The 144,179-nt window shown below is 43.9% G+C and overlaps 3 protein-coding genes and 2 long non-coding RNA genes across 9 annotated transcripts; 3 read left to right on the top strand and 2 right to left on the bottom strand.

The window, feature by feature from the left end:
• Positions 1-37,852: 37,852 nt before the first annotated feature.
• Positions 37,853-71,295, top strand: LOC145536695 (glycine receptor subunit alpha-4). The gene is made up of 14 exons (XM_081566366.1): positions 37,853-38,620; positions 40,378-41,064; positions 41,332-41,492; positions 44,092-46,151; positions 47,305-47,433; positions 50,512-50,642; positions 50,918-50,985; positions 51,634-51,857; positions 51,981-52,063; positions 54,132-54,272; positions 57,193-57,407; positions 62,972-63,121; positions 69,144-69,672; positions 70,913-71,295. The coding sequence occupies exons 4-13, from the start codon at positions 46,081-46,083 to the stop codon at positions 69,432-69,434; spliced, it is 1,503 nt and encodes a 500-aa protein (XP_081422492.1). The 5' UTR covers positions 37,853-38,620; positions 40,378-41,064; positions 41,332-41,492; positions 44,092-46,080; the 3' UTR covers positions 69,435-69,672; positions 70,913-71,295.
• LOC145536697 (uncharacterized) lies at positions 62,609-88,099 on the bottom strand. Its single transcript, XR_014075966.1, has 4 exons — positions 87,879-88,099; positions 64,582-66,851; positions 63,617-63,722; positions 62,609-63,037 (listed from the first exon to the last, which is right to left on the bottom strand). It is a non-coding gene; the product is annotated as an uncharacterized LOC145536697 (long non-coding RNA).
• MORF4L2 (mortality factor 4 like 2) lies at positions 87,044-98,868 on the top strand. Of its 4 annotated transcripts, none has more exons than XM_081566371.1 (5): positions 87,044-87,122; positions 89,861-89,947; positions 90,601-90,669; positions 95,867-95,964; positions 97,326-98,868. In XM_081566371.1, exon 5 carries the CDS (start codon positions 97,350-97,352, stop codon positions 98,211-98,213), a length of 864 nt encoding a protein of 287 aa, XP_081422497.1. In that variant the 5' UTR covers positions 87,044-87,122; positions 89,861-89,947; positions 90,601-90,669; positions 95,867-95,964; positions 97,326-97,349; the 3' UTR covers positions 98,214-98,868. The 4 variants fall into 4 exon arrangements, with proteins under 4 accessions (XP_081422497.1, XP_081422495.1, XP_081422496.1 ...); XM_081566370.1 differs by lacking the exon at positions 87,044-87,122 and adding an exon at positions 88,366-88,450; XM_081566369.1 differs by lacking the exon at positions 90,601-90,669.
• A 6,654-nt stretch (positions 98,869-105,522) lies between these two features.
• On the top strand, positions 105,523-123,138 carry LOC145536694 (uncharacterized). Of its 2 annotated transcripts, none has more exons than XR_014075965.1 (3): positions 105,523-105,971; positions 107,872-107,979; positions 120,857-123,138. It is a non-coding gene; the product is annotated as an uncharacterized LOC145536694 (long non-coding RNA). The 2 variants fall into 2 exon arrangements; XR_014075964.1 differs by lacking the exon at positions 120,857-123,138 and adding an exon at positions 111,915-115,620 and having other exon boundaries at positions 105,545-105,971.
• A 4,889-nt stretch (positions 123,139-128,027) lies between these two features.
• On the bottom strand, positions 128,028-130,012 carry TCEAL1 (transcription elongation factor A like 1). The gene is made up of 3 exons (XM_081566365.1): positions 129,941-130,012; positions 129,448-129,515; positions 128,028-129,072 (listed from the first exon to the last, which is right to left on the bottom strand). Exon 3 carries the CDS (start codon positions 129,058-129,060, stop codon positions 128,581-128,583), a length of 480 nt encoding a protein of 159 aa, XP_081422491.1. The 5' UTR covers positions 129,061-129,072; positions 129,448-129,515; positions 129,941-130,012; the 3' UTR covers positions 128,028-128,580.
• Between the last annotated feature and the right edge of the window lie 14,167 nt (positions 130,013-144,179).

Below are 144,179 nucleotides of genomic sequence, written 5' to 3'. Positions count from 1 at the left end.
CTTGGCTATAAGGGAGGCACTAAGGAAAAAACAAGCAGCCCCTGACAGCTAGGACTCAGCCTGGTACTATCAGCTAAGCCTTGCTGTTCTTCTGGGAAACAATCTCACAGAACATCAAAACTAGACAAGGCCACCCTGTGACCATGATGGATCAAAGCCAAGAAAGACCACTGTGGGGGCCAAAATAGCTCATTAGGAGAGCATTAGACTGAAAAGGCCACTGTGTAATCCGATCTGAGCAAAGACAAGATATGAACATTATCTAAACTGCAGAAATGACCAACACCCCCCCCCATTCTGGCTAATATGAGTGACTGCTGCTTCTTTAGCCACATCTTTAATCTTCCCTCATTTTAGATGGTTTATTGAGATACCCAGTTATAGAATTACTCCTGCTTCCTGACAGCCTCCAATCCATGCAAAGCCCCACTTCCTTAGCGTAGGGGCTTCTCTGGTGGCTCAGATAGTAAAGAATCTGCCTGCAATGCAGGAGACCTGGATTTCATCTCTGGGTCAGGAAGATCCCCTGGTGGAGGGCATAGCAACCCACTCCAGTATTCTTGCCTCGAGAATCCCATGGACGGAGAAGTCACACTTCCTTAAACCTTCTCCAAAATCACGTAAGTCCAAATCCTGAAGCACCCCATGAGTCCTCATGTTGTGCATTCTCATTTTCCTGCAATGACACATACATTATCTCACTTTTATCCCACAGGAAGAAATGATTACCATCACCATTTTGCAGATAATGAAACTAACTCTGACAATTTAACTTTCCCAAGATTATCCAGCTAATAAGCAGGGAAACCCACACAAGAACCCAGGACTTGTTCTTTGCAATATGTCATACTGCTTTTAGGGGCTTTCCAGGTGGTGCTAGTGGTAAAGAACCTGCCTGCCAATTCAGGAGACTTAAGAGACACAGGTTCGATCCTTGGGTCAGGAATATCTCCTGGAGAAGGGCACAGCAACCCACTACAGTATGCTTGCCTGGAGAATCCCCATGGACAGAGGAGCCTGGCAGGCTACAGTCCATGGGGTTGCAAAGAGCCGGACATGACTGAGTGACTAAGCAGAGCATACAAAGGGGCATTCTATTAGGTTCCTGGCAATTCCTCTAAAGAAAATTCCATTTTTCAATAGGCTACCTCTTATTCTTAGTTGATATAGTGGTAAATCAACCCCTTCATGATCATTCTCAGGTACTTTGAATGTTCTCATTAACTTGCACACAGTAGCTGCTCACTAAATCGTGTGTGTGCATATGCATGTGTGTGTGGTTGGATGGGTTGTGATGTATTTTAATGTGTTTTGTGATTTATCCTGGGGGCCTGCATCTGGGTAACTTGGATAACCCATCCATTTCTGTACAGAGCAAAACCAGAAAAAAACCTCTTTCTTCAGGCCTCTTTCAGGCTCAGGCACTGAGGAGCTCACAGGCTGAACCAGCTAGCCTGGTGAGGCGGCTAACTCAGCGCAATGTGCGAAAGGAAGAGCCAGAGCGGCCACTGCAGGGCTTCTGACTGTTTAGTGCTGACAATGGAAATGGCAGGAGTGTCAGTTGCTCAGCAAGGATGAAATGAATTCTTCCTACTGTCAGCTTCCTGCCCACCTCATGCCTGGTGCAGGGGGTAAAAGAAGGGTTTCAGAAGGGCTGTGAGATATGGCTTCTGCCCTGGGGAGATTATCTTAGCCTCCTCCAGCAAGAATGCCTCCTGCCTCCTTTTCTCTCCCTCCCATCTGGTGCTATGTATTGAGAAGCTAAAGGAAGCACTCTCATAAGGGAGGGGCAGATGCGCAGGCTGATGTGGGCATGAGGCACAGCCATGAGAGCCATCAGATAGAGAAGTGTGCACATTCATTGACCTAGGCATGTCTTCTGTCAGATAATTACCAGTCAAGAAAATCCCAAGGGGTATTGAGGAGGGAAGAGGGCAAGGAACAAAGTTTTAACCACTTTTATGCAGTAGGGGTTTAGGGGTAGTGATCTGAAATGTGTGTTACGGGAGTAAGGGAGTTTGCCTGGAGGCTGCATCTGCTTAAAGGTGCTTTATTTGGATTATACTTTCATCGGGGGTGGCATGGTGAGCAGATGGCAGCTTACAGCAGTATCAGTGAACTTAAGATGCTCTAAGCCATCCCTGCTCTCAGGTTTGATGACAAGAGCTCCTACCCTGGGCCAGCAAGCAAGAGAGGAAGCCAGAGAGATGGGATCAAGGATGAGGGTCTGGAGTCTTGAGAAAAGGTGTGTGTGTTCTGTGTGTTAGTTGCTCAGTCATGTCCAACTCTTTGAGATCCCATGGACTGGAGCTCTCCAGGCTCCTCTGTCCATGGGATTTCCCAGGCAAGAATACTGGAGTGGGTTGCCATGCCCTCCTCCAGGGGATCTTCCTGACCCAGGGATTGAACCCAGTTATCCTGCATTGGCAAGTGGATTCTTTACTGTCTGAGCCACCTGGGAAGCCTGGGGAGCAGGGAACAAACTGTTTAAGATACGGTGGTTCCCTCCTGAGAATTGGTTAGGAGAGGTGCTATTTATGAACTTCACAAGACTATATTCAGGGCCTTCCCACGAGAGCACTGTGGCTGGCAAGGGTAGATGGTGTGCTTCATACAGCCCACGTGTAAGGGTTATAAGCACCAGGTATCCTCTCCCCACAAAGTCCTAGTTTAATATGATGCCTTGTTCATGGCTGGCCTTTACTGGATGATCAGAGTACATTTTCTCATCTTCACTCATAGATTTAAGGGGGGAATAGAACCACTGAAGTGATCCATGGCTTTCTTGAGATTGGATCCTCCAGCTTCAAACCTGGAAGGTTAGCGTGGGGGGCTGACCTGGTCCATCTGGACATCAGTCATCTTCTTTGTCCCACAGTCACTAGTCACTAGCCCAGTTTTTGCTCCTCTTCTTAGAAAGCCCCAGCCCCCACAAGACACAATGCTTCTTCTGCTGTCCCCAGCAGCCCAACTGACAGCAGGCTGGCATTAAAAGAAAAAAAGAACCTCCCTTCAACCTCTCTCCAAATAGGAGATAATGAATAGGAAAGAAAGCATCAATAACATGATATGGAAACATTCTGAAAGCACTGACACAGTTCATTGGAGTCACTCCCTAGAAAGAGAATGGAGCTTCCCAAAGTACTTCTTTTATAATGTCAGTTCCACCTGAACTGAAAGGTGGCTGTGAGGAGAAATCTGCCTGTGAAAGGCTGAGTTAATCAAACTTAAAAATAAAAAAATGTTTCTACTTTGAGACTTCTTAGCACCTCTAATATGTTAATGTGTATTTATGGTCTCTAAAAGATGGAAAGAATAGAGTTTGCAACTAGATGCCATTTATCAAGCCCTTACTGTGTGCTAGGGTCTGAGCTAAGTGCTTCACGTGTAGTTTTTAAAGCTTGTTACTTTTTTATATTTATTATTTATTTATTTGGCTGCACTGGATCTTAGCTGAAACATGCAGGATCTAGTTCCTGGACCAGGGACCAAACCCAGCCCCCCTGCATTGGGAGCACAGAGTCTTAACTGCTATACCACCAGGGAAGTCCTTGCTTCACATATATTAATCCTCATGTAACCCTTATCATGTAAGATAGATGCTACTGTTCTCTTCATTCTAGAGGTAAGGCAATTGAGGAACAGAGAGGTTAAGTAACTTCATCCAAGGTCACAAGCAAAGCTGATACTTTGGGAGATTGCACTGTAGTGTATCAGATCCCTGTGGTAGAGACTGTTTAGGTGCTCACCAAACACATTTTCTCTTCTTAAGAGCCCATTGCCAAATTAGATCCCCCAGGCTCCCTTGTAATAAGGTGGTTAGTTCTTATGTTTAGAATGTAAGTAGAAGCGATGTGTGTCCTCACCAGGCCGAAGCAATAAAGAATGGGTGTGTCCCCAGACATATAGTAATCAAAATGATGAAAATTAAAGACGAAGATAAAATATTAAAAGCAACAAGGGAAAAACAACAAATAACATAAAAGGGAACTCCCACTAGGTTATCAGCCGATTTCTCAAGAGAAACTCTACAAACCAAAAGGGAATGGCATGATATATTTAAAGTGATGAAAGGAAAGAACCTATAACCAAGAATACTCCACCCAGCAAGACTCTCATTCAAAGTTGATGGAAAAATCAAAAGCTTTCCAGGCAAGCAAAAGTTAAGAGAATTCAGCACCATGAAACCAGCTTTACAGCAAATACTAAAGGAACTTCTCTAGGCTGGAAGCATAAGAAAAGGAAAAGACCTACAGAAAATAAATGCAAAACAATTAAGAAAATGGTAATAGGATCATGTGTGTATGTGCTTAGTTGCTCAGTCATGTCTGACTCTTTGTGACCCCATGGACTGCAGCCTGCCAGACTCCTCTGTCCATGGATTTCCCAGGCAAAAATACTGGAGTGAGTAGCCAGCCATTCCCTTCTCCAGGGGATATTACTGAGCCATGGATCAAACCCCAGTCTCTTGCATTGCAGGCAGATTCTTTACCTTCTGAGCCACCAGGGAAGCCCAATAGAATCATACATATCAATAACTACCTTAACTGTAAATGGATTAAATGCACCAACCAAAAGACATAGACTTGCTGGGCGGATGAGAACACGTGCATGTATGCACTTCCACTTACCACATCTACTTAACCCCCCAAACTGTATGTAATTATTTTATATTATTAAGTTTCTATTATGGCTTGCAATTGTAATTATATTTTATTTGTTGTCTGGCTATTGATTGTGAAAACTGATAAACATCTTTTACTATTTTGATTATGTAACTAAAAAAATAAGAATGGTTGTGCCTCCTCCACCTTCTCGATTTTCCCTCACCTGTTGGCAGAATGCAGAGGATTCAGTAAAATACTCCAGGGACATAAAAGTGGCCAAGTCACACTATGAGATGAGTCTCAGTCTTGAAAGTCTGTGTAGATCAGAAACCCCCAGCACAGCCCCAACCTAGTCCTTCCAAGCAGCATTGGACTGTGACAGGGATACAAAATAATCATTGACTGCACTAAACCACTGAGATTTGGGAGGTGTTTGTTTGTCACAGCAGTTTTTCTATCCTACCCGGATTAATACAATCAAGAAATTCTTTTTTTCCCTGGAGCATTTCCTGGAGCAAAGATTCTAAGGAGTTGACATTGAGGAACACTTGTGTAATATAATGAGTATCAGCTTCAAAATCAGTCAGAACCAGATTCAAATCTCAGTTCTGCACCAGCTGTGCCACTGTGGGCAAGTCACTTAACTCTTCTGAGCTGCTCTTGCCTCATTAAAGTAGACATAATAATGCCAAACTCATGCAGATTAAGTGAGATCATGTACAGAAAAGTGTCTGACATGTAGTAGGTGCTTGTTAAAATGTGTGTGTGCGTGCTCAGCCGCTCAGTCTTCTCCAACTCTTTGTGATGCCAAGGCCTGAAGTTCATCAGATTCCTCTGTCCGTGGGATTTCCCAGACAAGAATATTGGAGTCTCTTATGATCCTTTGTATTTCTGTGTTGTCTGTTGTGATTTCTCCATTTTCATTTCTAGTTTTGCTGATTTGATTCTTCTCCTTATTTTTCTTGATGAGTCTGGCTAATGGTTTGTCTATTTTATTTATCTTCTCAAAGGACCAGCTTTTAGTTCTGTTGATTTTTGCTATAGTCTCCTTTGTTTCTTTTTCATTTATTTCTGCCCTAATTTTTATGATTTCTTTCCTTCTACTAACCCTGGGGTTCTTAATTTCTTCTTTTTCTAGTTGCTTTAGGTGTAAAGTTAGGTTATTTATTTGATTTTTCTCTTGTTTCTTGAGGTAAGCCTGTATTGCTATGAACCTTCCCTCTTAGCACTGCTTTTACTGAATCCCATAGGTTTTGGGTTGTCATGTTTTCATTTTCATTCGTTTCTGTGCATATTTTGATTTCTTCTGTGATTTGTTGGTTATTCAGAAGTGTGTTGTTTAGCCTCCATATGTTTGTATTTTTAATAGTTTTTTTTCCTGTAGTTGACATCTAATCTCACTGCATACAAGAGATTTCTTGGTTATTCAGAAGCATGTTGTTAAGCCTCCATATGTTTGTATTTTTAATAGTTTTTTTTCCTGTAGTTCACATCTAATCTTACTTCATACAAAGGATCATAAGAGACTACTATCATCAACTATATGCCAATAAAATGGACAACTTGGAAGAAATGGACAAATTCTTAGAAAAGTATAACCTTCCAAACCTGAACCAGGAAGAAATGGAAAATCAAAACAAACACATCACAAGCACAGAAATTAAAACTGTAATCAGAAATCTTCCAACAAACAAAAGCCCAGGGCCAGATGGCTTCACAGGTGAATTCTACCAAAAATTTAGAGAAGAGCTAACACCTATCCTACTCAAACTCTTCCAGAAAATTGCAGAGGAAGGTAAACTTCCAAACTCATTCTTTGAGGCCACCATCACCCTAACACCAAAACCAGACAAAGATGCCACACAAAAAAAGAAAACTACAGGCCAACATCACTGATGAACATAGATGCAAAAATCCTCAACAAAATTCTAGCAAACTGAATCCAGCAACATATTAAAAAGATTATACATCATGACCAACTGGGCTTTATCCCAGGGATGCAAGGATTCTTCAATATTCACATATCAATGTGACACACCACATTAACAAATTGAAAGATAAAAAGCATATGATTATCTCAATAGATGCAGAGAAAGCCTTTGACAAAATTCAACACTCATTTATGATAAAAACTCTATAGAAAGCAGGCACAGAAGGAACATACCTCAACATAACAAAAGCCATACATGATGAACCCACAGCAAACATTACCCTCAATGGCAAAAAACTGAAAGCATTTCCCCTAAAGTCAGGAACAAGACAAAGGTGCCCAGTCTCACCACTACTATTCAACATAGTTTTGGAAGTTTTAGCCACAGCAATCAGAGAAGAAAAAGAAATAAAAGGAATCCAGATTGGAAAAGAAGTAAAACTCTCACTGTTTGCAGATGACATGATCCTCTACATAGAAAACCCTAAAGACACCACCAGAAAATTACTAGAGCTAATCAATAGAGTAAAGTTGCAGGATATAAAATTAATACACAGCAATCCCTTGCATTCTTATACACTAACAATGAGAAAATAGAAAGAGAAATTAAGGAAGCAATCCCATTCACCATTGCAAAGAAAAGAACATAATACTTAGGAATAAATCTACCTAAAGAAAAAAAGACCTATATAGAGAAAACTATAAAACACTGATGAAAGAAATCAAAAATGACACAATTAGATGGAGAAATATACCATGTTCATGGATCAGAAGAATCAATATAGTGAAAATGAGTATACTACCCAAAGCAATCTACAGATTCAATACAATCCCTATCAAGCTACCAACGGTATTTTTCACAGAACTAGAACAAATAATTTCACAATTTGTATGGAAATACAAAAAACTCAAATAGCTAAAGCAATCTTCAGAAAGAAGAACGGACCTGGAGGAATCAATCTGCCTGACTTCAGACTATACTACAAAGCTACAGTCATCAAGACAGTATCATACTGGCACGAAGACAGAAATAAAGATCAATGGAACAAGATAGAAAGCCCAAGATAAATCCACACACCTATGGACACCTTATCTTTGACAAAGGAGGCAAAAATATACAGTGGAGAAAAGACAATCTCTTTAACAAGTGGTGCTGGGAAAACTGATCAACCACCTGTAAAAGAATGAAACTAGAACACTTCCTAACACCATACACAAAAATAAACTGAAAATGGATTAAAGATCTAAATGTAAGACCAGAAACTATAAGACTCCTAGAGGAAAACATAGGCAAAACACTTTCTGACATAAATCACAGCAAGATCCTCTATGACCCACCTCCCAGAGTAATGGGAGCAAAAATAAACAAATGTGACCTAATTAAAATTAAAAGCTGTTGCACAACGAAGGAAACTATAAGCAAGGTGAAAAGACAGCCTTCAGAATGGGAGAAAATAATCACAAATGAAGCAACTGACAAAGAATTAATCTCAAAAATATACAAGCAACTCCTGCAGCTCAATACCAGAAAAATAAACAACCCAATCAAAAGATGGGCCAAAGAACTAAACAAACATTTCTCCAAAGAAGACATACAGATGGCTAACAAACACATGAAAAGATGCTCAACATCACTCATTATCAGAGAAATGCAAATCAAAACCACAATGAGGTACCATCTCACACCAGTCAGAATGGCTGCTATCAAAGTGTCTACAAGCAATAAATGCTGGAGAGGGTGTGGAGAAAAGGGAACCCTCTTACACTGTTGGTGGGAATGCAAACTAGTACAGCAACTATGGAGAACAGTGTGGAGATTCCTTTAAAAACTGGAAATAGAACTCCCATATGACCCAGCAATCCCACTGCTGGGCATACACACCAAGGAAACCAGAATTGAAATAGTCACGTGTACCCCAGTGTTCATCGCAGCACTGTTTACAATAGCTAGGACATGGAAGCAACATAGATGTCCACTGGCAGACAAATGGATAAGAAAGTTGTGGTACATATGCACAATGGAATATTACTCAGCTATTAAAAAGAACACGTTTGAATCAGTTCTAATGAGGTGGATGAAACTGGAGCCTATTATACAGAGTGAAGTAAGTCAGAAAGAAAAACACCAATACAGTATATTAACACATATATATGGAATTTAGAAAGATGGTCACAATGACCCTATATGTGAGACAGAAAAGGAGACACAGATATAAAGAACAGACTTTTGGACTCTGTGGGAGAAGGCGAGGGTGGGATGATTTGAGACAATAGCATTGAAACATGTATATTACCATATGTGAAATAGAGGACCAGTCCAAGTTCAGTGCATGAAACAGGGCACCCAAAGCGGGTGCACTGGGACGACCCTGAGGGATGGGATGGGGAGGGAGGTGGGAGGGGAGTTTGGGATGGGGGACACATGTACACCCGTGGCTGATTCATGTCAGTGTATGGCAAAAACCACCACTATTTTGTAAAGTAATTAGCCTCCAATTAAGATAAATGATTTTTTTTAAAAAAAGAATACTGGAGTGTGTTGCCAGTTCCTTTTCCAGGGGATCTTCCCAACCCAGGGATTAAACCACTGTCTCCTGTGTTTCCTACATTGCAGGCAGATTCTTTACCACTGAGCCATCTGGGAAGCCCAAGAATACTGGAGTGCATTGCCATTTCCTTCTCAAGGGGATCTTCCCCACTCAGGGATCGAATCCAAGTTTCCTGCTTGACAGGCGGATTCTTTACTACTGACCTGCCAGGGAAGACTGCCTGTTAAAAAGTAGCCATTTTTATTACAGAAAAGCCCTGACACTCTGTCTGACACATAATAAGGACCTAACAGAGAGTAGCTCTTGTTGTTGTTCAGTCACTCAATCGTGTCCAACTCTTTGCGACCCCATGGACGCCAGGCTTCCCTGTCCTTCACAATCTCCTGGAGCTTGCTTAAACTCATGTCCATTGAGTCAGTGATGCCATCCAACCATCTCATCCTCTGCTGCCCCCTTCTCCTCCTGCCCTCAATCTTTTCCAGCATCAGGGCCTTTTCTGATGAGTCATCTCTTTGCATCAAGTGGCCAAAGAATTGGAGCTTCAGCTTCAGCATCAATTCTTCCAATGAATGAATATTCAGGGTTGATTTCCTTTAGGATTGACTGTTTTGATGTCCTGGCAGTCCAAGGGACTCTCAAGAGTCTTCTTGAACACCACTCTTTAATTCCTTCCCTCATCCCCATAGCCTAAGGGCTGGCTTTGACTTGGCTAGCACCTTTTTGAGATTACCACCCTCCCAGTTCCCTCCTAACCAGTGTCTTCTTGGCAGCACCATCCTTTACCACACCTTCCAGAGCTGGTCCATGCCCCATCTTCATCCTATCCCACACAAACCACCTAACCCCAAGTGAAATGACTCTCTACTGAAAACCTGCCTTTTTTAAAAGGGTTTTGTGGGGGTGAATAATGTCCCTCTTCCTAAAGCAAGCCCTCAGCTCCAAGATCCTCTGGTGTCCTCTGAGTTGACTGATGACTGGGATGTGCCAGGGATATGCTGCCACTCTCCACACCCAACATCCAGTTTAATGCTTCCTTCAGCATGCAGGGACCAAATGTGAATTCTTCCAGTGCCAGCCAATGTGGTGCCACTGAATCCTACAAAGGGGCACACCTAGGGAAGACCTGACATTGCAAGAGCTGCAGACAGAGGGCTAGGGGGTAGTGAAAAGGAGTGCCCACTGCACAAAGAATTCCAGGGGCAAGGGGATCCTTGATCTGTGGAGATCTGTGGCTACTCTAGGCAGTGATCCAGAAAACTGAATTCACATCGACTCACCTCTTCTTGGAGCGGGCAAGAACAAATGGTCCTTGCTTCCTGTCCAGTTCTAGCACCCTCCTAATTCCCCCACCACCACTAAAAGAAGAAAAAAAAGTTCAGCTATTTTTAGTTCTCTGCTTTTTCAGAGTTGGCCTGGATCTCTCAACAGTTTTTCCTCTCCACTCTGTGCTGGGTTTTTTATTGATTTGAAACTTTCTTATTCCCTTAGGCTGATCAAGTTCCTGAGGTAATCTCTTTGGAGGGTAGGACAGGTGGATGTCCATGTTCTTTCTGGGGACAAGGAAGGCCTTCCTCGGCCCCTGTGGGTCATGACCTTCTCCTGTTCTCCCTCTGGCTTTTCCTGTTGTTCTTGACTATGAGCCACAGGGGCACCCATGCCCACCCTCAATCTAGACCATCTGTCTCTTCTGCATGAAGCAGATGGCTGGACCTTAAGTCTGAAAGGAATGACAGTATTGGAACTAATACAGGCAGCACCTGCAGAAGTCTTCAAGGTTTCAGGGCTGATTACACTGGACTGAGGCTGAGCCAGGGATCACTGGAGAGAAGCCTTTAGAAGATTCCATGGGCCCCATGAATAGTATGAAACGGCAAAAAGATAGGAAACTGAAAGATGAACCCCTCAGGTCGGTAGGTGCTCAATATGCTACTAAAGTTCAGCCGAGAAGTAACTCCAGAAAGAATGAAGAGATGGAGCCAAAGCAAAAACAACACCCAGTTGTGGATGTGCCTGGTGATATAAGCGAAGTCCGATGCTGTAAACAGGAATATTGCATAGGAACCTGGAATGTTAGGTCCATGAATCAAGGCAAACTGGAGGTGGTCAAACAGGAGATGACAAGAGTGAACATTGACATTTTAGGAATCAGCAAACTCAAATGGACTGGAATGGGTGAATTTAACTCAGATGACCATTATATCTACTACCGTGGGCAAGAATCCCTTAGAAGAAATAGAGTAGCCATCAGAGGCAACAAACGAGTCGGAAATGCAGTACTTGGACGCAATCTCAAAAACGACAGAATGATCTCTGTTCGTTTCCAAGGCAAACCATTCAATATCATGGTAATCCAAGTCTATGCCCTGAGCAATAATGCTGAAGAAGCTGAAGTTGAACGGTTCTATGAAGACCTACAAGACATTCTAGAGCTAAAACCCAAAAAAAGATGTCCTTTTCATTATAGGGGACTAGAATGCAAAAATAGGAAGTCAAAAAACACCTGGAGTAACAGGCAAATTTAGCCTTGGAGTACAGAATGAAGCAGGGCAAAGGCTAATAGAGTTTTGCCAAAAGAACACACTGGTCATAGCAAACACTTTCTTCCAACAACAAAAGAGAAGACTCTACATGTGGACATCACCCGATGGTCAATACCGAAATCAGATTGATTATATTGTTTGCAGCCAAAGATGGAGAAGTTCTATACAGTCAGCAAAAACAAGAATGGGAGCTGACTGTGGCTCAGATCATGAACTCCTTATTGCCAAATTCAGACTTAAATTGAAGAAAGTGGAGAAAACCACTAGACCATTCAGGTATGACCTAAATCAAATCCCTTATGATTATACATTGGAAGTGAGAAATAGATTCAAGGGATTAGATCTGATAGACAGAGTGCCTGAAGAACTATGGATGGAGGTTCATGACATTGTATAGGAGACAGGGATCAAGATCATGCTCAAGAAAAAAAAATGCAAAAATGCAAAATGGCTGCCTGAGGAGGCCTTAACAAATCGCTGTGAAAAGAAGAGAAGCAAAAGGCAAAGGAGAAAAGGAAAGATTTCACATTTGAATGCAAAGTTCCAAACAATAGCAAGGAGAGATAGAAAGCCTTCCTCAGTGATCAGTGCAGAGAAAGAGAGGAAAACAATAGAATGGGAAAGACTAGAGATCTCTTCAAGAAAATTAGAGATACCAAAGGAGCATTTTATGCAAAGATGGGTTCAATAAGGGACAGAAATGGTAGGGACCTAACAGAAGCAGAAGATATTAAGAAAAGGTGGCAACAATACACAGAAGCACTACACAAAAAAGATCTTCATGACCCAGATAATCACGATGGTGTGATCACTCACCTAGAGCCAGACATCCTGGAATGTGAAGTCAAGTGGGCCTTAGGAAGCATCACTACAAACAAAGCTAGTAGAGGTGATGGAATTCCAGTTGAGCTATTTCAAATCCTAAAAGATGATGCTGTGAAAGTGAGGCACTCAATATGTCACCAAATATGGAAAACTCAGCAGTGGCCACAGGAAAAGGTCAGTTTTCATTGCAATCCCAAAGAAAGGCAGTGCCAAAGAATGCTCAAACTACTGCACAATTGCACTCATCTCACACACTAGTAAAGTAATGCTCAAAATTCTCCAAGCCAGGCTTCAGCATACGTGAACCGTGAACTTCCAGATGTTCAAGCTGGATTTAGGAAAGGCAGAGGAACCAGAGATCTGTTCCGATTGCCAACATCTGTTGGATCATCGAAAAAGCAAGAGAGTTCCAGAAAAAACATCTATTTCCGCTTTATTGACTATGCCAAAGACTTCGACTGTGTGGATCACCACAAACTGTGGAAAATTCTTAAAGAGATGAGAATACCAGACCACCTGACCTGCCTCTTGAGAAACCTGTATGCAGGTCAGGAAGCAACAGTTAGAACTGGACATGGAACAACAGACTGGTTCCAAATAGGGAAAGGAGTATGTCAAGCCTATATATTGTCACCCTGCTTATTTAACTTAAATGCAGAGTACATAATGAGAAACGCTGGGCTGGTTGAAGTACAAGCTGGAATCAAGATTGCCAGGAGAAATATCAATAACCTCAGATATGCAGATGACACCACCCTTATGGCAGAAAGCAAAGAACTAAAGAGCCTCTTGATGAAAGTGAAAGAAGAGAGTGAAAAAGTTGGCTTAAAGCTCAACATTCAGAAAACTAAGATCATGGCATCTGGTCCCATCACTTCATGGGAAAACAGTGGAAACAGTGGCTGACTTTATTCTTCTGGGCTCCAAAATCACTGCTGATGGTGACTGCAGCCATGAAATTAAAAGATGCTTACTCCTTGGAAGAAAGGTTATGGCCAACCTAGATAGCATATTTAAAAGCAGAGACATTACTTTGCCAACAAAGGTCCATCTAGTCAAGGCTATGGTTTTTTCAGTAGTCATGTATGGATGTGAGAGTTGGACTATAAAGAAAGTTGAGTGCCGAAGAATTGATGCTTTTGAACTGTGGTGTTGGAGAAGACTATTGAGAGTCCCTTGGACAGCAAGGATATCCAACCAGTCCATCCTAAAGGAAATCAGTCCTGAATATTCATTGGAAGGATCCTGCTGAAGCTGAAACTCCAGTACTTTGTCCACGTGATGCGAAGAACTGACGTATTTGAAAAGACCCTGCTGCTGAGAAAGATTGAACTTGGGAGGAGAAGGGGATGATAGAGGATCAGATGGTTGGATGGCATCACGGACTCAATGGATGAGTTTGAGTAAACTCTGGGAGTTGGTGAGGGACAGGGAGGCCTGTCATGCTGCAGTCCATGGGGTCACAAATAGTCAGACACAACTGAGCGACTGAACTGAACTGATTAGGCCAGGTATCTAATAGGAATCGTTGTGAGCTTGGGAGTTGGGATCAAATCCTCCAGCCAGTTCCCTAGAAGGCAGACTAAAACAACATCAGTAGATATTGGATGTATGGAGGGTTAGGGGAGTTGACAACACATTCCAAAATGGCAGACAAGCTCCAGCCTTAGAAAGGCATGACTGGCCGAAGGATGGTCCATGATCCACTTCATCCTGACTTGACTATAAGTCGAGAATGGGAAAAGGAAAAGAATAATTACAGCTAATAGAGTGAATGAAGCCAGTTGTAAAATACCCCATTTGTATGATTCCATTTATATGATATGTCAAGAATAAGCAAATCGACAGAGACAAAAAGTAGTTTAGTGGTTGCCAGGGGCTGGAGGGAGAGGAATGGAGAGTTACTGCTAATGCATACAGGATTTCTTTGGGAACAATGAAAATGTTCTGGAGTTAGATGGTTTCACAATTTGGTGAATATACTAAAAACCACTGAACTGTACACTTTAAACGAGTGAATATTCATATGATATATGAATTATATCTCAGTAAAGCTGTGAAATGAAAACAATTACTAATAGTTATTGAGTGTTTTAGTATTAATATATGTGGCTTCCCAGGTAGCTCAGTGGTAAAGAATCCACCTGCCAAACTGCAGGAGATGGAAGTTTGATCCCTGGGTTGAAAAGATACCCTGGAGGAGGAAATGGCAACACGCTCCGGTATTCTTGCCTGGGAAATCCCATGGTCAGAGGAGCCTGGCAGGCTACAGTCCATGGGGTCGCAAAAGAGTCAGATACAACTTGGTGACAGATCATGTGCGCACACTTTAATATATGTCCAACCGTGTTCTAACCACTTTGTAGATAATAATAATATGTTGAATCTGTAAGAAAAAAAATCCTCTAAGGAAGGTATTATTATTGTCCCCATTTTAGAGGCAAGGCAACTGAGGCACAGAGAGGTCATACAGCCAGTAGTGTAAGAACCAAGGTTTGAACCTAGACAATCTGCCTTCCAACCCCATGCTCCTAAACAGTATGCATACTGCCTGGCCAGTGTGCTTCTGTGTGGATGAGTCCCTACCCTGCCCTCCGTCTCCTGAGTGAGTCCTTCTGCTTTCGGGACCTGGGGGCTTCATCTACCTCAGAGAAAATCCTAGTGTTTTGCCCTATAAGGCCCTGGGCCAGTGTGGCCTTCGGGCACAGAGCAGGGAGCCTCATAAGAATCTGAACAGGACCAGGAAAGAAAAGGAGGGAGAGTAACTAAATTCCATGTCTGGAGAAGGAGGCAGCTAGTGAAGTAACTGAAGAGGGAGAGAGAATCTTCCCCCTCCCCCTTCAATACAACTGCTTCCCCAGCACCTCCCTACACACACACACACACACACACACACACACACACACTCACATGCACATCCTTCTGTGCTCAATTATTCCAGCAGAAGGGCAGAGCAGGGCTGCCAGAGAAGAGATTGCTTGTTAGTGAGGGAGCTTGGTGAACATGCCCTCCAGCTCTGCTTTTGAAAGCAGCTAGAGCATTGGGGGTTGGGTGACCTGCAGAACTCCTGGGGCTCAGAGAGCACCCCTAGCGAGAGCACTGACTGTTGTTCAGGACTGGCCTATTCAGGACTGTGGCTAGCCTCCAGGACTCCAAATCAAGTTCTAAGGCTTCATTCTGGAACTTTTCTAAAGCAGACACAATAAGAGATATACAGAGGAAGCCTCGTTCCCTGTTGACTCTGCTTATCCTGCAGGACCCCTCCAACTTCCAACCCATGGGCTAGCTGAGGACATACACAGTTCGTGAGACTTTGACTCCTCTGCATAAAAGTACAGTCGTGGTGCCTGGCCCCTCGTTCCCTGAGAAAAACCTTGCTAGACATAAAGCAAAGCTGCCCACGACGCTTCTCTCTCAATGGCTTTCCACCCTGTGTCATTAGAAGCCTTCCACTTCACGTCATCACACATCTCTGCAGTCACCAACTACTCTTCTTACTTTTCTACCTTCACAGGCACACGGTCTCAGAGGTACTTACTTGACTCACTTTATTCATCTGTCAAGTGAAGATAATACTGCCCTGCATTCTCCTAGAAGTTTTAGGAGATACAGTTCCGAATACTCTAGCAAAGTACACAAAGGGCTGCAAGTGCTAGGAGATACATTCATCTCCCCCACCAGCCTGTGAGCTTCTCATCTACCTGGTTATTCCCTCCCTAGCACCCAGCAGAATATTTTGCACATAGTAAGTTACCCAATAAAATGGTGCTTCATGAATTCAAGCTATGGATGGGAGTGTAGCATTTCAGGGCTGCAAATGACAGTCAAGCCTCTGTTACCATGAGCTGCTTCCCAACCTGAACCTGGGACCAGGCCTTTCCCATATCCCCCATAGCAGGATCAGGTGACACCAGGTGAAGCCAATGTCGTTCACTTTTCTTCAGAAGAGTCCAGTGGGAGTAAGATTGTGCTAGGCTGTAGGAGATTGGGTCACAGTCTTTCACAGCAAGGAGCAGAGGAAAGGCAATACCTGGGACTGGCACTGTGATGGCAGAGGGTGAAAGGGGGACAGCAGGAAACATGGAGACTGGGCTCTGACTCTGCTCATTTCAAAGTATTTCTGATCCAGTCAATGTGAGCACAGTGAAGGAAGAAGGCTACCTAGGACCATTTCACACCAGCAGCAGTCAGACGGGTGAAGACTTGAGAAAGGAGAAATAATCACAGACCCACAGACTTGGATGGATGGGACTTTCAAGATGACCTCCTTCATTTTATACTTGAGGCCTGGGATTCTGAAGTAATTCACCCAAGGTCAGAGAACCAGAGAAGTTCATAGCCATGTCTGGAATTAGGTAGCTCAACTCAGCCCAGTGTTCATTCTAAGCCCTATCTTCCCATGAGGTGGAATAACTCTTTATTCTTTAATATCCCTTAACCCACTTGATAGTCATGGCAATCCCAGGGGTCAGGCAGGACATGGACTGTCATTCCCATTTTGTACCAGAAGAAACTAAGGCTCAGGAAGGCTTTTGCATTAATAGCCAGAAATATTGGTGACGTGGCCAGGTTGTTATTGTTTAGTGGCTAAGTTGTTTCCAGCTGTCTTTTGACCCCCATGGACTATAGCTCACCAAGCTCTTCTGTCCATGGAACTCTCCAGGCCAGAACACTGGAGTGGGGAGCCATGCTCTTCTCCAGAGGATCTTTCCAACTCAGGGATCGAACCTGCATCTCTGGCCTTGCAGGCAGATTATCGCTGAGCCACCAGGAAAGCCCTCAACATGGCCATAACCTAGTACTCCCGACAAAGGCAGCTGAGTGATTAAGGACACCGCAGTAGGAGTCAGACAAACCCAGCTTTGAATCTTAGCTCCCCAGATTACCATCCCTGAAACTTTGGGGTTAGTCATCTATCCTTCTGGGAACTCAGTTTTCTCAACTATAAACTGGGGAATGATAATAGTACTAATCTCAGAAGCACGTAATAATGCTCTGAGTAGTTCTTTTCTCTCTGTACCTTCCCCCAGCCTCAGTGCCTCTCTCTTCAGGAGTCCACTGGGAGGAAGAGGTGGGGCAGTTGATAACAAAAGCTGAGAAAATGAGCTTTGGAACACATAATGGCAGTGCTTCCCTATCACCTGGCCCCAGCCCCTCCTCCTTCCCTCCTCCCACCAAGGATGCTGGACAAAAGAGTACTCTGAGCGGACTGGCACTCCCCATGCCATTTGTGTTCCTGGGCAGGCAGCCGGCAAAATCTTTAAATGCAAATTAAAAAAAAATAAATCAGCAAATCCCAATTGCCTGACCTTGGAAGCAAAGAGACAGACGACAGATGTAAAGGAATGAGCCAGAAGGACTATGGGCCCCACAGCTTGGGGGTGGGGGAGGAGGTGGAAGTGAAGATAAGGTGAAGAGAAAAGTGGGCATAAGTACGGATGCTCACTACATGGCTGAGCCCCTTTTCCCCCAGACAGACAGCCAAGCAGCTCTGTGGCCTGGTAGGACCAGGCCTCCATCTCTCTTAGCACTACCAAAACCAAGATCGATGCCAAGTCCTGACACAGGCCCAGTGAAAATCTCAGCAGGCAGGAGCCTGGTTCAGAAGAGAAAAGTAAATGATAAACAATTGCTGGTTTCCAGAAGCCCTTCTCCTTTATGCCCTCATATGTACTTGCCTGTTCCTTTCCCATCTGTAACATTTGCCTGGTTCTTAGAACACTAGCCTAGTTCTGTCCTGGGACCTCTGTGAAGAAATGTCCTCCCTCAGCTACAAAATGAGTCAGAGCCAGATGGAAGACTTGAGGCTTTCCTGCCTCCACTGTCATGACTCAAATCTCACAGATTGCCCTTCCCAAACCATGCCCTGGGGAGTGAGGCATTTCCCACTGCTTCTCTTACTTCTCTTCTTTGGCAGCAGGTCCCTGAAGGCTTCCCAGGTGGTGCTAGTGGTAAAGAACCTCCCTGTCAATGCAGGAGACATAAGAGACATGGGTACCATCCCTGGGTTGTGAAGATCCCTGGAGGAGGGCATGGCAACACACTCCAGTGTTCTTGCCTGGAGAATCCCATGGACAGAGGAGCCTGGCAGGCTACAGTCCATGGGGTCGCAAACAGTTGAATACAACTGAAGTGACTTAGCACACACGCATGCACACCCTGAAGGCTACTATCTGTTCAGGCTGATCCATGCTGGGCTAAACTGATAGGCCCTCCAGTGGAAATCCAGCCTGAAGCAAGTGAAAAAGCACACTTTCCCATGAATCGCAGCACACCAGGCCTCCGTGTCCTCCTGCTGGGGACCCTTCAGCTCAGCCTGTGGGCTTAATCTCTTTAGTGGTATCACTGCCTTTGGTCCTGTTTCCTGTGTCTTTACACAGGGATTGCAGTATACTCAAACCGCTTGTCAGGTGTCTTGGCCTTGGGGTTTCTGAGAATGAAACCCACTTCTCAGAGCAGCCAGGGGGTCTCTGGGGAGGCACAGTGTTGGAGCAGTCAGAAGAAGATCTAAACCTTCTCTCCACCCTTGACGCTAGTCTCACTGGATCCAGGACTGCTAGACTGGCAATGCAATTGATTGGACTCTTTGAGTCAAGTTCCCATTATAAAGATGGTAGGATTGTGGACATGAAGAGCAAAAGGAGCTCACATTTCAACATTTGGGATATGGAGGTTTCTTGCTGGTTTCTAAAACCATGTGACCTCACTTCACTTTTAGTGTCCTCCAGCAGGGGCACCTCCACCAGGAGGTTCAACTGGCATCCATGGGCAGATCTAAATGCCCAGGTGTTGGGCTTCTGGGTACCTAGTACTCCCTACTCACTGCTGCTTCTCTCTCAAAGCAGAAAAAGGAAGAATCAGGAGAAAGGAAACTCACATTTGCTGAAGAAGTATTGGTTGCCAGACACTATCTTAGATACTTTCTTATACCTTCTCTAGTTTCTTTCTTCCTATTTTCTATTTTTTATTTTTGGTGGGGAAAGGGAGTTGTGCCTTAGATGCAAAAAATAACATTGCTTGGAATTCTGTTACAGTTACACTATCAGCTCATGTGTGGCCCACTTTGTTTTATTTTATTTCTATTTTTGCTCATCTTTTTATCAAAGTATAGTTGATTTACAATGTTGTGTTAGTTTCAGGTGTACTAACACAAATGTTGTGTTATATATATATATACACATATATAAATGAATATATATATATAGGTGAAAATATAATCAGCTTTATATATATATATATATTCTTATTTAAATGAGAAAGTAGGGGAATCACTAGGTCATTCAGGTGTGACCTAAATCAAATCCCTTATAATTATACAGTGGAAGTGACAAATAGATTCAAGGGATTAGATCTGATAGAGTGTCTGAAGAACTATGGATTGAGGTTTGTGACATTGTACAGGAGGCAGTGATCAAGACCATCTCCAAGAAAAAGAAATGCAAAAAGGCAAAATGGTTGTCTGAGGAGGCCTTACAAATAGCTGAGAAAAGAAGAGAAGCTAAAGGCAAAGGAGAAAAGGAAAGAATGCAGAGTTCTAAAACATAGCAAAGAGAGATAAGAAAGCCTTCCTCAGTGATCAATGAAAAGAAATAGAGGAAAACAATAGAATAGGAAAGACTAGAGATCTCTTCAAGAAAATTAGAGATACTAAGGGAATATTTCATACAAAGATGGGCTCAATAAAGGACAGAAACTGTATGGACCTAACAGAAGCAGAAGATATTAAGAAAAGGTGGCAAGAATACACAGAAGAACTATACAAAAGAGATCTTCACGACCCAGATAATCACGATGGTGTGATCACTCATCTAGAGCCAGACATCCTGGAAAGCAAAGTCAAGTGGGCCTTAGGAAGCATCACTACGAACAAAGCTAGTGGAGGTGATGGAATTCCAGTTGAGCTATTTGAAATCCTCAAAGATGATGCTGTGAAAGTGCTGCACTCAATATGCCAGCAAATTTGGAAAACTCAGCAGTGGCCACAGGACTGGAAAAGGTCAGTTTTCATTCCAATCCCAAAGAAGGGCAATACCAAAGAATGTTCAAACTACCACACAGGTGCACTCATCTCACATGCTAGCAAAGTAATGCTCAAAATTCTCCAAGCCAGGCTTCAACATTATGTGAACTGTGAACTTCCAGATGTTCAAGTTGGATTTAGAAAGGGCAGAGAAACCAGAAATCAAATTGCCAATATCTGTTGGATCATAGAAAAAGTAAGAGAATTCCAGGAAAACATATACTTCTGCTTTATTGATTATGCCAAAGCTTTTGACTGTGTAGATCACCACAAACTGTGGAAAATTCTTCAAGAGATGGGAATACCAGAACACCTGACCTATCTCCTGAGAAATCTGTATGCAGGTCAGGAAGCAACAGTGAGAACTGGATGTGGAACAACTGACATGTTCCAAACTGGGAAAGAAGTATGTCAAGGCTGTATCTTGTCACCCTGCTTATTTAACTTATATGCAGAGTACATCATGCAAAATGCAGGGCTGGATGAAACACAAGCTGGAATCAAGGTTGCTGGGAGGAATATCAATAACTTCAGATACTCAGACGATACCACCATTATGGCAGAAAGTAAAGAGGAACTAAAGAACCTCTCAATAAAAGGGAAAGAGAAGAGTGAAAAGGCTGACTTAAAACTCAACTTTCAAAATATTAAGATCATGGCATCTGGTCCCATCACTTCATGGCAAATAGATGGGGAAACAATGAAAACAGTGAGAGACTTTATTTTCTTGGGCTCCAAAATCACTGCAGATGGTTACTGCAGCCATGAAATTAAAAGACACATTCCCCTTGGAAGAAAAGTTATGACCAACATAGACAGCATATTAAAAAGCAGAGACACTACTTTGCCAACAAAGGTCCGTCTAGTCACAGCTATGGTTTTTCCAGTAGTCATGTATAGATGTGAGAGCTGGACTATAAAGAAAGCTGAGCGCCGAAGAATTGATGCTTTTGTGTTGTTTTTTTTTAATTTATATTTTTTAATTTGTTTCGCCATACATTGACATGAATCCACCATGGGTGTACATGTTTTCCCCTTCCAAAACCCCTCTTCCACCTCCCTCCCCATCCCATCCCTCCGGGTCATCCCGGTGCACCAGCCCCGAGCAAAGTCCCTTGGACTGCAAGGAGATCCAACCAGTCCATCCTAAAGGAAATCAGTCCTGAATATTCACTGGAAGGACTGTTGCTAAAGCTGAAACTACAATACTTTAGTTGCCTGATGCGAAGAACTGACTCATTAGAAAAGACCTTGATGCTGGAAAAGATTGAAGGCAAGAGGAGAAGGGGACGACAGAGGATGAGATGGTTGGATGGCATCACCAACTCAATGGACATGAGTTTGAGTAAGCTCTGGGAGTTGGTGATGGACAAGAAAGCCTGGCATGCTGCAGTCCATGGGGTGGCAAAAAGTTGGACACAACTGAGTGACTAAACTAACTGACTGATATATATATATTTTTTTTTTTCTTTTTCAGATTCTTTTTCATTATAACTTATTACAAGATATTGAATATAATTCCCTGTGCTATACAGTAGGTCCTCGTTTATTTATTCATCTAACTTTATTTCTTTCCCTCTTTATCACCTTTCCCAGTGCTATTTCTTTTCCTGATGTACATCCAGTCTTTGTTTTCTTATGTGTTTGATTTACATAAGTAATATTATTCTGTTCATCTTTTTCTGCTTCTTTGTTTCACATAGTATCACAATTATAGAGCTAATTACATTGATATCTATGCATCTAGTGTGTTCATTTTGACCACTGCATAGTATTCCATGATTTGCATATCCTGCCTTTTACTTATTTGTTCCCCTGTTGATGAACATTTAGGTTATTTCTAATTCCTTTCTATTGCAATATTGCAGTGGACATTTTCATACAAGCCATTTTCTGTACCTGTGAGAGCAGTTCTTGTGGGATATATATCCAGAAGTAGAACTGCTCTATCACAGGGTATGTACAAATTAAAATTTTCTAAATATTGCAAATTCCTCTCCAAGCTGGGTATATCCATTCACATAATTCCCTATTTCCCTACACCGTTATTAACACTTGTTATTACCTTACTGTTTTCAAATGTTTTGCCAGTCTGATGGGTATAAAAGAGTATCTTGTTACTGTTTTAATTTGCCTTTTCCTAATGATAATGAGGTTGAACATTTCTTTAGATGATTATGATTATGATCCTCTTATTGAAGCTTCCCCTTTTGTAAGTTGCCTATTTGCACATTTGTTGTCTTCTCTGTCAGATTTTGTGTATCTTTCTTGTCGTACATATTCTGGATATTAATCTGTTTTGTTCATATATATTACAAGTATTTTCTCCAAGCCTGTCACCTCTCTGTTCAATTTGCTCATTGTGTCCTCTGTAGAAAAGAAACTTAACTCTTAATGGACTTTAATCAAATTCATCCACTTTTGCCTTTATGGTTTGTGCTCTCCACACCTTAAGAAAACATTCTTACCCCCATGCCACAAAGACATTCTCTATATATTCTACCAAGAATTGTACAGCTTTGCCTTTTATGTTTAAGTCTTCACTATCTCTAGAATTTATTTTGTATATGGCATGAGAAAAGCATTTATTTTTATTTTTTTCTATGTAATAAGCTTATTTTTCCACTATTGCTACATTATGCCAGTTTTACATAGAATGGACCTTTTCTGTGGTCTTCAGTTTTGATCAGTAAGTCAGGATTTATTTATCAGGCTTCTATTGTGTTCCAAAGCCTTGAAGAAGAAATCTAGTGGAGCTTATGACACAAAACCTGCCTTCAGGAAACACGCCATCTAGCTAGAAGAATAAAACGTAGACGTAAGGACCTGAGAATATGCACAAAGCAACACCTAGGTAAGGATAAATAAAGACCTTGGAAGCTGAGAACACAAGTTTAGAGGATTAAAAAAGGAGCTGGGTCCCTATTGCCAGGATAGGATGGATAAAAGGTTTGGACTAGGGGTACAAGGACAGCTTCCCAAGTGGCACTAGTTTTAAAGAACCTGCCTGCAAATGCGGGAGACATAAGAGACGTGAGTTGGGAAGTTCCCCTGGAGAAGGAAATGACAACCCATTCTACTCTTCCTGCCTGGAGAATGCCATGGACAGAGGAACCTGGCGGGCCACAGTCCATGGGGTAGCAAAGAGTTGGCCACGACTGAAGCAACTGAGCACACATGCAGTTACAGGGACAGGATTTGATGTCATCACTCTGAGATGCTCATCCAATCAACCTAGCTTTATGCAGTTGCCACAGAATGAAAGAGATAGGAGCCACTAAGGCTTCATCATTTGCCATGATCTAGCCTTGCTGGTATGCTCAGTATTTTCCTTCCCATGAACATGTCCTTTTGTACAGCTCCCCAGCCCTAGGGTACCAGTTAAGAAGGAAGCAAAGTCATTTTTGACTGGAGTCCAGGTACCCAGTCCACAAAATCTCCCTGAATCAGCCGTCTCCCTTTTCAGAGAAAGACTGAATTGAAGGGAAACTATTTATAAAAAATAATAATAATACCCTCACGGCCCTTTTGAAGCCCACATTTTCTCCTTGGTCACCACTGGAAAGGGAGGCAGCTGACAGAGGGAAGTTTTTGTAGAGTACATGGATTCTGGTCAAAGGACCTCAGGGTGAGGGGGATGCCAGAAAGGAGTTCCCAGACAGACAGGACCAAGCTGTCTCCCTTTTTCCAGAGGCCTCCCTCTGCCCAAATTCCTGGTATCTAGTTTGCCTGTGCCTTTCCTATTCTATGGCCAGAAAACTACGGAGGCTTCAGAGAGCGTCAGGAACCCTCCTCCCCCGCCCCCACCACTAGTCCCCCTCTGCCTCAGGAGGCCTCACCATGGCACAGAAGTGTAACATCTCGCCTTCCAAACATGGCTCTCCTAGGCGTCTGCACTGCAAAGCACACACCAATTATCCTCAGCAGGGCAGCCTGTATTCAGTGTAGCCAGCATCTGGGGCTGATTTTGTTCCTAGTAATCTCCTTCTGCTTTAGTGCTTTGAGACTTTGGAGGGGTGGGCAGGAAAGGAATGGAGGGGAAGAGGGATAGGGGCAGAGAAGCAAACAGAGCTCATCAAAACCAACAAACAATAAAGCCCAAGCTCCTAGCTCCTTAATCCTCTCAGGGCCTAGTCCTCACCATGGCAACCAGTAAGCCTCTAGGCCTCCCGAGTCCTCAATCCAGTTGTTAGTGAAAAGCGGACGCTGGCTGCTTTGACTGGGATGGTTTCAATATTGGGCAAATTAAACTGGTCCTGAGGAGATGTGGAAGTTGAAGGAGCAGGCAGAGAGAGGAGAAGGAACACTGAGATGAGGAATGGCAGGTTTCTGTCAGGCAGCATCTCTCAGGAACTCTCTTGGGGAGATGGAGGGGATCTCCGCTACCACCTTGGATTAACTCTCAAAGGTCCCAGGTGGAGGCTGGCCCTCCCCACTCCCTTCCCCATTCCCCTTAGGCAACCCTCTGCAGCGTCAGTTATCCTTCATTGTGGGTGGGTGCCAGTCAGCTCTCTGCAGCCTAAAGTGAGAAGCTCCTTCTTTAACCAAAAGCAGAAAGAGGAGCTAGAAAGTAAAACTTGGCAGGGTTCCCACTTTCACCTCACCTAGGAGATAGCTGGTCACTGGTGAGAGTCTCTCTCCCCAGAGAAACAGGAGGGACACTCCTCAGGAAAGATTCTTGGCAACTCAGTCCCTCTGACCCAGTACCTCTGCCTCACCAGGCCTCCCAAAGGCACCACTGCCATAGCCCTTGTTGGGTTCAACCTGTCCACTAAAGGGCCCTGACCTCCATGGATAGACAGCCATCTGCCAGAGTGGGCAGTCCTTGAAGTCATATCAGAAGCTCTATAACTCCCACAGGTGACTCGTTTGGCCAACTACCTTTCCTGAGAAACAGGCTGGAGCTGGGTATGGGGCTGGAACAGAGTCACTGATACACACAACGAGCTGAGCCTGGACTCAGAAATCAGACCCCAGTCTAGTCCCCAGGCAGCTCACACTGGCCCTATCCCCCATCAAGGTGGATGAATTCTTAGATCTTATCCTAAATGCATGCTTTGACAAGGAAAGGGGAGGCAGTAAGCTGGGGAGGAAGGACTCAGGGGAGGCCCTTGGGTGTTTTGCTCATGTACACAACTAGTGAGGGGTTGCTTCCTCAATTTGTTCCTAGTTGGTTTGATTTCTCCTATTGCAAATGAAACTGGGTACTCTTTCCTCCTTAAAAATACTACTTTCCTTCCTCTGTATGTGCTCCTGGGTCTGATACCACCTGCACACTCTTTCCATTCCCTTAGTGAGGCGCTGAGTTCCAGAATCTGGAAAAAATGATCATCTTCGCTTTAACCTCAGCCTCCAAGACCTTAATACCTTAGACTTATTAATTTCTGAGTCAGGGAGGAGTCTTGCTTTCACTCATTCACTCATCACCTGCCAGTTTTTGAAAGTCACTAGACTAATGTCCTTGAAGGCAGGGGCTATGTGTGATTTTGCTCACCAGCCTGCTCCAGTGCCTGCTTGGTATGCAGTCAGTATTCAGTGAAGATTTTTTTGACTTGAAGCCTCTTATGTGCATAACCTCAGAGTCTGTTGATCACTTAAAACAACAGTAATGCCTAAAGCTTCCATTTATTGAACACCTACTATGTGCCAGGGCCTGTGCTAAGTACTTCAGATACACATTCTAATTTAATGTTTGTGACAACACTGAGGGATAGAAACTGTTATTCAATTCCATTCCACAGAAGAGAATAATGAGACTCAAGGACATTAATTTTTTCCAACTCACATGGTTAATAAATAAGTGGCAAACCCAGGTCCTTTGGACTCCAAAGCCTGCCTCCCTATATTGGTGTTAAGGAAGTGCCTCTGAGATTAAAGTTACTATCTGGTCCCCAAAATGTCAGTTAACTTCTCACAGAGAGTTCCTTGGCCACATACTTTATTCCCAACACTGGCAAATCAGTTTGTCTGAAGGAGCCCAAGAGAGACAGTGTGTGGTGTGCTACATATGCCTTTCTACTTGCCAATATCCCTTACTCAGGTACAAAAAGTTTTGTACAAAAGTTTGTACAAAAGTTTTACTGAACACTTTTTCCCCTCCCTCCAATCAGAAGAGGGAGTTCAATTACTGTCCCTTCATTTACAGATAAGGACCCTGAGGCTCAAAGGAAGTGATACAAATTGCCTAAGTTCACAGAGCCAAGAAGTAGTAGAGCTGCAGCTAAAATTCACTCTTTACTGACTCTAAAAATTCCCCAAGCATATGTATGGCTGAGTCCCTTTGCCATCCACCTGAGACTATCACAACATTGTTAATCGGCTACATGCTTAATGTGCTAGTCGCTCAGTCATGTCAGACTCTGCGATCCCATGGACTGTATTCCGCCAGGCTCCTCTGTCCATGGGATTTCCCAGGCAAGAATACTGGAGTGGGTTGCCATGCTCTCCTCCAGGAGATCTTCCCAACCCTGGGATGGAACCCACACCTCCTGTAGTTTCCTGCACTGCAGGCAGATTCTTTATTTGCTGAGCATCAGGGAAGCCCATACTCCAATACAAAATTAAAAGTTTAAAAAATAAAAATTAAAAAAAATAATCCAGGAGCATAAGCCACTGGGTCTCCTTCACGTGCAAAACATTGGAAATCTTGCTTAGTGGCATCTGCCAATTCCCACTAAAAGACTGCTGCCTTCTATTAAGACAAAGACGGTTTAGGGGGTCAGTGCTGCCTCCTAAATTGCCAACTGGGGAGAAACTTGGCATCTCTCATGCACCGTCAAAAGTAGAAACCCATTACCCTGCAGGAAAATCTTTTGATGTCTTCTCCTCAAAGGTGCTGTCTAAGAATTAGCCTCCTTCCCCGCCCCTCCATCCCCCAAACAAGGCAGGGATATGTGCTCAGATGTAGTGCAAGCTGGCAAGGGCTTCTGCAAGGTGTTTGTTTGTTTGTTTTCCCCTGACACCTAAATGAGGACCAGGAATGCATGTCACTTCTTCCCTCCATCTGTCCTCTTTCCCCTCTGAGAACTCTTAATCATTTTTAAAGTCCAGTGAATAAAGAAAACAGGCCACACACACACACACACCCCAGAGATTACAGCACTGCTCTCTAAAAGTAGGCCTTGGTCATAAAGAGAACACTGCTGGATGGGGCAAAAGCCAACAGATTAGTGAGGATTTGCACCAGCCTAAGTAGGCTTAACTCCTAAGTGGCAAAATGGCTTGTACAAAGATCCGTCCAAATTCTGTTAGTGACTCCCATACAGGATTCTTTCTCCTCCTCCTCCTCCTCCTCTCCTGTATGCTGTCACCCCACCCCCACCCCTCCCATAATAAGATGCTGTCCTTCTCTGCCTCTCCCACTGTCAAGTGACTGAAAGAATAACATTTCCTGAGCTTCCTTCGCTGAATTATTCATCTTTGCTCCCTGAGCATGACAAAATTTCTCATTAAAAACCCTGGGTGGGGGTGAACCCCTCCCCCTGTCCCAGCCTGCACAGCTAACAGGAGAGAGAGCCAAGGGGAGGAAGAGACATGGCGGCTGGGGTGGGAGTTCCCCCCCAAAGGGCCTGTAGACAGAGCCCATGAGACCCGGGGACTCAGGAGGGTGATGGACACAGGCAGGCTCCTGACTCCAGGGTGACCAGCGTGCTGGTCTGGGCCATTATCCTTCTTGAAAGCTTTGGACAAACACAGAAGGCCTGAGCCCACCATGCCTCTCAGCCTAAGAATGTCCAAGTGCTGAGCAGTCAAAGAAATAGTCATGACCCTGAGGAGAACTCACCTCTGTCTCTGCCGTCAGGACTCAGTAAAGTAGGACAAGTTATCCATCCCGACTGTACCTAGAGGGACAGAGCCATGCGGGAAGAGAGTGGAGAGGGGACTGGAGACCTAATTTCTGGTTCCAGCTCTGCCATTAACCATCTGTGTGACCCTGGGCACACCGCTTGGCTTCTCTGAGTTTTCACTTGTACAAGGGAGGCAGCACACACAGTGCGGCGATTCAGGGCATGGGCTCTGGAGCCAGGGTGCCCGGGTTCACATCTCAGCTCTGTGTATGGGACAGTGACAAGCCCATTTAGCCTGACAAAGCCTCAGGCTTCTTATCTGTAAAATGGGGACAACAAAGTGCCCACCTCAAAAGATTGCTGCAAACTGTACAGCAGTCAGCACACAGCCTTGAGAGACACTCAGAGATGGTTGCTATGTGCATCTCATCAGAGATCCTCGTTCTCCAGAGTCTGATCTGTTCAAATCACTGGGACCTGGCTCTTCATTCCAGAGGGAACATACCATTCTGGTGGTGAGGAGACGTGGTTTGCAGGAGGCCTGGGCCAGCCCTTCAGAATAAGATGAAGGCACATCACATGCGATGTTCTGCAAACCTTCGTGTGGCCCTCCTCATATTGAGGCATCCTGGGGAACCCTGAGGTGGAGACCAGTGCTCCCAGGCTTCCAGGACATTTGCCCATGACTCTGAATAGGATAGAGTAAGGGCTGTGAAGGAGGAAAAATAATTTCCTCTCTATCCTTCTAGGTTCTTGACTGAAGCCCCCAGCCCTGTAATAAAAGGCAAGATTAACAGGAGAAAAACAAGCAGACTCTTAGTAACCTATGTACCTCCTGCATTCACGGGAGAGACCCAGGAAAATTTAGTGAATCTCCAAAATGGTCCAAGCCTCCAAATAATACACCATCACCAGCTAAAAACAAAAGAAGTTGATGAGGAAGTGGGGGAGAGCTAGTGATGGGAGGTTTTCGGGGTGGGGGAAGGGGAAAGCTCAGGGAACAAGGATAAGATTGTCATGCATATTTAACAATTGCCCTCTTCTCCACTGAAAAGAGTTTCTTGAGATTAAGTAATCCTTCTCTTCCTGGTCCAGGAAGGGAGACTTCCTTACAAATGGAAATTTCCCTTGTAAATGTAAATGTTTCTTACAACATAGTAACTTTTGCTAGGTTTCCAGAGCTTTCCTAGCTCTCCTGTTCCTTAAAAATAACCAGCCTAAAATAATCCTTATGCCAAAGAGATATATTTTGAGGTGGTGAATTCTGCCCCCTCTCTGTGCCCACCCCCGGGGAGCCACAGCCTGGGAGGCCAGGTCCAGGGCAAGAGGTCAGCAAGTCCAGGTCTCTCCTCCCCTGGCCTCTGGGTTCTCAGCCAACCAACCAGAAATGTGCTGTTTCCCTTGGCCTCTTACCCCAGACCTGGCTGCCTTGGCTTCAGTTTGCTTTCCATCTGGGGAGTCACCTATGATTCTGCCAAGATTTGGGAACCTATGGAGAAAGGGCCTGTGCTTCAAGCCATTAATGGTGTCATGAGCAACCTGGCCAATAGAGCAGCAAGGACTGGCCCCACAGAGGTTTGCCACTCAGCACTGTTGTCCAAGCTGGAGCTGCCACCAGTGCCTCCCCATTCATCCACCTACCCATCCATCCTTCCTTCCATCTCTCCACCCATGTATCCATATACCAATTCATCCTTCCATCCTTCCATCTCTCCACTCATCCATCCATCCACCCATCTATCCATCCATCCCTCCATCCACCAACTCATCCTTCCATCCACCCACCTATCTACCCATCCACCCACCCGTCTATCCATCTACCCATCTATCCATACATCCATCCACCCATCCATCTATTCATCCTCCCATCCACCCATCCATCCACCTATCTACCCATCCACCCACTCATCTATCCATTTACCCATCTATTCATCCATGCATCCACCTATCCATCCATGTACCCATCCATCCTTCAATTCACCACTCACCCACCCACCCATCCATTCACCTATCTATCTACCCGTCCACTTATCTATCCATCTACCCATGTATCCATCCATCCATGCATCCATCTCCAAATATTTAGCTGCCACTTATCCTGTGCTTGGCCCTGTACCAGGTGCTGTGGGAACTCAGCAAGGAGAACAACACAGGCCTGGACCTCAGGGAACTTACAATCTATTCAGGGGAAGGGAGGGACTTTATGAGGAGCTGCACACGTGGATGTGAGATTACAAATTGTGAGAAAAAGAAAGACATAGAGAGGTGTTCTGAATGCCTGTAAGAGTAGGAAGCCAGGAAAGAAGTCCAAAGAGGTGATGCTTGGGCCTGACCCCAAGGGAGAGAAGGCACCAGGCTGAGGGCAGAGGATGCACGAGGGCCGAGTTGTGTCCCTGCCCTGGGCCAGGGTCTTTCCAAGCCCTTTGCCTTGGTGGGTCAGGCTCTGGGTTCTGGATGCCTATTGACTTTCACTTGACAAACTCTCTGACTGCCACCACCGAGGCTTTTCAACATTGAGCCCTCAGACCGTGGGCCTCAGAGTCCGAGAGAAAACTTGATATAGGTACGTGCCTGGGCTGCACAGCCCACAGAGACCTGAATTTATCAGGTCATGGTGGCCTCAAGTATTTGCATTTTTAATAAGGTCTCCAGGTGGTTCTAAGTATATTGGACTTGGAGAATCTCTTTACATTCTAGAGCATGGGGGAGATGATTTGGTGGCAAAAACAAAATTGTTGAATTATTGTCCATATTTATGAGCCTGGGTTAAAAGTGACTCTCTCAAGAGCCTTCTACGGTCCCTGCCAGGCTCTAAAGACTGCCTTTATCTTGGACTTTCTGAATGGGCTTTTCCTTAGGGCTCCCACATGTCCCAGTTTACTGGAACTCTCCTTGTTATATAATTGAAAGTTCCATGTCCCAGGAAACCCTTCAGTGTCAGCAAACCAGGGTGGTTGGTCACCTTATTTTCTTAGAGAAAAGCCCTCCTAGATTTACCTTGGAAAAGAAGGAGTCACTAGAATAAGAGATCCCCCCATATCTGGCCAAAGTGCTCCCTAACCTGCTAAACCTGCCTTCTTATCTCTCTGCAAAGAGCCACGCAGCATACTTCTCCCTCCATTCCCCAGCGTACCCTCTCACTCCTTTTTCTTCCGGACAAGTATCATTTCCAAAAGGGATGACAAGCCAGCAGGTCCCACAGCATATCCAAAGTTTTGGAGATGGAAATACCAAAGCTGCACCGAAGACTAAGCCCTGGACTTAGAATCTAGAGCAGAAAGAAGTTATCAGCTTCCAGATTCACAGAGTAATAGAAAAGAAGACATATAGCATCACCATGGCAACTAGCCTCCAAAAGCCCCCAGCACCTGCTCCTTTCCATACAAGATTTCCCCAAGCAGGAATATTTCTTACTTCCTTGTTTTTCTTTTCAATAAAGATGTTAATTTTATTTCCCCTCATTTGTGCTTAATATTCCAGTAGCAAATTAGCTTCTCCCTGGCTCTCCAGCCCCTCCCTGGCTCTCCCATCCTTTTCTTCTCCTCTCTCACCAGCTTCCCTTCCCATCCTGTCATCTTCTCTGATTTATTCTGTCTGTCCTCACAACTTCCTGTCCCCCCACCTCCAAGGAATATTTCTAACCTAAGCCCTCATCCAGAATATTTTATCACCTGCAGTTCTAACTCCCTAGCAAGCACTAGTATTTGCTCTGGGTGAAGGCTAGATGGTACTCCCTCCAAAGCCCACCTGCTCTTTTCTGGTGCCCCCAGCTGAAGGGGCACAGTGCAGCAAAACCACTTCAGCCCACAGAACAAATGAAGGAACAAAAAGGCTCCAGGGCTGAGAATAATAATAGCTTACCTAGTGCTGCCTATGTGTCTGGTTCTTCAGTTCAGTTCAGTTCAGTCGCTCACTCGTGTCCGACTTTTTGCGACCCCATGAACCGCAGCAGGCCAGGCCTCCCTGTCCATCACCAACTGCCAGAGTCCATCCAAACCCATGTCCATTGAGTCGGTGATGCCATCCAACCATCTCATCCTTTGTTGCCCCCTTCTCCTCCTGCCCTCAATCTTTCCCAGCATCAGGGTCTTTTCAAATGAGTCAGTTCTTCGCATCAGGTGGACAAAGTACTGGAGTTTTAGCTTCAACATCAGTCCTTCCAATGAACACCCAGGACTGATCTCCTTTAGGATGGACTGGTTGGGTCTTCTTGCAGTCCAAGGGACTCTCAAGAGTCTTCTCCAACACCACAGTTCAAAAGCATCAATTCTTCGGCACTCAGCTTTCTTTATAGTCCAACTCTCACATACATACATGACTACTGGAAAAACCATAGCCTTGACTAGACGGACCTTTGTTGGCAAAGTAATGTCTCTGCTTTTTAATATGCTGTCTAGGTTGGTCATAACTTTGCTTCCAAGGAGTAAGCCTCTTTTAATTTCATGGCTGCAATCACCATCTGCAGTGGTTTTGGAGCCCAGAAAAATAAAGTCTGACACTGTTTCCCCATCTATTTGCCATGAAGTGATGGGACCAGATGCCATGATCTTCGTTTTCTGAATGTTGAGCTTTAAGCCAACTTTTTCACTCTCCTCTTTCACTTTCATCAAGAAGCTCTTTAGTTCTTCTTCCCTTTCTGCCATAAGGGTGGTGTCATCTGCATATCTTAAGTTATTGATATTTCTCCCAGCAATCTTGATTCCAGCTTGTGCTTCATCCAGCCCAGCATTTCTCATGACATACTCTGCATATAAGTTAAATAAGCAGGGTGACAATACACAGCCTTGACGTACTCTTTTTCCTATTTGGAACCAGTCTGTTGTTCCATGTCCAGTTCTAACTGTTGCTTCCTGACCTGCATACAGGTTTCTCAAGAGGCAGGTCAGGTGGTCTGGTATTCCCATGTCTTTCAGAATTTTCCACAGTTTATAGTGATCCACACAGTCAAAGGCTTTAGCATAGTCAATAAAGCAGAAATAGATGTTTTTCTGGAACTCTCTTGCTTTTTTGATGATCCAGCAGATGTTGGCAATTTAATCTCTGGTTCCTCTGCCTTTTCTAAAACCAGCTTGAACATCTGGAAGTTCATAGTTCACATATTGCTGAAGCCTGGCTTGGAGAATTTTGAGCATTACTTTACTAGCATATGAGATGAGTGCAATTGTGCAGTAGTTTGAGCATTCTTTAGCACTGCCTTTCTTTGGGATTGGAATGAAAACTGACTTTTTCCAGTCCTGTGGCCACTGCTGAGTTTTCCAAATTTGCTGGCATATTGAGTGCAGCTCTTTCACAGCATCATCTTTCAGGATTTGAAATAGCTCAACTGGAATTCCATCACCTCCACTAGCTTTGTTCATAGTGATGCTTCCTAAGGCCCACTTGACTTCACATTCCAGGATGTCTGGCTCTAGATGAGTGATCACACCATGGTGATTATCTGGGTCGTGAAGATCTTTTCTTGTACAATTTTTCTGTGTATTCTTGCCACCTCTTCTTAATATCTTCTGCTTCTGTTAGGTCCCTACCATTTCTGTCCTTTATTGAGCCCATCTTTGCATGAAATGTTCCCTTGGTATCTCTAATTTTCTTGAAGAGATCTCTAGTCTTTCCCATTCTATTGTTTTCCTCTATTTCTTTGCACTGATCGCTGAGGAAGGCTCTTGGCTAGAGTCTATTATCACATTTAATCTTCATGACAACCCTGTTGGCACAGATTTTGTTTATTATCTCACTTAGCAGATGAGGAAACAGAGGCTTAGACTGGTTAAGTCACTTGTAGAGGGTCACACAACTAGTAAGTGATAGAGCTAGGATTTAAACCTAGTCAGTCAGGTGGCGCTACTGGTAAAGAACCCGACTGCCAATGCAGGAGACATAAGAGACACGGGTTCAATCTCTGGGTCAGGAAGATCCCTAGAGGAGGGCATGGCAACCCACTCCAGTATTCTTGCCTGGAGAATCCCCGTGGACAGAGGGTTCTGGCAGGCTACAGTCCATAGAGTCGCACAGAGTCGAACACAACTGAAGAGGCATGCAGTCTAACGCCAAAAAGCTGCTCTTTTCACAATAACCTTCAGAAACTGTTTGGGGAGGAAGATTCTGTCCTGATTCTCTGAATGGGAATGGGAATCCAGATATGCCCTCTAATCAGCATTATTTGGATGGAGTGGTCAGTAAACAGTACCTGCTCCCTTGAATCTGCTTAGATTCAAGGGAGCAGTGCTGCAGAAAGTGAAATGGAGCAGGACCCTATGGTCCTTGACACCCATACCCCCACTATGACCTCTGCCTGCCTTTTGTCTGTGGAAAACTTCAGTCAAAGAATAAGTTTAAACAGAGATGTGAGAACTGTGGAAACAAGGAAAACAGTCAAAAGAGACTAAATAATAATAAAGTAGCCATTAAGCATAGTCAAGGATATAGTTCTTTCTCAAGGGCTATAGATAATATTCTGAGCCACATCCTGTGAGCTCTCTTACAGATACTGAAACCCCAGGTAGAGAAGTTAAAGACATGATGACCAGACTGTACCCAGGACATGAGCTTCCACAATTCTGAGAACAGGTCTCAAAGAAATGGGAACAAATGGACCCAGGAACTGAAGATGAACTGTACCTAAGACAGTCAAGATGATGCTGGTCAGACTACTGATGACCAATTTGAAGATGACTGTCAGAGCTGTGCTGTTTCCACATGCAGCACCCAGGGGAGGGGGGGGTGGTCGGCCTTTGGACAAATGTCCAGCACCCTCCCCCCACCCAGTTGCAGAGTTGCCAGCATCTGAAATAAAGTGAACTTCCCTTTCCACCAGCCTGTCCTGTTTATTGGCTTTTGAGCAGCGAGCAGCCAGATCCCACACACTCTTTTGGTAACAAAAGGACAACAAGGGAGTTGAATAACACTTTTTTCATTCATCCAACACATTTAGCTAATATTTCCCATGAACCAGGCTCTACTCAGCCTATCCATAGGCCTCTGTATTGTTGTAGAAAGATTGTCTGGTGCTAGGAGCTCTGCGGATGAGACCTGGCTCTCCACTTGTCATCTCTAAGCCTGCTTCTGGGAATAATAATACTTGAGAGTTAACAAAAATCATGGCTCTGGAAGTGCCTGACATGAGAGCGGTCAACCTTGTAGAGGCAAAATCACTTCTACATGGGAAAGTTCCACTGAAACAAAGGGGGATGGTACTGAATTCTACCATGGATGGGATGGGTCCAGGGATGCTGGATGTGTGCTAAGTCACTTCAGTAGCATTCAACTCTGTGTGACCCCATGGACTCTAACCCTCCAGGCTCCTCTGTCCATGGGATTCTCTAGGCAGGAATACTGGAGTGGGTTGCCATGCCCTCCTCCAGGGGATCTTCCAACCCAGGGATCGAACCCACATCTCTTACATCTCCTGCATTGGCAGATGGGTTCTTTACCACCAGCACCACCTGGGAAGCCCAAAAGAAGATTCTTGGACCCCTACCAACTCTCTTAGGAGTGGGCACTCTCAAAGCAAGGATCCCCAAGGCTGCCCATGGTATCACCTATTTGCATCTTGGAGTGCACAGCTTCCCCTTTCCAGATCCTGTGGTCGAAGAAGAGACCCAAGCCTTTGTAGAACACAGTGTTTCGATCTGACACCAATCTTCTACAGTGATGAGGTCTCTGTATAAAGGTGCTGCTGAGGCAACATTATTTTTATCATTATCATTATTAGAGTGGGACCTTGTGTGCCCAGGCTTGCAAGGGAAGTTGACCCTACAGAACAGGGATTAAAGAAATGCTTTGGGTAAGGGCGGAGCAGGATGCCAAGAAATTCTAAGGAAATCCAATCATTGTGTTTCACTCTCTTTCTCTCTCCTCTTTTCTTCTCTCATTTCTCACTTCATTTCTGTATTTTTTTTTTTTTTTGGTTTTGTTTTTTGGAAGAGAATGAGTTACTGAATAAACAGTGGAAGAAGAAGCTCGGGTGTGCATAATTTAGCTGACTTGTGGCTTAATTAAAGGGCCTCCCTTGGCCCTGCTGCTGAGCCTTCACAGCAGAGTAGCAACTCAGGAAGACATCTTGCCTTGGCCTGTGCTTGGTCAGGATGACTTGTGGCTACGAGGTACAGGGAAGGGGGCAGGTGTACACATGTGTGCTTTGTGGAGAGGGCCAGGGGAAAACATCAGAAAGCACAGAGCGCAAAGCAGACAAATGGTCTGGGCTTCCAGTAGAAGGCAAGAATGTGATGGGGAGCAACTCTCGGGAGCCAGAGTTTCTGAGATCGACTCCAAGCTCTAAACCAAATAGCTGGCTGGACCAAACTTCCGCACAAAGATGATAGAGGCAACTTTAGAGTCAACTAGGGGCTTCCCAGATGGCGCTAGTGGTAAAGAACCTGCCTACCAATGCAGGAGACAAAACAGGCATGAATTTAATCCCTGGGTCAGGAAGATCCCCTGGAGGAGGGGCATGGCAACCCATTCCAGTATTCTTGCCTGGAGAATGCCAAGGACAGAGGAGCCTGGCGGGCTACAGTCCATGGGGTCACAAAGAGTCTGACATGACTGAGCAACTGAATACACACACACACATACACATGTTAATTGCAGCCATGATTCATCTGGTTGATAAAAATCTCCCCTTACTAGGGTGGAGGCAACTTTACCACTAACCACAGAAAAGTTTGATTTGGACAGAAGTATTGATTGTGGACTGTACCTTAATATTCTAAGGATCTAGTTTGTTTTCACTTGACTAGAGCAGCCAGTTGGGGAAAAGCATACCTGACTTTGACTCTTGGCTTCGTGGCCAACTTGTTTGACCTTTGGGGGTAAAGAAGGGCCTATTCCACAGCCAAGCTCACTGGAATTTAGGCTGGAGAAAGTGCAATTTCTTCCTTAAAAAGCCTCCAGAGTGGTCTTTGATTCATAGGAAGGCAGGATGCTGTCCTTTTTCCACTCTGCACTCACCCCCTGAAAACAGGGGGATCTGCATGGCAGAACCAAGAACCATGATGAATCAATGATTCTTTACTTCTTATTCCCCGTTTCTTAAAATGAAGGGGCCTACCCTAATCCTCACTTGGGATCAGTGGACTTCAGTTGATCTCTGCAAGACACTCTGAACTCACAGATAAGTAAAGATCTGAGTAGGTACAGAGCTGTGGATAGGCCAGAGTCTGAATATAGAATTGGACATGAGACAGACGTCTAAACATTTCCTGGATGCTAACTGCAAAAAGAAGCCTAGTTTCATCTCTGCTTTAGTCTATCTTTTTGGTTGGCTTGAGTTTCACCAACTTGTAAACCTAATATCTTTATGTTTGAAAACTGGAAGTGGAATGAGAGTAGAGGTACAGTGAAGACATGAACTGTGTTGTGGGTCTTTATTTTCCCATCTGTAGCATGGATCTAGGAAGAAGCAATCACAGCATATCAAATTGAAACAAAGAGTTAAAGACAGTGAACTGTCTCTAATAATAGTTATGAATCTCACCAACTTGGAACAAAAAATCTTCTCTGCCTCTGACAAGTTGGAAGCACTTTGAATGCCAGAAATTTCTCTACAGAGTAACTAGAATCCCTTTACAGTCTCCATGGAGATGAGAGAATCCTCTCAGAGTAAAGGGATGAGGAGGGCCCTTTGGCATCATTAGAGTCTATGGTTGACTCAGTTTCGCCACAGGCACTGGCCTTCTTAGCACTGATTAACAGCTTCTCCAGGATTTGTTCTATGATGTGAGGAGTATCTTGTTAGTTTCACTTTATCTGGTAATATTCTGACTGCTTGCTTGAGCTTGGATGGAATCTAAGCCATCAAAAGAGAGCCACTTCAAATTCTCTCCCTCTGGCAGCTCAGAATGAGCTGAGCTCCCCTGCCCGTGCTTCCAGTTTCCTCCTAGATGCTTCTCTGAAGAGTGAAAATATTTGTCCTTACTCAGTGGGCCTTCTAAACAGCCCTCGTGTACTCTATTCTACCATTTCATAGACCTGGTTCTGTACATGGAAAATAAGTTGGTCTCCCAAATGTTTTTGCTTAAGGTGATGCAACTGAGCAGACTTCCCTGGCTCCGTGCCACTGCTTGCCTGAAAATGTCAAGACCTCAGCATCCTATTTGTCTCTCCTGAAACCAGACCATAATTGAGGCTGGTTGTACTGGGTTTGCAGTTATGAAACAGCTTCTGCCTTTGACTCAGCAGTGGGCACACCACTGTGGAAAGTGAGGGGATTATAGAACACGTGGGATGGTAGAAAGGCAATGTGAAGGTTGCAGAAAGAAACTGACAATGGGCAGGAAGGAGAAGTCAGAGTTTTCAAAGCCGCGCTCTGTCGGTGTTGGAAGGTGATGTTGCTGACCGTGCAGGAGAAGGTGACAGCAAAAGCTGGTATGTATGACCTGCTGAGGTTTGTTGTGTGATTAGAAGCTCGGGTGACTCTTTGCAAGCGCCTGTCATTGATTAGGATCTGTCGCTTTGGGCCATATACTGCATAACTTTCACAAAAATGAATTAACCCACTCCATAAACAGAACATTGGTTCAATTTGGCACCTTACCAAGGGATTCCAGTTCTTCTGTGTAAGTGACTGTGGTGAAAAGGGCTTCATTAGTGCAGTATATGAAGAAACCACAGTCACAAATCAAAGAACAAGATCCACTTGCACTCAGGAAGAAAAGGACTACTCACCACACCCCAACTTCATCACACTCCACGGCCACACTTTCGGATGATAATTGCTGGCAGCAAGGCATCATCTTCAGACTATCAGGAAGTGCTGTGTGTGTGCATACATAGACATGTGTATATTCAGATGATGAAGACTACAAGAGTGTGCAATTAAACTAGTGTATCTTTTCTAATGTAAAATTCTAGTTTTTGTCATATAAAATTGGCTAATCTAACTATAACTATGTGCTTAGTATCATTAATGCAAATTCTGCATATTTCTATGTACAGTCAGCAGCCAAATTCTTCCTTACTCCAGTGTCCAGTATCCTATTGCAGCAGACATTGAATTTATTCATGGGAAAATCAAAAAACAAAAAGACTGGAGGACAGACAGAAAGACAAACTGAAAGAAAGACAGAAAGAAAAAACAAAGACAGAAGAGAGAGAGAGAGGAAGAAAGCAGAGAGAGAGAGACAGAGAATGAAGTCTGAGTAATTGGAGACAACTTAGAGAAGCACAACAGCAACAGTGCTAAGAGTGCCCTTAATCCCCCTAAATATCCTAGTGAAGAAGGTACTTATTAGCAGTCACAGACAAGTATGTATGCACCACCAGAGTTACTCAAATTGACCTGTTTAGGGTTGGATTATTGGAGGAAAAGCTTCTTGGGAGGGTGTCTAGCAGGTGATGATCTGTTGTGATGTGACTGGCAGACAGATTCTGGAATACATGGAAATGAAACTCATTCCTGTCTGCTGAAAAGTCATCTCTCTTTTTTTCATTTTAATTTATTTATTTTTAATTGAAGGGTAATTGCTTTACAATATTGTGTTGGTTTCTGCCACACATCAACATGAGTCAGTCAGTCTCTCTTCTTTGTAAAATTGAAGTATAGCTGATTTATATCCTGTTAGTTTCGGGTATACAGTACAGTGATTCATATGTATATATACATATGGAGGCTTCCCCGGTGACTCAGCGGTAAAGAATCCACCTGCAATGCAGAAACCACAGGAGATCACAGTTTGATCCCTGGGTCAGGAAGTTCCCCTGGAGGAGGGCATGGCAACCCACTCCAGTATTCTTGCCTGGAGAATTCCATGGACAGAGAAGCCTGGCAGGCTACAGTCCATGGGATCGCACAAAGTCGGACACGACTAAAGCTACTTGGCATGCACGCACACACATATATATGTAGATGTATAGATACATTCCTTCTTAGATCCTTTCCCCTTATAGATTACTACAAAATATTGGGTATAGTTCTCTATGCTATACAGTATGTCCTTGTTGGTTTTCTATTTTCTTTGGTTATCTATTTTATACATAGTAGTGTATATATGTTAATTCCAAACTCCTAATTTACCTAATTTACTCCTCCCTCTACCCCATTTCCCTTGTAGTAATCATAAATTTGTTTTCTATGTCTGTTTTTGTTTTGTAAATAAGTAAATAGACATCTTTTTTTTTTCTAGGTCGTGTAAGAAATGCTCAGCTCAAATGCTTCAAGAGGTTCTCAAGCCCTAGGTAGGGCACTGCTGATGACCCATGCTCAGAACCTTCTTCGAGAGGCAATTATATTATTACCCTACTGGAACATAAGCTACATAGGGGCATGGACCTCATCGGCTTTGTTCACTGTTATATCTACAACACCTAGAGTATCTGGCATATGATGCACGTTCAATAAATATTGAAGTGCATGCATGATTTGTGGGAACACAATCCATATCACTCAGTAAATGTTTACTCATCTTTCCAAGTTCTGTGGCTTTTATGTCATATAAGGGCTTCACCCTTTACACATCATGGATGATCACAATCCCCAAATGACCGAAATAAGATTTTCATGAACATGATCACCAGCAAGTAACCAATTTACTTTTGAAAAGAGGTGTAACATCATCCTATTATCCTTGAAAAAGAACGTTCAAGGGCCAAGAGACAAGGAAGAGACAATTCAGGCTCTGGGCAAACCTTAATGCAACTCTCCTGCACGCCTAGTGAATTGTTCTCAAGTGGCCAGTGGGATGAGTAATGATGCTGAGAGTCCAGAAGGGGAAAAATGGTGCCTATCTGGATGCTAGTCAATACACTGTCCCTGCCTGGAGCCCCATTTCTCTGTTGTTCCTTAGACACTGAACAGAGAGCTAGTAACAGAGGTAGGACCATTGCTCATTATGTTATCCTGGTGCTGATTCCTCTTGTCTCTGAGGACTGAGAGGAGCTTAGTCATTCCTTCCACAGGTTCCCCCCAAGTTCAGATACCCCAGGCTTTGTCTGCAAAGCCTGTGCCAGAAATATAAAAGAAGGAAAGCTAATCTTGTAAATACTGGACTTAAACCGATCACTCTCCAAAGTCTTAGGAGAAGAGCACTGAACATGTCTAATACATCTGTTTTTTTGTTCTTTCTTCTTCCTTCCTCCAGCTGAATTGAGGCCTGTGAAACTCCCATCACCGTTACTCACACACACTATGCCTATTTTCTTGAATCTGAAGGGTGTGAAGATTTCCTGCCTCTGCTGGCAGCGTTCCCTCAGCACCCAAAGTTGAGTCCCCACGTTTGAGTAAAGGCCACTTTCTACTTCAGTAAGTGGGATAGGTGGTGGGATGGGCAAGTTGGATCCAGGAAGGGATGTCAAATGACTCCAACTCTGTTACATCCTTTGATGTGGAAAATGACCCTGAAAAGAAAAACTCATACACAGCAATAAGATGCAACCTTGCTCCTTGGAGAACCAACCGAAATGCCCCGGTCCTTGTCAGCAGATTTTTAAAAAGACATCTGACTTTCATTTCACATATGCCCCCAACTTCTTACTCTAATACTTCTTAAAAGTAGCTAATGCTTTGAGAGTTTCCTCAGACTGGAGGCACAGTCTAACTTTTGAAGTACCCCACAGGCCACTTTCTACTTCAGTAAGTGGGATAGGTGGTGGTATGGGCAAGTTGGGTCCAGGAAAGAATGCCAAATGACTCTCCAACTCTGCCCCCAGAATTAAGCCCTAGAAGTCACTGAATTCATCAAATGATACCCATCCCCACACAGACATGCAGTTCTTCAGACTGAGATTTCAGAAGCCTGCTTGTCAAGAGGGCACAATTGTAAATTTCCTTGCATCAGGCTGAAACGTGACAGACTCTTTCCCAGAATGAAACGTTTATTAAAAGCGTGTGCTTAATTCATTTTTAGCAGCTCAGTAGTTTTTCAAGATGAAATAAGTATCTTTCATTCTGAAAAACATTTTGTTTATTGTAGCTTCTACCCCATCTCCAGGCTGCAATCCAGCCAGTTCTCATGGCCAATGGGGCTGCCAATTGCAAAACAGGAAAAGAGGGCAATACATTCTGGAACATGCAGATTCACGTACACCATAGTGCGATAATAACAAGAGAGGAAGTTTAGAGGGCAAGACTGGACACAACTTTGTGCCCCTCCCACATTAGAAAATTCTGAGGCCATCTTCAGAAAGTGTGGCTTCCTATTAGTAGAGGGAACTCTTGGATGGGTGGGCTTTCCAGGTTGCACAGTGGTAAAGAATCCACCTGCTGATGCAAGAGACAGAAGAGATGTGGGTTCGATCCCCGGGTTGGGAAGATCCCTTAGATTCTTGCCTGGAGAATCCCATGGACAGAGGAGCCTGGTGGGCTATAGACCATGAGGTTGCAAAGAGTCGGACACAACTGAGTACACATATACACACTTTTGGATGGGCATCTCCCCTGCTTCTTGTCACCTTCTAGGAGTAGCTTATCCAGTTCTTTGCCTCCCTGGCCTCCTTTCTTCTCCCAAAGAGTCAGCTTTCAGCACCCTCAGAAAACCGTATCCCTTCAACATGCCAGCCAGACCCTTGGTCATGGCTGTAAGCTCTCATGAGAAAGAGTCTTTCCTCCCCAGAAGCTGACCTCGCTGTGTTCTCAGCACTCAGGGATCCCACGGGACACACAGGAGCCGAGACCCAAGACAATGGGCCAGTGGACCAGTCCCCAGGGGCCTGTGCCTTCCATTAGCCAAGAATTCCAGATGACTTAGAGTGAGGCCACAGGACTAAGGGGCAAGAGAAGGAAAACTGCTTTCTCATTTCCCTTTATTACTATTACTTCGTACCAGCCCTCTCTCTGTGTGTCAGGCTTACCATTCTCATTTGACAGAGAAAGAGACAGAAGCATTAGCTTGGGGAAATGTCTCTGGGTGCCTGAGATGCCTCTTCACAAAGGTTCTCTAGTGGCCTGGGATGTGCCTTGCACTGGACTGGGCCCTGGGGACTGGGTGGATCACGTGGCTCTGCCCTCAGGAAGCTCATGGGGTGTATAGTGGGGAAAGAGTCAAGTAAGCGGGTGGCTGTAACCGCGTGTGATGGATGCCGTGAATGGGAAGGCGAGGGTCCTGTGGGAACACATTGGAGGGTCTCCTAACCCAGACCCAGGGGGCAACAGGAGCAGTCCATGAAGTCTTCCTTGAGAGGGTGACAGCAAAACTTAGTCCAGAAGAATAAGAGTGGAGGGAAGAGGGCTCTGGCAGACAAACGATTTGTCAAACAACCTGAATGCTAGAGAGACAGGGGACTCTTGGTGCAGCATTGGCGGAGGAGCAGAGGGACCAGGTCATGCCACTCCCTGAACTTCAGCTTGAGAGCCATAGGGAACAGTTGAGGCAGGGGAAATGACATGATCAGGCTTGTCAGAGGGAGTGACTTAAACAAAGAATCAAGTGTCTCTGCTTCCCATTCCCCCTTAGCATCCTAGCCTGGAGTTCAGCCCTGAGAGGTGCTGTAAGGCTTGGTTCCTGGCCAAGGACTCGGGGGTTGTGATGCTTAGAGAAAACAAGGCTGGAGGGTAAGCAAGTGAAAGAGCCACTAAAGATGTTTTTAGGAAAATTAATACTTTGTATTTTGTATTTACTGGCCATATAGGCATGACTGGAGGCTTATAATGTTTCCAGTCCCATTTCCAAAATCCCAGCTCCCCCATCAACATTTCAGTGTGTAATCTTTAAAATTTTCTTCTTTCCTTTTCATTGGTGGTTTAAAAATTCCTCTTCTTTAATAATAACACAGCCACAAAGGAGATGCAGCACAAGTTCTACTCATTGTGGCCTTGTCTTTATTTTTTTTATTTTTAAAAATTTTTTTAAAATTAGTTTATTTATCTACTTTTTAACTTTACAATATTGTATTTGTTTTGCCAGCCTAGATGCCCATCAGCAGACGAATGGATAAGGAAGCTGTGGTATATATACACAATGGAATATTACTCAGCCATTAAAAAGAATACATTTGAATCAGTTCTATTGAGATGGATGAAACTGGAGCCTATTATACAGAGTGAAGTAAGCCAGAAAGAAAAACACCAATACAGTATACTAACACATATATATGGTATTTAGTTAATTGGCCTTGTCTTTAATCCCTCTAAGTAGCTGATGGATCCCATAGAAGAGCTCGCAGTCTCCACACATCCCTCTCTGGTGGGGCTGAAGGCTGCAGTCAGCTCAGGTATTGCTAAGAAAGTGGCACCCACCTCTCCCCCCGCCCAGCACACCCTCAAGAACTCGGAAAAGCTGTTGTGAGAGTTTCCACTGAAGAAGACGTGAAAACATTTGGCTTCTCATGGCCACAGCTTAAAAGGAGAGAATGAGAAAATGGAGATAATGGGAAGTTGAGATAGAAAACAAACCGAGGATGGAGAGAAAGCGAGGGTGAAAGAAGCGGGTGAAAGAAGTGGGGAGACAGACCTAGAAGGTGAGACACAGAAAAGAAACAGGGAGGGAGATGGAGAGAGTATAGATGAAGGAAAGCTTCAGAAAGAGAGGGAAGAAGAAAGTAGAGAAAAGTGAGAGAGGAAGGGATAGTGGGTGAGGCACTCAGAGAAGTCCTAGACCAGAGAAGCTCATGTGGTGCTGAACCAGTTTGGGGAAGGGTTGACAGGAAAACAGCTGTTCAAGCAGCTGTACTCTGTAAGCAAATGAGAAGAAGCAAGGAGGGGTGGATGGTCCACCCTCCCCAGCTCTCTCCTCATTCCTAAGCTTTGGGATTGCCAGGTCATTGCTCTTGGTCCCCTTGACTCTTCCAAAGCTTACAAAGCCTGCTGTGTGCCAGGCTTGCCCTGCCCCAGCTTCTGCCCTATTCCTCCTCACAGCCTAGCCAGTCTGGGGAAAGGGGGGTTCCAGAGAGCTACTGAGAGCCCCCAGGCTCAGCAGAGATGACCTGAGGGAGGGAAGTAGGCAGGAAAGAGGATGTGCAACTATCAGGATGAAGGAGATGGAGCAAGTAGGCAGACAGACAGACTGACTGACTGATAGGCAGGCAGACATAGGAAGAAGACTCCCAAGTTCCTGTGCATCATTCATCCCCCTGTCTCCATCAGGAGAGTTGAGGAAAAGCTGCCCCTGCCCTCCCCCTCCTTCTTCCCGCCTCCTCTCAGCCCTGAAACTGTCACCTGGAGAAGACCCAGTGGCTCTGCCTAAACCCTCTCAAGTCATTTCTCTCCCTTACAAAAATCATTAAGACTTTAGAGTTTGGCCCCCGCTTGGCTCTAGGCTAAAAGGGAAACTGCTGGGGAGGTGGGGGAAGCAAGGCAGCTTGCAGGCACTCCTCCAGCCAGAGAGTTAGAAGCTGGACAGAGCACCTCCGGCCCCTCTCCAGGCTGCAGCGGCAGCCCAAGCTCCTCCCTGGCACACAACACACACTGACTCGCTCTGAACCGACTCCAGCTGCCAGCGACTGTGCCTTTAAATTGCTGCTTTCTGGAGGGTGCATCTCAGGGGGAGGTGGGAGGGAGGGAAACATCTTCATACAGTCTCCCTCCCCCCTCTCCTCCAAGACTCTCCGGGGTTTAGAGAGTGATTGCTTCCCAAAAAGAATCTCCTTCAGCACCCCTGCAGGCAGGCAGGCTGAGGCCCTCCGGAGCCCCAGGCGAGCTCGAGCAGGAGCCGGTGGGGTTATCTGTGTCAGGATCACTTCCAGGGGAATAGTTCTGGCCCCCTGACTGAGAGGGACGTGGCAAAGAAGAGAGAAGAGGGGAGAGAGCACGCCACTCCCAGCCCGGCCCCCCTTCAGGTTCCCTGTGAGAGCGGCCTGAGCTGGAAGAAGGCTCTGTACTTTCGGCGTTCCTGCCCGGGGTATCCCCTCTCACCTTGGCAGCCAGGCTGAGAAAAGGACTCCAGGGTTCCCACAGGATGACAACTCTCGTTCCAGCAACCCTCTCTTTCCTTCTCCTCTGGACCTTGCCAGGGCAGGTCCTCCTCAGGTGAGCTGAGTGGGAGTGAGAAGGAGATGCATGCAAACACCGGCTGGGGAGGGGGGCAGCTGGGGCTCCGGCAGAGTTTTCTTGAAGTTTGCCAAAAGCCCATGGATAGGATGGCTCCAGTGGCGGACTCACCCACCTCCATTGAGATCCCAGGAGCCTTTCGTGAAGAATGTCAAAGCCCCAGAGGTGATGGGAAGGCTTCTGCATGGGTCAGAGCTTCCTGGGTCAGGGTAGGGGCTAGGGAGTGAGCCCCTGAACAGAAGCCATCTGTCCTGCCCTCCAACCCTATCTCCCTCCCAACTTGACCACACGCTCCTCAGATCCTTAAAAATGACACCAGCCTCTGCCAGCTACTCACGCAAAAGGTTACAATGAGCCAGGATTTTCCCCAAACCACATTAGGATGAAGCCGGGCTGATCAAAGCTGGGCCCTCTGCACTCTCCCTACCCTGCCCAGGGAACACCTGGCTGCTCCCTGGAGTGGTACTATGTGGCCATCATTTCCTGGGCTTTGAGGCAAGACAAGCTTTGGGCTCCCTATAAATGGGCCCCCACCCATTCCCACTTTCTCATTAGCCGGTGTGTGTGTGTGGGGGGGTGCAGTCTAGGTGGACAGGGGATGCTGGAGGAAAGATGGCTGTGCCCTGGGCTGAACTGGTCAGAAGAGTGCCTCCCAAGGTGGAGGTGGGTGAGTGCCACCACAATATCATCCTTCTCTTCATTCAGGCAGCACCCCAGGACTGCTTGCCTCTGAGAAGCCTCCTTTTCATGTGCTGGCAGACACATGAGTGGGCAGGCAGGCTGGGATGCAGTGGCATTGGCAGGGAGGGAATAAACTTCTTCAGAGTGAAAAGGAGCCCAAAGTAGAATGGCAATGGCAGCTCAGCTGGAGCTGATATGAGTATGCAGGCACAAGGGGGCACCTAGCTGGCATTTGCTGGCCCTGGTGGAGGGGAAATTACACCAAGGCCCAGGCTTTGGTGGCAGCAAAGCCCTCTTGGTGATTAGAGCAAGGTGAGCCCTTAGGAAGCCTTGAGTCCAAGTCCTTCATTGAACTTATGGAAACTGAGGCCTAGAGAGGGCAGGTGACTTGGCCAAGGTCACTTGGGCACCCAATAACAGAATTGGCGTTCTCCCCACTACCCCATCCCAGGGCCTTCCATGAGAAAGATTTCCAGCTCTGGAACCTCCCAAGTCCTGCCAGTGTTCGGAATTTTCCAGGAATGAATGGGAGAAAGGAGAGTCTACACACCGTGACTCTGCTCTCATGTCCACAAATGAGGTAGCCCTGGAAAAGATGGGCTGCCATGGGGGTTGGGGCCCAAGACAGCTGAGTTCACAGCCAGTCCCAGGGTCCTGGGGCTGGGGCCAGTGGGAGAGATGACCTGAGAGTGGAGCTGAGGACGGTGGCAAGGGTCTGGCTGCTCCACTCTAAAGGCCACGTGGCCTCCCTGGGGGTGGGGGGCAGACGGCAGGCGGCCAGCAGCAGCACCTGGCCAGTGTGGACGTCCCATGGTGAAGCCACAGACGACTTTTGCTTGCACCAGCGCCTCCTTGGATTTTCAGAGCTTGCTTAAGCCACCTGCTCTGGCAACCCCTGCTCAGGGCCAAGGTGGCCTCTGTTCCCAGGGTAAGAGCTTCCTCTTGCTCTTGGGATTTGAGGAGGCAGGACTCTAGGGGTCAGAGTGAGGCTGTCACTGACCTTCCCGGCTCTGGTTCCTTGGCAGCCTGCCTGGGGCTGCTCGTATCTCAGTACTCAGTAGATAGACTTAGGGTCTTTTTTTTTTAATTTATTTATTTATTTTAATTGGAGGATAATTACTTTACAATATTGTGATAGTTTTTGCCATACATCAGCATGAATCAACCATAGATATACATGTGTCCCCTCCCTCCTAAACACCCTCTCACTTCCCTCCCCACCCCACGCCTTCAGGTTGTCATAGAACACTGGCTTTGGGTTCTGTGTCATATATCCAACTCCCACTGGTTATCTATTTTACATATGGTAATGTATATGTTTCAATACTATTCCCTCAAATCACCCCGCCCTCTCCTTCTCCCACTGAGTCCAAAAGCCTGTTCTTTACCTCTGTGGATAGGCTTAGTTTTGAAGTCAAGAGCTCTGGGTGGGAATCTTGGCTTTACTATTTAGAAACTGTATGATCATGAACAAATTGTTCCATCTTGCACTCCTCACCTATAAAAGGCAGATAATAATGGTACTTATTGAGAGGACTGATGTGAGAACTCTACTAGATAAAGCATTTAGCATGGTGCCTCAGGTATTTTTATTATTGTATCAGTCACAGGCAGGTACGTAGATTTACTGGGAAAGAGGAGCCCGCTGGCTCACAGGAGACTCAGACCCAGGACAGCACTCACCTCACCTCCTGGCACAGGGGAGCTGGCTCTAGGGATGATGGCAGGATGGAGCAGGAGGCACAGGGCCCAGCCAGGAGTCTAGCTTCAGCCCCACCCCTGCCCTCAAGCCCTTGCTGAACTCCTGGTCTCTGGTCTAGCCATTGGCTGGTAAGCAGACAAGCAGGAGTATGGGAGAAACTTTGCTCCCCTTAGAGGAAAACCTGTTGGGGGAGAAGAGGGCTGGCCCCTAGGCTAGGCAAAAGCACACTGGCCCCTTCCTCGAAATGAAGCTCTTAGGGAGATAAGATGTGAGTTGACCTTCGCAGCATGGCTTCTTTACTGGGAGTCTTTCCCTTGTTCCTAGAGCCCTGCTTTTCTGCCTATGTTATTGCAAAGGCAAGTTCATCCGCCTGCAGCTGCCTGAACCGAGGTCCAGCTCAGAATGTAGCTTCTTGCTAGAGCAGAAGCCAAACTGCCCTCTCCAGAAGCTGGGTCCTAGCCCCTGAGAGATCAGCATGAAGGCCAAACAACTGAAACCAGCTCTTAGGGATGTCAGTTGCCCTTGAGCCCTTCCTATCCTTGGCTAGGCCAGATGTACAAAATGTTGCCACAGCCACATTAATTCCGTCACTCATGTTTGAGTGTGTTCAAGACATCTTCAGAAAGAGAACACTGGATGAGGCCTCAGGTGTGAGACTTTGCACAAGTCATTCTTCTTTTGGTTAGTTGGTTGATTGAGCTATCTATCTATCCATCTATCTATTATTTATGTATTAGATTCCATGTTTATATGTGAGATCATACAGCATTTGTCTTTGTCTGACTTATTTGACTTAGCATAATGCCTTCCAAGTCTGTCCATGTTGATGCAAATGGCAGAATTTCCCTTCTTTTTTATGACTGAGTAATATTCCACTGTGTGTGTGTGTGTGTGTGTGTGTGTGTGTGTGTATCACATTTTCTTTATCCATTCATCTGTTGACGGACACTTGGGTGCTTTCCATGTCTTAGATATTGCAAAGAATGCTGCTACAAACATGGGAGAAGTGCAAATATCTCTTTAACATAGTAATCTTATTTCCTTAGGGATAAATACCCAGAGGTAGGATTGCTGGATCATATGGTAGTTCTACTTTTAATATTTTGAGGAAACTCCATACTGCTTTTCACAGTGGCTGCACTGGTTTACAGTCCCACAGATCACTCCCTCTTTGGAAGGAGTTTTCTCACTTGTAAAGTGGAAATAACAGTTTTTTCCTCCATCGCATGAGCATTGTGAGAGCAAAAAGATCTAATATATGTGAAAGCAATTGTCTAGGACTGACTAGTGAGCTGCTGTGTTGGCTTATGGCTGTTTCTGCTCTTCTCATTTTGCAAGTGGACATGCAGAAACCCATCTCCTAATCTCCTCACTGATGCAGAGACCAACCAAAGCGGGGTGGGAACAGGGAAGTGAAGGATCTGTAATAAAGGTAGAATATAACTGACCGGCTTCTTAGGTGGTACAGGTGGTAAATAACCCGCCTGCCAATGCAGGAGACATGAGTGACGTGGGTTCGATCCCTGGGTCAGGAAGATCCCCTGGAGGAGGGCAGGCCAACAAGATCCCCTGGAGGAGGGCAGGCCAACCCACTCCAGTATTCTTGCCTGGAGAATCCCATGGACAGAGGAGCCTCGTGGGCTACAGTCTGTGCGTGCTCAGTCATGTCCGACTCTTTGCAACCCCATGGACCAGAGCCCACCAGTCTCCTCTGTTCATGGGATTTTCCCAGCAAGAATACTAGAATGGGTTGCCATGCCCTCCTCCAGGGGATCTTCCTGACCCAGGGATCGAACCCATGTCTTCTGCATTGCAAGTGGATTATTTTACCGCTGAGCCACTGAGGAAGCCCCAGGCTACAGTCCATGGGGTCACAAAGAGTTGGACATGATGGAAGCAACTTAGCACGCATGCACACACAACTGATATCAGTGATTAACTCTCTCTCCTGTCCAGGGTGGCCTTGGCAAAAGAGGAAGTCAAACCTGGGACCAAGGGGTCCCAGCCCATGTCCCCCTCCGATTTCCTGGACAAGCTTATGGGGCGAACATCTGGGTATGATGCCAGGATTCGGCCTAATTTTAAAGGTAAGAAGTATTCATCCTACAAACCCTCCCCCTCCCCACTCCCTTTGGGGACACTGAGCTACCCTCATTGCTTACCTTAGAGCCAGGAGGCTGGGGAACAGGTCTAGCACTCATAGCTCAGAAGGAGCATCCCCACCCCATCACCCTGGGTCTGTGTGCCAGGCACTACCTTCTCCCAGCAATGCCCTGGCCTCCAGCTCGGAGAGGCGGTCTTGAAATCTTCTCCCAGATTCCTGGAATGCTCTACCAATATGGCTGTGCTTTGCTACCCTTAGGCCCACCTGTGAATGTGACCTGCAACATCTTCATCAATAGTTTTGGCTCCGTCACCGAGACTACCATGGTAAAGCATCTCCGTGTCCCCCACTTCCTCTCTAGTGTGAATGGGAGAAGCCCACCAGATAGCAAGCCAGTCTTTCCTCTGACATCCTCTCCCTGTTTCAGGGTCATGGCTAAAGCCATGGGATGTCCAAAGGTGGTCACTAGGAGTTTATCTTTCCCCAGCCCAGGGTTTTTGTGGCTAAAGGCAGACTAGCCTAAGCAGCAGATGGTCGAGTTTGGAAGATAGGTTGATGACTAGCACAGGCTTTTAAATCAGAAAAATCTGCATTCAATCTCAGACTCTACCACCTAATAGTCGTATGACTTTAGGCAGATTTACTTAATCCTCTCTTTGTCTCAGTTTCCTCATCTGTAAAATGGGAATCATAACAGCACTCTCCTCTCAGGGTTGAGGTGAGATTTAAATAAGATGACGCATATGAAGAAAGCACTTAGCAAAGACTCAGGCACGTAGTAAGAGCTTAATAAATGTCTTTTCCCTTCCCATCTTTGCCATATCAGCCCAAGGCAGGCTCCTTCTCCAGTGGAAAATGCCCACTGCCCCTGAGATGTGTTCCCAGCATTTTCCTCCTCGTGGCCCTCCTAGGGTAGGCTTGCTAGTCCCTGCAATAACACTGCCTCTAATGGGCCCATCTCTGCCTCCTCCCAGGACTACCGGGTGAATGTCTTCTTGCGACAGCAGTGGAACGACCCACGCCTGGCCTACCGAGAATATCCCGACGACTCGCTGGACCTTGATCCCTCCATGCTGGACTCGATCTGGAAGCCAGACCTGTTCTTTGCCAATGAGAAAGGGGCCAATTTCCACGAAGTGACCACGGACAACAAGTTGCTGCGCATCTTCAAGAATGGAAACGTGCTCTACAGCATCAGGTGCAGCTGGTAGATGGCCAGGAGAACTCGGGGCAAGGGGCAGAGGCTGGCGGGGGGGAAGGTCCCTGTGCTGTGCTGAACCCCACTCAGCCAGCCTGGCTTCTTTCTTCCTGTCCCTGCCAGGCTGACTCTCATTTTGTCCTGCCCGATGGACCTCAAGAACTTCCCCATGGACATCCAGACCTGCACGATGCAGCTGGAGAGCTGTAAGTGTCCCTAGAAAGTCACAGAGTGATGCCTGAGATACCAACTAGTCAACCCCATTCTGTGATATTCCAGACAGGAGAAGGGCAGCCCAGAGTGGGGATGGACTTCCCCAAGCATACACAATCAGCTATTGGCCTGGGTAATATTAGAAGCCAGAGCTCCTGAACACCCAGTCCAATGTGCTTTTCCATTTCCTCGCTATTTGCAGGTCTGGCTGCCCTACAGGGCCAGAGGATGGAAAGGTGCCAACCTTATATACCAGTGTGCTTGGGCTGGATGCAGAGGGCCATTTGAGGAGTACCTCCTGTGTCCAGAGATACGTTCCCTCTCACAGTGCCTGCAGTAATTTTACCTTTACTTCCTTTGAGTTAACATATTCAAGATGCCTATACAAATACAGAGTTGGCAGGGATGTGGCAGTCTTTGAATCCTGATTTTCTGTGAACATAGGCAATTATTTTTTATTGAAGTATACTTGATTTGGACTTCCCTGGTAGCTCAGCTGGTAAACAGCCCGCCTGCAATGCAAGAGACCCCGATTCAATTCCTGGGTCGGGAAGATCCCCTGGAGATGGGATAGGCTACCGACTCCAGTATTCTTGGGCTTTCCTGGTGGCTCAGACAAACAATCCACCTGCAATGCAGGAGACCTGAGTTTGATCCCTGGGTTGGGAAGATCCCCTGGCGGAGGACATGGCAATCCACTCTAGTATACTTGCCTGGAGAATGGACAGAGCAGCCTGGTAGGCTATAGTCCATGGGGTTGCAGAGAGTCGGACACAATTGAGCAACTAAGCACAGCACAGCATATAGTTGATTTACAATGTTGTGTTAGTTTCAGGTGTACAGCAAAGTGATTCCATTATATATGTATTATTTTCCAGATTCTTTTCCGTGATAGGTTATTAAAAGATATTGAATATATTTCCCTGTGCTATCCAGTAGGCCCTTGTTGTTTATCTATTTTACATATAGTAGTGTGTACAGATTACTTTTGTAGAGAGGTGAGAGAGGACAGTTCTAGGCATAGGACAGTGCCCAGGGCACCAAGGTCAGCCAAGAGCTACCAAGGGCATGGGGCTACAGCCTGCAGGGGCTGTCCCAAGTGCAGAGAAGCTAAAGGTTGACAAGGCTGGACATCGCCCATGTCCATTTCTTTGCCATCTCCTGGGCAAGTGAGACTGCGAGATCAGGAGTTATGCATTTGATCCTTAGAAAAGTCTTGTCAGTCTGTTTCTAACATATAATAATAGTGATAGATAGAATTTGTCCTATGTGGCCCGCTTTTTAGAGTTCATAAACCACCTTCACGTCCAAGTCCTCATTACCTCCTCTGAAATGTAAGTGGAGCATTTTAGAGAAGGGGAAGTGACTTGCCTAAAGTCACAAAGCTACTCTGGGCCAAGGCCCTCCACTGGACATCTGTGACCCTTGGTGTTTCTGCTCCCATTTCTACCCAACGTGTGAATATAGTCATCTATGTGGCAAGAGCCTTCACGAACTTCTAGCCCTCCGTGAGCAACTTGGCACTTTTGATGTTAGCTCTCAGTTTGCCCCAGTTCAGGGCCCTGGCTAGGAGTCTGTGGTATGCACATTGGCCCATGCATGGCTGGCAGGGTATAAATAGCTCTCTCCTCCCTGGAGTGAGGTGGCAGAAGCCCCAGCTCCAAGGCTGGCTCAGCTCAATGTATATGGTCAGTACACATGCTTACTCCCCTGGGTTTGAGATGGGGCAGGAGGTTCCCAGCTGGGTTCCTTGACATCTTTCCAAGCCTTTTGACATGCTTCCTAGGTCTGCCAGAATAATTTCTCTTTGGGACTTTCTAATGCTTGAGAACTAGGTAGGAGAGGAATCTGAAATCTTTCTGATTTACCCACTTAGGCTGGGCACATGAAGCAATTGATCAAGTACCCTCTTCAGAACGGTTTTTCTTTCCCAGATGAGCATGAAACTCCTGAAACCCAGGCCTTATTCCTCATCTGTTCTTTCCTGCCAGTTCTAACCCTCTCCCTATCCCCAACCAACACGCACACTCTGCAGCCCTCTGCCATCTCTTTCACTTTCAGTTGGCTACACCATGAATGACCTCGTGTTTGAGTGGCTGGAAGACGCTCCTGCTGTCCAAGTGGCCGAGGGGTTGACTCTGCCTCAGTTTATCTTGCGGGATGAGAAGGATCTAGGCTACTGTACCAAGCACTACAACACAGGTAAAAAACCTAGTATCTTACTGGCTGTGGCCTGCACGAGGGCCTCCAGATAGGAGGGAAAGGGGCAAGGCAGCTGGCTTCTATTGAAGGTCCAATCTGTGCCCAATGGCATGCTAAGTTTCTCATATGGCTTACCTCATTACAGTAGCGGTGATCAGCCCCATTTCTCAGAAAGAAAAAAACTGAGGTTTTAAGAAATTGAATCAGTTATCCAAGTCCCACAGTTAGTAAATGACTGACTTCAAATTCAAAGCCCATGTTCTACCACCAAAGCCCATATTCTTGTCCCTATCACATGCTGCAGAACAAATGGGCCTGTGTCAGTGAGTGGCAGGAGTGTTCCACCTGTCCTGGGGCCAACTTCATGTGGAAAGTGAGGAATTCCTACATCTGGGAGTATTCAATGACTACATCGAACCAGGAGAGAACAGAATTCAGGGCACCAACTGGCTCACCGTCCACACCCCCTGCCACTGTCTCCAGTGCCCAAGTCTCATGAACTGACTTGGTTTCCCAGGTGTGAAAACTGGATCGGGAAATGAAGAGCGGCTGCTTTTCCAGCTTGAGCACCTTCCTTTTGCAGCTTCCCTAATCGCTGCAGGTTCCTCATTTCCACTGACCATTTGGCTGTTGTGAAGAGCTATGACACTGAGATAGGGGCCACAAGCTGAAGAAGGGAGATCCTGGGTTCCTCCAATGGTGTGCTCATATGCTTTGGGTGCAAGCCTATGAATATGTGTGTTTGTGTATGTGGGGGTGCAGGTAGTTGGGGAGAGGAATGAGCCATGTGGGGGTGCAGGTAGTTGGGGAGAGGAATGAGCCATTGAATTTAGAAAATGCTGGTGGGAGTGGAAATTGGTGTAAACTTTTTCAAGAAAAAAAAACTGGCAATTTGTATATAGACTGATGGTTTTCACACTTTGGTATGCATCATATTTCCCTGGGGAGCCTGTTATACTATTGATTCCTGGGTTATACCTCTCAGAGATTCTGGTTACATGTGCTTGGAGTGATGCCCAGAAATCTGCATTTGAACACAAATCTTGAGGATTCTGATGCAGGTGGTCCAGGGGCACACTAAGAAACTTTAGTCTGGAACCTAAATTTTTTCCCTACCTGTTGATTCAGGAATTCCACTCCTTGAAATTTATTTTAAGGAAATATTCCAAAATATCATATTGACTTTAGACCCCAAAAGGGCTCCTGGGTCACTGTTTATACTAGCAAAACTCAGAACTGCTGTTAATATCTACCGATAGGGCAGAAGTTAAATAAATTACATAGCACATCTGCTTGCTGGGATATTATCCAGAGGTTTAAAAGGATGCTTGCAAGGCGCTTATATCAACATTGGAAAATACAAGTGGAAAAGGTTAAGATTCGAAGTTGTATACACAGAATGATTCTATTGTGGTGAAAGAAACAAACCGAAAGCATTTGTTTAAAAATCCTGGAAGGAAATAGCACCAAGTGTTTCTGAAGCAGTGTGATAAGAGCAAGAACTTTGGAATCAGATAGAGCTGAGCTTGAATTCTGGCCACACTATTTACTAGTTGGGAACCCTCAAGAAACATAGCTTAATCTCTTTGAGCCTCAGTATCCCTACCTGTAAAATGGGAAATAATTTTACCTGCCTCAAAGGGTTGCTATGGGGTTTCAATGAGATAAACTATATAAAATCAGGGCACTTAGTAGGGGCTTGATAAATGTCAGTTTATGAATATTATTATTCCTTCTCTACCTCTCACATTTTTTCTATGCTAAACAAGTGTTAATTTTGTCGTGGAAAACAAAACCACTATCATCAAAAAGAAAAAAAAAAAAGGAAAGAAAATATGGATACCAAAAACACTTCATGGCTAGAAGCCTTGGGTGGGGTGAAGTGAGGTGGACTCAGGCAACAGTAGGAGATCACAGCATCACATCCATGACAAAGTCTTAGTCAGTCATTGATGAAATCCCTAACCTCGAGGAATCAGACAGGCCTGCTAAGAGCAAGCCTAGGCCACAATAAAAGAATAGTATACGCATCCTCTGCCTTTTGCCTTGGTTATCCTAAGCATCTACTGCCAGGGGAAGCTCTGAGCTAGTGTTTTCTTAGCCTTGGGGTGTGGGAAGCAGGGTAAAGTGAAGGTGACTGGCAGAGGAGGAGAGCACTGGTACACGTGCCCAGGGCCAACATACTTTTTGTTGGTGGAGTAGAACACTGCTGCCCAATGCTGTCTGGGAACTCGCTGCCCACCATCCAGAGCTGGTCTCTGTTGGACATCGTTTCCAGATATTTGTTATCCAGCTCTTCCTACTTGCTTAAGACACAGGCAGTGTTTATCTCAGTGAATCATTGCTGGAGAGCTTCAGGGGTCCCAGCACACACCAGCGAGGATGCTGAGATTGGGGTGGAGTCTAGGCTCATCGCTTTGTTAATCATGAGACTAGTACCAGCTGCCTAAGTGTTCAACACCTCAAATGCATCATCTAACTTAATTCCTACAATTGTCTAGTGACAGAATGGATATTGTTGTTATTCTAGTTTATAGACAAGGAAACTGAAGCTTTAAAAGCTTCAGTGTTTCACCTGAGGTCACACAGTTAGTGAGCGGAAGCTTCAGGAGTCAAACCCATACAGCCTGGCTGTGGAGTCCTCCCGCTCTTAATCCTCTTTCAGTACTGTCATGGGGAAGGCCTTCTGCTGGCAACTAAAGTGCTTGGAGCAAGAGGTCAGGTCCCTGTTGGCTACTCTGAGAGCTTCATCAAAACATACATCTGGTACTCCCTGGGACCATTTTGAAAGGCTCAATTCTTAACCCAGCTTAGGTGCCCAGAGGCTGGCCCGCAGAGATAGGGCTGCCCTACTCCTGCCTCTCAGTTTCAGCTGCTGGCTGGGGACCTGCGGCCTGACACCTCACCTCTTTCCTTGCAGGGAAATTCACCTGCATCGAGGTAAAGTTTCACCTGGAACGACAGATGGGCTACTATCTGATTCAGATGTATATCCCCAGCCTACTCATCGTCATCCTGTCCTGGGTCTCCTTCTGGATCAACATGGATGCTGCCCCTGCCCGAGTGGGCCTAGGCATCACCACTGTGCTCACCATGACAACTCAGAGCTCTGGCTCCCGGGCCTCTTTGCCTAAGGTGAAGAGACATGCCAGGGACCTTGCTTGCCACAGAGCTCCCCATTTCCCATTCATTCCCGCATTCCCTCCCACTGACTATTTTCCTTGGTTTTAAAGTAGAGAAGAGCCATCAAGCAAGAGCAGGTGTCCTGCGTTCTCGTCGCCTGGAACACACTGCTAATAACATTGCAAACAGTGTGGAGACTGGGGTTGCAGATGTCTGGCTAGGGAATGAGTAGACAGTGCTGACTTTGACTTTCATCAGGAAATACTAGCATGTCCAAGATCAAAAGACCCTCAGCAAGTAGAAAGCCCCATTGCCTCATGGCACAGATGAGGGCATTACAGCCCAGAGAGATAGAATGACTTTCTCAAGGTCATGCTTCACAAGGAACAATCAAAGAAATACAAGGATTTTAAACTGATGTCCTGTTTCTCGCTATGTTAGAAATCAGATACTATCATAAAGAGCTCTAGAGATGATGTCCCTTCTTTGGGGGTGAGAAAACTTTGAGGGAGCAAATAGCAATTAAAGTCAGTGGACTCAGATTTTCTAGGGCCAGGTGATATTTTGATTACACAGAGAGATTTGTGCTGATGGGACTGGACCCAGGTTTTCCCTGCCTCATGTCTTCATGTACGGAATTTAGAGGTCATCACCTCAATGTCCTTAAAGTCAGCAAGGCTCTGAGACGATCAGGGAGCAAGCTAATTCATTCATTCAGTAAATATTTATTGAGCACATGCTGTGTACCAGGCACTGTACTATGCCATGGAGAAATAATGGAAAGCAAAAACAACACAGTTTTTTATGGCTGTTATAGTGAATATAGTCCCTCTTGCTCAGTTTTGTTAGAAACCAGGCCCTGTGATCTCATATCTCCCAGTGTTTATTCCTAAGAAGACTTTTACTGGGGACTTAAACAGGGGGTAATCTGTACACTCAGACTGAATTTACAAATTTCCTATATACTGGGGTGGTGGGGGCAATAGTTGTTAAGAGTAGGAGATTAGAGAGAGGTAGTTTTTTTTTTTCAAGACAGGTAGATTTTGATTGAAGTCCCAGCCTCATCATTTACTAATGGTGATCTCAGGTAAATTCCTTCTCAGTCTCCTCACATGTAACATGGGAATATTACCTCTTCCATAGGGTTATTGCAAGAAATATATGATAATGTATTAATACAGAGAATGGTGTTTGGCACATAATAACCACTCAATAAATGTTAGCTATTGTTATAATTATTAGGGGTCTAGGTGGAAAGGACTGGGTAGTGGACCTAGGCCGAAAGCAGCTGGTAGTACTCTCAATTATTTTTGAATCACCAGGAAACCTTTGAGATGGTCCTAAGTTCCTCTAGGGACAGACAGTGACAAAGCTTAGATTAACATCATGTCACAGGGAAAGTTGTCAGAGATAATTTCCTATACAAGCATACCTCATTTTATTGCACTTCATTTTATTGTGCTTTGCAGATCTGCTTTTTCCCCCCCACAAATCGAAGGTTTGTGGCAACCCTGAGTTGTCAGATGATGGTTAGCATCTTTTTAGCAATAAAGTATTTTAAATTAAGGTATACATATAGTTTTTTTAGACATAATGCTATTGCACACTTACTAGACTACAGTGTATTGTAAATGTAACTTTTACATGCACTGGGAAACCAAAAGATTTGTGCGATTTGCTTTATTGTAGTGATCTGGAATCAAACCCACAACATCTCTGAGGTAGGCCTGTAAATGTGTTTTCTAAATGCCCAGGATATTGAAGAGGCTCTGAGAGGCAGACTGGGCTTAGGTGAAGGCTACAGGGCCAGGTGAGGCTGTGGTAGTGGCCTCGCATGAAGACCAGAGGAAGAAAAGTAGTTCAGACCTAAGAACCCTGCCCTAGTTTGTTGCTGCTGCCATACAAGGAGATTCTCCTCTAACTCAGGGAGTTGCTTCAGTTTATGCCTTATTCTTGATGAGAGAACTCCTTTCTCCAGTCCCCTCCTGTGAGCAAACACCATCCATCTGCTCCCAGGAATCACTCTGTTTTCTCATATAGAAACAATGGATTTTATTGGAGGATTGTTTGGTTTGGTTTGGGGGGGGTTGTGGTATTTGGTACCTTCTCATCAGATTTTGATGACCTTTTCTTTATATATATATATATATATATATATATATATATAATTGAAGTGTAGTTGATTTACAATGTTGTGCCAATCTCCACTGTACAGCAAAGTGACTAGGTTATACATATATAGACATCATTTTTTATATTCTTTTCCATTATGGTTTATCACAGGATACTAAATATAGTTCCCTGTGCTATACAGTAGGATCTTGTTGTTTATCCATGCTATATATACTCATTTGTATCCACTAATCCCAAACTCCCAGTCCTTCCCTACCCCGCCACCTCCCTTTTGGCAACCATAAGTCTGTTCTCTATGTTGATGACCTTTTCTTGGCCTCATTGGCCAACAGCAAAATACGCAGGCATAGACCTTGAACTACAAAGTTTCATTGGCCAGCCCCACAGAGCAAGGGACTAAGTCAGAGAGCTTCTGCTCACTCTTGAGTTTGTGTAACATTAGATTTCATGGGAGCCCCAAGGAAAAATGTGGGGCCAGATCAAGGGCTTTTGAAAGCAACAGCAATCTCACCCCCAATACTATTCTAGTGTCCAGGATGAGAGCAGCAGAAGTTCACTTTGTAAGGCAACTCAACTGGGATGGCCATTTCCCATGCTACTGGAAGCTGCTCCTTCTTTGCCTTTATGAGGGGTAGGGCTCCCAAAGGCACCCATCACTGTCTTTTTGCCAGGCTCTTGATCTATACAACTTCCAGTTGGTTCAGTGTATAATGGAAGAGTTAAATGGAAGTTTCTACTAGAGACTGACAGATTAGACCTAAAGTTGCAGCAAGGAGGAGGGACCCAATTCTTTCAAAATCCTGTCATCTAAATGGCCCACAGCTCTTGGGGCAGGTAGTAACAAAGAAGGCTAAGAGGGCAAACAGAACCAGCAGAGACAAATACACCATCCACCTGTTCATTAATTCAAAAGATACTTACTATGTGCCAGGCTCTTAGTTAGGCACTGGAGATAGAACAGCAAACATGCTAGAAATAGTCCGTGCCACCGAAGAGCTTACAATCTAGTGACGGAAAGAGCCAGGTATATTTGATGGATGCTCAGGTGTAGGTAACCTGAGCACATCCAGTAGGGGCAATCAACCCAGACTTGTATGATTAGGGAAGACTTCTCAGAGGATATGGTAACTACAGTGGACATTTAAGTAAAAAATCATCAAGGTGAAGGAGAGATACACAGAAAGAGATGATTCCCTTGGGAGATAACTGAAATTGATCAGCATGGCAGGGTCACAGATTGCAAGGGACAAGATGAAGCTGAAGAAGTAGGCAGGGGCTAGATGCACTGCCTGTATCAGAAGGATAGTGGAGAACCACTGAAGGGTTGTAAGCAGAGGAGTGATATGATGAGACTTATATTTTGAAAACAAAGTTCTGGCTGTTGTTTGAAGAACAGATTGGAAGTGGCCAGTGGAGATGGAGGGAGATTGTTTAGGAAGCTATTGCAATCCTTCAGATGAGCCAGGATAGTGAGTGGATGATTTCCAGAGATATTTAAGGTGCATTGTTGACACTCATTGTTAACAAGACTTTCTTCCTGCTTCTTAAGGTGTCCTTTTCTTTTGATGGTCCAAAGTCCTTCGTGGACCTCCCCTGTGATTACCTCATTGTGGAGTTTCATAGCACTTACTTAACATCCCTGGGGGCACAGTGGGACTGGGAGATGGTAAATGAAATAGGAGGCCCTCTTTGTAGGTGGCAAAATGGAAACACCAAGGGATGCTTAATCAGGGTTGCCTAGCAACCCACCAACGTCATCTCAATAGAATTGCCCTAAAAGAAATAGAGCAGAGTTTCTCCATCTTAGCACTATCATCATTTTGGGTGAGATCATTTTTCTTTGTTGTGTAGGTTGGTGGGCGGAGGGGTGGTGTCCTGTGCACTGTAGGATATTAGCAGCATCCCTGGCCTCTAGAAGCCAGTTGCCAGCACCACCCTAAAATTGTGCCACCAAAAATGTCTCCAGACATTTCAAAATGCCCCTGGTCGGGGGGAGGGGGGGTGGAAATGGGTGTGGGGGTCAGCCCTGATTAAGAGCTACTGAGGTGGAACGTTTCTCTTGTGAGACCTGCTCCTTACCTGGAGTGTGCAGCATCCTCAATGTGCAACATAGCAGAGGCTGGTGAAAGAAGTTGCCTGTCATAAATCCTACTCCTGCTGGGGAACCCCATAAGGTGAGCTTAGCCACTCAAAACTTTGTAAGGAGGTAATCTGATTGAGGAAGTGGAAGGACTTCATAAACCTGAGTTCTGCCCTCCCCTCTGGTCCCACCCAGCCACAACCCTGTTTCAAGAGAAGTGATGGAGAAGGAAATGGCAACCCACTCCAGTATTCTTGCCTGGAGAATCCCAAGGACAAAGAAGCCTGGTAAAAAAAAAAAAGAGAGAGAGAGAGAGAGAAGTGAGCATTTAATCTTCACAAAGGAAATGAGAGAGAAAAGTAGTTATCTCTCAAGTGCCCTTGGGGGATTGCTTCCAGGATTCCTTGCAGATACCCAAATCAGCAGATGCTCAAGTCCCTTACGTTTGGCCCTCTGTATCCTCAAATGCAGAACCCATGGATACAGAGGGCTGATGGTACCTGAAAGCGACCAAGGCAGGTAGTAGAGGAGACCACTAGGGACTGGATAGGCAGAAGCCAGCACTGCCTTGAAATGACAGAAACATCCATAGCAGGAGGTGGATGGTGCACCCCATTGGGATCCCTACCCTGTTCTGCTCTTCATTGTGAGAGATGAGGCCCCTGCTCTCCACTCATTTCAAATCCTCACCAGGGTCTCTTGCAAAGAATGGCAGGGAAAAATCATAGGATCAAAGGAAGAATAGACATGGAGGAAGGAAAGGAAGGAAGTCATAGTCTGGTATTGAGACTGCAACCTAGGTAAATCACAGCATCGCTGAATTGATGCCCAGAATCCCTAAGCCCTAGTGCCATCTTCTCACTGGGTAATCTTGGCTAAGACTTTTCCCTTCTAGGCCTCGAATGTCCTCATGTGTCTCACTTGGGAATAACACACCCTGCCCAATTACCACCACAGCTGTGTTACCCTAGGAGCGAACAGAAGGCAGAGAAATCCAGCATTCATGCTCATTGCTTTTTATTCAAAGAAAAGAATCAGAAGAGGATAAGAATGAAAAGGATAATAAGAAGCAGAAGCAGAAGTTCAAAAAGGAGAAAGAAAGGAAGGAAAAGAAGTACAGGGAGGAAAAGGAGATGGAAGTGGAGGGTGAAGAGGGCAGAGGGGTGAAGCATGATGAGTAGTCCGATCTTTTTGACACAGGCCTTCAGATAATGGGACATATCAAGGAAAGCTTCTTTAAACACGAGAAGAAACCCAGGATAAAGCTGCAGAATAGCAGGCAGTTGATGCAGGCTGGTAATCCATTGAAGAGGCCATGAAAGAACTCGAGGAAGGTTGACTCTTGCATTGATGGATGTTGCAGGTGTCCTATGTGAAGGCAATCGACATCTGGATGGCCGTGTGCCTGCTCTTCGTGTTCGCTGCCCTGCTGGAGTACGCTGCTGTCAATTTCGTCTCTCGTCAGCATAAGGAATTCATTCGACTTCGAAGGAGCCAGAGGCGCCACCGCATGGTGAGCATAACTAGGGAGGAGCCCACTTCCTTTCTCCTTTGGACTCCTTCCTTCCTACTACTCCTCCCACAAACCAAGACTCAATCTAGACTGCAAGGACTAGACAGGCAGTCAGGAACCCTGGATTCTAGTCCCAGACTGGTCACAAATAAGCTAAGTACTTTAGCCTTTTTGATTCCATTTCTTTATCTGCCCAATGGGACATTCATTCCTATAGGGCAATCTAGCAGAGTAAATTAAGAGCATGGGCAGATTCCCCTGCATAGTAAGCACTGCAAATATATTAGCCAATATTAGAACCTTATCAACTGACTTACCATGAGATTGCTTTGAGAATTAGTAGTGTTTGCTCCTGACTCTCCTCCCACCCAAGAGGAAGGTACCCCAGGTTGTCATATACTGACTGGTGGTTAAGAATTCAAGTCAGGCATTGGTGCCTTTCTAGGGGAGCATTATAAAAGGGTCCCCATAACTAAGGTGGAATTGAAACACTACCATTTGCGTCTTCTGGCTCTTTCATTTCTTCACCTTGGTCTCCATCGGGTGCATCAGATTTGTTAGGCATGAGTTGTTATTTTCTCTCCTTCTTGTTTGTCATCACCTGGGGAAGCAGAGTAGGGATCTTGTCCTCATGACAACAGAGGCAGTTCATCCTCCCCCTCCCCACCCCATTGCCCGGACAACAGGTGCTAGGTACATTGTCATGACAACAGAAGTGCCTGGGCCACTGTCACAGACGGAAGTGCCCAATTATGACCAAAACTAAAAGCCTTTGCTGAGCTACATAAGGGTCACTTAATCATCAGACACACAGATTTCTGGCCTATCCTGAGCTCCAACTCCCTGTTTACTGCCTAATCTGGAGGCACTAAAGCACATATGATCTCTGAGTGGGGAAAGGAAATAATGATCTATCTAAGCAAACTGCCTCTACATTGTTGGGGCCACTCTAACACTAAAGTTCTTCTCTCTTCCCAACAGCCCCACCTCCCATTTCAGCTGCTTCTGGAGTACCCTTACCATATGTCTGCACTAAAAATATCTCAAAAGCTACCTCCGGGATTTCATGTTCCTTGCTAAGGTCCCTTTCCGCTGAGGGCAGGGTTCCTGTCTCATCTAATGGTTCGTCGGAATTCATCAATTCCCCGCACTGCCCTCCCACCCCGCCCCCCGCCGCCGCGACTTCAGTCCTTGAGTTGCGGCCTGGGAAACACGCCCTCTAGTGGAGTGATCCACAACTGCACCTCCTTGAGTAGGACCAATCAAGAGTCCTAAAAGCCTTCCCTATCCTAGGCAGAAGCTCGGGAAAAACATATGGACTTGGCAGAAGGGCAAGAAAAGTAGATGCACCCTTTTGTAAGTTAACTGCTCCCACCTCTTTAGCTGTGTCAAACCTGCCCACAGGTACCCAAATCTTATCTTTATAGGGGTTTTAATCTTGGTGCCTTCTCCATGCTTACCTTGGAAAAGAACAGGCTGCCAACCCGTTCCAAAGTTCTTTTCCAGCTAAATTGCCTCTACAGGTGTCCTGGTAACAGAAGACTGCTGCAGTTGCTGTAGAGCTACTCCAGGGTGACACTTGTCCCACCTCCTTCCCTGCACCTCTCCACCCTCCAACTGCCCACAGCCTATCCCCTCCTGGTCATATATAGGGTGATCCTGACCTCATAATGAAGCTTGTCATAGTCAGTGCTCAATTATTACATAGTTGTAACAGCAGCCTGGGCCCTGCTTAAGCACCTGGATCCTGCCTCAAAGTGGCCCAGGCTTTTGATTAATGTAGATAAAACCTGAAAACCATTAACTGTATCATTAGTTCTGTCCCTTTTTGAGTTTCCTACAGTCATTGTAGAGAAGTGATTTTCAGTCTGAGAGGAGCCCTCTTAAGGGAGAGACAAAGTCTATATAATTTTCAAGGATCCCTTAGCCAAGAGCAAGTTAGGAGTATTCTAGAAGTCAGCCAGCTGTTCACCAAGCTCCAAACTTCATCCTGTTTGTAGTGGTCTCCTTCCATGTCACAGTCTAAGATAGCTTAATTTTTTCCTAGACATTTCTGCTTTGTCTTCCTAGCTAGTCTAGAAGCCTCACACAGAAGGGTCTGTTTCTCATTTTTTATAACCTCAACAGGCCCTGGCACTAGGTTCTGGACACAGCAGCCACAGAATCCAGTCCACCAATCTTTGCAGACTTATTGGCAAGGGCTCTCTTTCAAGATGGACAGAGGAAAAAGCCTTACTATTATCAACAGAATAACTTGAGAAATGGAAGAAATTTAAAATACTGCCCAGTCCTCTCAGGAACTTGGTCCCAGAAGCCTGCTTGCCTCTTTCCATCTCCCAGGACCCTTCCCCATTCTCCAATCGCCTCTCTTCACTTCAATATACATCACTCAATATTGATCCATTCTTCCCATCTTCACACCTCATCTCCCACACTGTACATTCCCATCCCCACTTGATTTTGGAATATCTTTCCTCTCTCGTTCCCCAGCCCACCTCCCCTATAGATATCTGCCACAAAAATGCTCCATTTCAACAGCCATGTAAGCCACAAGTATGCTTAATGCACTCAGTCGTGTCCGACTCTTTGTGACCCCATGGACTGTAGCCCGCCAGGCTCTTCTGCCCGTGGGATTTCCCAGGCAAGAATACTGGAGTGGGTTGCTGTTTCCTTCTCCAGGGGGATCTTTCTGACCCAGGGATCCAAACCTGTCTCTTGTGTCTCCTGCCCTGGGAGGCAGATTCTTTACCACTAGCGCCACCTGGGAAGCATGAAAGCCACAAAGTGGAGTTTAACTCTCCATTGTCCCTCCCCAACACACACACACACACACACACACAAACACACACACACACACACACACACACACACACACCTCTGAATTTGGCCTACATAAGCAGTACCCAAATTCAGGACCCTCACCCTTGAATTTTAGTCCACTCATCTTTGCTACCCCAACTACAAGTGGTACAATATGTTTAAAAAAATTTTTTTTTAAGAGCCCAGGGTGACTTATACTATTGGCCATTTTTTTTTCTCTCCTGTGGGAAATAGCTTTTTCCAGCTTGAAAAATAGTTCCAAATAATTCTCTTTAAATGTACTGTGATTGGAGAAAAGGGAAAATAATTAGATCTATAGAAACAGAAATAGCAAAAGTTGGATTCAACTTTCTCTTTCAGAGCTTTTTGCAAACAAATATATTCCATGCTTGTATCCTCTAGCTGGAGACCTATAGGGATTAGGATGAGCAATGGGGAACCAGGAGTCTGAGGGACTCTGAACTGGAAAGCAAAAGAAAACTTCATTTTATTTACTCCCTCATTTTTCACTTCAGTTCAGTCGCCCAGTCATGTCTGACTCTTTGCGATCCCATGGACTGCAGCACACCAGGCTTCCCTGTCCATCACCAACTCCTGAAGCTTACTCAAACTCATGTCCATCGAGTCGGTGATGCCATCCAACCATCTCATCCTCTGTTGTCCCCTTCTCCTCCTGCCTTCAATCTTTCCCAGCATGAGGGTCTTTTCCAAGGAGTCAGTTCGTTGCATCAGGTGGCCAAAGTATTGGAGTTTCAGCTTCAGCATCAGTCCTTCCAATGAATATTCAGGACTGATTTCCTTTAGGATTGACTGGTTTGATCTCCTTGCAGTCCAAGGGACGTTTTTCACTTACTTGGGAAATATTTTGTTTACCTCTGGTTCTTCATCCGTAAAATGGATCCAGCACAACCTGTCATGAAGAAACAGTGTGAAAATGAACTACAGAATACAGGTGAGGTGAGCCAAGGCCTATGGTGACAGGTTGTATAAAGAACTTAGACGAAAGAGCTGAGGTCTCCCCATCATGACAACTCAGGGTCAAAGCACCACCACAAGGGTGAATTGCCTCTGGCCTATGCATGTATAGGGCTTCCCTAATGGCTCAGGGGTAAAGAATCCACCTGCTATGCAGTAGTCACAGGAGACGTGGGTTCAAGCCCTGGGTGGAGAAGATCCCCCGGAGAAGGGAATGGCTACCCACTCCAGTATTCTTGCCTAGAGAATCCCAGGGTCAGAGGAGCCTGGTGGGCTGTAGTCCATAGGGTTGCAAAGAGTCAGGAATGACAGAACTGACTTAACATGCACGCACACATGTACAATTCTCTTCACAGAGGCTGGCAAAATCAAGGATTGGGTAGCAAGGCTCTCTGGTGGGCAGACTTAGACAGACCTTTCCCTATGCCAATGATGCCATTCTTTCTAAAGGGCCTCAGGCCATTGTGCAGGGGTAGGGCAAAAAGCAATCGTCTTTTTCTGCCAGGCACTCTGTAGCTAAGATTCTCTTCTGAGTAGACTCTTCAGTTTGAGATCCTGAGAGGATGTTGGCTTCATGAGAACAAAGCCATTCCCTGTCCTGTATTCTGCATGGGGCTCATCAGTCCATTCATTCATTCAACTAATATCTACTGGGTGCCTATCAGATGGCAGCACTGTGCTAGGCACTGGGGCACAGCGTTGAGCCAGACTGATGTCCTTTCCCACATATGAGCCTGCGGCAGGCAGAGAAAGAGATAGGATCTGTTGACAAATCTCTGACCTGAGCTTGTCCACCTCTGATGCCCAGTGACAGGCTAGGCCTTCTAGTGCTATCATAACCAAGGATTAATGGGACCAACCACACCAACATCTCATTGATGAAGCCACTTTTAAATGAGTTACTATAATTATAGAGGTCCCATGATAAAGACCCTATGATGTCCTTCTAACTGCATAGCATATATAAAATCTACTTTATCTACATTTTATGTGTATCTGTCACATCCATTCAGTATATACATGTGCCTTATTCTGTTTAGTACTGAAAGTCCTAAGTATCAGGAAGACCTCAGTTCTGGGCAAACTGAGAAGATAGTTGGTACCATCCCACAAGAGGTTATGTGAAGCTTTTACTGCTATAAACACTGATACTTTAAAAAATTATAACCATCTTTGAATGAAGTATTCCTAGGTTGTGGTATATACTTACCTGTCCTATGTCTAATTTCCAGGTTGTGAACCACCACTTGTGATGGCAGTGTGTCCTTTAGAAGGAGACAAAATGGGGCAGGTTGTGGTTGTATAGAACCCAACAATAAATAGGCTCTGAGTTAGGCCCTGAAAGACTCTTACACGAGTAAAGTTCTATTGATCACTCGGGGGCTTTGGTTCTCTCTCTCTCTTCTTTTTCCTCTCTTTCTCCCTCTCCCTCTAGGTCTCTATCCACCTATCTTTCTGGCCTTACCTCCTGACTCCCAACTGTGTTGTAGCTACTTAAGGTTGTCAGTTGTCATTTTTATTGGACAAATGAACTTTGTGTAGTCTGCTACATTACTTAATGCTTAGATAAAATTTACCTCTTCAGTGTTATTGTGTTCATCAGAATTCATGTACTGTACATGAATGGAATGTGTATTGGGTAATAAATGTTACCCTAGAAGCACACACATCTGCAAGAGCGTAATCAGCTTTACCCTAATTCTGATAACCCACTAGGTTATTTAAAACTTTTGGAATTTTCAGAGATAAACATTTTTTTTAAAGATACTATGTACAAGGAGAAATAATTCTGCAGCTTTTGGAAGTCATTAAAGTCAAGTTTCCAAGTCTAACTATCTCAGCTGTGCTTTCTAAAGGTTTCATTGTTCTGTTTATTCTGTTTATTACCAGTCAGAGATAACTTGACATTGAGATGTGCCTCTCACAACGAGTTGGCACTTCCCTAGGTTTTAGATGGCTCTAAATGATGTTATGCATTTTAAAAAGGCAACTCAAAAAAAAAGGCAGCTCAAGGCTTATCTGCAAATGGAATCATAAACACATACCATACGTACCATGCATAGCTGCTTAGCATACATCTATCTCGTGAGTAGTTTTGTGACCATAAAAAAGCATGCACCTACCCTGTCTGCATAGCATCGTCTGATATACTTGTGTGGTGTGGTCTCTATTCTTCTACTTTAGAATTGTGACCTCAAATTCTGCCTTTTCTTCCATGCAATTCCAGGAGGAAGATATCATCCGTGAAAGTCGCTTTTATTTCCGTGGCTATGGCCTGGGCCACTGCCTGCAGGCAAGGGATGGAGGTCCAATGGAAGGTTCTGGCATTTATAGCCCCCAACCTCCAGCCCCACTTCTAAGGGAAGGAGAAACCATGCGAAAACTCTACGTGGACCAGGCCAAGAGGATTGACACCATTTCCCGAGCTGTCTTCCCTTTCACTTTCCTCATCTTCAACATCTTCTACTGGGTTGTCTACAAAGTGCTACGGTCAGAAGATATCCACCAGGCACTGTGAATAAGAGCTTAGGAGTCCAGTTGTTGGCTTGCTGCTTTCTCCTTGTGGGCTTTCCCTCTCCAGTAGATTCTATCAAGGGCTTGGACAGCTCCTTCCTGATCTCCCACTCAGAACTTCAACCGCCAATCCCAAAGCTATGTGGAGCTACAATGCATGGTGCCAATGGTGGCTGTACTTAGAAAGATGGCTCACCTATCTTCCTCCTGATTTTCTCCATACTATCCCATTTCTCATGAAAGTAAGGTTTGGCTATGTTCTTGTGGCCAGGATAACCCTGACTGGAGCTTCTGTTTTTCAGTTCTCTGGTAGAGGATATTCAGAACACTGCTACTAGATTCTGGCATTTGTCATCTTAACCTGCACCAATCTTTGCCCTGCCACCTCCTACCCAGAGTCTGACCTTTACCATGCCCTCCGTCCCTCCTACCATGGATCAAACAGGAATATTTCCCATCCACAAGTGCTGCCCTGTGTAACTTAGTCAGGTTTCCTTGACCCTGGGAGGAAGGCAAGGGGACAGATTCCCTACCACTCAGCCAGGTTGGAACAGTCATCAGCTATACTGGGGTAGGGCATTGCTATACAACCCAACTGGAGAAGGCAATGGCACCCCACTCCAGTACTCTTGCCTGGAAAAATCCCATGGACAGAGGAGGCTGGTAGGCTGCAGTCCATGGGTTCGCGAAGAGTCGGACACGATTGAGTGACTTCACTTTCACTTTTTACTTTCATGCATTGGAGAAGGAAATGGCAACCCACTCCAGTGTTCTTGCCTGGAGAACCCCAGGGACGGGGGAGCCTGGTGGGCTGCTGTCTGTGCGGTCGCACAGAGTGAGACACGACTGAAGCGACTTAGCAGCAGCAGCAGCAGCATACAACCCAACAGAGAGGTTTTCAAGTTTCCTTGGAACCTCAACACTGTTAAAATGGGGTCAAGAATCTTGGACTCTCAGAAAGACCACCTTTCCAGATCTACCCAAATTTCCTGATCTCAGAAATATTCATTGTATTCCTTAACTAGCTAGCATCATGGCAGGGTATGTTTGACTGCTGTGGAGTGTAAAAAGAGAAAGATGCTTAGTCTTTAAGAAAACTACTTGATGATGCTATAAAGCTTTCAAGAAAAGTGAGCCTAAGGTGGTAGGGTCTAGGAGGATTAGAATACAAAAACTATCCTCAGACAGTCTTCTGTTGCCTGCACTTTTGTTTCTTCTTTTCTCTAAAGTCTCTTTATTTCCCAGGACCTCTCATTTCCAACTTGCTCCTTCACCTCCTTTTAGTGAGCAAATAATAATGCCATGCAATCTTACCCAGGATAAAGTGGCCCACGAGGCTCCTGGGAAGGAACTACGTATATAGAGGATCCCTATCCTGGACAAACATTGACTTGGCCAAGCTCAGGATGGAGTTGTCAAAGTTAGAAAACCATAATTTGGACGTATTTCTTAATCCTTCTCATTTCCCTTCTCTTTCTACAGTGAGGAGGTGGAGCAGTCAGTTGAAGCTGCCAAAAAATATCAGAATAGAGAGAGTGTGGAAGGGCTCATCTCAGGCCTGACACTGGGACACGGGGAAGCATGGGCCTGGTACTCTGAGTCCTTTGAAATGATCCAACTGGGAAGAACTGTAAAAGAGAAGATTAAAGTGCAGAGCTAAACAGCTGGACGACAGAAGTGATCAAACGATCTCTTAAACATGTTGTCTTTTTCTCTGGATCTAGAATAATTAATTATCTCTCTCTCTCTCTGTCTCTCCCCGCCCCATATCTTCCTCCCTCCCCTTCGCTCCCTCCTTTTCGCTCTTCCTCAAAAACAGGTGTTCAAAATTGAAAGTCAATAAATCCAATGACCAAAGCAGATCCTACAGACAAACTAAGAGCTCAGCTTTCTTTTCCCCTTTTCCCTGTTGAGCTTGTCTGCCCTTTGCTCTTCGTGGAGATACTCCTCTTGTCTCTTGGCTTTGTGGCGAGCATTCTGGGCTGACTAGGGTAGCTGGACCAGAAATTAATCTTATTGAAAATATTAATTATGATAGCCAAGGCGATTCCAAACTAAAGGACTGGCATAAGAAAGGAAATTAAATTGAGGGGGCAGAGAATCCCTGTTTTCCCGTTTCTGCCCAGGTAGTGCCAATCAATGAGAGGCCACAAGCAATACCCCTTTGAAAGGAGCAGAGAGTATCTCTTTGATACTCTCCATGGTCAGGCTGGGGTGTCAGGCTGCTGCAGCCCGAAGGCGGGGGTAGTGGGGGGTGGACTATGGAGATGAGCCTATTGCACAGAGCTCTACTTGTTATAGATCTTGTCCAGATGGGCCAACTGCACAAATCTGCCCTGTTGGAAGTCTCAAGAACAATGCCCTGGAGACAGCTACAGCACTGAGCAATAGAGCCTGCCCAACTGGGACTCAGCTCAGGGCATCAGCTGGTGCTGGGAGCCAAAGAAGCCAAAGTACCAACCAACATAATAGCCCAAAGGAGCTCACAAAGCTGCTCAGAGGCAATGCCAGGTGGAAGGTACTGTCCCTCCCAATCGGAGCCGGCAAGTGGAGAAGGGAGACACAGGGTGTCAGAATCAGGTGCAAATGGCTTTCATTTTCCTCACCCTTCCCACACAAATATGGGGGCGAGGGGGTGTGCTGGGTCTCACTGGGTCTGACACCTAGCAATCCATTCAATCGTAGAATTCTTGAACTTTGACCCTTCATACAGTGAACTGGCAGGAGACAATAATGAGACTCATTTGGAGGTCACTTCTATCTACCCTCATTCTTACAATACTCACTGCTAGAGATTCACACTACTTTCTGCCTGGATCATGTATGAAATAATCTTTAGTTTTAAAACAGCATATTTTCTAAAGGGGAACAAACTTCCTACATAAATAAAGTGTTTTGTGTTTTCATTAATTCATTGTTAATATTTAAAGTCAGTTAAATATTTTATATGTATATTTTTCCAGAAAAGGGCTTTATTTTTCCTGTTGTTATTAAGGCTATCAGCACCTTCATCGTCTCTTCAGTTTGGTCTGTTCTTTGAAAAGCCAGTGGTCTGTCTGCCTCTTTCCCCTCCATCCACTAGCAAGCAGGACCTCTTGCTATTCCAAATTTCACAGTCATATATATGTTTAAAATTTTCTATGTGGAAGAAAGGTTGCTGTTGTTGTTTCAGTTGCTAAGTAGTGTCCAACTCTTTGCGACCCCATAAACTGTAGCCCACCACGCTCCTCTGTCTATGGGATGTCCCAGACAACAATATTGAAGTGGGTTGCCATTTCCTTCTCCAGGGGGATCTTCCTGACCCAGGGATTGAATTTGCATTTCCTGCTTGGCAGGCGGATTTTTTTTTTTTTTTTACCACTGAGCCACCTGGGAAGCCCAGGAAGAAAGGTAGTGAATAAAATGTATTCCTTTCACTTTTTCTCATAAGCCTTTCCCCCCAGCTGTCACCAAAGAATTGACACACTTCTAGATGAAATGTTGACTCTTAACATTATTTTCCCTTTTCACTGAGCCATGCAAATATCCCAACTTTGACCAGAACATATTGCCTCCTGGGAATCTTTATATGTGTCCCCACTTGCCTCTCTCCATTCTCAGTTCACTATTATCAATGTTGTAATTATTATTAATATCTTGTCATGTTGGGCTGTCAAAATCTTAAATTCAAATTCACTGTGTTGGGATTAAAGATCTTCTTAGGTTGCTTTGCTGAAGAATAATCAAGCAAACACAGAAACCACCAAGGGATTTGGAACCCAGATAGTATTATCCCTTCCTCAATGGAAGAGATGTAGAATAAGTTCTGTGAGGGCGTGTTATACAACTATTTAACCCACACAGACTCTGGTACATAGGAAGACTCAGTATGGATATGTAGAATGAAAGCATGACTTCTCATGTGGTCTATTACAATACCGCATTTCTATCGATTTGCTTTTCATTAACCTATTGATTACAGAAAAATACACTTGGAAGGGAACTGATAAAATCAGACAAAGCTTACACACACACACATGAATGCACACACACATACTCAAATTGGTCCTTTGGTATAACAGAACCTAAGTACAGAAGACATCAAAACCTGGTAAATGGCATTACTGAAGAAAGAATGATAATGATCTGATTAAACATTACTAACATGCCAAATAAGAAGACTAGTATCATGCTATGTTTCAAAAACCAAGCACCAAATGAAAACTCTGGTCAGTGATTAGCGAGTATAGGAGCAGGGATTCTGGCAGTACAACCATCTGCCTCTCCCCATTCAATATGTTGTTTCTACCGGAGAGCCAGTCATCCTTGAAGAGATAGCAATTAGGCTCTTCTTCCCAGCCTCACACTCCTCACTTCATTATACATCTAGGATAGATGTACATCTAGGATACAATCCTAGAAACCTACAAACTTGGACTGGTGGCATCAGAACAGCTCGTTATCAAATCTTAGGCCAGGAGAAGGAAGGCCATCTGAACCAGAGGCTTTCTTGCTCACCGAGCATTCTCTTCACGGAAGAACAAAGTACAGCTCCTATCATAAAGTCACCTGAAAAAGTCACTTGAGAACTCAGCTATTGCTGCCCCACCTGAGTAGCTCTGCCTTTCTCAGTCTCTCCTTTCACCATGAGGCTTTCTACAAATGCCCTGGCTGCATCATACTGTGTGGTGCATTACCAAGGAAGTACATGCTCTCGCTATCAGCTCCCTGGAATAAGGGCAATTTTTACTATTAAGTTCAGGGCACATTTTGCCTTACAGAGCTGGATCTAGAAAAATGTACACGTCGTCTCCGTTTTCATAGCTTCCATTCATGACAGTGTAGTGATTAAGAGCATGGTTTTGGTACCAGACAGAGCCGGGGCTTGAATTACTACTCACTAGATATGAGTTCTTGGGACAAATGACTTCATCTCCCTTGGCATCCCTCATAGCTCTGTAAAGTGTCTTCCTGCAATGCAGGAGACCCGGGTTCAGTCCCTGGGTCACGAAGATCCCCTGGAGAAGGAAATGGCAACTCATTCCAGCATTCTTGCCTGGAGAATCCCAAGGACAGAGGAGCCTGGCGGGCTACAGTCCATGGGGTCGCAAGAGTCAGACATGACTTAGCGACTAAACCACCACCCTAGGAATCAGTTTCCTCCTCTAAGGAGTCATTTGAAGGCTCTGAAAGATCCAGCACACAACAACTGTGTGGCCTTGAGAAAATCATTGAATCTTTCTCTGATTCAAATATTCACATCTGTTCAATGAAAGTGATAATAGTACCTACCTCATAGGGTTGTTGTGGCAATTAAATGTATTAATGTAGGTAAAGTGCACTTAACTCAGTACTTTGCACATAGTAACTGCTCAATGAAGATTAGCTATTATATGACCAGACTAGTCATCGCAGTTTATCAAATTTTCAGTACAGGGACCTGGTTGGAACTTCAGATTGCCATTTTTGCATGTCTCATCTTGTTGAGTCCACACTCACAAAAAAGATCAACTGAAAATCACCTCTCCTATATTTTCAGTCTCTCCACTGTCACTGGGTTCTTCCTGCTGGCATATACAATGCTTATAAAACATGTAACCATGGCAAATGGCTGGATCTCTCTGAACCTTAGGTTTTTCAGAGAGAGAGAAGGAGAAGGGGAGGAGGAGGAAGATAGGAGGGAGAGGGCAGAGAGGGAATGTCTCTCTCATTCAAAATTAAAAATAAAAGTAAAAACTACCCTCCATTTGACCCTGAAGTTGTCTCTAGCTATTAATTTATTGCCCTCCTTCCATTCATCATCAAGGTTATTAAAGGGATGTCATTATTAGATGTTTGCACACATCACAACTACCATTACTCCTCAACACACTGCAATCTAGTCTCTGCCTTCTCCCCCCTCACTCTACCTCAGGTTCCTCACACCGCCTCCCTATTTGCCGTCTCAAGTCAACACTTCTCTATCCTAATCTTTCATAACTTCCTGTAACATCTGACAGAGCTGTCACACCTTCTTTGAAATTCTCTTCTCCCCTGGCTTTCATTTTCCTGTTTCTTTTCTTGGCCCTTCAGTAATTACTTCTTGCTGTTCTCATTCTCCAGTATTTCATCTTTGGCTTTCACTCCCTCCTCGTTGCACACCTACTGCTTGGCTGTTCTCAACTATTTCCAGGCTGTGATAACTTATGTGCTGATGATTCTCAAATTTCTACCTTCAGTTCCAAATCTCCACAGCTTTAGTCCTAGTTTCCAATTTTCTGTTGAACATTCTGAGCTGGGTACCCATAAGGACCTCAAACTCAGTAAGTCAAGAGCCAAGCAATTCACAATCTCCTTCAAATTTCCTCCTCCATTCTTCCCAATCTTTGTGAGTGGCACTTACCTACCCAGTCACCTAAGCCAGAAACTTGGGAGTAGCCTTGACAACTTCTTCCACAACCCTCAGATCAAATCAGTCAAGTCCTGCTGAGTCCACCTTTCAAATATTTCTGAAATCTGTCCCTCTTTCTCCAACCTCCCTGGTCTCATTTTGGCTCAGTTTTTTATTCAATTATGATTTCCTATCCTTTTCACACTAGTGTCCATTCGACCTTTCTAAACCAGAAATCTTTGAGAAACACTTTCTTGCTCTTCATTCTTCAATAGCTCCCTATTATCTTCACTAAAGAGACCACATTTCTTAAATTGACCTCTAAGAGATTTTCTGCTGTGGCCCCTGCCAGTGCCTCCAGCCTCTTTTCTTATTACTCTCCTTGCTCCCCTAAATGCATGCTGCTTTCAACAAGCTGATCCACCCACAGATCCCTGAACCCAATAACTCATCCTGTATAACGCTCTGTGCCTTTGTATATGCTGTTCCCTAGCCTTTAAATGCCCTCCTCTGACCTCTTCCATCCAAGGTATCCCTACTCATCTGCCAAGACTCTAACCAGATATCATATTTTCTGTGAAACCTTCTCAAACCCATGTTACCCCAACACCCAGACAGATTTGGGTTCTCCACTAATGCATTGTATATAGCTCTATGTGTACTTGGAAGATTACATAGTGGGTTGTTTTTTTTTTTTTTTTTTTTTTTTGGTCTGTTTCCCTCACAATTATATGAGTTTGAAGTCAAGGGCTACAATGTATTTTTCAATTCCTTATACCAAGCTCACAGCATGAAACCAAGGTGTTTGCTAGATAATTTTTAAAGTGGTGAGCACTTAAATTTTTAAAATTTTTTTAAATTTTAAAAAATGTTTAAAATTTTCACTCAATTGCAGCATTAGTTTCCACCAACTATACTTTGCAGGGGTTGTGTCACAAGGGACTATACGATCAAGGTAAAAAGCATCCTTGCAATCTTTTCCTTTTCGAAGCACTTAAGTGGCATGTCATCCTTAAAGCAAAGCTTTTAGGTAAAATAACTATGCATTCATGCAAGAGATGAGGCAATGAAGCTCAGAGAGGCCAAGTGACTTGCCCAAGTCTGTTAATGAGTTAGTAACAAGGCCAAAACCAAAATCCTATTTCTCAGTTTTCCTATTTCTCAGTTTAATGTCTTATTTACTGGGCAAGGAATTTTTAAAGTCAGCTTCAAGGAGTCCTAGAACAGGCAGCCACCTTCCCCAATCCCCTCACACACACAATATGCACATTTCAGTCAGAGTAACTTTACTTTCAGCTGAACCATTTATTTCACCATAATACTCATTTGGGATAGGAGTGGTTGGGGGAGGGGAGAGTTTATTGTTGCTTTTAAATTTTTGAAAAAAACCTACATTTTCTACAAATTTCAGAGGTAATTTATTTAACAGGTCAATGGATGTTACAACTGTGTTATTTGGACACTAGTATAGAAAGACCTTGTGTTTTAAAAGATAAGCCAAAATGAAAGGCAGTCATGACAAAGAAAACTGACAGTTGAGCATCTTTCTGACTTTAAGCTCCTCTTCAAATTATCAACCTACAGAAGTCATGAGTTCTTATCCGTCTCCCTCCCCTTACACTTTCTAACAATGCCTTGTTGACTGATCTGTTTTATCAGTCCTCAATTTAACACTAATCCTTAACTACTTCAGGCAGTGAGAAACATTGTTATAAAGACAGCCTTGACTATCAAGAGGGCAAGAATGCTTGGGACCTTTGGTCACAGCAACACATTTGCTATCTCCACTGCATTTACTGCTATTCCCACACAGAGAAAGAAATAATTGGCTCTTTTAGAGAACTAATCTCTCATGGGATTTCCCATAAGGCAGCTGGGTCAACGGATCACAATGTCTTAGAATTCTAGATCCTGGCATAAGAGAGCTAGCAGGGCCTTCCTGGACCATTTTGTCTTCATCTGCTCACTAGAGAACATCAGACTACACTGAAGGTCTGCTAGGGCGAAGTCCAGGCTGTAAGTGTAACTCCTCCCCTGCTTTTTTTTGAAATTAGTTTGAAGCTATTAAGGAAAAGAATGGAATAGAAGGGGAGGGTCCAAAATGTGTCATAATTTATTAGCTTCAGAGACTCACTTCTGAAACTGCTCTGACAAGTTGACTATAGGAGATTCAAGGCCAAAGAGAATCTGTAGCTGAGGAAACTCCCTGTGAGACCATTTAGTCCCCAACCTCTGCCATGTTAATATGTTTAGATGTCCAAAGTCCCAACAGAAAGACAATAGCACAAATCTTGCCAACAGTTAGGATAGTGCAGGTGTTAATGGTGCTGCCATGATCCAAATTCTACAAACTCAGGGTGTCCTTCTCTTTGTGAACTTATCTGTGAAGCCCTTAGTCTTATACTTCTCCTACCCTTTCCCTAATGGAAACATAACCTGTTATCACCATTTGATTAGCCTAAGCTTCAGGTTGGTCCTTTAAGGAAGGACATAATGTGATTTCTCCCTAATACATCATTATCCTTCTTTGAAAAATACTCCATTGATTTTGGAGTTAACCTTTCTTGTCCCATCTCTTAGAATTTCAAATTTTAGGTGTATGAACCCTCTTCACACAAGGCCACCTAACAGAGTAGAGCCATGAGCTATGGAAATTAATCGCATTCATGTCTATCTGCTACTTAAGTATTTCTCTCTCCCTAATATCCCAGTGGTAGATTCATTTTCAGAGTAAAGGATTCAAGTGTGAGAGAAAGGGTAAAAACTAATGAATATATCTTCCAGGCTTCACTGGTACCATGTTTGATGTTATCCTTCAACCAAGAGAAAACTAGTTAGGACTGTAGCTACAAAACAGTAGCTTTGCTTCCCTTTACTCTCCCTTGGAGTGGGGCCAGGGGCAGGGGTGCACTGTTTCTCTGACATCCCCATCTGCTATCTTCCTAACCACCTAAGAACCAAATCTAAGATAAAAGACATCATCCCCTGGCATTAACATCTACTCCTGGATGAAGGTGGGGGCTTTATGATGGTCTTTGGAAGGTTTCTTGGAGCCACATGTTTGTTTCAACTCCCTTCAGGGGGCAGGCCAGCTTAATTTTTATTGGGAAAACTAATTGCCTTTCCTGTGATTCCACTCTGTTTCACTCAAGAGGTGTACCTTGGAGGCCCGTTTGCCTTATAAGGCTCAGCCTCATAAAGTTCAAGAATGGCTACTGCCTGAATGCCCTTCCAGACATCCTTCACTCTGCTACTTAGCCTCCTCCTTTAAGAATGAAAATCTAGTGTGGATTGGGATCCACTCTTTGTGTCTCACTGAGTCCCCAGTTTTACAGAGGACCAACCCCTGAGATTCAGGTCCTCTGTAGGCTCTTAGTGCCCTGAAAAAATCTCCCAAACTGACCTCAAATAAGGCAAAGTTCTTCACTAGAAATTCGAAGCTATCAACTAAGTATGAAGGATTCACTCAACTGGAACCTCATTAAGGTAGGAATACAATCTTCATCTGTAGCTAAGAACACAATGTTTGCAACAATGGAGATGGGCAATAAATGGCAGCCCAATGAACAAGTGCATATGTGAAAGCAAGTGCATTTGGCCCTACTGTCAAATCTCTCTGGTTGGAAGGACCAGTAAGTTTTCTTGTGTTTTGGAGAAGAGAGTGGTGCGGGGGAGCAGGTAAGGAGGCAATATGAGTCCACACGATAATTATGAGTCTGGGCTTCAGGGTAAGCTGGGGTTGGAGTTCTCTGGGTATTGTTTGTTTGAACTGCTTGCTTTTTTTTTTTTTTCCAAAAGTCAGTGTTGGACTTCCCTGGAGGTCCAGTAGTTAAGATTCTGAGCTCCCAATGTAGAGAGCACAGATTTGATCCCTGGTTAGATCCTGCATGCCACAGGGTGTGGCCTTAAAAAACATTCAGTGTTACCTAATGATTTCTTCATCCTATAATCAGAAACATTCCATAGATATGAAATAATCTCCTCAGTTGGCTTTCACCTACCAATATTGCCTCACTCCCCTTGGATTCATTCATCAACTTCTGTGGAGCAGCCACTACAATACGCCAGGCACTGTACTAACTACAAGGGCAACACAGTGAAGAAGAAACATGGCCCCTGCCCTCAGAGGGCTTATGTTCTGGTGGAGGAGACAAACTTGTACTAAGTTAGTGGAGAAGAATAAAATGGAGAAAGTGTGGAAGTATTATGGAAATGTATAAGAGGGAGAACTGACCTGATTGTGGTAGAAGCTGGAGGAAGGGGTGTCATGGAATGCTTCCCTGAGATGGAGACACTTAAGATAGGATCTGAGGGGAAAGTAAGAGGGAGGGAAGCAAGAAGGACATAAAGGGAGGCCAGAGAGAACAAAGGGAGTTTTTAAAAGGGAAGCAATGTAACAGATTGGCACTTTGCAAAGAACATTTTGAGTCACAGTGTGGGGAACAAATTGTAGGGAGGAGAAGCAGGACACTACCTGAAGATGGTGGCAACTTATAAAGGGGGAAGTAATAGGTCCCAGGAGAGCATAAAAAACTCTCACTTCACCTGGTCCTACAGTTTAAGCGACATTTCAAGTGAGACTTAAAGGCTGGGTTAGGCATGAGGTGCTGGAGGGGTTGAGGAGTTGAAGAGAGTCTCTGGCACTGTAAGCTTCTGCTTTAGCCAAAGCAGTTCTCGTGATTGCTAACACTTTGGTCTCAACCTGGAATGCCAAGTGCCAGTTCCTTCTAGTCAAATCCTATGTATCTTTCCAGGCCTCCCAAATCCCACCTTCTCTGCTCACACTCAGATATGGCTTCTCTTGCTTCTAAACCCCTATGCCATGTTTGTCACTTGGCGTTTAAAGATCTACTATTTAGTATTGTTACTTAACTTTACACATATCTGCAAACTCCTTGTAAGCTCCTGAAACTTATGAATTATCTTCCATGACTTTGGCATCACCCAGGGTACCTAGCAGAGTGATGAGCACATAAGGTACTCAATGAATGAATGAATGAATGAGGCACTAGAGCCACTACAGGGCTCCTTTAGTAATTCCCTATTATGTGTGAAGCTGATAAGGAAAAGGTCTTCTTTCCCTACAAGATTTCTGCTACTTGCCTCCAAAGACCTAAGATTCGAGATCGACAGCTCCTTCCCACTGGTCACCGCTTCTCACCCCCCTTCCAATCCTGCCCCCTCTCCCACCACCACCACCTTCTATTGTTTCTTCTGTCTTCTGGTTGTCAGCCAGGATGAGAAAATGGCCTAGCTGTCCTCAGAGACTTACGCCAGCCTGGACTGCTCTGTGGTGCCATGAAGGGCCAGGACTTTTGTTTACAGCTGGGACCATGGCGAGGTGGTGAGCACAGCTGACAGCCCCACGCTGGAGCAAACATCAATCTTCCTCTGTCCTCTCAGCCAAGTTTCACAGACCAGCTCTATTGAAAACTGGCTGCACCCGCCTGGGTCTCACTGACATCCTACCCACCACTCTGGCCTGGGAGCAGCTGGGTGAATCTCGGCTTTGTACCTTTTAGGCACTGCCCTTGCTCTCTTCTCTGGCCCCAGCCTCTAATCATATTACCTCAACTTCAGGGCCTCGAAAGAACATGTACTCCCAGGCCCCCACACTCCAAACAATGTCCCACCTCTCCAACCAAATACTCTGACTCCTACCAGCGTACCAACACCCTCATTGACTCAGTCAAAGTTGAAACACAACAACAGCAAAAAGAACCAAACCACCCAGTTTTCAGTATGTACTTTTATGGAGTCTGCCAAGTTTCCAAGTTGAGCATACAAGGTTCCAGGCCTTTGGACATTCACGTGCGTGTGTGATCTTTGCCTGCAGACAGTTTTCCCACTTGTTTTAAAACCTGCAAATCAGATAGGGCCTGGAGCCTTTACAGAATACCCCTTGAAAGCCTAAGTTAGGTCTTCTTTGCACTGAATTCTGTTTCTTGGCCTCCTCCTTCCCTAGCACCTTTGCCCTCTCCAGCACTCACCTGGGGTGAGAATGAAGCCCTATCTCTTGACCCCAGGTTCCCTTTGCCTGTGTTTCTCTGCCTACTGGCTAACAGTTTTGACCAATTGGCTGAGGCCCGTTTCCTGGTTTTCACCCTCTCCCCATTTCCAAAGGTCCACAGGAGATGATTCACTCCTCTCGCTTGCAGTGGCTCATTATAGCAACATGTCTTTAGGGATCTGGCAGAGCAGGACTTCAGGCCAGAGGAGACTCCCCTTCTAGGAGACCTCCTCAGGATTTCCAGCAGAGAGGTCTTTTCAATCTAAAATAATCCCCTCCCCATTTTTTACATGGTGTCTTCCTACTAAAGGTTGTCATCCAATTATTACCTTAGTCATGTCCAACTCTTTGCAACCCCATGAACTGTAGTCCACCAGGCTCCTCTGTTCATGGGATTTCCCAGGCAAGAATACTGGAGTGGGTTGCCATTCCCTTCTCCAGAGGATCTTCCCAACCCAGGGGTTGAATCAACATCTCCTGCATTGCAGGCATATTCTTTACCACTGCACCATTGGAGAAGCCTATTATCCAAGCCCTTGGTTAACAGAAAAGAATCCCACGTGCGTTCTCCTTCCCAGGGCTGACAGAGCACTTTTTAATTTTTCTTTTTCTTTTAAACTGTTTTATTGTAGAAACCTTCCCAAAAAACACACAAAAGTAGTCTTTAAAATGACAGCTGAAATTTTCAAAAGGTATAGCTTTTATCATTCCCACTAAAATGAGGACTGTGGGTGCAGGTTATAAGCATGAACATAGTTATATTTGAAAAAGGACTCAAAGCACCCTCTCGAGGCAAAGCTTGGATCATAGGACTCAGCGTACATTGGTGGAAATCAGTCCTCATCTCTGCTGGTTGATGTGTACCACAGATGGGTTGACACAATCATTCCAAGTGAAGTGTGTGGTTCATACAAGCACACATTTTGGTGAATCACATGCTAAATTGTTGACTCAGGAAGGGGAAACCAAGAGATTATGGTGCAAGTCTGGCATCTGAAGGTCACTCAAGGACTACACTGATGAGATGCAAGTTCTCAGTCATTTGAAGTAACCTCTTTCTGACACATTGATGGGTTAGTTGGAGCAGAGGGGGTGTTGATTATAGGAGAGGAGAGGTATTAGAAGAGAATATATAACCCCAAAAAGGATAAAGCTTTCCCATGACTAGCTCCATCACTGGCCCCGTCTTGGGCTAGCAAACTAGACTGATCCAGACTAATTTGCCGAACTGGTTTTATGAAATGCCTATGGAACAAGGTAGGTATAAATAGATAGAAAAAACATTGTCATTAAAGAAACACCATTTTGCTTAGCCTTGAAATATTAGGTTTTTTTTAACTTTTAAATTAACCAATCATTCTTAAAAAAAAAAAAAAAACCACCACCCAGTAAGCCCCATGTGCTTAGCTGCTCAATTGTGTCCAACCTTTTGCAACCCCATGGACTGTAGCCCACCAGGCTCCTCTGTCCATGGGAATCCTCCAGGGAAGAATACTGGAGTTGGTTGCCATGCCCTCCTCCAAGGGATCTTCCCAACCCAGGGCTTGAACCCAGGTCTTCCACATTTACCGTCTGAGCCACCAGAACCCAGTAAGCTAGTCAGAACAAAATGAAAAAATACCAAATTAACCTTAGAGTGGAGCAATTCCATCTACTACCCAGAAGCCACGGGAAGATACTGGTGCCCCTCTTTATATTCCAGAAGAGACTGACCACTACCTTCCAGACCTAGGCTCTTCGAGACCTAGGCTAAGAGATTAGCCAAGGGGTAAGACAAGCAAGGCCAACAGATACCTTTGGGCAGGGCGGGTCCCAGGCGGGTCCCACCCTTCACAAGGGTACCCAACTGAGAGGGAGCAAATGGAGGCTGAAATTCATTCTTCAACTGCCCTAGTGGCCTCCAACATCCCTGAGAAAGAAAAACATTTTTATAATTGTTCCTCTAGTGTGGCTACTTCTCTGCAATTTGTCTGCCCCCAGGTGGCTCATGTTTCTAATTAACACAAAGGCATCATATGAGCAAATAGTAGCCTTAAAAATTAACTTAGAGATCTTAGAGCCAGCAAGTGTTGTGAAGGCTGCAACCATAAATAACCTTTGTCTGGCCTTGGGCCTTGAAACCAAACATTGACTGAAGCTATCTTTCCCTTCCTGTTAACGCAGATTGTGAAGACAGTAATTCAGCTGTAAAATGAAAAGGAAGACGAGTTAACTCGCATTTGCCCAAAATCTGAAAATCTGTTAAGAGTCAGGAATCTGCTGAAGCTTCATCCCACTAGTAAGTGGAAGGGGCAGGAGATAATTCACCTTTGAGAGGGTACCATGACATAATAGGAAAAAACACGGGTTTTGGAGTCACAAGGGAGAAGTCTGAATCTTTGCCCTGCTGTTTACTAGGGGGCAACTTGAAGTGAATATTTAACTTCTCTGGGCTTCAGTGAGGAGTCACAAAGATAATAGATGTAAAGAGCAGAACATAGTGCTGCCTGGCACATATAAGACATTCAGTTCCTATGTCTTTTTCTGCTACCAGCCTGACTCCAAAGTTAATTCACATTCTTCACACCATTGGTCTTTAGGACCTCGTTCATTCAGGACCTCTGGACTCTGCCCAGGGTCTGGGCTGCGCTGCTGTGCTCAGTCGTGTCTGCCTCTTTGGGACCCCAGGGGCTGTAATCCGCTAGGCTCTTCCGTCCAAGGGATTTCCCAGGCAAGAATACATGGAGTGGGTTGCCATTTCCTCTGCCAAGGTAGCTTCCAGACCCAGGGATCGAACCAACATCTCCTGCAATGTCAGGCAGATTCTTTACCACTGAGCCACCTGGGAAGCCCCCAGGAATGGGTCTACCAGACAGAATATTGAAATGAGAGTTGGGAGACATTGGTTCCAATGCCAGACACATCTCTTGATGTACATTGGGTAAGTTACTCCCCTCTCCTGATCCCATCAATAAAACAAGAGAACACATCTAGCTCTGATGCTAAAAGGCAAGAGCAGAGGAAATTACTTTTCTTGAGCACCTGCCATGATATATACATCAAGTTAGGCCCTTTTGCATACCTTATATACATATGCTAAATCAGCCCTGTCCCATAAAACTTTCTGATGTTGGGAATGTTCTGTATCTGACAATATCTAATTTGGTACTAACACTAGCCATAAGTATCTACTGAGCCCTTGAAATGCGGATAGTGCAACTGAGGAACTAAATTTTTAATTTTACTTAAATTTAATTCAAATTTAAATACCCATGTATTTAAACAGTGGTTACTGTATTAGATACTGCAGCTCTAAGTTAATAGAGCAGGAATATTTGTTCCCATTTACTGTATGTTGAAACTGGGGCTTAGAAAACATTTAAGAATTTGCTGAAAGTAACATAAATAGTAAATAAACCAAATTCAAAACCAAGCAGTAGAAAGTCTAGCAGCTTACTACTGTCAGATACACCAGGAATTACCTAGGCTCCACTACTCACAAGTTATATAACCAAAGAGAAATAATTATAGTCTCTAGAACTCAACTTTCATCATCTATAAAATAGGGATAATCATCACCTAATTTATAGGCTTATTGTTAAGATTAATAGGTTAGAGCTATATAGAGTGTAGCTTTCAGCAACTGTGTTTCCTCACCACCCTTTTACCTCTACCCCACATAGAAGAGGTTCAGACATAAACTGAAAAAGATAACTGTAGGGTAGAGGGAGCATTTGGGAAAAATAAAAGCAAGAAAGCAAACACTTATGAGCTTTCATATGTTATCTTTTATAAAATGGAGTTGAGGGAAGGTATGAAATCAAACTACTTCCACTTATTTGGTTTGCTAACCTGCCCTATTCTTGATACTCTAGTCAATGTTAGCCAAGGCAGGGAACAAGGTATATATAATGTATTTTGAGGCCCAGAAAGACAAGATAATGCAGCTGAACAACACAGTACTGTCAAGGGCATGGGCTCAAAGGGCAGGTAAAGTTTAATCCTGGTTCCCAAACTTTTGTATGCACAAAATAATAGACACCATTTCACAACAGTTTTTCATCTTGTGAAACAGGACAGATAACATGCAGGGTGTCTCAATTAAAAACATATATGTTTATTATTTTGCTTTACGTTCCGTAGCACCCTCTAGTGGAGTGTACAAAAATAAGCATTATATTTCTGCCCTCCAAAGCACACTTCTAAGTGTGCATTGGAATCACCAGAACAGTTTGTTATAACACAGACAGCCAAACCCTACCAACTACTCGAATTTCTGATTAATTAGTTTGGAGGTGAGAATCTAAATTTCTGACAATTCCCCAACAGGTGATGCTATTGGTGTGTCTGGAAAACACTTTGAGAACCTCTACTCTAAATCCCGCCCCTTTCCAGTGTGTGCACGTGTGTGCCCAGAAACACACATATGTACACACGCACAAATGTACAGAATCTATAACTGAAATAAGTATAACTTGTGTTGTTTGATTTTATTAGTATGCCTCTAACAAGGATTTTGTGAAGAATTAAAGAATATCATGTGATATATGACACATCTAAAATATAGAACGCATGCAAAAAAACTGAGGATCACAGAACATAAATTCCAGGTTCTCAGAACTAGTAAGTGGTGGAATCAGGTTTAAAATTAGGCCTCTAATTAAGCCTCTAAACTCCAAAAACATAATAAAGTTTAACAGTACTACTACAGAAGACAGGGTGAAAACACACATATCTAATCATAATTTCAAAAGTAAAAGATCAGTTTTCAATTCCAGGGTCCAAGTCCAGTAAAGACAAATGTCTGTACTGACTAGACAACCACCTGTGTTTTCCCTGCAGCAGGACAGGGGTGGGGGTGAGGTGGTAAAGCGGGGCAGGTGGCAGCATTTGAAAAGATCCTAACCCCACAGAAAGGGTTAGAATCTTCATATCTTCATCAGCATCAGTGCTTGGGGTCATTCATCAATTCTAACTGTCCCACTCCAAAAAAAGGCAAGAAGAGATGGGAGGGGGGAACATTTTTTAAGGAGGAAAAAAGTAAAGAAAGGAGGTAAAACATTTGAATAGAGCCCTACCTGGTAGGGCTATTAAGAAGTTGATTTGATTTTTCTGGAGAAATGAAAGATATATATGATCTTTATAGATTGGAAAGTTCAGCAAACCAGAAAAAAAAAAAAAGGATGGGGCAATCCCATAATTCCAGGGACCAAACAGCCAATCCTTTGCTGGAATTTGGCGGCATCTAGTGGCAGGCTCAAAAGGTATAAACCTCACTCGGAGAACTTTCTGGAAAATTAAAGTGAGTGCATACTTGCCTTAAGAGCACTCTGCCTGGAAATCAGAACAAGCAGGTAAGAGAGCCTCAGCCCCCACAGAAATTCGGAGTCTCTAGTGGAGGGGAAGTGTGTCGTGTACAGATATTCTCAGCAAAAACTTGTTTGTGCCAGAATTGGACGCAACTTGGGGGTGGGGGAGGGACCGGGGAAGGAGCGGGGGTTAGGGGAAGAAGGCTATTAGGGAACAGCAAAGCTGCTTTTTGGAACTGCTAATAAGCGAATGGGGGATTTGGTTGTTAACCGCTGCTGGGCTACCGCTTAGAACGAGATTTTTGATTCGGAGATAGACGTGGGAAGAAAGTGTATTTTTAGGGTTTAAAATTAAATCGATAGGGGAAACGAAAGTATTTCTAGCGAAAACCCTTTATCTCAGTGATGGTCACCATGACTTAATTGCTTAATTCGCCTTTTCATAAGAATAATTTTCAAACATAGAGAAAAGTAGAAAAATGATCCGTAGAAAACGCGCGCGCACACGCGCACACGCGCGCACGCACCCGCCCCAGAACACACACCAGCCCCGGCGCTAGGGGCGCACGCCTGCGCACACCAGCCACCTTCAGCGCCACGAGGCCTGGTGTTCGCGCACACGCCAACGCCAAGGCCACGCGGGCTCGCCTGCGCACAGGCGCCCTGACACCGCGCGCCCGCAGTAACCCCCATCCCCCACTCGCACACACATCAAAACCCCCAGTCAGCCTTTATTTTTTTAACTCTAGGAGTTGCGCAAGAGGTTCGGGGGCGTGGCCGCAAAGTTGACCTAGCGCTTACCCACTCGCGGGGACCTTAGCTCATTTCCGCCCATCCTGTTTCCGCAGGCCACGTAGACACTTCCTTTCCCAGTGGGGGGGAAAACCCACAATGCCTCCCTGCAGGGAAAAAAAAAAAGAAAGAAACCTCTGGGCAGGGGAACTCTGGGTCGTGAAAGTGGGCCACGTGAACACTCTGCCCTATAGACTTATGACCCAACCGCTGTCGCGCTTTTGGAGGGCGGGCTAAAAACCTAAGAGGGCGAACGTCATTGGTCAGAGCCCGCACTAAAGGAGAAAGGTGATTGGTTTCCTTCAAGCCTCAACGGTGAAGAAGCAGGTTGCTAGCACCCGCCTTTACTGCGGCGGAGTGTCATTGCTGACGTGGTGAGCTTCATCCAATCATTTGGTTATAGAACATTCTAAAACTTAGATGAGACGATTGTGATTGGCTGTAGGGCATAAGCCCGCCTCCAGGGTGACGTGTCTGCCTATGGATATCAGTTGCCAGAGAAACCTGGCTTTACTATGGCGGTTGGAGAGTCGGCAGTGATCACACGTCGTCTGCTGGAAAGAACTGGATTCTCGTTTCAGGTTTCGGGGTGGGGGTGGGGAGAAAGGGTTGACGATTTCCTCTTATCGTCGCGTATACAGACAAGATTAATTAATGGCTTTACGATAGGGCAGAACTAGATTCGAATTCCTCCTCGCCAACGCCCAGCTTGGGCTGGCTGTTCTTTCTGTGTCTCGGTTTCCATGTTTGTAAAATGGTGATAATAATAGTATCTGCCTCAGAGACTTGTGCCTCAGAGGCGTGTGCTGTGTATTAGAGCGTATAATATACGACTGCTAGGTAATGTAATACGTCTAATAACTTAATACGCAGCGTGGCTCCGGAAGATGTTAGCTATTACTGTGGAGAGAAAAACCCGCGTAATAGACTGAGGAAAAACGTAAAATTATGTAAAGTCGTTCCTTACAGTGCTTTTCCTATCAACTCCTTCCGTAAAAGAAACTCGATATACAAAAGAGACGTATCAGTCTTTACCAATGAAATAATTTATTTGGCAATTACCTCAAAATAGCGGGGATTGGAATTTTCCGTATTGAAAAGTTAAAAAAAAAAAAAAAGCGGGGGTGGGGAGAAACGGAGAACGAGGAATGAGAGCTAGCTGGAGATGAACCACATGCGATGAGTAGGCCTTGTTTGAATCCTGATTCGGGGACACCAACTATAAAAAAAAATACTTAAAGATGCATCAGGAAATTTTAAAGACGGATTCGATATTTGATTTTTCTTAAGGAATCAATGACGATGTTTTAGACATTATAATGATATTGTGGTTATGTTTTCAAATTGCCTGTAGCTTATAGAAATAATATACGAAAATACGGATTAAACAATAAAAGCATTCAGAGTGGCTTCAAAATACCTTGATGTGTAGGATTTGCTTCAGAATTAGCTCAGCGGTAAGGGGAAGTGGCGAGGGGTATAGATAAAACAAAATTGGCACTAAGTTAATTGTTTAAGCTGAGTGATGAGCGTATGGGATTCCTTGTATTGTTCTGTCTTCCTTGGTATATGTTTGAATTTTTCCATAATAAAATACAGAAAGTCAGCTATTCAGTGCTCTTGGGAAAAACGGGGGGGGGGCGGCGAGCAGTGGGTGGGGTTACAGATAAAACAAGATGGCCTTCAGTTGGTAATTGTTGAAGCTGTATGATAGATTCGCAGAGGTTTATATTATTCCCCTACATTTTTATCCATTTGAAATTATCCTCAATAAAACTTAGAAAAAAGCAAAAACAAATTATCCGAAATCATGGTAAATGTACAGTAAGGTAAATTTGAAAATGTAGCCACAAGAAAGGGGGAAAAAACTTGTACGTTTTTTGTCAGCTTTGGTGTCCTTTGTGTATGTTAAAATGCATTGATGGAAAACAAAACGTTCATCTCATATCTTTATTTTATGTCCTTTGCTGTCCCCTTGTTTGACCTTCTAGACTACCAATCAGAAAAACTAAGTTTGCTGTGTAGTGAGGATCAGGTCTGATCCTGATTGCAGAACATCCTTCATTACAGAATCTTGGGTAAGTGCCTCCCTTCTCCTGGCCTCAGTTCACAAACAAGATAATTCCACATAACCTTCTTAACTGTCTAGGAATATTTTGAGGATTAATAAGGGCCTGTCGAGGAAAGCACTCTACGTTCTAAGAATGGAAGGATGGAGCTAAGTCCATCTGTGCTTTCAGTATAGAAAGTGCCTAAACATCAGTGGGCCCTGTTAATCTTACATTCCTTGATAAAGGATACTCTAATTGATCCCCTATAGTTAGATCCATGCCTCTATATATTTTTTAAGTTTGTGGCATTCCATATGCAGCATAATTTAGTGGTCAAGAGCAAATACTGACTTCCTGAATTTCAATTCTGGTTCTGCCACTTACTGTACGATCCTGGGAAGAATACTTACTCACTTCATCTCTAAAGTTCCTCATCTGTAAAATAAAGAGAATAATGGTTCCTACTTCATTGGATTGTTGAGGGAATTACATGTAAATTGTCTGGCACATATAAGTAGTTGATTTAATTAATCATTGTGACTATTAGTCCCTCGTACATCCTGTTTTACACACTTGTGCATGTGCACACATGCACACACATGCTAATAAAAGCAATAGATACCTTTTTGGAGTTGTTAATAATAATAATAATACTGTTGGTTTCTCTCCTGATTTTCCAGAAGCAGCGGTTACTACTAGAACTGAATTCTGAAATTATAACTTCTGACTTATCCTAACACTCTAGAAAGGTATTAAGTATGTTGATCATACTTATTTATAAGGGAATTTCTGGGAACTGTAATTTTAATAGCAAATCAAAACCATATTCAGTCTGCTAACAGGTTTTATATTATTCCTCTTTTGTCTCAGACTCAAAAAATAAAATGTTAAACATAAATGTTCCAAGATCCAGAATTGATATAACTGTAACTGACATGGTGTATATGCATTTAAATATTTATTCCAACAAACCATTGGATTTGTTCACACTCATTTCTGACACAGTCATACACAAAAATGTCAGTAAATGGAGTCTGTATTCCTGAATAGCCCATCATTTGCATGAGGAGATGAAAGAAGGTTTTTCAGTCTCTTGACAGCTTTATTTTCCCATGAAGTCACTAAAGTTTCCTTTCTACTTTTTTTTTTTTTTCCTTCTGAAAGCTAAGTTGCAGAGGAGGGCACACTTCCCTAGTGGGAAAGATGCAATAGATTGGAAGGGGGAGGGCACAGAACCCCTTCATGGGAGGCTATTTGGAGAATTATTAAAGGTGAAAGAGAGAGAGGTGGACTGTTAGGCCAGTAGCAGCCCAGAGAAGGCAAGGGTCAAGGTAACCTGAAGGAGCCTCAAGGAGGAAAAGGACCTTGACCTGGGCCTCTGAGGATGGACAGAATCTATAAGGGGAGAAGGAAACCAGTTCAAATGTATGCATACAAAGTATATGATATACAATGCTTAAGTCCAGCTGTATGTTAGAACCATGAATAAGAATAGATCAGAAAATCAATAAGGATTTTAAATGTGCATATTTTAGTGTAAATCTTTAGTCACTTAATTGATATGTGAATCAGTCTCATAACATAAAAAGCTCAACTATTACAGAGTAGGCCCAGGTTTCCTTTTCTCACGCCCCCATTTCTCTTACTCTCCCAGAGTTAACCACTATATTATCAGTTCTATTTCTTTCTTGATCTCTAAACTATGTACTTGTTTTAAAATGTATATGGATATATATATATATATATAATACTGTTTGGTGTTTTCTTTTACATAAATATATTATAGATATTGTTTCACAACTTGCTATTTTTATTCAGCAAATTGTCTTGAATGTCTTCATGTCCATTATAGAGTTGTTTGATTCCATTCACAGTGGCATTCCTTTAACTAGTATGATAGTCCATATAAAGGGTAAACTATGTTTTGTTTTGCCATATCACTATTGATAATCCTCCAGGTTGACTCCAGTGGTTTTCTGTTTCATTTATACTGCACAAAACATCCTTGGAACCCCTTTACAAGTGTTAATTCCAGGGCAATATTTATGTCTAAATTATGATGATTAAACCAGTGTTGATACTGGTGGGAAAAGAGACGTCATTATGACAGACTAGATGACCTAGAAACAGTGATACCTTTAAAAATGGAATAATCAAAAATCATTGGAAACTGAGTACCTTTAAAGACCCATATAATTTAGAATGTTATAAATCAGCAATTCAAATCAGTGGGGAGAGGATAGGCTCTATTAGGAAAAATTAGGCATAATATTTGGAAGAAACTATAAAATACTCAGAGATAATACAAGAAGTCATTTAGAATATTGATTTGGGAGCATTTTCCCCAGGCATGACATGCCAAAGTTCACAAAGGGAAAAGTTTACACATTCGTGTTTTTTATACACACACAGTGACCCACTTAGAAGAATAATGACAGTTTGGAAAAAATACTTCTAACATACAAAAAAACCTAGTGTTTAATTATTAGAAGTCAATAAAAGGCTAAACAACATAGAAATGGGGACAAAATATATGAGATAGATACATACAAATATCTGAACATATGTTCAATATCACACAAATTCAAATAAAAATATCTTCCTACATATTAGATTGCCCCCCCTCATTTTTTTTCCCCAAAAAGATGTTCATCCAGTATTGCTGAAGTTGTGGGTGAATAAACTTAACATTTTTGCTGGGAGTACAAATTAAAACAGTTCTTCACAAATTAAATTTACCTCTGTGTCATCAAAGTTGTAAATAAGCAAATCCTTTGAGCAATTACACTGCTGAGAATGCCCTTCTGAATACTTACCTAATACGCTAATATATCTGTACACTGATACCTGTTAATAGCATTTCTGTGATAATGAAGTGTTGGAAACAGCCTAAATTTTCATTTATATGGGACTGGTTAAATTATACTATGTGGAGATTGTAGAATGATGTGGATGTTAAAAAGAATGAGCTAAGTATGTGGACATAGATGCCTGTGATAAAGTGAGAAAACGTGAGGGGCAATATGTGTCTCACCTTTGTCAAGACAAAGTAAATCCATGATACATAATCACAATATGTACATAACAGACACATTTAGTTTTAAAAGTAGGTTTCTGTGTGAATGTGTACAGAAAAAGATTTGAAGACATTCTGAGATCGGGGAGGGGAGGTGGTAAGAGGATGCCCATATGTTTATATTTTGGTGTTTATAATTAATTACGTAATAGTTTTATGATTAGGTAAAGGAACTATTACTCAAATGCTACCACAAAATTAATTACTTGGGAATATAGAGTTTCAGTTAACTTAAATAGTTTTTGGGTGGGTTGAGGAATTAATATATTAAAAAATCCAGTAAAATGTCATCAGTTTTTAAGCTTAATGGAAAACCCACATATTTCATCATATAAATTTTTAAAATCTCATCAGACACTATAAATTGGGGGATATATTTGCCCAGATATGACAATTGATAAGCAACTATAAAAAACTCATTAAGAACCAACTCAATGAATAGAGGACATGTAAAATACAACTGGCCAGGAAACACATTTTTTTTTAATACCAAGCAGCTATTTTCCTTACCAGATTACAGTGCAGACCACAGTTGTGAGGTTGAAAATTGGTACAACTTGTGAGGGAAGTAATTTGGCAGCATATTACCTTTTAACCTACTAAATCCACATCTGGGGGCAAAAAATCTTTTAATTACTGGATAAATTGAGGGGGAGGATCACTTTCCAGAAAGAGAGTGGTTAAGTAAAGTATGCCCATTTGATTTAATCTCATACAGCTCTCAAGATGTATGCATATTCCAACCTTACTAACATGGGAAAATGATCCATCAAAATAGTAATGTTTTAAATATCTAAGATTTGATACCAGTATGAGGTTACCTTCAAGTATTTACACAGAAATGGAAGATAGAAAACTAAGGCAAACATACGAACGTGTTTTCTCTGGCATACCCTAGAGCTGACATGTAGGGAACAAGTGGGAAAATATTTGATGACCGTCATTCTTAATTTGTGCTTCCATTTTCCCCATGTGTTGAATCACCTCACTGATTCACTAATGTGTACCCAGGAGGGACCTAAGTGCTGCTGCAGAAAGTGAGAGATACATATTACTCAAAGCTTATGGCAAGTGGAGATTAGTGGTGTAGTTCCATAAGCAGAACAGGTGAAACATTTAAGTAAATACTAAGTATTACACGTAGGCAGACATCAAAAGGATGGTTTTTCCTCCCTTTGATATCTGGCTTCTGACTCCAGGTAGTAATAGTTGCTTGATCTGTGGAATACTCAGATGAAAATAAAGATACTGAGACCATTCTAAGAAAGGCTGCTTCCTTGGCTTTATTCAGTCTGAGCACAAACCTGAGTATTTTCCTGTCCAATGGCAGACATTTCATTCAACTTTGGACTTGATACGAATAATAGAATTTGTAGAGAATGGTGAAACTCACCCGCTTAATGAGAACCATGTAGAAATCCTTATGGTTTTCTTTGCATAAATAAATGTAATCATTGCCAAGAATGTACAGGAGGTTCAGCAGTCATTCTTAGGTTCCTCAGTAAGGAATTGCTGATGACCAGTGTGATGTCTAAAAGACTTCTCTGCAGCCTTGCTCCACTTCTCTGTGTTTTAAAGTCTGCTTGGCACTGGGCCATCTTGCTTATTTTAGTTGGTATTTTAAGTGTCCCCTTGTTTGTGGAAGCTCTGCCCATTATTCCTCAGGTAGGTTTTCTGGATTTCACCTCTATTACTTAAACTCTGATAGCCTCACATACTGTGTCCCCTCTGTCCCAGCTACAGTAAAAGTTTTGTAAGCTTCGTAGCTTACAATGTAATGCCATGAAACACTAACCACATCTGATCCTTCACAGGATGTATCTATATATCCCTCTCAGCCAGAAGGTTCTGATTCCTACAGAGTCAGTGTCTGCATTCACAGATTTTGATGCTGAGGAGCACCTTTGCTTGGATTTCTGCTGAGAGCTTTGTGTTCTGTCAGAGGAAATCATATGCTTACTGATAGCACCCAGGCCTCTTGCCAATAACTGACTTCCCTTATGCAGGGCTCTAGTTTTCTAGTATTACTTACCTCATTTCCCCTTCAGGGATTCCCTGACACCTGCTCACATAATCTCAGGGGGTCTAGCAGTTGGCAAAAGGGCTTTTTCTATGGGTTAAGATTGTGGCTACCAGAAAAACCTGGCTTCAGGCTTGTCCACCATCATATCTCATTCTTTCTCCGAGGGTACCCTGGTTTTAATGGTCTGGTATTTATTCATCTAGATACTTTCTGATGTACTTTTATACACATAAGTTCAAAACACGGAAGTTGGACCTCACTGTCCATAAGAACTGTCTAAAACATGCTTATTTCTCCACTTGGGCTATCTCTGGGATCCTGTTGTACACATTATACATTATGCAACTTGCCTGTTTACCTAATAGTGTATAGTTGAACAACATCCCAGGTCAGTACATCAATCTGCTTAATTCATTTGAATGTTCTTCCGTGGTGTGCATACATCATACTTTCTACTGTCATTTCCCTATTGAAGAATATTTAGGTGTTTCCAGTTCTTCAGTATTAAAAACATCACTGCAATGAACATCCTTGTATCCTTACTCACATATGCAGATACTCCTGCAAGGTACTGTGTTAGCTGTTCAGCCACATCGTATTTATGAAATTCTTACCTAGGGGTAATTCGCCACACTCCATAGATGAAAGAGGCCAAGAAACATATCTTGCCTAGAGCCTCACAACCCATAAATGACAGCCTAACTGAAGTAGAACTATGTCTAACAGCAGAACCCATGTGTTTTCTCTGATATCACAATTGTAAACCACATGTTTTAAAGTTAGATTATTTTTTCTTTTTCCTGGATTTCACAAAAGGTCATTGTTGATGCCTGCTTTCCCTTTCTAGGTTGTCTCTCACCTCATCTCCACGACCATCCCAGAAGATCTATAAGATTCCATCTGGGAAAACACTAGGAGTTCTTGGCAGGGAAAGAAGAGGATTGCGTAAGTCAAAGGACTTGTTTAAGCTCTCATTCCATAAGAATCACAGATCACTGTTGTTTTCATCTTTATCTCACTAACCCTCTCTGCTGCATTTTACAGTGTAAATCATCTTTTTTCCTTCTTGAAATACTCAACTTTTTTGGATTCCAAAATAACATTCTCCTAATTCTCCTATGGCTGCTCTGACCATTTTTGCTTATTTTTTTTTTTTGGTAGTCTTTCTCTCTGCTCATCCCTTAAGTATCATTCTTTCTTAGGTTTGTCCAGAATTCTAGACTTTTTCAGTTCTTCCTCTATCCTCCATGAACGATTTCTATTCCTATCTGTATGATGATTACACTCAGGTCTCCATTTCTGCTTCTGACCTCTCACCTAACCATTAAAGTCACATGTTTAACTGCATACCTCACACTTACTAGGTCTATACTAAACTTCTTTCCTCTCCAGTCTGTTTCCTCCTCTTCTAGATGCAGTCTTATTTGGTGATAATACTATGACCTAATCACCCATTCTCAAAACCCTGGCAGTCATCACTGACTTTATCCCTCACCAATTGATCACCTCCAACAAGCTATTGCTGAAAGTAGCATTAGGTACCATTTCTTGTTTGCTCCAAAAATATCCTGTGTTTATAACTATCACTATACTAACCTTGTTTCATAATCATCACTTCAGATATTTGAATCCCTAGTGCCTAGCAGAACACCTGTTCCAAAGTACATAAGCAGTAATATATGAAGACTAACTTGAATGAATGAATTAACTTGTTTCCTGTTTTATTACTAATTCCAAACTAACCATTAAAAATTAGTGCTTTTACTAATTCATTAATTACCCAGACCTAAAATTGTAGGGCCACCTTTGACTCCTCTCTCCTTCACTTACCAAGTTCTATATTCACTTTCTCTTGACTCGGTCATCAGCCTAGCTCAGGCCTGCCTGGACTTACACAAAAGCCTTTGCTGGTATGCATTTTGCTTCCAGGCAGCTAAATTAATCTTTCTTGTTTCTTTTGTCATTTTTCCTGTTCAGAAATCCTGAATTTCACCTCCACTGCCTTTTGTAGTTTAATTCATTCTTTCTCTGAAATTATATTCTTGTCTTTTGAGTGACATCAAAAAACTAATTTATGGGCAGGTCTGGTGAGTGATTGAGTAGGCTGAGAGTAGTGGGTGGGGGGTAGTGAGGATCAAAGAGCGAGCAAAGAGGTAGTAAGTAACAATTGGTTGGCTCTGAAATAGGATTTGAAATCCAGATTCTAAGCGAGTAGTGTGTGTTGTGCTTTAATAGGCCTTTAGGAAGCATACTGTGTTCAAGGTCTCCATAGAAAACAACCAAATAAAATGCTTTATATATTACAGTGGTTGGAATAAAAACAGGGTTGAATGAGTTCCAGAAAGCAGGGTTCCCAAACTCGTGGACACCAAACTGCCGAAGAAGACAATTTCAAAAAACCAACTAGAAGCAACATGCAAAGAAGTAAGATAAGAGGGGCCTCTGGAAAGAAGACAGCTGGTCCCCAGCAGAAGAATCTGGAAGCAGCACTCCCAGGCAGATGGGGGGGTCGCTCTGCTGAGAACCCCCCATCAGGGTCGGTGAGGAAGACCAGAAAGAACAAACAGAAGACCCCTGGGAACGGAGATGGTGGCAGCACCAGCGAAGCACCCCAGCCACCTCGGAAGAAAAGGGCCCGGGCAGACCCCACAGTTGAAAGTGAGGATGCTTTTAAGAATAGAATGGAAGTTAAGGTGAAGATTCCAGAAGAATTAAAACCATGGCTCGTTGAGGACTGGGATTTAGTCACCAGGCAGAAGCAACTTTTCCAACTCCCAGCCAAGAAAAACGTGGATACTATTTTGGAAGAATACGCCAACTGCAAAAGATCACAAGGCAATGTTGACAACAAGGAGTATGCAGTTAATGAGGTGGTGGGAGGGATAAAAGAGTATTTCAATGTGATGTTGGGCACCCAGCTGCTCTACAAATTTGAGAGGCCCCAGTATGCCGAAATTCTCTTGGCTCACCCTGATGCGCCAATGTCCCAGGTTTATGGGGCACCACACCTCCTGAGATTATTTGTAAGAATTGGGGCAATGTTGGCATACACGCCCCTTGATGAGAAGAGCCTTGCATTATTGTTGGGCTATTTGCATGATTTCCTGAAATACCTGGCAAAAAATTCTGCATCTCTGTTCACTGCCAGCGATTATAAAGTGGCTTCTGCTGAGTACCACCGCAAAGCCCTGTGAGGGTCTACTGACCACTCACCATTACGTCTGGTATCTGTAAACGCTCTTTTTGTTCTTAGTCTTTTTCTTGTATAATTGATACTCTTTAAAATCGTTAATGTATAACAGGGCTTATGTTTTAGTTTTCTGTTTTCTCCTAAACAGAAAATAAAAGGAGTGTAAGCTCCTTTTCTCATTTCAAAGTTGCTACCAGTGTATGCAGTAATTAGACAAAAAAGAAACATTCAGTAGAACATTTTATTGCCTAGTTGACAACATTGCTTGAATGCTGGTGGTTCTATCCCTTTGACACTACACAATTTTCTAATATGTGTTAATGCTACGTGAAAAATGCCCTGATTCCTAGTGCCAAAGGTTCAACTTAATGTATATACCCGAAAACCCACGCATTTGTGCTTTTTTTTATGGTGCTTGAAGTAAAACAGCCCATCCTCTGCAAGTCCATCTATGTTGTTCCTTAGGCATTCATTCTATCTTTGCTCAAGTTGTTGAAGGATGGTGGTTTGTTTCATGGTTTTTGTATTTGAGTCTAATGCACGTTCTAACATGATAGAGGCAATGCATTATTGTGTAGCCATGGTTTTCCGGAGAGGTTGATATTTTAGGAATCGTATTTCAGATCTTAAATAAAATTTGTTTCTAAATTTCAAAGCAAGCAATTTGCAGTGTGTCTTTAATGTTACTGAGCCTGAGAAGTCAGCAGGCTCAGGAAAGATCTAGGTGGTACTAAAGGAGAGAGTTCCAACTCCTAGTGCCGAATTCCTTTTATTGTTGGGTGTAGCAGCTGGGAGTGCACCCCGCCAGGTCAGCTCCCCTTCTCTCCCCTCTGTGGTTTCTAAGGGTGGGATTGCTTTCTACTGATGCTTATAAGAACCACTTTTGTTCCTGAGGCCCCTTGTCTCTATGAGTTGGGCTGGTATAATAGTATATTTAATGGGTACTGCAACACTCCTTTAAAGTTAGGCGGAGCTTTGCTCTTTCTCACCAGAGGAAGCATGGGCAGCCACCTCCAGTATTAGACATACTTGTAGATTTGGGACCAAGGATGGCAGCTTTCCCAGCTCCAGCATTGATGCCATGTTCCCAATGCTTTAATAATCCCTTGGACATAAGATTGGGAATCCTAGAGTTAGGGAGTCTATGGAGAAGAGGGACAGTGTTGGATACCGGTGATGATAAATCCATCTTATGTGAAAATCCCCCTAGTCAAACCAAGTTTTGCTTCACAACACTGTTAACTTCTTTAGTGAAAAAAGTATTCTATGGTCACCACAGAAACTTTGGAAAATACACTAAGAACAAACAATAAGAATCACATATAATCCTGGGTCTGTCAGGATCTGAAGAAATAAATGGGACCCAAAATGGATGATTTGAGGAGCTTAATAGAGAATTTTCCCCAAGTTGTCAGTCGAGGAGTCACCCACAGACTGGGTAACTTAAAAATTCTAATCTCTTCTTAAAAGTAGGCCAGTCCTATTACATTAGGGCTCGCCCTAATGATCTCATTTTAACTTAGTTACCTCTATAAAGACTCTGTCTCCAAACAGCCACATTATGAGATGCTTGTGTGGGGGTCGGGTCCAAAGTGGTGGTGGTAGGAATTGAACATGAATTTGGAGGTAACAATTCAGCCTGTAACATGGTGTTACTACCTCTAGCCAAGAGTAGGAGAGGAGAGAACAGGGTGAGGAGAGGGAGGAGGGAGTGGGGAAGAGTGGAATAGGAGCTGGGGAGGAGTGGGAGTTGGGGTGAGAAGAAGGAGCAGGGGAGGGGAAGGAGGAATTACTGGAATGGAATGAAATCTTCAAGATGCAGTTAGCTCACAGAAACCTTGAGGAAGACAGAATCCAGGAAGGACTGGGGTGAAGTACCTGACCTCATTCTTCCCTCCGTTTTATCTACTGCTGAGTATTTCCCTTTGGCCACATTGGAAATCAAAGGGCAAAGATGATATTTGATATATCTATATTGGTAAGCTTGGGGGATACAGCAGGGAGGAAAAGTAGATTGGTGGGGGAAGGCAGGTGAGATTTCTAGCACACACATACCTGAAACTAACCATCATTCATCCTTTGCCATATATTCTTAGAATTACTATGTTCTCTTTGGGACCTAGAGCTTTAGCCAACTAGAGTTCTTAACAAGGACTTTTATCCATTGAACAGGAAGCCTAGTACACAAGTAAACACATCATCTCTGTAGTATAAGAATAGTTGCTTAGTTTAGTTTATTGTTTATAATATTGTTTAGTTGCTCAGTCGTGTCTTACTCCGACCCCATGGACTATAGCTTACCAGGCTCCTCTGTCCATGGGATTTTCCAGGCGAGGATACTGGAGTGCGTAGCCATTTCCTTAGCTCACATGCTTGACTGTGTTAGCAATATCACATTGCCTCTAAATGAATGTAAATATGACCCTGAGATCCAACTGTAGCATGTTGGTGGGATATTCACTAAAGTTATTATTGAGGATTCCCCATCTCTATTGGTTGTACAAATATCCTATGGTCTTATCTAGCACCAAAGCCTAGGGAGATCCCCACTGACATCAGATGTCTCTCCACACTAGTTAGGGATGAGGTGCACCTTTACCAAATTGGCCCAGTATCTTCAGATCCTTTTCCCTGCTGCTTCCATCAACCCTTTGGGTAGGGGGATCTTTGGTAAGACTAGGTTCCCAGCTTCCCTGAGCCCACCAGAGTCTTCCTTGGGGCCTAATATGGGAAAATACTCATGTCTCTGCTACTGGCTGCTGCTGCTGCTAAGCCGCTTCAGTTGTGTCCGACTCTGTGTGACCCCATAGAGAGCAGCCCACCAGGCTGCCCCGTCCCTGGGATTCTCCAGGCAAGAACACTGGAGTGGGTTGCCAGTTCCTTCTCCAGTGCATGAAAGTCGTGTCCCTCAGTCATGTCTGACTCTTCCCAACCCCAGGGACTGCAGCCTACCAGGCTCCTCCATCCATGGGATTTTCCAGGCAAGAGTACTGGAGTGGGGTGCCACTGCCTTCTCTGTCTGCTACTGGAAGGACCTACAAATCCTGACCTCTTTTCTCTTGCTGCCTTCAGATGGCCTCCATTCCCATCTAGTGAAACCTAGCTTGATTTTGTCAGGATATAATCCTTTTCAAAATATAAAACCAATTGGCTTCAAGTACCTTCTGTCTCCAGCTCTGCCACAAACCTCACTCTCACAGATCTCTGCAGAAAATGAGAGGAGAGAAAAATATAAGAACACAATACACATGTTAATATCTCAATGACATAATTCAATATTTCCCATTTCATAGGTGGTTTCTTTTTATTTTAGCTGATTTCTTCATTTTTAAAAAAGAACACGTTAGGAATATTCAGGAGAGGCCTAAAGTACTTTATTAGGATGTACACAGGCTATCCTATTGACTAAAAAAATAGGCAATTACAATAAGTATACCCAAATTATCCAAATCTGTGGATTTAGCAAGTTTCTCATCATAAACTACACAGGTGATGTAGTTTCATCTAGCCATCTAGATGACTAAATGGCTTCCCTTCTGAAACTGAAGGGTGGTTTTAAGAATGTATTTATTCCCATCAGATCAATGCCTAGCTAACGTGGTGGTTCCATAATAAATGTTATTATAATTGTCATTTGTAATTTTCATCAATATCATTAACAACAAAAATAAGTTTTCCATTCGGGAGAATGTATGTGGATTTCACAATGGAAGCAGGTTGTGAGATAACCTCATGACACGGGTTAAACACTCAAAAAGTAAAGAAGGTAGCCATTAAATATAAGCCTTGTCTTGCCTAAGAAAATTTTCTGGTACAGAATAAATGTTCAAAAATGACAATTCTCTCACCTGTTTCCCTTCCCAAAAGAAAAGGGTGATAATATATTTTTAAGATCTGGTTCTCAACCTGAGGTCATCAGACTCTTAAGGGTTTTTAAAGATACCATTAAGAATTGAGGAACTCTTATTTCTTTTCTCTTATTTTTTTCATAATTCATTATGAGGTAACACCTAGCTGAGCTTTTTCTGGAATCAAATGAGATTTTTAAAATACATCATGAACTGTGAACTATTGTAATAATAATGGTAATAATAATGGTATATATAAAGACATTTCAAAATGTGAAAGTCTGTATAAGGAGGAACAGAAGTTGGAGATACTTTGGATTTTGTTACATAATATAAAGTTAGGGGAATCATCATGCCATTTCACTGGTTCATGTGTTTGCCTGTACCTTAATTTTAGCTTCTAGGTAAAAGTCACTAAAGCATATACACTTAGAGTTCTCGAACCTTGAGAGTTCCAGAGTGAAGCTCACCTATAGCTACAAGACTTGATAAGATCCTTCCCCTCTTCTACCTTCATCTACCAAAGATGGTAAAATACCTGATATTATTTAATATGTGTGAGAGACTAAGTGCTCTGTATAAAAATCATTCATATAACCTCACAACAATCCTAAGAGGGAGTAACGTGATTGCCCTGGTTTTAGAAAAGGGGCACAGAGGCCAAGGACACACAGCTAAAAGTAACAGACCTGGGACTTGAACCCAGTGAAGTCAGGCTTTTTACTATACTACCCTGCCTCTCTGAAAAAACAGTACAGCTGCTGAGAAATGTGAAGCATGAGCTTTCATCTGTGAAAATACCCTGAGCCTGTGTATCGGTGCAGGCCCTCCTGGAAGCAAGTGCCAAGACAGGATTAGACAAGATTAGAGATTTACTGGGGGAACACCTATGAAAAATAGAAGAGGAAGGAGCCAGATGACATGGGAAAAGCCTTCAGACTGTGATGCACAGCTCACACCTGTGGAAAGAAGAGAGGGAAGGAAGGCAGATTAGGCAGAGTCTCAGACTGTGGTGCAATAATATGAGAGTCTGTGCCAGGCAAGTGAGGAGGACAAGCAAAGTTAAGGGAGTCCTTCCACGAACAGAAACTGCCTGGCTCTGGCTGCCCAAATGTGCTCAGAGTATGGGAACAATCTGGAGCAAATGTGGCCTTAGCATAAATGTCAGGGGAGATCTAAAGGTTCTTTTGAGGAAATATTTGAGCTATGTGACTCCCTGGCCACCAAAGACCTGGTGACTTTTTCCTGGCAGTCATCCACATACCTTCTGGCGCCTGAGTGTTTTGCAAGAACCCTGAACCTGATCCCTCTACACTGCCTCACCAGAGGCGCTCCCACTCCCAGGCATTGTGGGCATCCTGCTTAGCACACAGCTAAGTCCTGGACCCTCACTGCTTTGTGCTCTGGAGTTGGCAGGCTGGTAGCTTCTTGGACATGTGACAGGGATACCAGCCTTCTGTGTGAGCAGGGAAGTGGTGAGAGGCCCAGACAACCAGGCTCTGGATGCTGCTGACCCTCCACCATCAACACCTCCAAAACGTCTTCACACCAACCCACAGCCTGACTGCCCTGACCCCTGGTACTGCAGTGCATGGGGGTGTTCACACAGGAGTGACACCTCTTTTCTCCTGAGCTGAAAGACCTCAGGCCTTTAAAGCTCCCTTTACCTGAGGGCACCTGTACCTCTGGGCCTGGGCTGACGCAAACATCAGAAGCGCCGCACCAGCACACACAGACCTAAAGTCACCACAGAACCACCCAAACAGGCCAGGGCACATCTGAGGCCCTTCTGGGAATCTGAGCAAGGTGAGTGGGAGAGGGATGGGTGAGGTCTTGGCTGAGGTCTAACTCCATTTCGGGATGGCGGGGGGAGGGCTGCTTCACTGGACTCTGACAGAAGGGGCAGGCCCTTCTGCTTCAGCCCTAAGTTACCTGGTTAGGCCCAGGCCAGACACCTGTTTGCTCAGTGAGTACCCCAAGCAGTGTTTCCAGTTGGGAATCTTTGGGCTTTATCTCCTCCCCTATAAAAGGTTCCCCAAAAGGGAGGGACAAGGAAGGACAGGCAAAGTGCTCTGACCTGCCATGGGGACAGTCGTTGTCTTCCAGGTATGCATGTCTAGGACAGTCTGGCCCTCAGCCTAGAAGAGTCTGGTGCCTGCTGCAGGCTGGAGCAGAGAAACCAATGTCAGACCACCCTGGAGAGGGGTGTGCCTTGGGGGAGCCCTTCCACATCCTGCCCAGGAGGCTAGATTCATCCTGTCGTATAGAACTGGTGAGTTGCTGGACTCTCATCTCACTCCAGCCAGAATCCAGCTGAACCAGCATCCATCCAACTTAAAGAGTAGTCTGAAGATTCCCCCAAAATAACACCATAGAGGGAAAAGAAAAAGCCAAGGGTACATTCATTCTTGCTTTGTTCCATAGAAATTTGTCACTTTTTCTTTACAATTTTCAATTTTTTCTTCTAGTGCTTTAGAAAGGCACTCCCCCTGGAATTTTTATGAATATTTTCTGTTTAAACACTGCCTCTCTGCACACAGAAAACTGTACTTCTAATCCCATAGCACCCTCAGCCCCTTGTCATTAGGTGAGGCTACATGACTAGTTTTGGCTAATCAGCTGTCCAGAGACTTCTGTTACTTCTAGACTACAGTGACTTTAGAGAGGGAGTAGGTGAGAGATTTTAATGACACTCTCCCCTTGCCACAGTAACCAGCGACGGTCCAGGTTGTGGAGCCTCTGTCAGCTGGGGTCCATGACAGACTATAGGAATCAGAGCCCCCTCACCCCTGACCTTCACCAAAGGATGCCGGACATTCGTTGTGTGCTGGAAACTAAACCTTTACCATGTTAAGCCACTGAAGTTTGGGGATTGTTACCCCAGCATAAGCTTAGCCTAACCTGACAAACAGAGATGGCTCTCAAAGTTTAGGATGCAATAGAGTCACCTGTGAAACGTTAAAATACGTATTGTGTAACAAAAACATATTGGGTGACAGACTTATGGATTAGTGATGTTAAAACAATTATCAGATGATTTGACAAACCCTATTGAATTTTATACTTTTTAATTTTTTTAAACTTTGTTACCCAAGTACATGGAAAAACAGAAGACGCGAACAAAAGAGGAAAAATTAAAAAAAAAAATCCAGAACTATATTGCTAATCTTCTAGTGTGGCATGTCAGGAATTTTCTTCTGAAAAAAGACCATGTTTTCCTTACACTCCTTTCCAGAGCTCCATCAACTCCCCAGGGCGACAGGGCGAGAGGGTGGGGAATGCAGTCCCTGAAAGGATTTGCTTCCACGTCTGCCCGCCCCCATCCCTAGGGTCTACAAGCACCCCACCGGCAGGAATCCGGAGCGCTTACCTCTCTCCATCTTTCCCTCCACCCACCCGCCCACGTCTTCCGCAATAGGAAGCTTGCACCCACGCAGGGTTCCCGCCCACCTCCCCAGCATTCCCGTTGCCCACCATTTTCTGAATCAAAATGGATAGAAGACGTGGCGGTGGGGTGAAAACTGCAGTACTGGACCTGCTCCCAGGTCCCCCCCTCCCCACTTTCCTTTCCGGTGGTTTGCAGGTGGCTTCCACCTGCTCTGGCACTTGCAGGGAACCCAGGAGTTTGCCTCCTCCTCCTCTTTTCCTGGGCCGGAGGCTAACCTGCTTTCAAATGCAGTAGGGAGCTGGTACCCAAGCCTGACCGCCGCCCCATTCCCAGATCCCTCCCACAAGCCCACCAGTTTCTTGCCCCAAAGTCGACAGGAGCAGGGGCAGGAAAGGAGCATAGGCAATGCGGTCGTGGACCCGCATTGGTGTTCGCCCTCGCCTTTGGATAGCCTCTGCTCAAATCGCGGGCAGATGCTACTCTCTTCCTCTGGTCTAGAAGCGCGCCCGCCTACGCCTACTCCAAGGTAAGAGGGAGATGGTGCCTAGGCGGGAAAGAGGACTCAGACTACACAGTGACTGAAGTTCACGTCAGCCCTTTGTTCAGCGAGGCCATGTTAACAGTGAGTTCAGGTCCTCGATGAACTCAACAGCACTGCTGGAGCCGGGTTGTCCCTCCCCCACCCCCACCTGACAATCTTTTGTCAAGTGTATCATCTCCTTGGAATGTCTATGTGGCTCTCTCAGATTATCAGAGAGAATCAGCCCCTGAAGGTTAATCCACAGAGTCTTCTGTTTTTTCCTCCGCCTGCTCCCTGGACTTTCCACCTCCCATCCCCCGGAGGTTGACCATTTCCCTTGCATTCCTGTCCAGGCACTTGAAATAGGGTTGAGGAAATGAGGGTCCGAGTGAGAGAGATTTTTACTAGTTCTTTTTAATATTTGTCAGTTCTGTTCCTTATAGTTATCATTATCATTACTGTTATTACTATCAGCCTACATCCTGCTTGCCATTAAAAAACAGAAAAGAGCTCTCTGCTGTCATTTGGGAAGCGAGAGGTAGATTCAAGCGTGTGTGGGAATAAGTAAACAACCCAGCCACCTGTTTTCCCTGCTCAGTGATAATACAAATATGGATCCTTCAGACAGCCACGTTTTTGGGAAGTTTGAAATGGACAGAGCAGCTGAGGCTCCCCTTGTGAGGGGCCCCTGTGTGTGTGGTGGGGGGGCGGCGGTCCATGAAGTCAGCCTCTGAGGTCACATAATTTCATAATACCAACTTGGAGCTTCAGATTTTAAAAGCTGGTAGGTCACATGTTCAAGTCTTCAAGATTATGATTAACCTCCACAATTACTCTATTTCTTAGTTCCCTACCATAGCCACATCCCTATTAACCCTTTCCAATTACAACCAAAATTGCATACTACTACTTACCATCTCAGGGACAGATCTAAGTTGTGAGGCCTGAAACTTACAATTCAGAGGACGCTCTTTACGAAAAAAGATATCAAAAATATATGGGCAGTGCAGGCAATCAGGTGCCAAAGTTAATATTAATTTATAATAAATCACAAGAAATTATGAAATTTGAACAGCTGGTATATATAAAACATCTCAATTTCCACACACACCGCATTTTTATTAATTACTGCCTGGCCCACTTCTATGACTTTTTCCCTACATTTTTTTTTTATTACAAACTCTTTTGATCCTCTCTTCATATGTCTATGTAATATCATTTTTCTTAGAGAAAAATGTAAATATAATTCTATCTTTCCTTTGCATGGTTAATACATTTGTTACTATTATTATTGATAAAAATTTTAGTTTTACAACTCATTACTGGTGACAGGTGAAATTTTAGAGGTAGAACTGCTGTCTTCCTCTGTCAATTTTCTTTCTTATATGAACTTAACATTTAAGTTTTCTTGTGAATATTTTTATCTTAAATACTGTTAATAATGATGCTTACAAACCAGTTTGATGTCAGTGTCCTGAAGAGGAGCAGAATTTGCCACTCCAAAATATGCCTTTTGGGCACAAGATTATTTTAGGCTGATGATTTTTTAAGAAATCCAGACCTAGCAGAAGCTCAGAAAACTGGTAAGTTACTCTTTCCTAAGAGGTATTTACATTTGTAAGGGAAATTTCCATTTGTAAGGGTGTCTCCCTCTCAGTACCTGAAAGACAAGGATGACTAAATCTCTAGAAACTTTTATCAATGGAGAAGGCTTCAAGTTAAATTTGCATAACAACTTGATTCTTGTTTACCTCGCTTTTCCTGGTCGCCTCCCTAGACTGGCCTCCCCCATTCCTACCCCCACCAGCAGCATCCTTTGTCTTTAGCTGGAGATGGTATTTAAGGCAATGTCTTGGGCTGTTTCTGGGAGTTACTCAGTTTTGCTGGGTCTCCTCTTTATATACAGGACCTATGCGTGCATGTGTGCTCACTCAGTCATGACCAACTCTTTGCAACTGTGTCCAGCTACATGGACTGTAACCCGCCAGGCCCCTCTGTCCATGGAATATTCCAGGTAAGAACGCTGGAATGGATTACCCTTTCTTCCTCCAGGGTATCTTCCCGACCCAGGGATCAAACCCATCTCTCTTGCGTCTTCCGCATTGGCAGGCGGACTCTTGACCACTAGCGCCACCTGGGGTGTATACATGTTATTAAATGTGTTTGTTTTTCTCTTACTGCTACTGCTGCTAAGTCGCTTCAGTCGTGTCCGACTCTGTGCGACCCCATAGACGGCAGCCCACCAGGCTCCGCCGTCCCTGGGATTCTCCAGGCAAGAATACTGGAGTGGGTTGCCGTTTCCTTCTCCAGTGCATGAAAGGGAAAAGTGAAAGTGAAGTCGCTCAGTTGTCCGACTCTTAGCGACCCCATGGACTGTAGCCTACCAGGCTCCTCCGTCCATGGGATTTTCCAGGCAAGAGTACTGGAGTGGGGTGCCATTGCCTTCTCCGTTTCTCTTACTAATCTGTTCTTTATTACAGGAGGGTCTCAGTAAAGAACCTAGGAGGGTAGAGGGAAAATTATTTGTCCTCTCCCACAGTCCTCACGGTAGTAGAAATTATGAATTTTAAGGTATCTTCTTAGTCATTGTCAGTATTTCATACCATATCACCAAGAAATTAATATGAACCTGTGTGGATGTGATTGGGCAAAACCATACATGTGGTTGGTGTAGCAAAAGATCAGAAGTTCATCTTTGATAAATCATATTTTACATACTTATAGGGAAGCAGTGGGAGCCAAGACTGAAAACGTATCTTGGAATCAGGTAATAAAGTGGGAAATAGCATTAAATGCTAGCAAGTGGGTGGTGTTAAACCACCATGGTATTAATTTGAGCTGTAAAATTTATTCAAGATTCACTAAACGTATGAACAGCAATAGAGTATAGCATTAGTTCATTAGCATTAGAGTCAGATAACTCTAGGTTGAATCTTAGAGCTTCTACTTAGTACACTGTGAAATCTTACTGGTAATTAATTACACATGGAAGTGACTGAGAAAAGCATGAATAAATTATACAAGTAAACCCAAACTAAATGTAATTCCAAATCAACTTCCCCTTAATTCGATCCCAAACATGCCCACCTCCATCTCACTACCAACGTGAGAGGAGTCAAAGTAGAAAAAGACAGTATTTTTTAATTGTCAGTGTTTTTGCTTTGGTAACTTTACAAAAATATCTGAGACATTGTATGACCCCTGTATTAGTTTTCTGTTGTCATGTAACAAAATACCAAATTTAGCTGCTTGAAATAACATCCATTTCTTTGGCTCACAGTTCAGTAAGTCAGAAGTCAGGCGTGTACTGAGTTCTCTGTGCAGGATCTCATTAGGCTGAAATCAAGGTGTCAGCCAGGCTACACTCATCTGGAACTTAGAGTCCTTTTCCAGGCTTACATGGTTGTGGCAGAATTAAGTTCCTTGTGGTTGTAGGATTGAGATCCTGCTTTCTTCCTGACCATCAGCTGGGGGCCACACTTGGCTCAGACATCACCCACATTCCTTCCCACATGGCCCCTCTATCTTGAAAACCAAAAGTAGAAAATCTCCCTCACATTGAATCCTTTTCACACTTCAAGTCTTTCTGACTTAAGGAATGGCCATCTATTTAAGAACTTGTTCAGTTAAGTCAGACCCACTAAGTGATTGCCCTTTTGATTAATGCAATGATTTGGGACCTAGATGCTATCTGCAAAATCTGTTTTGCCATATAATGTGACATAATCATGGGAGCGGTAGCTCTTCATATTCATAGGTCCCATCCACAATAAATAGGAGGGAATAAGATTGAAGGTCATTGGGGACCATCTTAGAATTTTGCCTGCCATAACTCTTCTTAGATAGTGCCCATACGAATCAAGGGGCCCTCTTCAGGGTGAGTTAACCTCTACATTATGTCTATGCATTCAGAGTTTTCCATTTCATCTGTGCAACTGTATTCAGCTAATGAGCCTCCCAAACCTCACATATACATAATCATGGATTAGTTACTGCTTACAGTTTTAACAGAATTTCTAAGCTGTATTAACCAACATTGTTTTGGCTGCTAAGAATTTAACCATTTACCTAAATTGGGGGTGCTGAAGCCTTCCATCTTGGGCATGCAATGAAAGGCAGTTATGATTGTTTCGTATAACCACCAGGGTATATGTTAGGTTGAGGGTGAATAAACTGGGGGAGACACAAAGGCCAAATCACAAGGAAATGATTATCCTTTAGAGGTGTCTGGGAACTTCATCACTACTGTATCTGCTAGGTGTCCTGCATGGGGACAGTTGCTTTATATAGGCCAGTGCACAGTTCCTCGTGCCCTCTCACCAATATGTGAGGTGGGGATTATTAGCAGGTCAGTAGAAATGTGGAGAACATAATGTCCAGTGCAAACTGGAATTAATCTACCTTATTTCCTGGTTTTATCTTGCCATTCTCCTGCTCAAATGCTCTGGCCCACAGTCCATTGAACAATCTTGGATTCCCTATCCTGACCTTCATTGCTCTTCAGGATCTAGTCTGAGTCACGTAGTCTAAGCTTTATTAACCGTTTTTCCTCTGTACCATCCAAAAGAGCCCCCCCCAATCAGTGTGACCCCAACATGCCTTACCCACTCTGCTTCTGCTGTGCCATTCTTATAGAATGAATAATTCTCCAGACCTGGTACTATAAAGAAATAGGAACAGGTAATATAAAGGAAGGCACATCTCATAAAGGAAATGCTCCTTGGGATGTTTCAGGAGCATAAAAATAGATCACAGGTACAGAGAGCCATATGAGCCATACGACCATATGACCTCAAAGGTATCACACAACCATTGCTTTTTTAGAGAACCAGGTACTTTAGCTCAGGCTAGCAGAAAAGGGATTTTTTCAGAGCACTGTGGACCCATGGCTTGGATGGTAGTCAACATCGGATTTCATCACTTATCATGGCAGATAGTGAAGATCTCCTTCACTTCGAACACCTTTGATCTCTTCTTTTATCCTTTCTCATGCCTCCCTTTATGCTGTTAATATATGTTCCTTACTTTTTTTCCACACAATCTTTGGATAAATATTCTAGGACTTTTCTTCTGTCAAATTGAGCTTAGGTGGACATATCCTCCTCCCAGTGAAGTAGATCGTGTCTAGCCTTGTCCACAAAAAAGCCCCTAAGTTGACATGCACTAAAAACTCCTTACCTGAAGAACAAATACCGAAGAGAGGCATTTCTCAGTGCTGTCACAGAATGTCAAGGCCCAGAACCTGGCATTAGGCCTTGGTGAAGTGCCTCACACAGAGCAGATATAGTGCCTTGTGAAAGTAAAAGTGAAAGTCGCTCAGTCGCGTTCAACTCTTTGCGACCCTATGGACTATACAGTCCATGGAATTCTCCAGGCCAGAATACTGGAGTGGGTAGCCTTTCCCTTCTCCAGGGGATCTTCCCAACTCAGGGATCAAACCTAGGTCTCCCACATTGCAGGCGGATTCTTTACCAGGTCAGCCACAAGGGAAGCACCTTGTAGGTTAGTCTATAATCCTTTCTGCAAGCTGACAGCACTGAGAGCTTAACACATTATTGACCAGAGATTTATTAATGCCACAGGTGTGAATTTCTACAAAAATCCCTGGTCAATAACATGTTAAACAGTGGTGAACCCACAGTTCTGTGCTTCTCTGACTTGGTGAGCATCTCATATCACATGGGCTGCCAAGACCACTGGGCTTTGGCCATGCTACAGTGACCTACAAGACAGAGAAGGGATTGCTTCCTTCAGTCGCCTGCCCTATCATCTCTTTTGTGTCCTTTGCTTTGCATATTTGCTACTTTAGTTGTAACCAAACTAACACCACTTTGAACCTAGTCCAAAATGTCATTATTGTGCATCTCTGAATTGAGACCAGATTGAAAATTTATTTATACATGCTGTACAGACACAATTTTATAAATCTGCTTTTGATCTTATTTACAGATGAGAAAATAGACCTGAAAAAAGATTAAATATATTGCTAATTTCATCTAGCAAGCCAGGAAAGAGACCGGCCCTGGGACACATATCTGTGGACTTCCGGGTATCCTCACTAGGTTCCTTGATGGCTTGTATGATTCAGGAGGGACTTGCTCCCAACATTTCACCTTCTAGAAATGTTCAGAATATGCTACAGGGATATTTCCTTGGTGAAAGCTGATCACAGAGACGAGGGCTCCAGCCATGTTTACACGCAATCAGGGTGGACAGCGGAGGCCTTTTCAGGGAGCAGGAGCTGAAGGTCCCAGAAGGTGGGCAGGGCAGCCATGCAGGCCAAGGGGGAAGACTGTCAGCCCCTGCCAGCTGCTGCCATGACAACAGTCTCCAGGGGCGTGGCCTTTCTCTGGGAGCTCTGAGGAAGCCCAGGGTAGGTCTCTGGTTCAGGGATTCCTGCTCCCTGGTGAGACTGCCTTGTGTGGCAGATACAGAGTCCCCCTGACCCTTGCCTGCAGAGCCCCTCTCCAGCACAGACTCCACGGAGGTCTGGTTTCCCTTTGCAGGGCCCATCTGTCTGGAGATGGACTTGAGGAATTCAGTTCTCTCCAGCCCAGAGGTTCCCCCTGCTGCTACCGCCTCTTCATTCTTTCCTAATGACACCCATGTCAGTACTTGGATCACAAGACTTGCTGCCTGGGGCTGTAGCAGGCCCTGTCCAGCCTGGGGCTCCCAGGCCTGCCTCCCCCACCCCCGCCCTAGGGCGAATAGCCAGGTGGGAAATGCGGTGACAGGAGCCCCTCTCTTCTGCTTCTGGTCTCATCCTAACTGAACCGGGACACACACACACACACACTGCAGATGTCCAGAGAAATGAGGAAGGGACACACACACACACACACACACACACACACACACCTACAGACGCCCAGAGAAAGAAGGAAGGGACTCTGAGGAAAGGTGGGGTGGCACCTCAAGTTTCTGGGAGACACTCAGGGAGAGGGAAGGCAGGTGCAGACCTGGACTGAAGGATGTGTTAATGGGCTCTTGGCTGGGCAGGGCTTGGGCTGTCACTGGCTGGAGGGCTGTGGGGGCTGGGTGCCTTCTATCCCTCTCCATGCCTTTGTGTCCCCCTCCTTCTCCCTGAAAGGTAGGCTCAGGGGCTGTGGTAGAACAATGAACAAGGTCCCTTCCAGATCCAGGATGCTGAGTCCACACTGTCCACTAGGGTGGAGTGAGAAGGGATCTCTCTTAGGAACACCATTTGGCCTGACTGAGGGCCTTTCCAGACTGGCAACTGCTGCCTTTCCCAGAATCCAGATGAACTCGGAGCACAGAACTCTTCCCTCCTGAGTGAGCCCCAGCCTTACTCACTCTTGGCCTCTTGGACTCTCGAAAGAGTCCAAATCAACTCTAGTTTTTTGAGGTCTGGGTGACAGAGGTTGAAACAGAGGAGACAGTTACAATCTTGAATATTTGGTTCACCAAACTTATATTTAATAAATGTTCTATCCTCTGATATTTAATAAATGTTCTATCCTCTGTCCTATATAGGCTGTCAAAAAAGATACAAATGTCCCTGGGGAGATCACTGATTTATATGGGAGCATGCATATGTGCTAGGTCACTTCATTCGTGTCCGACTCTTTGCAACTCCATGGACTGTAGCCCACCAGGCTCCTCTGTCCATGGGATTCTCCAGGCAAGAATATCAGAGTGGGTTGCCATGCCCTCTTCCAGGGGATCTTCCCAACTCAGGGATTGAAGCTGCATCTCTTAAGTCTCCTGCATTGGCAGGTAGGTTCTTTACCACTGAACCACCTGGGAAGCCTTTATATGGGAGAGAGATGTCTAAACATAGTTTTAACTTGATAATAAAGTCTGATCAACTGGTGATTTAGGAACACCAGGAAAAGACATGTAACTCTGATTGGTCTGATGACTGTGAAGAAGGTACTTTAGTTGAATTTTAGTGATTAAATAGGATTTTGCTTAACAGAGAAGCAGAGAGCAGTCTAGATAGAAGGGGGCAGCAGGAGAAAGCTTGAGGCAAAGCCATGGAGGTTTGGCCTCAGAGATCTGACTGAACTAGACAGTCAAAGTCCAGCAGGAATTCAGATGACAGATGTCCATTACAGAGGCCAGTATGATCCCACAATTCCACTTCTAGTTACCAATCCTAAAGAAATTCTTACACGCACAAGGAAGCATGCACAAAAAAGGTCATCGTGCATGTTTGTAACAGCAGAGAGTTGGAAACCACCTAACTATCATTAAGGAATAAACTGTAGTATATTCACACTGCAATACATGCAGAAGTTACATATGAACTAGATACAGATTCAATGTGTGCTTTTTTTCAACCCACCAAGCAATTAACAACTCTGACACTGAGGGAGTGTCAGATCCCACATGTTAAGGGCTTATTCTCACAAGACTGTGCACTCCCACACTCCAGATGTCAACCTGTGCTTCTGACAGACCAGTTATAGATCAGAGGTTCCCATGAACTTCTGCCTCAGTGTGATACACTTGCTAGATTGGCTCGCAGAACTCAGGGAGAGGTTTACTCATGTTTTCCAGTTTATTTTAAAGAGATTAGATGAACAGTCAGGTGAGGAGGTAGGGGCAAGGTCCTGAAGGGACCTAAATGCATGAACGTCTGTTCCCAAGGAAGTGGGGTGTCCCACCCTCTCAGTATGTGGATGCATTCACCAGCCTGTGCTTACGTGCTTAGCTGTGTCCAACTCTTTGTGCCAGGCTCCTCTTTCCATGGGATTTTTCAGACAAGAATACTAGCCTCCAGGGGATGTTCCTGACCAAGGAATAAAAATAAACATCCCCTGTGTCTCCTTCATTGCAGGCGGATTCTTTACCCACTGGGCTCCTCTTGTGGCTCAGCTGGTAAAGAATCCTCCTGCAATGCGGGAGACCTGGGTTCGATTCCTGGGTTGGGAAGATCCCCTGCAGAAAGGAAAGGCTACCCACTGTAGTATTCTGGCCTGAAGAATTCCATGAACTCTATAGACCATGGGGTCTCAAAAAGTCGGACATAACTGAGTGACTTTCACTTCACTCTTTACCCACTGAGCCACTAGGGAAGCCAACTAGAAGCTCATCCACTCTTGTTCCCCTTCCCAGTGGTCCTTGGGGCTGAAAGTTCCAGTTTCTGGTGACCAGCCCCATCATGAAGCTATCTAGTGGCCACACCCCCTTAAGCATAAGCTCAAAAGGGTCTCCCTGTGAATAACAAAAGACTCCTCTATCACTCAGGCAATTCCAAAGCTTTGAAGAGCAATGTGCAAGGAACTGGGGACACAAATCAAATATATTTCTTATTATACCATAGTAGGTAACAACCTGGATAGATTTCTAAGACATGCTGGAATGAAAAAAGAACATTTTGTTGAATGAAATGTAGGGTATAATGTCATTATATAATGTCATTCAAATTCTATGAATATGTTTGTTTCCATGTGTGTGAATTGTTTCTCATGTGAACTTCTCCATATACTTTGCTTATTTTCTATTGGTGAGTGGAGATTTATATTTTTCAAAGATATCTCAAAATCTAATATATGTTTATCTCAAAATCTATACTATATGTTTTAAATATTTCATCTGTTTCTCATGTGCCAGTTGATATTCTTTGAGATTTTTCTTAACTTAAAAGATTTTGAAAGAGGTCATTCTATTAAATTTTCTGATTGCAAAAGCATTCCTGTGGTAAAAAGAGATTTCAAACTTAATAAGAATGGGGCATGAAAAGTGGGGTAGTGTTCACAACTTTTGAGTTCCAAAAAGTGAGTGCCACTAGACTCAGCAGTAAGAGAAAGTGTGAAATTTTAGGAGCAAGCAAGGCATAATGGTTAGAAGACATGATTTTTTTTTTTGGGGGGGGGGATTTAAAATACATTTATTTCCTTTGTTTTTAAATTTTATAGAAGTATAGTTGATTTACAGTGTCGTGTTAGGTTTATTTTCTATTCCTGGAAAATTACAATATATTTCTGTCACCTTCAGAGAATTTAATTGAACCAAAATTATCAAAGATGATTTAAATAACTATATTTGGTATGATAAAAAGCCATAACTCTGCCTAATTTGAGATCCTACCAACATAGTCTATTTCTACTGGAGCACTCACCATCTTCTATCCCTGATAATTTTTGTATGTATCTATTTTGTTAACTTTTAAATCCCTGAGATCAGGTTTTCTTTCTGATTATGCTTTTATTCTCTACTTCTACCACAGTGAGCAGCTCATTTTAAATGAATGCACAAATGAATGCATACATCAGTTAATAAGTATTTGTATACATATCTAGCTCTCTTCAATTTCTTTCTCTGTATGTCAAGTCTAGTTTCTCCCTGCTTTCCTCATTTCACATTTGCATTTCAAATCAATGTTAATCCAGTACCTGTGTATTTGCACTCATTCTATTTGTTTTAAAACTTTTCATGATATTTCAGTCTCCATTAGGTAATTATTTCTTTGAATAGAGGAAGGAAAGCAAAACTTAAGTTCTTTTTACACACATTTTTCTCATCTAACAAAATGCATGTCTGAAAAAATGAGGAGGCATGATTTAAGAGTCAGACAAATGTAAGTTCAAATCCAACCTCCTCCTACAGGTTGTGTGATCCTGTATAAGTCACCAAACCTTTTTGAGTTTCAGTCTCCTCATCTATAATAAGGATGAATGCTTTCCTCAAAGTGTTGTAAGGATTAAAGAAGATCTCAGAGATTGAATATCTGGCCTAAAGTAGGTTCTAGCTCATTTTGAATTTCCTTCCTCGGTTCCAAACAAAGCTAGTGCTCTTAACTCTATCTTATGGTTTTTGGGGGGACCTGTCCATTCATGTGGCCTTCAGACACAACGAGAACAATTTTATCTTCACTATAGACACTACTTTCAAGGACTGATGGAATGTCCATGTGGATGAATGCCATGGCACATGTGCAAAAAAAAAAAAGGAATATATAAAATATATGCTATATAAGATGTGACAATAAATATGTAAATGAATACATATGCACATCTTCTTAGTTGACAATATTATATAAATATATAAGGTAATATACATATATACTATATAAAAAAGCAAATTGAGAAACGGTATGTGAAGTCACTCAGTCGTGTCTGACTCTTTCTGAACCCATGGACTGTAGCCTGCAAGGCTCCTCTGTCCATGGGATTTTCCAGGCAAGAGTACTGAAGTGGGTTGCTGTTTCCCTTTCCAGGGGATAGTCCCAACCCAGGGATCGAACCCGGGTCTCCCACATTGCCGGCAGATGCTTTACTATCTGAGCCACTAGGGAACAAACTGTATAAAAGGAGATATATACACACACAACATAAGTACATGGATGTTGTAGGGGAGGAAAAATAATTTTCCCTCTAACCTTCTGGGGCCTTGGCTGAGACACCCCCTGTGTAATAAAAGATAGATTAACCTTAGAAAAACAAACAGAAATTTGATACCATATATACCTCCTGTATACAGAGAAGATAATGCAGGAAAACTGAGTAACTCCCTGAAATAGCCCAAAGGACCACCTTAAATAGCATCTTCAGCTAAAGACAAAAGAAAGATGTTTGGGGGGAGGGGCAGTTATGAGAGGCTATCAAGCGAAATACAAAACATCAAACACATTTAACAGGACTAGAATCTGAAATCCACACAGATATGTTACAGTTTCCACTGAAAACATAATTTTATTCTTTACACTCACCCCCATTTCTGTAAGAGATAATCAAAGGAAGACTAATTTGTTTGCAAAATGAGTCTAGTAAGGGAAGTCTCGTTTGTAAGGATGTCTTCCTCTTGGTACCAGGAAGAGGAGGATGACAGAAATCTCTATAAACTCATGGAGAAGGAGCAAACTTAAATAACAGCACTCTTGTTTACTGTGCTTTGTCTGATTATAAAACCATGCCCCATAGGGTTAACAGAAGCTGGCACCTTAACCAAAATCCTTGAGTGTATCTTACAGAACAGCAGATAAGGGAACAGCTTGTTAAAAAACCCTCTGCTTGTAATCTGCCTTTACTGATCAAGCATGCTTTCGATATTTTTTTTCTATTTTTTTTCCTTCTTTAATTGCATATCCTCCAAGCTTAGGTAATATATCATAAGACTTCTTAACCACTCCTACAGTCTCTGACGTAGGAGTCACTATAGTAACAGGGCTTAAGTTGTTTTCTAGGAGCTTGGAGTTGGCTCCTGTCCAGTTCAAGCTGGCTAAAACTGGTTGGGACCACCAATCCCAAAATCAAGCCTGCACAGGTGTCCAATGAAGGACCTTTTAACATCAGAGGGCCAAAAACTCCACCCTTAAATTATGATAAGCACCTCTATTTTTTCATAACATGCATCCCATGAAGAAGCAGGTAACTCAGATACACCTGCACAAAACACTAATTACCTAACCTTTCCCCTACTACCTCCAATCACCTTTCCCCATGCCTATGGCTACTCTGCTTCTTTATCCCGTAAATATCTCAAGCCTCTCAACATCGGGGAGGCAGATCTGAGACTTGTTCTCCTGTCTCCTTACATGGCTGCCTTGTGAATAAACTTGTCCTCTGCTATAAAACCTCAGCATCTTTGGCTTGCTGAACATCAAGCAAATAAGGCCGGTTCAGTAACAGTAACCACCTGTGACTGCCCCCACCCCCACCCACATCTTTTGTCTTTAGCAGAAGATAGTATTTAAGGTGATGGCTTGGGCCATTTGGGGGAGTTACTCAGTTTTCCTGGGTACCTCCTCACAGGAGGTATCCGTGTGTGCGTGCTAAGTCATTTTAGTCGTATTGACTCTTTGTGACCCCACGAACTGAACAGGAGGTATGCATGATATTAAACTTCTTCTTGTTTTTCTCCTGTTAGTCTGTCTTTTATTACAGCAGATCTCAACCACAACCTTGGAAGGGTAGAAAGAAAATTATATTTCTTCTCCTACACAGTTAAAGCCTTGTTAATATAACCAGTGTTTCTAATTGTGTCCTGTTACAAGGACAGATTCTTACTGAACCAATGTGAATAATTACATTGTCATGAAAACTACCCAGTAAGGTTCCAAATTCTGGAGGGACCAGATAGGGAGAAAAATTAATTGTTTCATCTTTGTTCATAAGGGTATACTTTGTGTGTGTTAGTCACTCAGTTGTGTCTGACTCTGCAACCCCAGTCTGTTAAGCTCCTCTGTCCATGGACTTCTCCAGGCAAGAATACTGGAGTGGGTAGCCATTCCCTTCTCCAGGGTATCTTCCCGACCCAGGGATCAAACCCACATTTCCTGCATTGCAGGTAGACTCTTTACCATCTGAGCCACCGTGGAAGCCCCAAGAGTATACTTGAACAACTATATATAAGTCATAGATAGCTTAAGAGAAAAGAAACAGAGGTTTCCTTAAATGTGGAAAACAAAACATTGAACCAAGATGTTTCAAACAAGTCATAAAAAATTCCAATCATCCTCATTAGTTGATTCAGCCCCTCATAAATTAACTCTTGTTGATCTTGTTCTTTTGTTAGCAGTTTTATGAATTCAATGTTTTCATTAGAGTTCTGTAATTCTTATCCAGTCCAGTGGTATGATGTGAAAGCTTTCAGAAATTGTAGTTCTCATAGTCCTTCCCATGAATCTGGAAGATGAAGCACTTTTGCAAAATCATCAGAATAAAACAATCAGTTCAGTTCAGTTGCTCAGTCATGCCCGACTCTTTGCGACCCCATGGACTGCAGCACGCCAGGCTTCCCTGTCCATCACCAGCTCCAGGAACTTGCTAAAACTCATGTCCGTTGAGTTGGTGATGCCATCCAACCATCTCATCCTCTGTCGTCCCCTTCTCCTGCCTTCAATCTTTCCCAGCATCAGGGTCTTTTCCAAGGAGTCAGTTTTTTGCATCAGGTGGCCAAAGTATTGGAGTTTCAGCTTCAGCATCAGTCCTTCCAATGAATATTCAGGACTGATTTCCTTTAGGATTGACTGGTTTGATCTCCTTTCTATAAATGACAAAAGGTTTAAAAATGGCCATCATTAAAGATATGATGAGAGTACATTGTAATGCAGTTGATAAGGAAATTTGGTTATTTCCATGACAGTATTTTAAGATAGTTAGAATTATGACTGATAACATTATCCTAGGATATATCAGAATTCTAGAAATTTTCATACAATTTCTGGAACACTTATACTTAACATATACAAATATAACCCAAAGAAAGTTTAAAATATCAAATAAGCCTAATTAGTTTAATAGCTCATTTTTTAAAAAGGAGAGAGAATAAATCTTTTGAAATTTTCCAGAGCAACTTTGGGAAATTCCAAAATTAATTTGATATCAAAAAGACTTCATTTATAATTTGACTTGGGGAAGTTAATAAAAAATAAAAAGGTGGACACTTGACTAAGAAGGATCACAGATCATTATGAAGCTACTTAATTATCCATCTAACCAAAGTGGAAAAAGATTTTAAAGGCAAATACTCAGAAGACTTGGTTTTAAGTAACTGGAGACCTGATGATGAATATGAAGCATAGAAAATTACTTTGGGAAGACACAAAATCTTTGTTTTTTCTAGGCAGATTAAAAGTTAAAGAAAAACCTTTCACAATCTCTTGTCAAGAGCAGACTGATAGTCTATGAAACTTTTTCCTTATACCAGACAAAAAGAGAATTAAATTTTATTTTTATATAGGTACACCATGGACTGTAGCTTGCCAGGCTCCTCTGTCCATGGAATTTTCCGGGCAAGAATACTGGCGTGGCTTGCCATTCCCTGTTTCAGGGGATCTTCCCCATTCAGGGATCGAACCCGCGTCTCATGCATTGGCATGCAGATTCTTAACCACTAGCACGACCTGGGAAGCCCAACATTATTGATACTAAGGCTTATTTTTAAATACCCTTATAATATCAATTTGATTATATTCTTTGCAGCCAAAGATGGAGAAGCTCTATACAGTCAGCAAAAACAAGGCCGGCAGCTGACTGTGGCTCAGATCATGAACTCCTTATTGCCAAATTCCGACTTAAATTGAAGAAAGTGGGGAAAACCACTAGACCATTCAGGTATGACCTAAATCAAATCCCTTATGACTACACAGTGGAAGTGAGAAATAGATTTAAGGGACTAGATCTGATAGAGTGCCTGAGTAACACTGTACAGGAGACAGGAATCAAGACCATCCCCAAGAAAAAGAAATGCAAAAAAGCAAAATGGCTGTCTGAGGAGGCCTTACAAATAGCTGTGAAAAGAAGAGAAGTGAAAAACAAAGGAGAAAAGGAAAGATATACCCATTTGAGAGTTCCAAAGAATTGCAAGGAGAGATAAGAAAGCCTTCCTCAGTGATCAATGCAAAGACATAGAGGGAAACAATAGAATGGGAAAGACTAGAGATCTCTTCAAGAAAATTAGAGATACCAAGGGAACATTTCATGCAAATGGGCTCAAGAAAGGACAGAAATGGTATGGACCTAACAGAAGCAGAAGATATTAAGAAGAGGTGGCAAGAAGACACAGAAGAACTGTACAAAAAAGATCTTCATGACCCAGAAAATCACGATGGTGTGATCACTCACACTCACCTAGAGCCAGACATCCTGCCATGTGAAGTCAAGTGGGCCTTAGGAAGCACCACTACAAACAAAGCTAGTGGAGGTGATGGAATTCCAGTTGAGCTATTTCAAATCCTAAAAGATGATGCTGTGAAAGTGCTGCACTCAATATGACAGCAAATTTGGAAAACTCAGCAGTGGCCACAGGACTACTGAAGGTCAGTCTTCATTCCAATCCCTAAGAAAGGCAATGCCAAAGAATGCTCAAACTATTGCACAATTGCACTCATCTCACATGCTAGTAAAGTAATGCTCAAAATTCTCCAAGCCGGGCTTCAGCAATACGTGAACCGTGAACTTCCAGATGTTCAAGCTGGTTTTAGAAAAGGCAGAGGAACCAGAGATCAAATTGCCAACATCCGCTGGGTCATCGAAAAAGCAAGCGAGTTCCAGAAAAACATCTATTTCTGCTTTGTTGACTATGCCAAAGCCTTTGACTGTGTGGATCACAATAAACTGTGGAAAATTCTGAAGGAGATGGGAATACCTGACCACCTGACTGCCTCTTGAGAAACCTGTATGCAGGTCAGGAAGCAACAGTTAGAACTGAACATGGAACAACAAACAGACTGGTTCCAAATAGGAAAAGGAGTACGTCAAGGCTGTATATTGTCACTCTGCTTATTTAACTTACATGCAGAGTACATCACGAGAAACGCTGGGCTGGAGGAAGCACAAGCTGGAATCAAGATTGCTGGGAGAAATATCAATAACCTCAGATATGCAGGTGACACCACCCTTTTGGCAGAAAGTGAAGAAGAACTAAAGAGCCTCTTGGTGAAAGTGAAAGAGGTGAGTGAAAAAGTTGGCTTAAAGCTCAACATTCAGAAAACTAAGATCATGGCATCTGGTCCCATCACTTCATGGCAAATAGATGGGGAAACAGTGGCTGACTATTTTGGGGGGCTCCAAAATTTCTGCAGATGGTAATTGCAGCCATGAAATTAAAAGAGGCTTACTCCTTGGAAGCAAAGTTACGACCAACCTAGACAGCATGTTAAAAAGCAGAGACATTACTTTGTCAACAAAGGTCCGTCTAGCCAAGGCTATGGTTTTTCCAGTAGTCATGTATGTATGTGAGAGTTGGACTATAAAGAAAGCTGAGTGCCGAAGAATTGATGCTTTTGAACTGTGGTGTTGGAGAAGACTCTTGAGAGTCCCTTGGACTGCAAGGAGATCCATCCAGTCCATCCTAAAGGAGATCAGTCCTGGGTGTTCATTGGAAGGACTGATGTTGAAGCTGAAACTCCAATACTTTGGCCACCTGATGCGAAGAGCTGACTCATTGGAAAAGACCCTGATGCTGGGAAAAGATTGAGGGCAAGAGGAGAAGGGGACGACAGGATGAGATGGTTGCATGGCATCACCAACTCAATGGATGTGGCTTTGGGTAGATTACGGCAGTTGGTGATGGATAGGGAGGCCTGGTGTGCTGCGGTTTATGGGGTCACAAAGAGTCGGACACGACTGAGTGAACTGAACTGAGCTAATATCAGTTTTAGCCACCTTGACTATACATGGTGAGATGCTTTTCCTTGTCAAGCAGTGTGGTTGATGGAATGAATACCTATATGAATATCATGGCACATGTAAAGAAAAATAAAGGAATAAACAATATATATGCTATATAAGACACAAATACACATATGAATGCATAAATGTATTCAGATATATATCATATAATTATATAAAGTAATACACATATGTGTTAGTCCCTCAGTCGTATCCAACTCTTTGGAACCCCATGGACTGTAGCCTGCCAGGCCCCTCTGTCCATGGGGATTCTCTGGGCAAGAATACTGGAGTAGGTTGCCATTTCCTTTTCTAATACACATATATACTATATAAAAAGTAAGTTATGAGTCTATAAAAGGAGATATATATATATACACAATATAAGTAATGCATGTCAATATTAATTATTTTCTCTACATAGAGAAACTAATTTATATCTTCTTTTATACTTTTCTACATTTGCAGATATTTTCTAGTGGAAATATGCAACTTCACATTCAGAGAAAAAGTGACAATAGTATAAGATCACTCAGTTTAAACCCTCCGCTCCCCTACACACACACATACTTATCTTGACCTGAGACAGGGAAAAAAACCACCTAACAATAGGTTGCTTCTTGTGCCATCTCACTACCCCCGCCTCCCCAGGAAGAAGCTGATAACTGTGTCGGCCCAGTGTCAGTCAGGATTGAGGTCTTCCTCCCCCATCACCCAATAGTTTCTCCTTCCCTCTTCTTGAGTGAGTGAGTGTGTTAGTCGCTCAGTGGTATCCGATTCTTTGCGACCCCATGGACTGTAGCCCGCCAGGGTCCTCTGTCCATGGAACTTCTGAAGCAAGAATACTGGAGTGGGTTGCCATTCCCTTCTCCAAAGGATCTTCCCGACCCAGGGATAGAACCGGGATCTCTTGTATCACCACAGCATAGTGACCCAGAAGGTAAAGAGTCTGCCTGCAATGCAGGAGATGCGGCTTCCATTCCTGGGTAGGGAAGATCCCCTGGAGAAGGGCGTGGCAACCCACGCCAGTATTCTTGCCTGGAGAATTTCATGGACAGAGGAGCCTGGCGGGCCCCAATCCTTGGGGTCTCAGAGTAGGACACGACTGAGCGACTTAACACACTCACTCACTCAAGGAGAAGGAAGGAGAAACTATTGGGTGATGGGAGGGAGAAGACCTCAATCCTGACAGACACTACTGACACAGCATAGCTATTTTCTACTTGCAGTTCTGACTAAGGCCACGAGATGGCGCGCTTACCTCTAGTTTCTAAACTTAAAAAGGGATATTATCTTGGCAAAGAGGTATAAAGAAAAAATTCATTTTTTACACACAGACCATGAATCAGTGAATTCAGTAGAATCTCACTCTGTTTGAAACGTGTATATTTATAGTAAAGGATAGAAGGATATTCAATTGGATTCTCGCCTACTACGCACCAGGTATGTGCGTGCTCAGTTGCTTCAGTCCTGTCTTGTTCTGTGTGACTCCATCGACTGTAGCCAGCCAGGCTCCTCTGTCCATGGGATTCTCCAGGCAAGAATACTGGAGTGGGTTGTCATACCCTCCTCCAGGGGCTCTTCCCCACCCAGGGATCAAACCTGTGTCTACTGCATTGCAGGCAGATTCTTTAACCACTGAGTTTCTCGGATGTACTGCATACCACAAGCCAAAATCCCTATTTCCATGCCAGTCTCTTCCAAATTCTAGACACATATCTAACTGCTACTGGACATTTCCACCTGGAAAAAGATAATAGTGTGGAAACTCACCCAAATGCACAAACCAACAAGGATAGCATACTTAGCAAATCCAAATAAATTATTCCTTAAGCCCCAGAAAGCTACAATCTAAATTGGAGGCAGACTGGGGAGAATACAGAATTTGATTGAGATAAATCTGAGAACACACGGTCTACCTCTTATTTATCTGTATAATCTTCCTCATTTGTAAAAATAACTGAGTTTGTATTTCTGAATGGGAAAGGGAGCAGTCTCTGGACATTTTGCAAGAACCCTGAACCTGATCCCTCTATGCTTCCTCACCAGAGGGGCTCCCACTCCCAGGCATTGTGGGCATCCTGCTTAGCACACAGCTAAGTCCTGGACCCTCACTGCTTTGTGCTCTGGAGTTGGCAGGCTGGTAGCTTCTTGGACATGTGACAGGGATACCAGCCTTCTGTGTGAGCAGGGAAGTGGTGAGAGGCCCAGACAACCAGGCTCTGGATGCTGCTGACCCTCCACCATCAACACCTCCAAAACGTCTTCACACCAACCCACAGCCTGACTGCCCTGACCCCTGGTACTGCAGTGCATGGGGGTGTTCACACAGGAGTGACACCTCTTTTCTCCTGAGCTGAAAGACCTCAGGCCTTTAAAGCTCCCTTTACCTGAGGGCACCTGTACCTCTGGGCCTGGGCTGACGCAAACATCAGAAGCGCCGCACCAGCACACACAGACCTAAAGTCACCACAGAACCACCCAAACAGGCCAGGGCACATCTGAGGCCCTTCTGGGAATCTGAGCAAGGTGAGTGGGAGAGGGATGGGTGAGGTCTTGGCTGAGGTCTAACTCCATTTCGGGATGGCGGGGGGAGGGCTGCTTCACTGGACTCTGACAGAAGGGGCAGGCCCTTCTGCTTCAGCCCTAAGTTACCTGGTTAGGCCCAGGCCAGACACCTGTTTGCTCAGTGAGTACCCCAAGCAGTGTTTCCAGTTGGGAATCTTTGGGCTTTATCTCCTCCCCTATAAAAGGTTCCCCAAAAGGGAGGGACAAGGAAGGACAGGCAAAGTGCTCTGACCTGCCATGGGGACAGTCGTTGTCTTCCAGGTATGCATGTCTAGGACAGTCTGGCCCTCAGCCTAGAAGAGTCTGGTGCCTGCTGCAGGCTGGAGCAGAGAAACCAATGTCAGACCACCCTGGAGAGGGGTGTGCCTTGGGGGAGCCCTTCCACATCCTGCCCAGGAGGCTAGATTCATCCTGTCGTATAGAACTGGTGAGTTGCTGGACTCTCATCTCACTCCAGCCAGAATCCAGCCCAATCAGCATCCATCAGGCTACCATAATCGTGAGGAATGGTCTGGAGACATGAAGGTCCCCCAAATGACATCACACAGTGAAAAAATTAAAAGCAAAATCGAGGGCACAGTATTGGCTTACCACTTTGAGATCTGATTACCAAAGAACTTTGAACATATTTTTGATGTACTTGACTCATATTGTAAGGAAGTAGCGCAAGGCATTACATAATGTCAGTCATAGAAAATGCATCTTGCTCTTTTGTCACCTCTCAGGTTTTTATTTATTTAGGCCATATTTATTCTGTACATGGTCGTGCTTTGCTGCAAAAAATCTAAACTTTCTATTTTTGCCTGTGCCATGCCACATGTGGGATCTTAGTTCTCCAACCAGGGATCAAATCCATGCCCCCTGGCATTAGAAGCATGGAGGCTTAATTACTCGGACACCAGGGAAGCCCCCCCCCAAATTAAATTTTATGCAGTAAAATTGATGGGGTTATTTTTAATTCCTTATTTAAAAATATGGTTGGACAAGGCTTTTACCTCTTTAGTTCTCTTATAATCATCTCTACTTTGTATTTATGTCATAATTTAGCCTTACTAAAACTGGGAATATATTGTATACAGCTAGCAGTGACTTTCTAGCTTATGTGCTTATAAACAGAAAAGCAGATTTAGTGGGTCTGGGGTAGAGCCCAGGTCTCTTGCTTATTTTATAGGAGAAACACTGACACCTGAAATATTTAAATTTTACTGTTGAATTTGGGGAAACAATACCTCGCCCAGATCCCTTTGGCATTGCAAATTACACTTTCTAGAGATGTGAACACACTGAAGCTCACATAGTTCATCAGACAGACTAGGTTCATGATTGGGTTACAATTCTGAGAAATTATTAACCACTGTCTGTGTTTCTAGAGTAAATGCAATCAATAAAACAAAATTTTAAGTTTTTACAAACAAGTTTAACACAGAAATCATATCTGATACAGACATACATAGTAATTCAATGACTTACAAAGTACTTCTGCATGTTTCTTGTCTGTGTGGGGTGCGGCAGATGGGTGATATCCTAGCTTGAGCTTAAGTCATAATTTCCTCTAACTTACACATACTGAGCAAGTTAGAGGAATTAGTAAGGCAGGCCTGCCAGAAGCCTCTGGGAGAGAATTCACCCTAAGACAAGTATTGGTCAATTACAACCATAGTTATCCTTGCAGATGATTTGGGGGGGTGGAGGGAGTTCCAATTCTAGGCACATAGCATTGTGTCTGGCTCACAAATTTTTCTCCAAGCCCAGGTGAACTCATGTTTGCATCCAATGGAGAAAAGGCTTTCAGGAGAAAAGTAAATAAGGACTATTTTGCTAAGAATTCCATAAGACTCAGAGGTTTTAAGCAGCACTGGGATGGTGTCCACCTGGATAGGTGTAATATTAAAGCTAGAGTAGGGGCATCTTTCACATATCTGTTAAGAGACAGGGTTCAGCTTTGGTCCTGGAGCAACTCCAGAGCAATCAGTAAAGCTTTGCACCTGGAGAACTCTGGTACCTCAGCTGTGATGGGGGCCACGGAAGGAGCAGGACCCAGGAGAAGGGGCAGCTATAGCCAGCAGACATGGCGGTATCCAGGGAAGAAAATAGCAGGACAGGAGTAGTATGTAGCACTTACCTGGCATCGCACAGGATTTGTGGGTGCAAACAAGACCTTTGGATACTATCCCCAGTATCCGAAGGGAATCTAGACGGGATGGGGTCCAGCCTGTGCCAGTAGGGGAAAAAATATAGCTCACATGACCTTTACCTCACTTGGTTCCACTGAGGCCCCGTAATAAATAAATCATAAATCATAAATCATTTTATTCCTATTTAAGTAGGAAAACAATACTCTTAAACAAATGTGAGTACAGTACCTGGTTTACATTTGTGCCTAAGAGATTCAGAAAAAACACATGGGATTTACTTTTCTTTTTTAAAGTTCTGAAAAGTATTTATTAAGTGCCAAATTATCTTTATAAGATGATTCACAAATTTTTTCATTGCTTTACAGTTTTTCCCATTGTATTGTCTTTTTTTTTTTATTGTAACACATGTAAAATGTGTTCATCTTGAGAAAATGAGAAATTCAGATGAAGCAAAAATGAAAAACAAATCACTTGTTATCCTACCACACAGTCACTGTTAAACCTCTGCAGTATATACTTTGAGTTTTTTCTTTGCATATTAATATATAAATATACACTTTTTACAAAAATGTGATACTACATATAGTTTTTGAAAATTGATTTTTTCCACTCCACAATATATAATGTGCATCTTTCCATGCAAATAGAGAAGACATGATTGAAAGAGGATGTCTTGCAGACGGGGGTGAGACGCAATTTTATGCCAGTTAAAGAGAAATACCTCAAAGCCACACAAAAAGTTCAGATTAGGAAGACCTTGTAAGGTATGTAAGAAAAAGCAAAGTTCAGGTGATAATACATCAGGCAAAACAAAATTCAAGGCCGAACACATTAAATAGGATAAGGACGGTTCCGCCTGGCCTTCCAATGCATGATCATCAGTTTGTTTCGTACTCGCTTCATCTCTTCCATCTCCTCTGCTACCTTTATCATCTCCTCGTTGCTTAAATTTCTGCCGTGTATGTCCCCTCTAAATTGCGGGCGGGAGCGGGCCAGCCTTTCCTTAAAGCTTCCCTCTTCTAGCTTGTGTTTGCCCACGCCGCAAGGAGGCTGCTCCATGGGAGGGCGCGCCTCAAAAAGGTCCTTCCTCGACAGGCGCTCCTGAGGAGGGCGCTCCTCGGACTCGAGCATCTCGGGAAGGAGCTCAGGAAGGAGTTCCTCGGGAAAGAACTCCTCCTCCGAGGACGCCTCCTCGGAAGACTGCTCCTCCGGAGACGACTTTTCGGGAGACGGCTCCACAGAAGGCCGCTCTTCATCTACCTTGGGCGAGCTCTGTGGCTGCTCCTCGGGCTCCTTGCAGGCTTTTTCCATGTTCAGGATGGTCTTTTTTAAAGCACGGTGATACAGAGGAGACAAGAAAGGCAGAGGCGAGTCACAATACGCGCTGCCTGGACTAAGACCCCGCCCACGAGTTCCAATACCTGCCTCTTCCCCAGTCTGGGCCCGGGTCCTTCAACCTGCGCTGACGGAGGGGCTTTCCGGCCCCCGGGACCCCGCCGCGTCTGGTTCCCCTCCCAACCCCCGCCACCTTGTCGCCCCCTCCTTCCGAAAGCCCACCATTTTCCCGGCAGGCCTTGCCACACAGGCCTCTCCCGCAGGGATCGGGGCGGAGCGGGCCGGCGGTGCCGTGGACCCGGTTCCCTCCAGCAACCTCCCTCGCACCCCATGCCGGCCCGCTGCCCACCCCTCTTCCCCTACCTGGACCTCTCCCGGCGGCTGGTTCCGAGGCGGCCTCTCCTCCAGGTGCCCCGCTGTGACCTGCGGAGCTGCAGACAGACGCCGAGACAGGGTAGGGGGCGGGGAGGAGGGAAAGACTGACACACGCCCCCTTTCTGGGCACTGGCTGCCGCCCCCTCGTATTGCCCTCCCGCTCACCCCGCTCCATCTCAAAGCTTGGTCCTTCCCCCCAACCCCGCCCCTACCCAGCAACGCTCGTCATTTCTTTGCAGGCGGGAAGTGAAAGCGAAGGACTGCTTAGAAACTAGTTCTCAGTGCCCGTGTTGTCTTCTCGGGCGGGGGGATCCACTCACCTCCCCAGCCCACTCCCTAGACCACCATTTTTTGCACCGAAATGGGGGCGCGGGGGCGGGGTTTTGCAGGAAGAACGCCTGGACTCAGTGCCATCCCAATCCCAGAGGTTACTAGGTTGCACCGACACTCACACCGATTTAAGAGGGCGAGGGGGACTTACTTTCTTCTGCTTTCCCCCTCGTCCAAAGGGCGATAGGCAGATGGTGTCTGGACAGGCAAAAAGGACCGGGACGAGAAGGACTTGGGCAGACACGGGCTCTGGTCACGTGAGGGCCGCGCGTCACCGCCGAGCTCAGATCCCCAGTTACCACTTTGACCGGCGGCCGTGCTGCCGCAACCAGCCGGTATTTCTTGACCCCCGACACACTAGACATCGTCACTCACCTCTCTTGTTTATATGTGCCTTTTCTTGGTTACCAGAGACAGTCAGCATCCAGTCTTGAGGGTTATTGCCTCTTCCTCTCTGTGTCTTCCCTTGATAACACCTCTCTCTCTCATTCTCCTGTTATCAGCTACCAAGGCCCATTATTTCCCTTACAGTTCAGATCCTGCACTGAAATTGGACTGTTTCTCTTTAATGGGTCACTATCATATGCCACCTCTTCCAGTTTTAATGCACATCCATAACTCACTCATGTCCGTTTAGGTTCTATCAAAATGATTCTCATGTCTTGTCATTATAAGCTTTCACTTTTCCGTGACTTCGGGATTTTTTGAGTCTCTAGACCTAAATCACAAACAGAAGTGCCAGTCTAAATTGGTAATCATTCAGTTCTAGAACTCTAGAATAAATTAAAGCTTGTAAAGAACATGAATCTAAAGAGTGAGTACTTTGATTTTCATAAATTAGAATGCACATTCGTGCATCTAAGTACAAATAGTTTGAAAACATTGATTATCTGAAATGGGAGCATTTTTGATGGAGAACATGGCATTATTAATGGGCTTCCCTTGTAGCTCAGTCGGTAAAGAATCTGCCTGCAGTGCAGGAGACATTGGGTTCGATCCCTGGGTTGGGAAGATCGCCTGGAGAAGGAAATGGCAACCCACTCCAGTATCCTTGCCTGGAAAATCTCATGGACAGAGGAGCCTGGTGGGCTGCAGTCCATGGGGTCTCAAAGAGTCGGGCACAACTGAGTGACTAACACTATGGCATTATTATATATATATATATATATATATATATATATATATATATATATATATGTATGTATTTGCATATTACATATGTACTATGTATATATGTACTCTACATATATATACAATTCAGTAATTATAATAGAAGTAAGAAAGAATTTGCTGGACCTCAATCTTTGGATTGGAACAGCAATCTGCTCCAGCAATCTCTGGAACAGCAACGTCTTGGTGTTGCTGGTTGAGGCAATTTATATTAATTCATTAAATCAGCAGATATTTGGGTCCTGGGACTGCTACACCCAAAAAGATTCTGTGCAGAGGACATTCATATTAAACTATGCAATAATTCTGTGGACTGCACACACAGTAGCAGGATTAAAATCATGCTAACAGAGTTATTACAAGCATATGTTTTTGGATCTAATGGTGTTTTATGATCTTCAACTTCATACCTGCATCTCACACCAACCTAGATGCCTCTTTATCATGCAGATGCCCTTTCTTCCAGAGAGCCGACTTTACCTCTCCTCGCTGTATTTTACACTTTCAGGGTAGGCTGCCTTTTGACCTGTGAGGATCCTGGGTGGTCTAGTAAGTTTCCAAACTGAGGTTAATATGTGGAATTTCCCATTTTAAGAGCTTTTAGTCACTTTCTTGAACATCTAATTTACTTTGTGTTGAGAAGCATCAAAACAGCTAGATATTAATTCACCTCTATGTCCTTTCCATAACTGTTTTACTTTTCGATTTTTTTATGTCTTTAAAAAAAATGGCAACTCAACTGACTCTTTTTTTTAATTTTTAAAAATTTATATATTTTTTTATTATTTTTGACTGTACTGGGTCTTCGTTATTTTGAGCGGGGGCTACTCTCTAGTTGCGGTATGAGGGTTTCTCACTGCAGTGACTTCTCTTGCTGCAGAGCATGGGTTCTAAAGCACATGGGCTTAGTTGCTCCATGGCATGTGGAATCTTCCCAGGCCAGGGATTGAACCTGTGTCCTGTGCATTGGCAGGCAAATTCTTAACCACTGGACCACCAGGGAAGTCCCAATATGTGTCTTTTAAACCAAGTTTCAATATACCTTCTTTATTCTATTTTTGCCAGGTCACACAGCTTTCAGGATCTTAGTTCCTGGACCAGGGATCCAACCCACAGACCAGGGATCTGCCCCCTGCAGTGGAAGCCTAGATTTTTAACCACTGGACCACCAGAGAATTTCCTTTATCCACTTCACCAAGGGTTGACTTCATCATTAGTATGGTTTCTTTCCGAGAGGAACCCCATTCATTTATTCATTTATCTTTTTTTCCCCTTACATCCTGTGATGGAGAACTCACTAGCTTAAAAGACACCCCACTGAAATTTCAGACAGTTCTAATCATTCAGTGTCCCCCTCCCCCCACTTTGAGCTGAAATCTGCCTTCCTGTAATTTACATGCATTGGTCCTGGTTCTCCCTTCTGGAGTGTTAGAAAAGAAGTGTGTGCCTGTGTGCTAAGTTGTTTCAGTTATGTCCAACTCTTTGCAACCCCATGGACTGTAGCCCACAAGGCTTCTCTGTCCACAGGATTTCCCAGGCAAGAATACTGGAGTGGGTTGCCATGCCCTCCTCCAGGGGGTCTTCCCCACCCAGGAATCTAACCCGAGTCTCTTACATCTCCTGTACCCACAGGTGGGTTCTTGACCACTAGCACCACCTGAGAAGCCCACAAAAGACATATAAAATAACTAAAGTGCCTTTTACTCTTGACAGCCTGACTCTGGAAAAGTTAACATTCTGCTTCTTTCCCCCGCCTACCTGTGAGACACAGTGTGCAATATTCTCGACTTTTCTGTGACTCTACTTCCTCATCTGCAAAATTGGAGACAATTAGTCCCTACCTCATAGGACTGGTAAGAGGAATCAATGAGTCAGTATATGTAAAGAACCTGGAGTAGTGCCCAGCAGATAGAAAGCATTCTATAAGTATTAACTGTAATAATAGTAACTAATGATAGTATGATACTACTAATAATACTACTAATTATCATCCTTTTTTATTGACATTAATTGAACATGTGTGCCAGGCATTGCACTAAGCACTGTCACATATGCTATCTCATTTAATCTTTAAACAGTTAACGTTCTCACTGTTTGTTTTTTTGGTTCGGTTTAATTTCCCAAGTTATTTTGGCTCATTCTAATGTGATATATTTGTTCAGTCACTCATCCTACATGCTCCTGAATTTATAAATGTCTGAAAATACTGAATATTCTTCCTGGTGTAACATGGAGGGATTTGACCACATCCTTCATTCTGGAATAGCTGAGATATATCTACAGATGCATCCTAAGATCGTAGTAGATTTCGTGGATGCCATATCACGCAATTGAATCCGCTTTAAGTTGCAGTCAGCTGAGAACCCCCCCAATCCCTGTTAATGCACTTCTGTAAATCAGTTTAGATTTTTTTAAAGAGATTATTTATTTATTTACTTAGTTTTAACTGAGCTGGGTCTTCATTTTTGCACGTCGGCTTTCTCTAGTTGCAGTGATTGTGGGCCATTCTTTGTTGCAGTGTGCAGGCTTTTTATAGCGGTGGCTTCTCCTGTTGTCGAGTGGAAGCTCTCCTCATGTGGGCTTCAGTAGTTGTGGTGCACAGGCTTAGTTGATCTGTGTCATGTGGAATCTTCCCAGACCAGACATCAAACCCATGTCCCCTGCATTGGCAGGCAGATTCTTTATCCACTGTACCACCAGGGAAGTCCATCAGTTTAGTTTTAACCCAAGTGCAGAAGTTTGTGTTTTTCTGGGTTAAATATTGCCTGTAAGATTCACTTCCTCATTCTTTGAATCCAGATTCAGTACATTAGCTACAAAATATTAGTTCATAGCACACTATTAGTACTAAATGGGATGATAACTTCAGCAAGCTTAGAAAAGATCTAAGGGAGATCCTCAGCAAAGAGCTCTGACTCCAAATGAAAAAAAAATTCCTTTTCCCTTTTGGTATGGCAGCCAGGAGTATGCCCTGCCAGGCCAACCCCCCTCCTTTCCTTTCTTAGGGTGGATTTACCTTCTGCTGCTGCTGATAGGGCTTCCCTAGTGACTCAGACAGTGAAGAATCCACCTGCAATGTGGGAGACTTGTGTTCAATCCCTGGCTTGGGAAGATCCCCTGGAGAAGGGAATGGCAACCTACTCTAATATTCTTGCCTGGAGAGCTGATAGAAGCTAATGGTTGCCTCTGAAATCTCCCAAACCAATATAGATTAACCCTTAATGAGAACTTGGTAAACATGGAAGGCAGACAGGGAGGTATGAGGAATTAGAACCAGAAAGAAGGAATGAAGACAGTGTCTTTGTATTGGCTCTAAGTCTCTTCCTGACAATAGATCATTTGGGGTTCCTTTGAGAGGATAAGGTGAAGAGGGTTCTGCCATGGTGACAACCATTTGGTACAAAGGAACGTGGTCTGCTTCTTGGTGCATATGGGGGGAGGGAAGGTCATGGTGATGAAATAATTCTTCCCATGGATTTGATTTGATACTGCTGATTTAGGGTCCTGTGAGAGTTTAGTCTAAGGAACTCCATTCTGAAAGTGAGAGGCCTCAGGCTCTGGGAGGTTACAAATTGTTCCCACAGAAACAGATAATAGTGAGTAGCAGTTGTTGTTTAGTCACTTAATCATTTCGTGTTTGACTCTTTTGCAACCCCATGGCCCGTAGTCCTCCAGGCTCCTCTGTGCATGGGATTCTCCAGGCAAGAATACTGGAGTGGGTTGCCATTTCCTTCTCCAGGGGATCTTCCTGACCCAGGGATAGAACCTGCGTCTCCTGCATTGGCAGGTGGATTCTTTACCATTGAGCCACCAGGGAAGCCCAGTGAGTAGCAGAGATGGGATTTAAACCCTGGTAATGCTTCCCTGGTGGCTCAGATGGTAAAGCGTCTACCTGCAATGCGGAAAACCCGGGTTCGATTCCTGGGTCGGGAAGATCCCCTGGAGAAGGAAATGGTAACCCACTCCAGTACTCTTGCCTGGAAAATTCCATGGACGGAGGAGCGTGGTAGGCTACAGTCCATGGGGTTGCAAAGAGTCGGACCTGACTGAGCAACTTCACTTTTATGTGACATGAGACACTGAACCTTTAACAACTTTGTAGAACTGCTACTTGGCAGTGAGCTGTAGCCATGTTTACTCGCAGTCAAGGTGAGGCCTTTTCAGGGAGCAGGAGCTGAAGGTCCCAGAAGGCGGGCAGGGCAGCCATGCAGGCCAAGGGGGAAGACTGTCAGCCCCTGCCAGCTGCTGCCATGACAACAGTCTCCAGGGGCGTGGCCTTTCTCTGGGAGCTCTGAGGAAGCCCAGGGTAGGTCTCTGGTTCAGGGATTCCTGCTCCCTGGTGGGACTGCCTTGTGTGGCAGATACAGAGTCCCCCTGACCCTTGCCTGCAGAGCCCCTCTCCAGCACAGACTCCACGGAGGTCTGGTTTCCCTTTGCAGGGCCCATCTGTCTGGAGATGGACTTGAGGAATTCAGTTCTCTCCAGCCCAGAGGTTCCCCCTGCTGCTACCGCCTCTTCATTCTTTCCTAATGACACCCATGTCAGTACTTGGATCACAAGACTTGCTGCCTGGGGCTGTAGCAGGCCCTGTCCAGCCTGGGGCTCCCAGGCCTGCCTCCCCCACCCCCACCCCAGGGCGAATAGCCAGGTGGGAAATGCAGTGACAGGAGCCCCTCTCTTCTGCTTCTGGTTTCATCCTAATTGAACCGGGACACACACACACACACTGCAGATGTCCAGATAAATGAGGAAGGGACACACACACACACACACACACACACACACACACACACACACACACACACACACACCCCTACAGACGCCCAGACACACACACACACACACACACACACACACACACACACACACCCCTACAGACGCCCAGACACACACACACACACACACACACACACACACACACACACACACACCTACAGACGCCCAGAGAAAGAAGGAAGGGACTCTGAGGAAAGGTGGGGTGGCACCTCAGGTTTCTGGGAGACACTCAGGGAGAGGGAAGGCAGGTGCAGACCTGGACTGAAGGATGCGTTAATGGGCTCTTGGCTGGGCAGGGCTTGGGCTGTCACTGGCTGGAGGGCTGTGGGGGCTGGGTGCCTTCTATCCTTCTCCATGCCTTTGTGTTCCCCTCCTTCTCCCTGAAAGGTGGGCTCAGGGGCTGTGGTAGAACAATGAACAAGGTCCCTTCCAGATCCAGGATGCTGAGTCCACACTGTCCACTAGGGTGGAGTGAGAGATCCCTTGATCTCTCTTAGGAACACCATTTGGCCTGACTGGGGGCCTTTCCAGACTGGTGGCTGCTGCCTTTCCCAGAATCCAGATGAGCTCAGAGCACAGAATTCTTTCCTCCTGGACCCCATAATTCTCACAGCCTTAGTCACTCTTGGCCTCTTGGACTCTCGAAAGGGTCCAAATCAACCCTAAGTCTGGTTGACAGAGGTAGGGACAGAGGCTGGGTAGGCTATGTAATTTGCAGTGCCCAGTGTAAAATGACAATACAAGTCCCTTTGTTCAACCCTTTGTTTTTCAGTCCCTTTGTTTGAACCCTTTGTTCAAAAAGTAAGGAAAAAGGTGCTATTAAAGGTATTAAAATATAAAGCTTTTCCCCCTGTGGTCTCCCTTTTGACATTTTTTAAATAGACTTCATTTTTTAGAAGTTTTTGATTTACAGAGAAATTGAGAAGATACTATTGAGAATTCCCAAATACTCTGTACCAAGGAGCATTTTGTGCTTAGTCGCTCAGTGGTGTCTGACACTTTCTGACCCATGGACTGTAGACCACCAGTCTCCTCTGTCCATGGGATTCTCCAGGCAAGAATACTGGAGTGGGTGGCCATTTCCTTCTCCAGGGGATCTTGCTGACCCAGGGATTGAACCCAGGTGTCCCACATTGCAGGCGGATTCTTAACTGACTGAGCCACCAGGGAAGCCACCTTATACATTAATATAATACATTTGTTGTAAATAATGAACCAGCATTGATACATTGATACATTATCATTAACTAAAGTCTATACTTTATTCAAAGTTACATTTTTTTTTTTTTTTAGGTAATGCCCATTTTTTACTCCTGGATCCTATCCAGAATACCACATACTTTGAGTTGTCATGTCCTTAGGCTCCTCTTAGCTGTGACAGTTTCTCAGACTTTTACTGATTTTGATGATCTTTATAAGTATGAGCCAAGTATTTGTAGAATGACTGTCCATTTGAGATTTGTCTTGTGTTTTCCTCTTGGTTAAACTGGGATTATGGGTGTGGAGAGGAAGATCACAGGATAAAGTGCCATTTCATCACATCATATCAAATCTACATGCTGTTGATATCATTTATGACCACTGATGTTGACCTTGACATTGTGCTTTTTATTTATTATTTAATGTCATTCTAAGTAGAGTTGAAAATTTTAACTATTACCATAAATTTTATAGTCTGTATTCTACAATATCAGTGTTAAATGCAAATACATGAGCACTTGACTCATATGCAAAATCACCAAAATTGCATAATTCACATTTTGTAGCTCATACATGCATATTTATTTACTTCTTAACAGAACAGTGGAAATGTCACACAAAACTCATTCAACTGTTTTTATGTTACTTTTTGGTACACGTGCATGTGCACATTCTACACATACAGCATGGAATTGCAACTGCAGGTTATTCTATCTTTTCTTTGTCATCATTTTCAACAGTAAGTGGTTGGCAAATACAAGGAGGTAACATATGTCCCTGATGGCTCAGTGGGTAAGGAATCTGCCTGCAATGCAGGAGCCACAGGAGATGCAGGTTCAGTCCCTGGGTTGGGAAGATCCCCTGGTGGAGGAAATGGCAACCCACTCCAGTATTCTTGCCTGGAGAATCCCATAAACAGAGGAGCCTGGGGGCTACAGTCCAAAGGGTGGCAAAGAGTCGGACAGGACTGAGCACTAAGCACGCATGCGCAATGTATGTCAGAAAGGATGTGGTTGGATTTCTTGGTCATTTGTGTTTCTTGGAATGTGACTATGTGTTGCAAGTAAGTTCTGGGTGGAATCAAAAGGGTGGCCTCTCCAGGCTATCAGCAATCGTAAAAGTAACCAGCTTACCAGTTTCTTGCTTTGAGTCTTGCTAAGCTCCCATTCCAGGCTCCACTGGAATTTAGTGCTCATGGGGCACAAGGAATGAAACATGCAAACTGAACAGCAAGAATGACAGACACACATACTGTGTGTTTCCTCTCCTATCCTTTCGTCAATACTATGCTGTCTTGGTTACTACAGCTTTATAGGAAGGCCCAAAGTCAGTCATTGCCAGTCTTCTGCTATTCTTTTTCAAGGTTGCTTCGACTGCTACAGATTCTGTGCATTTCCTTACAGATTTCAGGATCAGCCTGTCAATTTTCACACATACACAAAACCCAGCTGGGATCTTAATTGGAATTATACTGAGTATACAGACCTAGGGAGAATTGCCACTTTGACGGTATTGAGTTCTCTGAAACATGAACATGGTATACTTTGTCATTTGTCAGGTTCTTCTATGATTACTTTCAGCAGTATATTGTAGTTTTCACTGTGTAAGTCTTCATGTATTTCCTAAAACTTATCCCTACTGACTTCACTCTTTTTGATATACCATCGCAAATGGTATTTAAGGTTTTCATCTTCTAATTGTCTATTTCCAGTATTTAAGCTATATACTTGATTTACATATAGCTACCTTTTATCCTGAGATGGTTGCCAAAATCTTGGCCCCCTGTCCACTGGTGCCAAATAAAAAAAATGCAGAGAGTTTGGAGGAAATAGAAAAATGGCTTTATCTTTGCCTGGCAAAGGGGAATACACAGCAGGCTAGTGCCTCAAGAACTATGTCCCCTCTCTCTAGGGGATCAGAGAGATTTTTATATCCCAAATGAAAGTCTTGCATTTTTTTTCTTTGCAAAGTTTCAAAACAGTCACAGCTGGTATCAGGCAACTCAGCAAGTGTTTTTATTTTCCAATCTGGTAAAATAAACTGAAATTTTACTGTTACAGTAAAAACCAAAAATTTACTGTTTGATCTGGTGTCCCTGAAGTTATTGACCGGTGACCTTCTTTCTGAAATGCAGAATGCTACAACAGGGTGTTGGAGGAGGAGAATGCCATGTGTAGAGTGTAATCTATATGGACTCAGAGAGTAGTTAGCTTTGTGAAGGACAAGTCCAGCTGCAAATGTTTGTTAGTAGTAATAGCTAAAGAATAACCAAGATTGTTTAACTCTTGCAGGCCTGTTTGGCTAGTATGTGCTAAAGGCTGTTCACTCATTTCTGCTTTTGCTGCAACAAGACCATGCTAAATTCACTTATTAGTTCTAATAACTTTATATAGATTCTTGGCTTGGTGATTTAGTTGCTAAGTTGTGTCCAACTCTTTGGGGCCCCATGGACTGTAGCCCACCAGGCTTCTCTGTCCATGGGATTTCCCAGGCAACAATATTGGAGTGGATTGCTATTTCCTTCTCCAGGGTATCTTCCTGACCCAGGGATTGAACCTGCAACTCTTGCTTGGCAAGGATATTCTTTACCACTGAACTACCAGAGAAGCCCCACATTGTTGAATAGCAGTGGTAAAAACAGGCCTCCTTGCATTGTTCCTTTAATAGGAAGAAAGTGTTCAGTCTTTAACTATTAAGTATGATGTCAGCTGTAGTTTTTTCATAGATGACTTATTTCAGGCTGAGGAACTTCCTTTCTAGTCAAAATTTCCTAAGAAATTTTATCATAAGTGGGTATTGTCTTAGATCAAATGCCTTTTATATATCTATTTAAATGGTAATAATGTTTCTCCTGTATCCTGTTAGTATGTTGAATTATATTGTCATGACCAAGCTCATGATAAAGCTCATTTATTATACTTCTTATATATAGCTGGATTCAATTTGCCAAAATTTTTTAAAGAATTTTTGCATTTATGTTCATGAGCTATATTGGTCTTAGATTTTGTGTAATGTTTTTGTTTAGTATCAGAGTAATTCTAGCCTCATTATGTAAGAGGAGACCTCTTGCTCTAATTTCTGAAAGAGTCTGTAAAATTGGTATTATTTCATCCTTGAATGTTTGATAGAATTCACTAGTGAAGACATCTGGGCCTGGAGTTTTCCTGGAAGTTTTTAATAACAAATTAATTTTTTTTAATAGATACAGGGAGTGGCATGCTGGAGCTTGCTTGTACTAGCTAATTGAAAGCAGATTGCTTTCATCTCATAACAAATCTTCATTCAGTGATGTCGCATTAATAGCTTGAAATTGGCTATGGTTTACACCGTAGAAGCTAGATATGCTTATAAATTAAGGACTTTATTTTCTTCTAGAGACCTGATGGTTAAAATCCATTCTTCTGTTCAGGTCTTCAATTTTTTTTAATTTTTATTTATTTATTTTTGGTTGTGCTGGGTCTTTGGTGCTGTTCTTGGACTTTCTTTAATTGCTGCCGCTGCTGCTGCTACTAAGTCGCTTCAGTTGTGGCCAACTCTGTGCGACCCCATAGATGGCAGCCCACCAGGCTCCCCCGTCCCTGGGATTCTCCAGGCAAGAACACTGGAGTGGGTTGCCATTTCCTTCCCCAATGCAGGAAAGTGAAAAGGGAAAGTGAATTCGCTCAGTCGTGTCTGACTCTTAGCGACCCCCTTGACTGCAGCCCACCAGGCTCCTCCGTCCATGGGATTTTCCAGGCAGGAGTACTGGAGTGGGTTGTCATTGCCTTCTCCGTTAATTGCCACAAGTGGGTGCTATTCTTTGTTGCGGTGCATGGGCTTCTCATTGAGGTAGCTTCTCTTGTTGCAGAGCATGGGCTGTAGGTCCAGTGGGCTTCAGTAGTTGCAGCACAGGGGCTCAGTAATTGTGGCTCACGGGCTCTAGAGCACTGGCTCAGTAGTTGTGGCACACGGGGCTTAGTTGCTCCACGGCATGTGGGAACCTCCTGGACCAGGGATCGAACCCATGACCCCTGCACTGGCAGGCAGATTCTCAACCACTAAACCACCAGGGAAGCCCCTTCAGTTTCTTTTTGAGTGACTTTGGCGATTTGTATTGGAGAAGGAAATGGCAACCCACTCCAGTATTGTTGCCTAGAGAATCCTGTGGACAGAGGAGCCTGGTGGGCTGCTGTCCATAGGGTCGCATGGAGTCGGACACGACTGAAGTGACTTAGCATGCATGCATGCATTGGAGAAGGAAATGGCAACCCACTCCAGTATTCTTGCCTGGAGAATCCCAGGGACGGAGGAGCCTAGTGGGCTGTCGTCTGTGGGGTCACATAGTTGGACACGACTGAAGCAACTTAGCAGCGGCAGCGGCAATTTGTATCTTTCTGGAATTTGACAATTTTATGTATGTTATTGAGTTTATTGATATAATGTTACTCATAATATTCCCCTTACTATCCTTAAAATGTCTGGAGTATCTGTAATGATGGCCTCTTTCATTCTTTTCACATATTTGCAAATATACTAAGAACCACTGAAATGTACACTTTCAATTGTATGATATGTGAATAATATTATTCACAATTCACATATCATACAATTGAAAGTGTACATTTCAGTGGTTCTTAGTATATTTGCAAATATGTGCAGCCATCACCACAGTCAATATTAGAACATTTTCATCATCTCAGAACAAAAGTCCATACACTTTAGCTATCACCCATCAGGCCCCTCATTCTCTCCAAACCTAGGAAACCACTCTTCTACTTCATGTTTATATGAATATACCTATTCTAGACCTTTCATATTAATGGAATCACATAATATGTGGTCTTTTGTGACTGACTTCTTTCACTTAGCAGAATGTTTTCAAGGTCCATAAATGTAGCATGTGTCAGTACTTTATTGTTTTTTATAGCCAAATAATATTCATCATCTGGATATACCATACTTTAAAATCCATCCATCAATTAATGGACATTTGGATTGTTTTTGCCTTTTAGCTATTATGAATAATGCTGCTTTAAACATTCATATACAAATTTTTATGTGGACATATATGTTTTTGTTTCTCTTGGGTGTATAACTAGGCATGGAATTACTGTGTCATATGGTAGCTCTGTGTTGTGTATTTAGAGTCACCTTGCCTCAGTCCATGGGGTCACAAAGAGTCAGACACGACTGAGCAACTGAACTGAACTGAACTGTCGGTGTCTACAGAGATGTTCACAGGGATTCTGATAGGGAGTGCATTTAATCTGTAAATCAAGTGGGGATTATTGTCATTTTAACAATACTAAGTCTTCTGATCCATGGAGATGAGATGTTTTTCCATGTTTAGATCTCCAATTTCTTTCAACTATGTTCTTAAATTCTTTTTTTTTTTTCTTTCGGTTGCACTGGATCTCAGAGAAGGCAATGGCACCCCACTCCAGTACTCTTGCCTGGAAAATCCCATGGACGAAGGAGCCTGGTAGGCTGCAGTCCATGGGGTCAAGAAGAGTCAGGCACAATTGAGGGACTTCACTTTCACTTTTCACTTTCAGCATTGGAGAAGGAAATGGTAACTCACTCCAGTGTTCTTGCCTGGAGAATCCCAGGGCCGGGGGAGCCTGGTGGGCTGCCGTCTATGGGGTCGCACAGAGTCGGCCACGACGGAAGCGACTTAACAGTAGCAGCAGCAGCAGCACTGGATCTTGGTTACCTCGTGGGCTTTTTCTAGTTGCAGAGAGCATGGGCTACGCTTCATTGTTGTGCACAGGCTTCTTATTATGGTGGCTTCTTATTATGGTGGCTTCTCTTACTGCAGAGAACAGGCTCTAGGCATACAGACTTCAGTAGTTGTAGCACACAGGCTCAGCAGTTGTGGCACATGGGGCTTAGTAGTTGCGGTGCACAATCTTAGTTGCTCCATGACATGTGGAATATTCCCAGACCAGGGATCGAACCTCTGTCCCCTGCATTGGCAGGTGGATTCTTATTCACTGTACTATCAGGGAAGTCCTGTTCTTAATTTTTTTAATGTATAGTTCCTACACTTTTGTTAAATTTATCACCAAGTATTTTATTTTTTGATGCTACTGTAAATGGAGTTGCTTTCTCATTTTCACTTTTTTGGTTTGTTCATTGCAAGTATATAGAAATACAGTTGATTTTGTATGTTGAAATTGTATTCTGCCACCTTGTTGAACACATTTGTTAGTTTTAATAGTTTTTTAGTAGAGAAGGAAATGGCAACCCACTCCAGTATTCTTGCCTGGAGAATCCTAGGGATGGAGGAGCCTGGTGGGCTGCTGTCTGTGGGGTCGCACAGAGTTGGACACGACTGACACAACTTAGCAGCAGCAGCAGCAGTTATTTAGTGGATCCTTCAGGATTTTCTATATAAAATCATGTCATCTGTGAATAAAGATAGTTTTACTTCTAGTCTTTCCAATCTGGATGCCTTTTCTTGCCTGTCATAGCTAGAACCTCTAGCACAATGATGAATAGAGGTGGGAAGAGCAGACATCCTTGTATTGTTCCTAATCTTAAGGGGAAAACATCCAATCTTTCACCACTAAGTATGTTAGCTGTGCATTTTTTGTATACGCCATTTGCCGGCTTGAGGAAGTTGTCTTCTATTTCTAGTGTGTTGTGTGTTTTTATCACAAAAAGATGTTTGATTTTTTAAAATACCTTTTTTTGCACCTTTTCAGATTATTATGTGGTTTTTGTGGGGTCTTTTGTTTGCTTATTCATTTTATTTTGGCCACACTGAGTCTTCTTTGCAGGACATAGGCTTTCTCTAGTTGCAACAAGGGGGGCTACTCTTTGTTGCGGTGTCGGGCTTCTCATTGTGGTGACTTGTTGTGAGGTGTGCAGGCTTCAGTAGTTGCAGCACTGAGGCTCAGCAATCTTAGCTCATGGGCTTAGTTGCCCCACAGCATATGGGATCTTAGTTTCTGGACCAGGGATTGAACCCGTGTCCCCTGCATTGGCAGGTGGACTTTTAACCACTGGGCCACCAGGGAAGTCCCTGTGTTTTATTCTATTGCTATGGCATTTTACATCAGTTAAATTTTGGATGTTAAGCCAACCTCACACTCCTGGGCTTCCCTTATGGCTCAGATGGTAAAGAATCCGCCTGCAATGCGGGAGACCTGGGTTTGATCCCTGGGTTGGGAAGATTCCCTGGAAAAGGGAAAGGCTACCGACTCTAGTATTCTGGCCTGGAGAATTCAGGACTATACAGTCCACGACTGAGTGACTTTCAC

The sequence above is a fragment of the Giraffa tippelskirchi genome, chromosome X, assembly GCF_054371585.1.
Source record: "Giraffa tippelskirchi isolate mGirTip1 chromosome X, T2T-mGirTip1v1.2.pri, whole genome shotgun sequence".
NCBI classification, from domain to species: Eukaryota; Metazoa; Chordata; class Mammalia; order Artiodactyla; family Giraffidae; genus Giraffa; species Giraffa tippelskirchi.
Note: the sequence above shows the minus strand (reverse complement) of the source record. Positions and strands in the feature narration are given on the sequence as shown.

Coding starts and splice junctions, on each gene's coding strand:
- TCEAL1 (XM_081566365.1), bottom strand. CDS start 129,060: ATGGAAAAAGCCTGCAAGGAGCCCGAGGAGCAGCCACAGAGCTCGCCC.
- MORF4L2 (XM_081566369.1), top strand. CDS start 97,350: ATGAGTTCCAGAAAGCAGGGTTCCCAAACTCGTGGACACCAAACTGCC.
- LOC145536695 (XM_081566366.1), top strand. CDS start 46,081: ATGACAACTCTCGTTCCAGCAACCCTCTCTTTCCTTCTCCTCTGGACC. Junction 51,858..51,980: donor AACGTGCTCTACAGCATCAG/GTGCAGCTGGTA, acceptor TGTCCCTGCCAG/GCTGACTCTCATTTTGTCCT. Junction 57,408..62,971: donor CCCGGGCCTCTTTGCCTAAG/GTGAAGAGACAT, acceptor TGGATGTTGCAG/GTGTCCTATGTGAAGGCAAT.